Source organism: Notamacropus eugenii, chromosome 2, assembly GCF_028372415.1.
Source record: "Notamacropus eugenii isolate mMacEug1 chromosome 2, mMacEug1.pri_v2, whole genome shotgun sequence".
NCBI lineage: Eukaryota > Metazoa > Chordata > Mammalia > Diprotodontia > Macropodidae > Notamacropus > Notamacropus eugenii.
The window spans coordinates 267,415,193-267,542,361 of record NC_092873.1 but is presented as its reverse complement, the minus strand read 5'-3'; the positions used below and the strand labels follow the sequence as shown (position 1 = coordinate 267,542,361).

The following is a 127,169-nucleotide window of genomic DNA, read 5'->3' as shown; positions in this document are numbered from 1 at the left end:
ACAGTCCGAAAGGCATCACCAAAGGCCAATGGCGATTCTGCTAAAACCTCCAGAACACCAGTTTCCCATAGCTTGGGCCTTTTATGCCTGGGGGAGCTGGGAGATGGTACAGGGAAACAAGGAAGCCAAACCAATAAATAATTCAATCCCTAGTTATCTCAGGACAACAGAGTTCCAAGGAAGAGTTCCTGGCCTCTGTAAAAGGGAAACTGTTGGGGGACAGCTCTGGACCAGGGTCCCCCGTGAGGACCGTGAGACGCCTGAGGGTCCGAACCTGCCCCCTTGTGGGGTACTGGGATGGCCCTGGTAACAGGCTGGCTCCACCCACGGGGAGGCACTTGGGAGGAGCTCGCCCGCCCATGGGAGGTACAGGGGAGGAGACAGGGGATAATAAAAGGGGATGACCACAAGAGCTGGAGGAGAAGAAACGCAATAAAGCTTGCTGGCTGCAACTCCTTTCGGGTGCTCTGCCTGTTTATTCCCCTCCCCCAACAGGGAGAGGGAATTCCCCTCCCCCAACCAGGAGAGGGGCCGGAGACGTCCGAAGACCGGGGATAGGGAAGTAGAAGGCGAAGGCCCGAAGGCCCGGGAGTCGCCCGGGGCAGGAAACCAACTTGATCTATAAATAAAATAGCTGCCATTCCTATCACATCCCACCCTTTGGTGGCAAGATCCCCAAAATTTTCTAGGGGGCTTTCTACCATTAAAATAATTTTAAAACAATTCTGACCTCATAAGTAGCACTAGAGGGGAAGTCTAATGCAAATTATTTTAAAGAAATATTTAAAATAATGTAATACAATATTCTAAAAATATCATAAATATAATTTATGTACCAGTGGTATTGTCAGGGATAATTCAGAGTAGATCTGATTTAAAAAACTAAACTAAATTAAACCATGATGGCCCGGAGCAGCACCAGGTTCATAGAATAGATGAGGATACCTCTAATAGTCACCAATCCCCATTACTGGTCTGGTTCATCTATAGCAAGGCAAAGCCTGGATTAATACCAAGGCTCACCCCATACCTCTACTCACTCAGTATTCCCTAATCTACCAGTTAAAACCTCCTCCATAGGAGCGCCATTGGGAGATGGTATTGAGAGGCTTACCCCTTTTTCTGTGGTATTGGATTAAGGGTTCCTCTTCACCTTCATCTAAGGATCCATGAATGCCACCCCATCGGCTAAAGGATTCTCTTTCTTCCAGGAGAATTTCTGTTCCCTATAATTACAAAAAGACAATTTTCCCTTCTCCATAGCATTACAAAGGAAAACACCTCCCAATAATTCCACCCATTAATCTCAAAAGCCCTTTCTAGGAAAGGGTTGTCAGAATCAGCCTGGAGGAAAGGAAACCTGCCAATTAAGGGTGATCGGAACCATTTCCCCAGGTTGTATAGAACACTAAGCAGGCAGAAACCTCAAGGCCATGGCAATTCTGAACAGGAAATGGAATAAGGAAGCGTTAGAGAACTGGAACTATGTCTGAAAGTAGTCCATCTTCATCAGGTGAGTCTTCCTAAAGGTTAAATCTAAGAAACCACCAGACCAGACCACTCTTCCCCCTTCTTGGTGTAGCACTAAATTATCAAAGACACATTTTCTTGGAAGTGGTAAATCCAACCCTGATCATCAAGAGACAAAGCTATTATTTTAATCCAGGTTTCCACGATACTAGCTGCTTCATGATAGGAAAACGATCAATCAGAAGAGCATAATGACAATAGGCCCAATCCCCAACCTTCTTTGTGATTAAATGGGTGTCCTGCTGTAATGCCAATGTGATACCCATAGCAGTTGCTGTGAATATGCATGCATATTTCCGGGGTAAATTCACAAAATATAAATAATTCTCTTCCTCACAGAAAAAACAAAATATTTATTCAGATACCAGAAAGCCAATTCCACCATGGTAACAAGGAAGTTTGTACACATTACCAATAGAGGAAGGACCACTATCCCCAAGCCTTCCCTGTATCAGGACTCCCCACAAACAAGTTCCCTTAAGCAAAACTCCTTCCTCCCTCCCTCAAACTAGCTGCTCTGCTTCATTCTCCAAGCTCTACCTCACTCTCTCTTCCTGTTCCACCCATTGGGCAAGCTCCTCCCACCATACCATGGGACTCAGGCTCCATGTGACTCAAGCTGTGGGCTGGGTCAAAGCTCAGAGCGGGTCATATAGGCCTATTAAGGGGCAGGGAAGATCTTCAAATTCCCTTAACATTACACCTGATCAGAGGTAAAGGTAGAGGGGGCCCCAAAAGGAAGAAAGATGCATTGTCTAAGACCTTTGATGGTGGTCATCAAGGTGGCAGGCTTAACTAGTATTTCAACCTGAATTATCAACTGCAGTGAAGGCAAATCTCTTACCCTGAGATGAAGGAGAAAGACCAATATAACCAATTTGAGGATGAGAGGCTGGTCCAGAATCATATAACATCATACCATGATGATCTTTTGAAGGATTGGCACCAAAGAGCATCACTAAGCAGAAATTTTTGCTTCTTTATTATTTAAGGGGATCACATGGTCTCATCCCTACTAAAACACAGCATCATAATCCCCATTTTCAGATTGATGATTGGCTCAGTACTCAATCTCTGCTGTTCAATTCAACAAAAGGCATATACGTCTCTGATATTCACTAACATGTTCTACAAAGAACTGTATACAGTAGAAGGTATAAGCAAACATGAACTGATACAAAGTGAACAGAACCAGAAGAAAGTTACATACAGTAACAGTAATATCGTTTGATGGAGAACAGTGAATGACTTAGCTATTCTCAGCAATACTGTAATCCAAGGAAATACCAAAGGACAAATGATGAAGTATACTTTCCATCTCCAGAGAAAGAGCTGATATTGTTTGAATACTGATTGAAGCATGCTATTTTTCATTTTCTTTCATTCTTTCTCTTGTATTCAAGTCTTCTTGTACAAAATTATTAATATGGAAATGTTTTACATGAGTGCACATGTATAATCTATATCTGGTTGCTTACAATCTTAGGGAGGAGGGAGGGATAGAATTTGGAATGCAAAATTTTAAAAATAAGTTTAAAAATTAATTTTAACATATAAGTGGGGGAAAATAAAATCTATCTTAAGAAAAGAAAAAGAGGGCATAAACACAATTCCTCCACTGGTTCTGACTCAAAAGAGGAATGTCTTTATCTGTTCAGCTTTGTTCTCTCTGGGTCCAATGCCACTTGGCTAGAACTGTGGTCACTGCCCAGGAATCAGTTTAAATAAAAATTGCCTCTGTCTTGTTCCTGAAGGCTCTCTCACATGTCAGCTATGCTACCAACAACTTGGCCCACTGGGAGCAGTTTCCAGGACCCTCATTCCTCAGGGTGTTCATGATTACTCTATTTACCACTGAAGTCCAGTTGCTTGTACCTTTCTTATTGCAGAGTCATCAGATAACTGGACAAAATGGTGTTCCTCAAGAGTTCTATCTTTTTAAGCAAAGGCTCATTAATCTAGAGGGTGTCTGAATGGCTCAGTGGATAGCGTACAGGGACTGGAGTCAGGAAGACTCATCTTCTTGAGTTCAAATCTGGCCTCAAGATACTAGCTGCACGTTCCTGGACAAATCACTTGACTCAGTTTCCTCATCTATTATGAGCTAGAAGAAAAGGAAATGGCAAACTATCACAGTGTTTTTGCTAAAAAAATCCCAAAAGGGCTCAGGGAGAGTTGGACAAGACTAAAAATGACTAAACGACAACATTTGTCTACCAGAAAACATAAAGTATTGGGGCAGGGATTGAAGGTCTCAGACTCTGGTAAAGTCAGAACCTATTTATAAAGAGTATTAAAGCCATAAGGGCTTAGGAGAGCATGATCCTGAATTTAATACTGTGCTTTACCTCTTTTATTAGAGATGTTATCTTGTAATACCTAACTATACAAGAGAAGCAATGACTCTATGCCATATCTGCAAAACTTCGCAGTAGGTAAGGGGTCAAAATTAAAATAGGCTAACCTTCTTTGGGCCACAGATAGGTTTTTAGCGGCCTACTTTCTAAGTAATGTTATAATTAATGATTAAACTATTTTGCAAGTAAACCATATTTTTTAAAATGGAAAATTTCAACTAATATCAGTTAATTAAACTTATTACTTAAGATTTTTATCATGAAATCATATTAATGTTAAAAAAAAACTACTTTGCTAAGTGGGACATAATCCAGAAACTGCAATCAGCAAACACTTCTTTATGAAGTTACCTTCAGTAAAAGACTTCCCAGCAGCAGCAATTTCTTTAGAAATCTGACAACTAACCTTAGTAGTTTCCTCATTTTCTGAGTTTTCTTTCTTGAAAAACCATTGTTCCCTACTGAGATTTTTCAACAATTTGGATGCTTTAATTTGTTTTTCACTGGTGTCCAATTTGCTTAAGTCAGGCTGTTTTAATTTGAAATGGCAAAGATGAAGATTGTATTCCTTTGGAATGGCTATTACTTTGGGCAAGCAAGGCACAATATTCTGTCTCTTGTGTAAGTAAACAAGTATCTATTTGTCCTCTCTGGATTAAATACTTTATGTTCTGATTCAATCTTCTGTTTCTTTTTATCACCCATTTTACAAAATACTCCAAAAGTTTTAATGTTAGAACCAAAAAATCTCCACAGCAACTACTCACATACATAGAAATACTGAACTGAGTGTCTGACCTTGGAGAGAGTGCCAGGCACTCAGGTGACTTGGAGGGTGGCCACGCAGTGAGGGAAGGGAAGAAGCCTTTTTGTTGCTACTGATCTATCATCACATAGCAGGCATCAGCTGCGTGTGTATGTGTGGCTGTACTCACTTTGTCCCTGTTCAACACCAGTAATGACCAAAAACGCGGCTAAAAGATATGACTCCTGCTCCTCTCAGACTAGAGACAGACTGATGATGGTTGATTGCTGTGGGTCATGTGACAAAGAGGAGAGAGTGCACAGTGGTAACCCACCCAACAAGTTACATGACAGGCCCAATAGTGACTAATGGAAGACAGGTGAATCGGGACACAGACAAAGCACTCATTACATCTTTACTTTCTTTTATATTTTCTACATCTTTTGTGGGCTGCCCAAAATTCTTTGGTGGGCTGCAAATGGCTGACAGGCTGTATATATTGTGCAGGTCTGCTTTATGCCATCCATTCCATATCGATAAGAGGTGAGTAATCGTTTTCAAAAATGTTGTATTGAATAGCCACTTTGGGGAGCTACTGGTCCCAGAAACAATGACCTTTGAATTTGGTCAATACCTGGTATCTGTCAGACACTCTACTTTGCCTGATCCTTATTGATAGTGTTGACCTGAAAGTTTGGTGAAGGAGGCAAACAGGCTAGGTGACATGTAAATCCATATTGTTTATTCCCTTAAAGCTATCAGATGCATGATTTCATGGAACCAAAACATGACTTCTGATTGTCTGATAAAAGAAGGACAAGGTTTTTATATGTTTTAGGACAATTTCAGGATATTTGTGTCCCTCAGATTTATGTTTTCCATATGTGTTCAACCATACCATGAGAAAGGAAGTTCCTTAGTTGAATAAGTGGTAAATACAAATTGGCAAGACAATTGACAAAGTAGTGTCAGTTGGAAATGACAGTCCCAGGATATCTGTTTTTCCCTGTATAGCATATGTCTCTGGGATACTAAGATAAGTGCTACCACTCTAGTTGCAGGCTTCCAGTCATAAACAGGTCTTTGAAGTTGCTAACAGAGGAAAGGATATTTTTAGAGCAAAGCAAAGCAGTCTGATTGATTAGTTCAGGTTTTGACCCTTTTTAGGAGTTCAAAATGGCTTGGGGAGAAGTCTGCAATAGAGACCTCCAAGAACATAGGACTGATCACAAGGTAGAGAGATTGCTAGACAATATGCTTTAGATCTTCCAGGGATATCAGCAGTTCTGGACCTGGCTCAAAAGAGGCATGCCTGTGAATAAATTAGTAAATGGACTGGATTTCAATTCCTGGATTTCTTTTTTCTGTTATGGCCTTTGAAACTCCCAAAGTCAGAGACTCTACTCCCAGCACCTAGGACAATGATCAAAAGGTCAAATATCCAGGCCCTTTACTTGGGGGCCATATGACCTTCAGGAGGGAAAGTCCTATGGACAACCCTTCCCCTTACAGCATTATTCTTTTACCAAAACTATGAGTGAAGGTCACAGGAAATGAGTAAATTGAGAAACTGGGAAATTAGGATATTTGAGGGAATACCTATATGTATGCTGAAGTTCCTTTGTAGAAGAACAAGAGTTGAGTTAGAAAGACAGTGAGCCAGGCACTTGAACTCATTAAAGAAGTAAAGAAAGTAAAGTGTCATGGAGGTCAGTAGATAGCAGTTACCAGAATTTCAGTTGGGTGGCTCCAATGAAATGCCTTAAAAGGAACCATTTGGGGTAGAGAAGGAGAAAACTTAGCTTTGGCCTCAGCCTAAGTCACCTGTCCACCTACCCTTGTCTGGAGAGGATCTTTCAAATTTTAGAAAGGTAAGGGATTTTTGGATTTCTCACTTTCTCATCCGAGTCCTAGAGGCATTCTCGCATTAGCTGACAGTAGTGTCTACATTGGGAGCCAAGGACAGTACAATCATGGCTCCACAAGGAACCCAGCAAAAGAAGCTACACTGTGTCCAAGGGGAGCTTCTTAAGTACCGTCACAAAGGTGTACTCCCTCTGGAAACCTTGAAGTAGGATTCCAAAGGAAAAAAGACCAGTCTCCCAGAATCAGAGGCCATAGTCAGTTATCCTGGCCTATGTCTTGCCAGTGGACTCTGAATGACTATAGGGAAGGCTGATGTCTTTGCACAGCCCTGCCTCACCTTAAATTCAATTTACTTGCAAGTCAAGACATCCTCCTTCTGACATCATTGGTCCTCTTCAAGAAGAAGGATCAACAATGACAAGCATCTAAAGGGCCATTTTTTTCCTCCTAGAATGTAAGTACTTCTTCATTTGATGCCTTCCATTTGCTGAAATGTATTTACCTTTTTAGGTTTCTCTGGTCTCCTTTCAAAGATTCTACCCAATGCCCAAAGGACAACCAAACTGTGTACACCCTTTGATCCAGCAATAGGTCTTGGTCTTCATCCCAAAGAGGCTATTTCAAAATGGGAATACACGTGCAAAAATGTTTATAGCAGCCCTTTCTATGGTGACAAAATATTGGAAAATGAGGGGATGCCCATCAATTGGGGAATGGCTGAACAAGTTGTGGTATATGAATGTAATGGAATACTACTGTGCAGTAAGAAATGATGAACAGGAAGACTTCGGAAAAACCTGGAAAGATTTGTATGAACTGATGCAAAGTAAAATGAGCCGAACCAGGAAAACATTGTACACAGTACTGGCAACATTGTAGAATGATCTTCTCAGCAACATGATGATCCAAGACATGTACAGAGGACTCACAAAGGAAAATGCTATGCACATCCAGATAAAGAGCTGATGGACTCTGAAAGCCAATTGAAACATACTTTTCTCACTTACTTTATTCTTTTCTTTCTGTGTTTTTTTCCTTTTTATCTGTTTCTTTCACAACTATGACTAATGTGGAAATATATTTTACATAATAGCACATGTATAACCTATATCAAATTGCCTACCATTTTTGGGAGAGGGGAGAGGAGGGAAGGAGGGAGAAAAATTTGGAACTCGAAGTCTTGTAAAAATGAATACTAAAAATTGTCTTAATATGTAATTGGGGAAAATACTATTGAAAAAGGGGGGGTAAGATTCTACCCAGCTCCTCTCTTTTTAACAAGAAGATTTTTCTTCTATTAAAGATCTATTCCCTCCCTCCCCACTCCCGTTGGATTATGCTTGGTTTTTCAAGGTATTGTTCTGGTTGTAAGCTTTTTTTAAAAAATTTTTTTTTATTTTTTGCCTTTTGGAAAATTGTATCCCAAGATTTTCTTTTCTTTATTAATTATAGAATTGTCTTGTGTGATTCTGATTGTGATTCCTTGGTACTTGAGCTCTTTCTTTCTGGATGCCAGAAAGATGAGACTTTGCTTACTAACTGTAAGGATGATTTTGTTACCCTTCTTAGAATTAATTTCTCAGGATCTATGGCCATAGTTTCCAGGTGTTAGACAATCACTCCCAGAATAGTCCCAAGGATTCTAGATAGTAGTTCTCAGAATCATAATGACAGATAGTTGCTGTGAGAAAAGAGGTTAGAATCTTTTAGGAGCATTATTTAGGGGCTCTGGCTCTGAAGCAATCTCAGGGTCAACCTTGAAGTAAAATAAGACAGAAGGAGTTTAGAATGAACTGCAAGGAGGGCTCACAATTCTCCTTGGGGAGGCAAATTAAGTTGTTGATGGTTCTCGTTTAATCATGGGGTCAAAGGAAACAAAAGCATTATTTCAGTAGGATATTTTGTCATCTTTTATTGAAGTTTTGTTTTTCATAAGAAGACCAACGTGCCCTGTTGTGTAGGGGTCCCCAAAGTAGATCCTGGCTCCTGAAGACCTGATCTCAAAGGGAATAAGTTCTCTCTCTCTAAGTTTGCCTCTATCCTGGAATAAACTCCAGAAAAATCTCTAAAACAAAGCTTTGATATGGATCATGTCTAGGGTCTCCCCATATATAAGTAACAAAGGCACTTGATATATTATATGAGTATCAGGTGGAGCAGTTTTTTGTTTGTTTAGATGTCCTTCATTTCAGAAAATATATAACATATCTTTAAAAGGCATGGCAAAATATAGGAAGCATAAAACATTCAAATAGCCTTTTATACTCATACTCCCTCTGGAAGGTAAAGACCTTTTGTGCTACTATTTAGTCTCTAGCCTTTCTCTTTCCCTGGGCCAGGGCTAATCCAGCTGACCCCACCTGCATCCACTTTCGTAGGCTAAAGCGGCTCCCCAAAAGAATAGCCATCTGGTTATTATTCTAACTCTTATTATCCTAGGGGTAATCCTCAGGGGTGACTTATTCCCATTAATACTATAACTTGTGAGTCCTTACGGGTGTATTTCCCATGAATAAATCAGCCACTTATGTCAGTTAACATTACCCAAGTTTATTAAAAATGCAAAGCAAACACATAGTATTTACATAACATTCCACCCATAAACCTCAATTACATGCTTCCACTAATGCACACAGTATCTATGGGGAGATTAGGTAAGCACTTAATATCCCAGGGTAGTAATGTGGTCAGGATAAGTTATAACTTTGAAAATGTAGACTTTGAAGCCCTTTTTCTGTCTCAGGAAAAGTCCATAAACTTCCTTAATGAGCATAGCTTCTACATTGCTTCTATGGCTAAGCCGAGCTGATCCATGATGTGTTTGACTAACACTTCAAGGGGGATAGCTCAGCCATACTATTTAATCCACAGGGTGGATTCTCTGATTCTCTGCCTCCAAATTGTACCTTTGCTCATCTGGATTTATTTCTATGTATCTATCTCTAGTATCTATCTCTTCCAGCTTTAGGCTTAGATGATAACTTCAGCTGAGGTAACATTATGCTTTTTGGAGAAAAAGCAACAATGGCTATTCTAATGTTGGCACAGTTTCTCCTACTACTCTGTGCCTTTGTAGGATTCCACCTTTCAGCCACAACAGAGGGCAATGCAGAGAAATATCATCTCTCTTGGTCAACAAACCCAAACCATCAAAGAAAGCAGAATAGATTTTCTTTGCACTTTTTTCTTATTCCTCTAAGCAACAGGTGACAATAGGGAATATTCCAGGCTCACTGCAAAAAAAAAAAAAAAATGTGCCTGCTAACAAGTGAGAGTGTAAAGTTAGGATCTCTCTTTCACATAGTTCTTAAATCTGTTCCTAACTTTTATTGGTTTAGCTAGGTCTTCTCTGCAAACGACCCCAACTTAGTGTATAGTTACTGTTTCACAGATAACATACAGGAGGCACTGGAGGTTTTGGTCTCCAGCTCTAGCAGGTTCACTTTTGATCTGGTCAGACATGCAGAGAACTTCAGAGGGATTAATAATCAGCTTTATTCTAGTCTAGTCTTCTCACATAGTTGCTGGAAGAACCAGCTCCTACAGCATTCCCTAATCATCCTTCTTGCAGGGACCATCGAGAAGAGAGGGCAGCTACTCCTACATCTCCACGTGGTCAATCGAGACAGTCACACTTGTGCACTCCCTAAAATTCCCTCAAGCCTCAGTGGGGACCAGTTGAGGCATGCACAGATTCCCCTATGTGGTCCCTGTGGTTTTACCTCACTCACTGACTAGTGCCCAGATGCTTTATAGGACAACAGACAAAGAAAGCATCTTGCCAACATTAAGCTCACAAATTAACTTTAGCAATATTGTCATTCTGTGCAAGTGTAGTAACTATTACATTATGTCACCCCTTATCTCACATTGCGGCCTCAGTAGAACTGTCTGTCATTATGATTCTGAGAACTACTATCTAGAATCCTTGGGACTATTCTGGGAGTTATTATCTCCCAGATAATAATATTGGATCCTGAGAAACTAACTCTAAGAAGGATAACAAAATCATCCTTATATACAGTTAGTAAGCAAATTCTCATCTTCTGTCTACAAATCAGGTAAATTACATTTGTACCAGAATCACAAAACTGGCGTTAATTTTTAAAATTTCCAATACTTCTATTGTTCATATGAAAATCCCTAAAGCAGATTGTATTCTCCACAGGTTCTAGTTTGTCATATTCAAATGAGCAACTGTTGCCTCAAAACAGAGCTCTAAGCAGAAAACTCAGCAATTGCTTTTCTTAGAGTCTTGTGGCAAAACATGCTTATCTGGATGAAAAGTGAAATGGATTTAATTTAGCAACTGCTTTTTTCCGAAGCCAAATTAGTCCCAAACAAGGGAGTGATCAAGAGTCATTTTTTTACATTTGGATTGCCCAAGCAACTCCCAACAATTACCACAGAGGATTGGCAAGGTCCAGATCTCTCAGTCAACTGTGGAAGGGCTTTAAAACTTCAGGTGTAGAATCCTCCTCATGGCAGTCCTCTTCTCCTAAAAACATGCTTTTATAGAGATCTCCTGATCTCTGAAAGCCCAAATCCTGAACTCAGATACTCTCAATGAATGAAGTAATTGATGAGGATGGACTAGTACATTTCTCAGGATTTCTGTGCCAAAAGTGGATTTTTGGAAGAACATAACTGACTTTATTTTTTGCTACATTTGTTATTATTATGTAAATGTTCTCAATGTCTCCTTCAGTACCTCCCCCTTCCCCCAATCACTTTACAGTTACCAAAAAAACCAAAACCAAACCAAACCCCAAACTTTGAACAGTTCCGGGAATTCATCTCCTTCCCCTTTACCCTATCTAATAAAGCATGTGGTAGGGGTTTACTGAAGGTTGATTAACTAACTGACAAAAAAGATACTGTATCCATTGGCTCAGTATAAAAGGCTACACTAAAGAACATTTTTTTCCTTTGTAATAATTTAAGCATTCTTTCCCTTTTGGTTAAAATATACTATCTCCCATGACCTACCTTATCTTATCCAAAACTGCTTTGCAAGTCTGCCTACATGACACTGCCTGATCTTACCCAAACTCCGGGTCATGTAGCTCAAGAAGTGAGACTATGTCTATAAAAATGTGAAACATATATGGTCCATCATATGTGTCATACTCTTGAGTAGATAAATGAACTGCAGTATACCTGTCTGTTTGTAACTTGTACAGACTTATTCATGCAGTTATTACCAAGGACCCAGAAAATTCTTACCACAGCTAGTCACTTGAACTGTTCCTAGAACAGGAAACAGGTAAAAGAAGGGCATTCTAGAACTCAAGGCCCAAGAACTTCCAATCTCAGGCCTGCCTGAGAAAGCAAATCTTGAACTACCATGAGTTTCTGCAACATATCATTATTACTTCTGGGGACTAGAGGTATCCCGTTTCCCATCTTCCCTTGCTAGAAATCCAAGAGTAATAGGGTCATAGAATTTGAACTGAAAGAGATTTTAGAGGCTACTCAGCTCAATTCTTCCTCATTTTACAGGTGAGGAAACTGAGGTCAAAAGAGCTTAATGACTTTCTCAGAACTAAGATTTGAACTCAGGCCTTATGACTAAGTCCAGTAGTCTTTCCATTATAGCAGACTGCCTCTTCTAAAGGAGAGAGAATGTGTTACAAGGAAGGAAAGTCCAAAAGAGGCCAAACCTTTCCACAACTAAGAAGCCACGGTCAGGGGGATATTCCCTAGATAAGAATTCATCGCCCTTGACTTTCAGTAACCAGTTATCAGGAGGTAGCCCTAATCACTAGATAGTAGTCAGAGGAGTTTAGTGTGTTATCTCAGTAAGAGTTAAGGTTAGGCAGGGGTAGGGCATATGAGAGGTACTCCCCTTTTTGAAAAATGGTCAAGCCCTATAATCTCTTCTAATGGAAGGGGAGAGGAGATTCAGATCTATCTTAGGCGCTCCTGATCAACCACACAGTATATCAGTTAATCACTAAACATTTAATATGTGCCCAGCACTGTGTTAAGTTCTGGGGATATGAAAAGAGCCAAAAGACTGTCTCTGCCCTCAAGGCAATGTAATATTAAAATCTAATGGGGAGCCAATATGCAAACAAATATATACAAAGCCAGCTATATATGAGATAAATAGAAAATACTAGAGGGAAGGCACTAGATTGTGAGGAGCTGGTGAAAGCTTCCTATAGAAGGTGGAATTTTAGTTAGAACTTAAAGGAAATCAGGAAAGATTGGTAGTCAAAGAGGAAAAGAGAGAACATTCCAGGCAGGGGGGATAGTTGAGAAAATTCCCAGGGCTTAGAGAGGGAGTGTATCATTTGGAGAACAACTAGGAGGCCAGCATCAGTGGATCGAAGAGTATATGTGGGGAAATGAGGTACAGGAAGAATGGAGAGCTAGGCTAGGAGAGGCTTTGAATGCCAGAGAGTTTTGTATTTGCTTCTTGAGACAATAGAAGTGAAATGAAAATACTTGCTGCTTCAACATCTGTTGCAGAGGATGAAGTCTTTGAAGAATTGAGCATTCTATTGGTATGGCTACAATGTCAAAAGAAAGTAAGAAAGTGCCCCAGCACCTTGAGACTCCTTGCGATGAATTTTGACGACAGCATGGATAAGTCATAAAAGATGGACAGATGTGGGTATGTTGTGACTTTCATCATTGAAGGGATTTCATACATCAGAAATCCATTTAAGTACTGTGACTATCTCATCATGTATTTGTGTGTCCTCTTTGGAAATGCAACAGGCTAGAGGTATCCATTTTGATCTCCTCTCCCACCATGGATCTTTGGGGTCACATATAACTTTTATTGTTCAGAGATTGTGGTATTATCCCAAGATTTGTAACCATATCTCTCTCACCAGGAGAACATTTGTGTGAATATATCTCAGGGTTTGGCAAAGAGAATCATTACTTTCTGTGCCTTCATGATGGATAAAGCTGGTGAAAGTTTGGGAGAGGAGAGTCTTTATATAAGTAGCTTTGGGTGGGAAGGGAGGCAAGCCTTTAGATATATAGCTTAGGGGTACTCTTTCCAGTTAAGTGATAGTGATGTGGAGTTAGCTGTCCCAAGTAAAAAAAAGTCATTTCCCATAGAATAGGGATACTCACTTAGAGGGACAGATGGACAAAAATCTATTCAGCCTCCTGCAGGAATTAAAGTCTCCCTAGGAGAGGAGTGGAGGAGATGCTAGTGATCATTGTTCAGTCATTTTTCAATAGGGTCCAACTCTTTGTGACCCCATTTAGGGTTTTTTTGGGCAAAGATCCTGGAGTGGTTTGCCATTTCCTCATCCAGCTCATTTTATAGATGAGGAAACTGAGGCAAACACAGTTAAGTGACTTGCCCAGGATCACATGACGACTAAGTGTCTGAGATCAGATTTGAATTCAGGAGGATCAGTCTTTCTGATTCTAAGCCTAGCCCTGTATCTATTCTGACACCTAGCTGTTTCACATGAGATACTAGAGATATCTGTATTCATGCCTTTCTGAAATTCACATTTAGACAAACCTATGTGGACATCCTCATAACCTACATGGGCAGCACACATACACACACACACACACACACACACAAAACCTACATTTAAAAGATGGGCCTTTGTGCTGGGAAACAGCTATTAATTTAGCTGTTAGCTATTAACAACTATTAATTTATAATAAAAATTAATTATATAAATTTAATAATGTATATGATATAAATATATAGATAAATACAAAATAAATATGATTATTTAAAATTAATTTATAATTTAAAAAATGTACTTTTCCAGTGTCCAGAATGTTCATTAGCTATACTAGGCACACTCTTACAGGTACCTGTGAGACTGAATCAGTAATGAGAAGGTTGTTTGGTGAGTTTACATCAGTTCTTTCAGACTATAAACTCCATGACGATAGGGACAGTGTCTTATCTAAACTTTATAACTTCTCTGATGCCTAGCTTCATCCAGTGGGTGCTAAATATTTGTTGAATTGAATTGGAGAAAAAATTACTTACATAGAAATTTTCTCACAGAGCAGTTATTCACAGATGTAGGACATCATGCTTCCACAAAATACACTTTGGGAACTATTAGACGAGATAAATCTTTAATATCCCTCTCCCTTCTAAAATTCTGTAGTTCTAGGTCATGACTTTGAACTCCCGATTAGGCAATGGTGCTATCTTCATGCTGTCCACTAGATGGTAGAAGAACCTCACTTCTGACAGGAGGGAAGGCAATGGGAGGGAGCAGCCAGGATCCCAGCAACTCTGCTTTGTACTGCTCCCAGTCTCTCCTGGCATCCACCTCCTATCAAACTCGGGAAAAACTGAAGCTAAGGAACAGTAGGACGGGCTGGAGTCAAAAGTGGCACTGAGCATGGAATTAAGTGATCTGGATCCCAAGCCAGTAGATAGGCTGGCCTTGTTAACAGTGGCCTTCTCCCACTCTCAGCCTAAGGCTGAGCTGCAGGAGGACGTTTCTTGCTTAGCCAGGTTTCTGTTGTTCCTGGGTCTGGCAGTTAATTTTGTTCCCTTCTGCTCTATGTCTCAATTTCATCAGATCCTGGTGAAGATCACTGACTTCCTTTCCCCAGCTGTTGTCCATAACCTAAAACAAGCCTCCTCCCTTTCCCCACCTTCTCCAGCTGGTCGCTAACTGGCTAGTCTCCCAACAGCTGGGTGTACATCTGTTGCTCTCCCAGGATCTATGGGGAGGAGCCAGTTGGGGGTGGGTTCTCTTACAGAAACCCCATTGGACTGTCTGCCTATCTCAATTGGTTTTCTTAGGTGTTTACGGAAGCTGTCTTCTTCCCTAGGCGTTTGCCAGATTTTTCTTTTCTTCTCTTTTCTTTTAGCAAGTTTTTTTCTCCCCTGGAAGGAGGACAACTCTTGACCCTTGGATATTTCAACTTCCCCTACTTTCTAGCCTTGGCCTCATCCAACTTTTACTCAACCCTGCCTGGCTCAGTGAGATAGAGAAGGTAGAGAGTAGAATTGAGGGATGTCTGTGTCACCCCACCCCATTCCCCACTCAGTAAATTATTATGACTCCAAATATCAAATCCTGTAGCATTCAAAGCCCTTCCTAACATGTCTTGCCCCACCTTCCAGTCTTCTTACACCTTACACCCTGTCATTCACTCAGCACTCTGCCTGCCAGTGACACTGACCTCCTTGCTATTCCTGGAACAGGACACTCATTCCATTGCCTGACTCAGGACATTTTCATTCCCTGTCCCCTATACCTAGAATGCTCTCCTTCCTCCTCCGGGCATCTCTGGCTTCCTTCAAGTCCCAGCTAAAATTCCACCTTTTACAAGAAGCCTTTCTTGATCCCCCTTAATGCTAACATCTCCCCTTTATTGATTATCTCCAATTAATTCTGTTTATATCATTCCTGTACATAGTTATTGGTTGTGTCCTGCAGTAAACTGTGAACTCTTTGAGAAAAGGAGTAGTCTTTTGCTTTTCTTTGTATCCTCAGGGTGTATTCAATAGCTGGCACACAGTAGGTGCTTTTAAATGTTTATTGACTGGCTGATTAGTCCTCCTTCATCTTACTCAGCCCCCAATAGAGTATTGGAGTCTTCATTTCTATCCTCTTTCTCGAAGCTTAAACCCCAAAGTAATTATCTGACTGCATCTCCTCTAAAGCAAACAGTCCAGGGGTGGGAATTCTGCTGTAGTGCAACCAAATGACCATGGAAATGTCCATTTTTGCTGGCTCTGCATGACAGTGATCAGAATGATGTCAGGTGTCCTGGCCCCTTCCAGAGAATATTCAGCTTCTATCTATTGTTGCCCTAGACCAGAGACTATGGTTGTTGTCCTTCGTTCTTGAAGAGGACCAAAATGACATCACCATTGTAAAGTGAAATTTCAGTGTGTCTGACTGTGGCTGGTCAGACCAATACAAGCTCAGAATGCTCTACCACAGGTTGGGCACAGATGGACCGTGTGAATATGTGGAGTGGATATCCCAAATTTGCATGTCCTGAGTTTACTTTGTGCTGTCTCAGTTCTGTTTTGTTCAAAGAGCACAGCACCTTTTCTGATGTGGGCATGTCATAATGAGTGGTTCTGTGCCAGTGTCTCCCATGTTGCACAGTCAAATCCAAAGTTCTTGAGAGAGACCTTGAGAATATCCTTACATTGCTTTTTCTGGCCACCATGTCGTTGCCTGCCCCATGCGAATTCTCCATGAAATAGTCTTTTTGGCAAGAGGACATTTTGCATTCAAATAACGTGGCCAGCCCATCAGAGTTGCACTCTCTGAAGCATAGTTTGAATACTTGGCAGTTCAGCTCAAGCAAGAACTTCAGTGTCTGGTACCTTATCCTGCCAGGTGATCCTCAGAATATTCCTAAGACAGTTCCTTTGAAAGTGATTCACTTTCCTGGCATGGCACTGGTACACTGTCCATGTTTCACAAGCATATAACAATGAGGTCAGCACAACGGTTCTGTAGACCTTCTGTTTGGTAGTCAGTCTAATACCTCTTCTCTCCCAAACTTTTCTTCGGAGCCTCCCAAACATTGAACTAGCTCTGGCAAAGCATGTGTCAACCTCATTGTCAATGCGTACATCCCTGGAAAGTACACTACCAAGTTAAGTGAACTTATCCACAGCATTCAAAACTTCTCTATTTGTTATCTATCTATTATTGCCCTAGACCAGAGACTATAGTGTGGAAGGGAAGGAGGACTACCTGGAATTTCTGTTTCCCTACATTGATCTAGACCAGCAAGGCATCATCCATCTTCACAGTAGTAATGCTAATGTTGACTAATCCCTGAGCCAGAGGTGGAAAATAGGGGTGGGCTTAAATAGGAGAAGTATGCCAGGTGGCCTAGAGGGGGTGTCTCTGAACCCATCTGATGGTCAAGGCAGGGTTTGGTAAAATCCCAGGGCCCAGCTCATCATAGAGGTGTATCATTTGAAGTCCTCACACTCCAGCCACCAGCCAGGTAGGTCATCTCTGCTTTAGTGCCCACTCCCATATTCTCCTTTTCTAAGCAGGCAAGTGATACAGTCAAATCTGAGTCTAAGGAAAATTATTTTGGCAGTTGGGTGGAGATAACTGGAAGAAAGGAAACCAGTTAGGAGTCTATTCCAATGATCCAGGCAAGAAGTGATGAGAGTCTTGATTAGATCAGGAAAAAGAAGATAAAACAGAGTTACAAATCTATGTCTCTATCAGATCTTTTCACAGCAAATATATCATGTCCAAGGGTGGTCTTTAACTGAAACTTCATTGTGAAGAGGGGGGCGTTGTTAGATCTGGGAGTGAATTTTGAAGATGAGAAATATCATAAGGGGGGTGATAGAAAGAGGAAACTAGAAGATCTGATCCTTAGGCTCTGGCCAACACCCTGAGGTCTTGGCTCAAGATGCTCAGGACCCAGGAGTTCCAGTTTCTACCCTCAAGAGCACCACTGTTCCCACTCTTTGTAACTCCTCCTTCTGGTGACCCATTCCTGTCACCAGACTTTCCCAGTTTCTATTCCCATTTACCTCCTCTCCATTGCTCTCTGCTCCTTCCATCTTCCTCCTGTGGCCTTCCACCTTTCTGGCTCAGCTCCCAGTCTCCTAATCTCAATTCCCATTCCAAGGTTCTAGCTCAGTTAAACCATAGACATGGATGAACAGAAGGATGAAAGACACAGGGAGACCAACCAAAGCGGGCCAGAAGAGACCAGAAATACAGTTCTCCCAAGTTCTCTTCCAAGTGAGAAGGTGATATGAATGAAGGGAGGTAGTATAACTTGGACTCTCATAGGGGCAGGGAGTTACAGAAGGATGGAGAGATTGGGGGAGGATGAGGAGGAGCTGGCAGCACAGGATGGAAGAGCCAGAAAACCTCAGTAATGATCCTTTGTGCAAGGTGGGGAGTGGGGAGAGGGCCAGAGGTGAAGTTAAAAGGAATGGCAAAATGATAATAGTTATAAATGTAAAAAGAGAAGGCCTAGGCTGAAGGCGTGATGGAATTGGCCCTTTTTTAGTTGAAGTGTCCAAGTGTTTCTGATGATCATATCTCCCTATGTCTCTACTTCTTTATCCTTATCTTTATCTCCCTGGCTGTTTTTTCCTTTGTTTTTCTCTTTGTCGCCATCAATCTTTGGTGTCTTGATGTGTCTTTCAGTCTTTCTCCTTGGAAGTCTTTCTCTTTCTGTACTTAACTTTCAGGCTCTGTGGAACTTTACCCATAATGCATCAGGCCTTACGGTGGACTTGGCCTACACCCCAGAACTTTGGGTTCAGTTTTGGGGATACCTCCAAGATTGGGAGGAGGAGGTTGTCAGAGGCAGTCTTGAGATATGGTGTCCTTTCAGGGGACAAGATGGCTGAGCCCCACTGCTCCAGGGGTAAGTCCCCCAGGGATCTGGAGAATACTGGGCAGCCAAGAGACTAGAACTGAAGGTAGGACAAAGGAGATAATGGTGGCTGTTCTTTGCTACACTCATCATAATTACCCTTTACCCACTAACCCCAACTCCTACAGCTCACAGGTTGGCTGCCCTAAGTCATATGGGTCATCACAGTGAGAGATTGCTTTCTGATGCCTGCTTCCTCACTCCTAGCTTTTGTTATTCTCATTTCCTTCTGAAAAAAGGTAGGTTCCAGAGGAGAAACTGAAGACTGGAAGGGGTCAGGGGTAGATATCAGGGTGGGGGACAGGTCCTTAGAACTGGAATTCTTAACCTTTACTGTATCATAGATCCCCTTGGTAGTCCAGTGGAGCCTAAGGACCCCCTCCCAGAATAACCTGTTGTTGCCTATATTCATAGTAGAAGGGAATGATAAATTTGAGTCAGAGGTTAGTTGGGGGGAAAAGTTATAATTTTTCCTATGCATGTTATCGGATCCTCTGATTAAGAAACTCTTCTTAGAGGGCCAGGGTAGGAAAGAGGAACTGGAGAAAAAGAAGAGAAGAGATAAGGGGTGAAGTGGGTAAAAGGGGTAGAGGAAAACTGGAAGGGTTATTATTGTCTCCTCCCCACATTTTTTTTTATAGTTCTGATCTTTCCTCCTCCATCTTCAGCCTCTCAAATGCCATTATCTCCAGTCTGTTAGAAGTAGCTGTTGATTGAGGAGGGAAACCTGAATACCCTGCCATGCCCTGGTTGGGGGGTGAGGAGGGAACTAGGCAAGGCCCTTGGCTCTAGGAACAGTGGAATAGAGATACTGAACTGGTCCTGGTGCAAAGAGAAGGTGGTAGAGGAGGTGCAGATCTGGTGCGGCAGGCCTTTCAGGGTTGGGCAGAGTTGAGGCCTGCAGCACTGAGCCCAGGGCATGGTGCCCCATTGGTTCTGCACCACATCCAATCCTCTGATCAGGACAAAGACACCTGCGTGTTAAGCAGGGAGCCCCATTGATGGGAACATAAAGTGGAAATGCAGGTCTAGAGAGAGCGTCAAGGTTCTAGTGTCCTGGGGAACAGAGACTAGAGGTGAGGGACAGGAAGGAGGGTGATAAGAGACGGTAGGGGGAGGACCAGGGGAGAAGATACTCTGCAGGAATGTGGGGTGAATTCTAGAGAAATTCCCCTTAGGATGCATCTTTGTCTGTAGGTGTCACCCCAAAGCCCTCCTCCACTGCAGTCTCTCCCTGTCCCTTTGCCTTCCTATTTCTTACCTGGCATCCCTCCGTTTCCTTCTAGTGTTCTCCCTTCATATTCCTCCAGTCCCCCTCTCTTTCCCTCTCCTTTGATCCCTTCCCTTCTTCCAGTCTCATTTACCCCCAGGTTTCATAATCTCTCTCTACCTGCAGGTCCATATTCATCCCTGTAGGTGTCTTGTCACCCTCATTGCACAGGTACCAGGAAGAGCCTGGAATGTGAGAACTCGGGGGCCTTTCCCTTGGGACAGCTTAGTGGGATAGTGACTGGAATGCTGAAGTCAGTCAGAAGTGCTCAGCCCTGGAGGAAACATTGCCCTGGTTATTCATCTGGAGATGGATGCAGGAAAGGCTCATGGAGCGGAGAGTTGGCTAAACACAATCCCTGGGGAAACAGGACTCTCCAGCTCTGCTGCCCCTTCTTCTCCTGCAGGTAGATTCCCAAAGCTCCTTGGTCTGACTCTGTACAGTGGTTTGGCAGGGTGGGCTAAGGGAGGGATCCCTTCCTAAGTCTGCTATCTTTTTTCTCCTCACAGCTCCAGAGCTTGCTACTCTCATCCTTTGCATTGAGGTTGTTGATCTTGTCTTTGCAATGACCAAGGGTGACTCTGGCCTCTCAGAAGGGCCCCACTTGGATCTGCCATTTCCTTACCTCTGCTCTAGGCCAGTCAGGAATGCCTAGCAACGTGAGGGCTGAACAGGTGACTAGAATACCTGGGTTCAGCCCCATCCCAGGATTTAGAAAAGGAGTTGAGTCACTTCATTTCTCTGTAAAAACAAGGAAATCAGATCAGATGTCTCCTTGGGTCCCTTCCAGCATGAACATTTCCTAATTCTACAAATAAAGATTTCTCTCCACTTTTTCAGGAGTCTGATGACTCCCATGTTTGCATGTGATGTGTTTTTAATGATACTGCAATTACTGTGGTAGAGGAGGAACTTCTTTGTGAGCTTTTTTATTAGGATACTTGGAATTGCCTGGGAAAAAAATGACCCCATGGCCAAGAACATGTAATAAAAATCCAATCTAGGTAACTTTCAAAAAAAAAAAAAAGGCAACTAGGTAGCACAGTAAATAGAGAGTCAGGTCTGAAGTCAAGAAGACCTGAATTCAAATGCAGATCAGACACTTACTAGCTGTGTGACCCTGGGCAAGTCATTTAACCCTGTTTGCCTCAGTTTCCTCATCTGTGAAATGAGCTGGAGAAGGAATCACAAACCACTCCAGTATCTTTGCCAAGAAAACCCCAAATGGGGTCATGGGGAGTTGGACACAATTGAACAACAAATTAAATAGAACTTAATTGAAAAATTAAAAAACAGTGGTCTGCAAACAGATCAAAACCTAGAGGGATATGCTCTAGATTTTTAGCCTTTTACCCCAGGGCATTCCTAAAAGCAGGGAGGGAGGAACCCTTAGGATTTGGGAGCTGAACTTCATATAGGACTTGGGCCAGGGTCCTGAAAACATTGGTGAAGTCCCTTTTGACAGTTTGTAGGGGAGAATAGGGTTTCATGTCCTAGGCTAGGGTGGCAGGGGGTTTGGGAGTATCCAAAATTTGGGGAGCTGTAAAGTGTTTTTTAATAAGGGAAGAGGCCTTGGATCTACCACCTTTTCTTCTACAGAGAGCTACAATACCTTCTTTTCTTTAGGAACCTAAGAATCCATTCAGTACATCCTAGTTGGAGAAGAGGAACGCAGAGCCTCCCAGGACATGGTCTTCTCCCAAGGTCCCACCTCATCACAACTAATCCCTGCCTCACTCCTTGCCAATCATACTATATCCCCTCCAGTAGGAGCTTGCCTTCACTATGGGAGAACTGAGGTAATTAGGCAGATGTATCTTAATTCCTTTACACATGGGTAGGTGTAGACAGTTGGGTTCCTGGCCATTTTGCCATCCGACCCTCCCTAGCTCCTTCTACTTTCCAGCTTCCTATCTTCCCCCAATCATTCCCAGAATTTGTGACCCCCTAACCTCGTTCATGAAGGAGAACCTGGCTGCAGACAAACAGGATATTACTCACCAGTCAGTTCTTCATCCCACTCCCACTCCTGACCCATCCCACTACTACCCCAACCTCCTCAGTCAGTCCCCTTCTCACTTCCAACCTCAGTCTAACCCACACTGACCAGTTGCCACCCCAACAACACCCTCCTCCCTTTGTACGTGTTGACCCCCACTCTCACTCCTCCCTCTCATAGCACCCCACCCATCCTCATCCTTCCCTGACTCATGTCTTAGTCTCATTGACACAAACAGAAATTTCAGTACAACCCACTCCAACCGGTTTGGCCAAGGAAAAGAGCCTGTCTTGGGGACAGGGACAGATGAAAACACATGTGAAAGTTCAGATACACACAGAACATGCCCCTAGATAGAAATGAACATGCAAAGACAGAGGCAACATAAAACTGACATCTATATGGATACAGCAACTCATTGGGGCCCACACAGAGCGCCCGCGCACACACACACACACACACACACACACATACACACACAGATATGCATGCTTCCTGACAGAAACACATGCAAAACTGCCCAGAACCAGGGCCACAGGCTGCCTTCCAATGTTCTGGCCCTATTCCTGAGGATACTGAGAAAGGAGAGTTCCATGGGTGTGGACAGGAAAAATGCGTGAGACAGGGAAGGATGATGGAAGGAAACGGTGACAATCGAAAGATTCTTGCCCAAGGATCAGGTCAGATGAACAAGGTTCCTGGCTCCTGACCTGGTCAGCCTCCACCCAATGCTACCCCTTCAGCTGTCCCTTCAGCAGGGTGTAAGAAAACAGAGACAGTCTCTCCCCCAAGATGCAGGGCCTCTAGGGGATAGAGCATAGGATTCAGTTAGAGCTTGAAAGAACCTTATATGTTATTTAGTTTAACGTCCTCCTTTTATAGGGGAAACTGAGGCAGAGAAAGGGCAAACAACTTGTCCAAGGTCACACAGCTATCAGGTAGCAGAGTAAGGATCTAAACCCAGGTCTTCTGACCACAAACCTGATCTTTGGTTGAAATGGGTGCAGACAGGAATGAGGAGAGAGAAAAGAGAGGGGAGATGGTCTGTGATCAGAGCGAAACTATCAAGGAGATATGAAGGGGAAGGGGAGGAATGCTCCTGCAAGCTGATGTGAAAAATAATTTAGACTTATTCACATACATATAAAAAATCTGCTCTTTCCAAACAATGCTCCCAAAAGACAACAGCTGGATGCCTAGCAATAAGGTCTCCCTTTTTCTTCCACCCTCCTGGATAGCATCCCCTTTCTTCCTTTTCCCTTTCAGAACTACCTCTTGAGGAAGCTAGGTGGTGCAGCAGATAGAGCATCAGCCTTGGAGTCAGGAGGATCTGAGTTCAAATTCCATCTCAGACACTTAACAGTTATTAACTGTGTTACCCTGGGCAAGTCACTTAACCTCAATTGCTTCATACACACAAAAAAGCTACCCCTGATGTACACTGTATCAAGCGACACCAGGTGTCACTTGCTTAAAAGGTGGATAGCAGTGGCATTTTGCCTGGGTCCTGCACCTCTTAGGGATGGCCCTCCTGCCCAACCCCCCCCCCCCATTCACACACAAGTATCCCACTTTCACAGTGACTGCCCAGCCCTTCCCTTTAGGAGCTGCAGTAAGAGGGGTTTTGAGCTGGTGTGACTTTTCAAGTGATCCAGAGGTACTGAGTGATAGAGAGGAAATGAAGTTTCGACTTGGCATATAGTAGATAATTAAGTTGACTGACTGACTGTCTGCCTGCCTGGGGCTTCTATGGGAGAAGGGGAGAAAGTGGCAGGATGCAGACACAAGAGCTTTTATTTTACTTTCTCATCTGACCATCCACTTTCTCCTGATGCCTCAGTTTACCTGTGATGCTTCAGGGAGGGGGAGGAGAGTATCCGTGGGAAGAGAGGAAACTCCACAGTGAGATAGGATCCACTGTGTGATAATTATAATCATTACAAAGTTCCTTCCCCCCCCCCCCCCCCCCCCCCCCCCCGCCTCCCGCCTCCCACTGCCCCCTGGCCCAGCTCCACCCCAGGCAGCTTTGGATCTCAAAGCATCATCGGGGCGGTTCTTCTCCCCGTGGCACAGGTGGGATCTGAGACCTGTAGAGAGGAAGGGGCTCAGGCAAGGCGGAGGTGGAGAGAAGCTGGGAATCCTGGCACCTAGCCCAGCTCAGCCTTGCAGCTGCTCCCTGATCAGTGCAGAAGAGTTAAAGAAGTGTGAAAGCTGAGAAAGAGGTGCATTCTTCTGCATCATCCTTAGGTCTCTCTTTGCTCATTTTCCCAAATCTGATCTCCCAGACCCCAGCTTTTCATCCTGAACTTTTCCTTGCCTCCCCGCTCTCTTGCTAAATCTTTTAAATGGGAGTCTCTCATGGCTCACTAGCCTTCCTCTCCCCCTCTGAATGTCCCAAACCAAGAAAGTCTTCAAATTTTCACCAACCACCTGAAATCTTCCTCCTGCCAGGACTCTTCCCCAGTCTGGGCCTTGACAATGTCTCCTTCCCCAGCCCTGCCACTCTCTGGACCCGCCCAGTGAAGTTTGTGCCACTTGGGCTGAAGGTTCATCCCTAGTGGACAGGTACAGAGGCATGCACTGTGTCCACTCCCTCTCTTCCTCCACTGTCTGGAGCACTTTTACACAAGGAACAACAGAGATAACCTTGAAGAAGAAAACTATTGGGTATATCACAGGGCAAGCTGAAAGGGGTGATAGAGGAAGAGATTATGACAGCTATCAGTTCTAGCACCGGGGGTGAATGGGAGTGAGATTGCTCGTCAAAGAGCTGCCAGAATTCCCTGATAATCCCCCCAGAAAACATAGATTACCACCCCTCAACTTAGGAAGGCTGGGTTTGTGTCTAAGATTTTCCTCCTTAATAAATTTTTAAAAAACTTTTAGAAAGGATCTATTGTAGGCAGATGTTATTGTAAGGTCCTCGACTCTCTGGCTGAGGAGTCATTATAGGGTTATAAATGATGTTCTCAGAATCTCTCTGAACCAAAAATCCTTTGGCTAGCCCATGTCAAAGGTCCATCCCAGTTCTCTATATAACCTGAATGTCAAAGGGAGATGAAGGGAGAGAGCTTCTACATCACTTCTTTGAGCTCCCAAAAAGTTAGAGGTTTTCTGTTGGCGTCCTTATTTAAGGATCTCAAAGCATTCATTGAGTAGGGTTGATATGGTGGTCGAAGGGAGAGACGACAGATAAACATAGTTCCTACTTCTTTCTGGTCCCTTAAGGTTATGCTAGGCTGGAGCAAGTGGAGGGAAAAGGATGAGGGTGTTTAAAATTCTAGGGAATGTTTATATACCACTCCCAGATGGGGAAACTGAAGAACAAAGGAAGGGCATCTAGCTAGTCTTGGATTGGGGAGATGAAAACCCAGGAGTCCTGACTCCATTGAGTAAGAGAAAGGGAATCGTGTGTGGAGAAGAGGCAAGCATCTGAGGGTCCAGGGCATGGTCAGTACCCTAGGGAATAGCACAACTACTAAAACTGAGCCCTAGGTGCCCTCCCTCATTAACCTTCCCCTGACACTTGCCTCACTGATTCTCCTTTACTGACTCCCTTCTGGGGCAGTTAAGTGGTGCAGTGGCCAGAGCACCGGTGCAGGAGTCAGGAGGACCTGAGTTCAAATCTCACCTCAGACACTTGACCCTCACTAGCTGTGTGACTTAACCCCCATTGCCTCATCCTGAGTCATCTCTAGTCATCCTGATGAATATCTGGTCACTGGATTCAGGTGGCTCTGGAGGAGAAGTGAGGTTGGTGACCTGCATAGCCCTCCCTCACTCAAAACAAAGTGAAGTGCAGGTCATGTCATCATTTCTTCGATGGCATGGTCTTCTTTGGCAACAAAGGACGAACACACACTGACTCCCTTCCTGTCTCCCCCTTCGCTGACTTTTCCTCCTCATTGATCCTTCCTTATCATTGACTCCTCCAGAATAACCTTTCTTGCTCACTGATCCTCGATGACCACTCTTCTGCAATGATCCTCCGTCATTTACCCTCCATCCTCATTAACCCTCCTCTAGGCTGACCCCTCTCCTTCTCAAAGCTCCACCAGCAATGACTTAAGTGTTCCAACTCTCCCACATCTTCTCCAACATTTATCCTTCTGGAGTGTCATTCCATAGGAATTTCTTCCCTCTCTCTCCTCTTTTCATGCTCTCTTATTAGGGGTTACCAAACTTGGAGTCCGACCCCATCAAGTCTGAAGATTATTTACAGAGTGACTAGGAAGAGAGAGACAGATAGATAGACAGACAGAGACAAAGAAGGAGACAGACTATTTTCTCTTTTGTTATGTTTTGTTTTGTTTTTCTCATGGCTTCTCCCATTCGTTTTACTTTTTCTATGCAATATGAGTAATGTGAAAATATGTTTAGTAGGAATGTATGTGTATAGGACTGCACGCTGTCATGAGGAGAGAGGGGGGAGGGAGGAGGAGAAAATTTGGAACCTATGGAAGTGATTGTTGAAAACTGAAAACTAATAATAAATCTGGGGAAAAATACATACCAATAAAATATGGGAGGAAACCAAGCTTTTCTTACTCAGATACATTCCAAGTGCTACTATGCAAACTGTTCTGAGGGCATATGGGTTGTACGATTGTTAATATTTCTCTGTGTGTGAATGTGTGAGTGTGTATGTGTGTGTGTATTTGTCTATACAGACCTATGATGTCATTGCTGTGGGAGTTCTAAACAAGTAAACTCCTTTTACCAATACAGATTGACAACTATTCTGTAATTAATAATAAAGTTGGCTAGGGCCTTGAGAAGTTAAGTGACTTGCTGAGCATTGCATAGTCATTATGTGTCAGAGGTGGGGGGATCTGAATCCAGGTCTACTTGACACTGAGGTTAATTTTTATCCCATATTATAGTTCTATTAAAAGTAAATTTCTATTTTTCAACTTACAAAAAGAAAGACACACTAGGAGAGGTGCAGAGATAGAAAGAGACAGAGACAAGAGAAGAATGAAATAGAATGTTTAAAAAGAAAAACTTTGGACTTTATTGTCTAAGAGAGAGAGAAGAAGGGCATATAAGTGAGCCAGTGAAGCTACAAGGTCCACTGAAGAGAGACAGAGAAAGAGAGACAGAGAGAGACAGAGACAGACAGAGACAGACATAGAGACAGAGAGACACAGACAGAGACAGAGAGACAGAGACAGAGAGAGAGACATAGACAGAGAGAGACACAGAGACAGAGAGATACAGAGACAGAGACAGAGAGAGACATAGACAAGAGAGACACAGAGACAGAAAGAGACAAAGAGACAGAGACAGAGAGAAAGATAGAGAGAGAGAGACAGAGACAGAGACAGAGAGAAAACCTTTTGGTGGGGGAACGCCAGGTACCAGTTCCTCTATGCAGATACAGAGTGTAGAAGGTTGGGATGGAACCCATAGTCTTTAATGAATTTTCCAAATGATTCAGGGTCATGTAACAGGTGGAACCATTGAGGCTAGATGAGGGAGGGAGCCTGAATTCTTTGGGGCTCAGTTGCTCAGTCTAGAGGGGATCCTTAAACCTCAGTATTTTTCCTGTGCCTGGACATTGGGGAAGGAGGAATGGTGGCTAAAAGATGGAATGAAGGACACTTGTACTCAAGGGTCTCCTGGCCAGCTGGACTTGGCCCTTTCTTTCAGCATGGGATGCTCTTAGTGGACTGTGCATCTTTGGCCCAATCACTTACCCTTTCTGACCTGTTTCCTTAACTCAGGCGCTACAGTACTTTCTGTAGCTCTGCTGAGTTGGTATTATCACATACATCTTATAAATAAAGAAACTGGCACTGAGGGAGATTCCTTGATTCCCTTGGAGGTCATCTAGATGAACCCCTTCATTTTACAGGTGAAGAAACTGAGATACAAAAGAGGGGACAGCCGCTTGTCCAAGTTCACACAGGTAGTAAGTGATGGATCTGGATCTGAACCATCTTAAATGACTTGTTTGTGGTCATGTAGTTGGTAAGATTTAGAGCCAGGGATTTGAACCCATTTCTCCAAGGCCAGTACCCTTTCCATTATATGATGTTCATCTCTACAGTCCCTTTCAGCTTTAAATCCTCTCATTCAATGATCATTCTCTTTAATCTATTCCCTAAATTCTCTTTAAACTGTCCCCTTTAATCTGTTCCCTAAATCAGGCTTGGCTCAATCTGGAGTGGTAGAAAGAGCAAAGGATTTGGAGTCAGAAAATGTGGTTTTGAATCCTGACTCTGTTAGTATGTGTGATCTTGGGCAAGTCACCACCCTTATGGCCTCTTTAAAATGAGGGGGTTGGACTAGATAATCTCTACAATCCCTTCCAGCTCTGAATCCTATGAGTCAAATCATTCTCCAACAAGTACTACGCCTATGAAGTTTGCGATTCCCACACCCCCCCCCAATTCCCTAAGAGAGATGGGGAGCCCAGAGAGCCTGGGGATGTCTCCAGAAGCAGCAGGTCCTTGGCCTGTGGTGTGTGGCAATGGAGTTCCACTGTGAGCTCGCATTCTCTCCACCCATCCCAGCCCTGCCTCTGGGCACCCTGGCTCTGTCCCGCTCCCTTTCCTTGGGGCCCACACTACTGAGCACCCCCATGCTTCCCCACCACACACAGGGCTCAGGAAAGGCATCCCAGTTGTTCCCCACCACCAACCCCACCCCATATTGGCTCCCTGTACCACCAGCTCCTATTAGCCAGCCTGGTGGTGGGGGCGGTGGCTTCAGTGGTTCCTGTGCCAGGCCCGGCCCCTCTAAGACGCACCTGTTCTGACCTGCTGAGCAGGTTCCCAAGTTTCTGCTGCCGTCCGCCAGCCAGCCTTGGCGTGGGAAGAGGCTCTGGGGGAGCTCTGAGCTCCTAGTCACGGCTTCTGGGGGGGAGCTGTTGGGGACAGGGGAGGGTGGTGCGGGGCTGGGGCAGGGGATCCCCTGGCTATCACCTCAGCTCCTAAAACAGCCCACCAAGTGGATACAGACCAGCACCTAGGGTCTTTCAGGTGGGACTAGACAGCTGCCTTTGGGAGTTGCTGACTTTCTCTTTCTGGAACCAGAGAGGGTGGGGTGGGGGAGATCTCTTCCTTTGGCCCCCACCCCAGGGGGAAAGAAGGAGAGAATCCAGTTGATTCCCAAGGCCTTCCTACACACACTCCTGTCCCAGGAAGCCAAGATGTGGCAGCAGAAGCCATGGCTGGTGCTACTCCTTGTCTCCTCCTTCACAGGTAAGACACCTACCTGAATTTCCTCTTAGATCCTTTTCTCTCATGCTTCACCTCCCTGACTCCTTCTCTCCTCCTCCTCTTTCCTCCAGTCCCCCCCCCCCCCACACACACTGTTCTTTACTCTGAGCCTGGTTCCAGCATAAAATTCCAAGTCTGTTCCTCACCGTTGCTGTGACTGTCCCAGAAAAGTCAGACCATCCTTCCCTTCCCCATCTCCCTTGATCCTTTGCCAAGTCACTGATTTTGATATTACTAAGAAAGGTTAAAAGCTGCATCCTGTGGTCCAGCTATTGGGTGGGTTTGCAATCAGGCATGGAAAATAGTGTTTTGTTTAAATAGTGTTTTATGGAGAAGGTAGGATAGTCAATGGTCAGTGCCAACACTGAGAGGCTCCCTTGTGCTAACACCAGGCTTCCTTTGCTTATTGAGGCTAGGGCTGGCTCAGGGCTAGAGCTACAGATTTCCAGTAGGATTGATTCAAGATTGGGTAGAGTTCCTGGCATCCTAGGAGTCAATACAACTGTTTGCCTTCTCTATTAGACCCAGGGAAACTGGGATAAGGCTGTCTTAGGGGTGTGGGTGTCAAGAGCCTCAGAGTAGACGGATGAATGGGAAGGGGCTACCCAAAAGCAACAGAGCAGCCTCCTTCACCTCAGCCCCTCCCCTCATCTGGGCAGACTAACAGGTGCCTGGGTGGTTGTGGTGGGGGTTTAGGTAGGTGGGGGCACTGGGTGGGGCCCCTTTTGGGGAAGGTGTGGTGTTCCTGGGTTGGACCCACTGGGGCTAAGGCTTCTCTGACCCCACCTCCTCATCCAAGACCCTTTAATCCTGACTATTGAAGGTGCAACCACTAGGGATTTTATCTATAATTCTAAGGGTGGAGATGTGGTTGTGGGGGTGGGGGGGATGAGGAGGAGGTGGAATGAGATGTGTGGGATGGAGTGGTATAGGATCCTAGGATCATAAATAGGAGCTGGAAAGGACCTCAAGAGGTGGTTTAACCCTCTCCTTTTGTAGTTGAGGAAACTAGGCTGAGAATAAGCTAGTGACTTGTCCCGAGATCACACCAGTATTAAGTGTCAAAGCCAGAATTTGAACCCAAGATCTTCCCAATCCCGTGCAATAGAGGGGGCCTCCTGAAAGTTACCATGGGATCTGCTACTATCCCCACCCTTGGCTCAGTAGCACAGAGTTGTGTTGTGGTACTGTTTAGATGTGTGTAGCACATTCCCCAGGCTGAGGAATCATAAGGAGGTTTTCAATGGGGTTCCAGCTAAAGCTATGTAGGAGATCAGGTCTGGACCTCACATGGGTCCTGCCCTACAAGAGGAAGATACTAGGTTCATCTTCAACTTCCTAGGCATGGGGCACCAGATCCCATTCCCCTTACCACCAGCTGAGACTCCTGAGCTGCATCTCCCCAACAAGGCTTCAAATTTGCTTCATCGGAGGAGGGTGGGGCCTAGTCCTAAGGGCTGGGGATCTAGACAAATTCTTTCTGGTAGGGCCTAGCCCAGTCAGAATATCCCAGAGAAGAGGGATAGGGGCAGGTCTCTAACTCCTGGAGTTTATTTTACTGATCATCTGAGAAGGTTGTAGGGATGAATGAGGGGTCACTTAATATAACTTTTTTCTAATCCTAGAGGTATCTCAAGGGATAGAAAGGAGTTAGATACCCACAGATAAGATCTTCCTACAACCTACTGGCTAGAGGTCTGGACTGAGGGCAGACCCCTACTAGTGTGTAGGGTCAAACTGTAACCTGTGTTCTTGCCCCTTTCCCTGAAAGAAAAGCCTCAGTTTTCCCTAGAATGTCTGAGTCATATACCAGACTCCAAAGGAGGCTCCTTATAAAAGGTGAATCAGACTAGAAATCAGAAAAAAAAAATCTGAATTTTATTTCTAACTCAGAGACTTGCTACTTGGATGACCTTAGATAGGTCACCTCACCCTTTGGCCTTGTTACTTCATCTGTGAAATGAGGGGGTTGGACTGTGGGACCTTTAAGGTCCTTGCCAGATCTAACATTGTACGATTTCATGAGTTCTCTCATCCTTTGCCTTTCTTGACAGTCTGGAGAAGGTGAGCAAAGGGGATGACTGGGTTATCTCAGGGGAAGGGCTATGGGTCTTTCCTTGGGTGACTGAGTGGGCTTCTCTGGGAGCTCTTCCCATTTCCATTTCTGTGATGGTACCCCTCTTCCTGGCTTGGCTAGTTCCCCTTCCATACTCTTGTGGGCCATTAGAGCATGGAGCCCCAGGGGCCTGGCCCCACCCACCTACTGGCAAGAGAGAAGCCCAGGGAGGAGAGGCGCCACTAACACCACAGCCCTTTGTTTCTCCTTAATGGGATGAGTTTCCGGGTGAGGTCCCCTCCCAGCCTCCCCTCTCTCCACCCTAAGGCTGGGGGTGTGTATGTGTGTGGACAGATAGGGTTCTCTCTCCCAACAGCATCCCAGCCCCTGACCCCAGAGTTGACAGCAGTATATATATATATATGTATATATGCTGAGGGAGAGCAGGGCACTTGGAGTATAGGATTCCTGGACTGAGGCCAAAGCTATGGGAGACTCAGCCTACCCTGAGGCTTACACTCAGTTTCCCTGACTGAAGCTAGTTTCCTAGAAAGGGAGGGGCCCTCAGCCCCAGTTTCTTTGCTTCTGTTTACATAAGGGGAGGGGGTGTCAGTTTCTTTCCCATAGGATTTATCCAAACTCAGAGAACAGAGAAGGGAAGTTGATTCTCCTTTCCATGGAGGGAGAATCAGAAGGGAGTTCTAGGACCTTCAATATCCTCTTACAGAATCTAGCCCTTCCTTTCAAAGAATTTCTTTTTTGGAAAGGAGAGTAGAAGGGAGGGTATACATGGCAAGAAGCATAGTTTAGTGGGAAAAGTACTAGCTCTGGAATGGGGAGAGAGATTTGGGTTCAGCAATTACCAGTTGTTTAACCATGGACAAAGTCACCTAAATTCTCTCAAATGTGATCATCCTTGCCTTACCCACTAGGGCTTTATGAGGGGCAGGTGTTATTAGAAAGAAATACAGGGGCTCACCAAGGGTTCATGTGGCCATCCCAGTCGTTTGCTTTCTAAGACATCTGAAGGTCCTCTTTGGGGCAGGGTCCTGGATATCACAAACCACAGGCCCCAGCTCCTCCCATATCTCTGTGACCTGAAAGCACCACAGGTGCAGAATGGAGCAAGGAATCCAGGCATCCTGATCTATGGCCTTTTATCGCCCATAACAATATCCACTGAAGCGCAGGGAGAGGAAAGAGTGTTCCAAGCTGAGAGAAGGCTCTAGAATCCAGACCTGGAACACAGATTCTGGAATCCATTACCCAGAATCTATAGCTGGAATTCCAAGGCCAGAATTGGCCTGTCATCCACCCTCAGGGTGAGGTGGTAGAGACTATAGGGGTGGGGGGAGCATATACTCTTTCACTGGGAAGGGCCAGGCTTAGGTGATGTCTAACGTCCCTTCCAAACTAGAAGCTGCTCCCTACAGTCCCCTCCCTGGAATCGAGCTGGTTCTTTCGAGCTAGGGGTTGAGGCTGAGCCCCAAACGGAGCAGGGCTGCCAGCTAGTGGGACTGGCTTTGCAGAGAGTAGCGAGAAGGGGGAGGGAAGGGGAGAAGGTGACTGGCAGTTGTGAGGAAAGAGGATGGCTGAGGTTGGGAGCTTTGGAGTCCTGGGTCTCCCACCCACAGTGTGGCTGCTTGGGTGACTCAGCCAGGCTCAGACTCTGGCTCCGGGGGGTTTAGGGGACTTATCTAAGCTGGGAGCTGTGTCTGGGCCAGAGTTGAGGCTGCCTTCAAACACCGCCCCCCCAGTCCATTGTTCTCAGCTCCTTTTGTACAGACAAGCTCAGAGTGGCCCCCTCCTCATCATTAATCTGACAGTGGGCTTCATGCCCAGGCTGAGAGGTTCTCACTAAGCTGGGGGGCTTAGGGCAATGAGGATAGGAGTTGGATGGGAGTATGGGAAGGTAAAACAGGAGATGGGACTTTCCTGCTTTCTTCACTCAGCCTCCAGCCTCTAGGACCCCATGTAATTTAGGGTATACTATGGCGTTGAGGTGGAGAACTGATAGGAGGAGACTTAACTGGGGTCTGTTCTTGACCTCATAGAGCGATCTCCCCTTCTCCTAGGTCACTGGTCACTGACACTTCTTCCACATGCATACTCATATTAACTCAGGAAGAAAGGAAGCATGTAAGCATTTATTAAGCTCTTACTATATGTCAGGCACTGTGCTAAGCACTTTTAAACCATTATCTCATCTGATCTTCACAAACAACCCTAGGAGGGAGATACTACTATTATCCCCATTTTAAGGGTGAGGAATCTGAGGCAAACAGAGATTAAGTCTTTTGCCCAGGGTCACACAGCTAGTGTCTGAGGCTGTGGTTTTCCTTTTTTTTCTGTTTGGGTTTTTTGGTGAGGGATTTGGGGTTAAGTGACTTACCCAGGGTCACACAACTAGTAAGTGTCAAATGTCTGAGGTCAAATTTGAACTCAGGTCATCCTGACCAGGTCCAGTGCCACCTAGCTGCCCAGAACTCAGGTTTTCTTAAGGTAAATAGACTTCCAAGTGGATAGAGCGTTGGAGCTGGAGTCAGGAAGACCTGAATTCAAATCTGGCCTCAGATGCTTATTTACTAGAAACGTGACTGGGTAAGCTTCTTAACCTGTCTGCCTCAATGTCTTCAACTGTACACTGAGGATAATAATAGTAGCACCTACCTCCCAGAGTTGTGAGGATCAAACAAGATCATATTTGTAAAGAATTTAGCACAACACTTAACACTAGTAAATGCCTGCTCCTTGTCCCTTCCTCCTTCCTGACTCCAGGTCCAGTCCTCTATCTACTACTCCACTTAGAACAGGCTGGAACGGCATAACTGAGGGAAGAGAAGGGTTAACACAAGGGTATGAGACCTCCCCCTCATCCCAGACAGGATTCCCCCTTACTCACTGGATCAGGAGCTGGTTTTTCTAGTGACGGTGTCAGGGGCTGAGGCCCCGGATATGATCCCCCTTGAGGGGCCCACTTGTGAGACAGAAACCGGAAGACCTCCAGAGAGTGGCTGAGGAGACCAGAAAAGAGGAGAGAGAGGTACCCTTACCAGGTCCTCTTGTGTTAGAATTCTAGTGAATATTCCTGGCACTAAGAGGGAAAGGTGACCTGATTCCAAGGCTCCCTCCCACCCCCACTCCACTTAGGGCAACCCCTTCCTGGGGTTCCTTGGGGAGGGGAAGGATTGAGAACTGAGCAGCCAGTGGGTGGGAAAAGTGTTCTGGCTGCTCACTTTAGCACCGGAGTTCAGAGTCAAAGCCTGTGACTAGACACCAAGGAGACCAAGACATGCGGAAGCAAGGAATAATAAAAATCAAAACATTAACTAAGCATGTGGTGTGTTCTATAAGCCTAGCACCTCACCCAGAAGTACACAAACTCAGGCACTCATGGAAACATGTCCATGAGCCTACAGATGTTGGAAAAGACCCTTCCTCTGACTTCACTGGGACACTCTCGCAGATCAGCTTGAGTGGCATTGTCTGTGTAGGGGCCCCAGTCTAGGGATGCCATTAACAAAAAGGTCTAGTATAAAGAGAGATTCCTAGATCTGTAGGCCACCATCCTTCTGTTCCGTTTGTTCCCTCCCCTGCCTCAGTTTCCCTCTGTGAGGTCATTGTTCAGGGTTCTCATAAGGAGAGTTGGGACTGAAGGTAAATATAGCAGAGACAGAGGATATGGGGGGGGGTGCAGACTAGCAGTGGGTGGGGTGCTTGGAGGGCAGGGCCCTGAAGAGGCCCTTGGGGGCCAGGCTGAGCCCTGGGGGGAGGGGGATGGAGATCCCGTTTGGCCAGTTGGGCCTGTTCTATGCCTTGCGCAAGGTGGCTGCTGTGGTGGTGGCTAAGCTTCAGTAGAAGCTCTCTCTGAGTCACCCATGGCTCCCCGGTCCTGGTGACCCAGTGATCCCCGTTCAGGGTAGGGGAGAGAAGGAATGAGGACCCACCAGCCAGAGTCTACTGAACCCAGGATGGAAAGACAGGAAGTGAGATACGGGTGCCCAGTCTGTCCCTCACTGCCCTCAGGGTGACCTCTCTGACTGTCTGCTTGTCTCCCTCTGGGTAATGACGTCATCGCCCTGACGCTGGCCGGTGCACTGGGTTGGGGAGAGGTGGAGGAGGAGGAGGAGACACCACACCCTCCTCAGACTGGGAGCTAGGACTCCTGGCTCATACTGCACCAACATTGTCGTGGTGAATTCTGGGGCTTTCTGGTCAGAGACCTGATCCCTAAGGCAGAGGCCAGGAGACCCTTCCTGAAAGGTTGGGGACCAGGAGTAGCAATGTCCTAGCCAAAATAGACTATTTCTATCTTGTCATTTACCTGCTCTGACAAAGCTGTACCTCTCTCTTTTTCCCATCCCACCCCCAGTTTCTAATCATTCTCTCCTCACCTTCACTTCTTGGAGTTCAGACTTTCCTTCAAAGCCCGACACAAATACTACCCTTACTAGAGTCCTTTCCTGTGCCCCCGAAGGTGTTTGTTCCTTTCCCCCTCACTATCCTCCACATTATTTTGTTTATGTTGTGGCTGGTGATCTATGTCCAATTGTTCCATCCATAGATGGTAAGTTGAGGACAGGGACGGTCCTGGAAGAGTTGAATGAAGGAATGCCTGGGGTGGGAAGCCCAGTAGAAGAGAGGTTACCATGTTTGGTGTCCTGGGTCATGGTGCTAGTGGCACTCAGAAGTGAGGGGTCTTGTGCAAGTTTCCCTACCCACACAGAGGTTACTGAAACCCAGACTCCCAGGCCTTCTCCTTGTTTTGGAGCTAGGCATCTTTGTTTTACAGAAGGGTCTCGACTGGGGCTCAAGGACTCAGTTTGGGGAGAAATTCTGGCATAGCCCATAGCCAACTGGACTGTGCCAAGATAAAGCGTGGAGATGAGGGGATTTTTTGTGGGGGGAGGGTAATAAAGAGGGAAGCATTTTCCTTTGACCAATGAGAACAATCAGGGAATTCTCCCTGGGAGGTAGGGTCTCACATACAGCATAAATCTCATCATCCTCAGGGTAGCTAAAACCTGCTTCCACCTCTGAGCCTCCACAATGGGGCTCGAACCCTTGTCTTCTTTGGCCCTTTTGGGGTGAGAGCACTTTCTCTCTCTTCAGAGTGTAACCCAGTCCCAAAGCCCATGGGTGTGGGACTCTCTCCACCAATAAAGTTACAAGGATTTAAGTCTTGATTCGAGGGCACCCTGTGGGGGGAGGGTCCAGGTTCCTTTTGTATCTGCATGAAGCCCAATCTTCTGAGGAGCTGAGGGGGAAGAAACCTCTGTTGCTTAGGTAGTGCCCCTCTCCCTGGGTCTATGTCTTCCCTACTCCTAAGTTCTGTCCCCTTCCCATACTGAAGAACTGAGGTAATTGGGTGGGAGTGGGAAGAGGCAGGGGGGAGGGTGGTTAGCTGGACTCCCAAGGTGAGCTGGGTGGGTCCAACATAGGTGCAGCGGCTCAGGGCCCTGGCATCTGGCCCTGCAGGTCTGTCCCGTCCTGTTCTGTCCCTCCCTGCTCTCAGCAGCATCCTCCCTCCCTTTACTCCTCCCATCTGGGGCCACAGGACCCCCTGGCTCTAATCCAGACTTAGTCTAAGCAGGGTCCACCCCAAGGGGAACTCTGCTGCTTTCAGGGGATAGGTGCAGGTGCCAATCCTGACCTCCCCTTACAGATGACTGCCCTCTCTCCTTTCCTCTGGTTCCCCGAGAGCTCCCTTTCTAGAGGAGTAAAGTAGGGAAGGAGTAAAGTAGAGTAGGCAGGGAGAATGAATGGCTAGGTTTTCAGCCTGGTGTTACCATTACCAACTTCTTTTCTCTCTCAATCCACTTTCTTCCTTGGTTTATCTGTCTTTCTCCAATCTGCCCCTTCTCTCCTTATTCAATTCAAGTCTTTAACAAACATTTCTAGAGGGCTTTCTATATGCAAAGCATTATTTGCTAGTTATTGGGGGTTTAAAAAAAGACACAAAGAGGTTTAGTAGTCCTTTTCTCATCCTATTTCTCCCCTCTCACCCTTCCCTATCTCTCTTTATCTCTACCACTGGCTCCTTTCTCTGCTCCCTGATGCCCCCAAATTTTCTTTCAAATCATCCTTCACCAGAAGCCCTAGGCTCTTCTACCCCTTAACCCTGAGAACTTTGAAATTGTTTTTGGACTCCTTCCTCTCCATTATCCCTAGTACTCAATCAATCATCAGCCTCGTCAATTTTTTCCCCTAGGAAATGTCTCACATTAATCCCTTCCTTTCCATTCCCATTACCACCAGCGCCATCATGCCTATGGCCACCTGCTTGAATTATCTCCACTGCTGCCTAGTCGATACTCCTGTCCCTGGTTTCCCCTCTCCAACCCAATTTATATAATGCTTGTCTTCAAGTTAATCTTTCTAGAATCCAGGATTTTGTAGGAGAGGTGGTATGGTGTAGTAGAAAGAATTGTGTTTATAGCATTGAAAGACCTGAGTTCAAATCCCGCCTCAGGAGTTTATAAGTTATGCACCCTGGGAAGTTTACTTAACCACTTGCTTCAGTTTCCCCAATCTATTAGCGGGCACACTAATAATAGCTAGCGGTTATATGTTGCTTTAAAGTTTGTGAAGAGCTTCTCCAATAGTGTCTCATTTGTTCCTCACAACAATCCTAGGACGTTTGTGCTGTTATTATCCCAACTTTACAGATGAGGAAACCGAGGCAAGCAGAGGTTAAGTGACTTGCCCAGGGTCACACAGCTAGTAAGCATCTAAGGCAGGATTCGAACTCAGGTCTTCTCATCTCTAGTACTCTATCCATTGTAACACCTAGTACTTTCAATCTCACAGGACTGTTGTGAGGAAAGCATTTTGCAAACCTGAAAGTACCACCTAAATGTGTTATTGTTAACATTGCTTACCTCATCAGGTGGTTGTGATGAAAATGCTTTGCAAATGTTGAAAACAATAAATAAATGTGAGCTATTATTATAGGTGGTGCAGTGGATAGAGTGCTGAGGCTGGAGTCAGGAAGACTCATCTTCCTGAAGTTAAAGCTGGCCTCAGACATTTACTAGTCATGTGGCCCTGGGTAAGTCACTTTGCCCTGTTTGCCTCAGTTTTCTCATCTGGAGAAGGAAATGGCAAACTACTCCAGTATCTTTGCCAAGAAAACCCCAAATGGGGTCACGGAGAGTCAGATATGATTGAAACAACTCCACAACAACAAAATTATTTTATTTCTTCTCTGATCAAAAAGCCTACCCTTGGTCCCTTTTTCTCCCATATTATGTGAATGCTTTTGTCTGGTTTCAGTACCTGCCTTCCATGTATCTATCTCTACCCTCTCTATCAAACTATTCTGCTACTACTCCTTGCCACACACCCTCTACTCTAGTCTGGCTGGTCTCATTGTCTCACAAATAGACTATTCTCACTCTGGCCTTCTGTCACATGGTTCTTCTACCCAGCAATGAAGACTTCTTTTTAGCTAACCCAAATTCTAACCACCCCAGCTAAAATCCTGCCTATTTCATGAAGCCTTCCTTGGTTACTCTAGTCCAAAATGATTTTCCCCTTTCATTGATTCTTTAAAACTTAACATCTGTATGCCATGTACTGTCCACTAATTACTTCATTTCTTTATGTGACTATTTCTCAATAAGATTTCAAGTGCCTTGAGGTCAAGGACTATGTCATATACATCTCTGGGCCTCAGTATACTCATCTGTAAAATTAGGAGGTTTAACTAGATAATTGACTTCTCTGTAATTCTATGACTATGCTCCATAACACCTTTTGGAACAGTATCTTTGACAGAGGCCACAACTTGGAACCCATTCATTGTTATTTCTCTTTGGAATCCAAAATCAAATGACCAGGTTATCTGAGACAGGTTGGGTACGTCCTCATAGTGCCAGACTATTGAATGAATTTTCTGGTCCCTGATTTTCCTTTCCATGCCAACCTGTCTTGATTTCATTGCTATGTTTCTCATCCTGGGTTCATCCATCCCCAGCCTCACTGATGTCTGTTTTCTACCAGGATCCTTCCTGTCTCTGACAACTTGCTCATCCCTGACTCTGTGATTTTGTCCAAGTCATCTTTCCCACGTGGAACATCTGATTCTCTCTTCTAATCCACAGGACTGGGTGATTTCTGAAGTCCTTTCCAGCTCTGACATTCTGTGATTTTGATCTGGATTCAAATCTCAGCTGAGCTAGGTACTACTTGTGTGACACAAGCACAGTCTGTGGAGTCACAGGACCTGGGCTCATTCAAATCCCATCTCTTGACCTTGGGCAAATCACTTAACAAGTCTTAGTTTCCTCATCTGTAAAGTTAAGAGATTAGACTAGATGGTGTCTCAGTTCTAAATCTGTGATCTGAATCCTATACTTTGGACAAATCATTGATCCTCTAGGACTCAGTTTCCAGATTACATTAGTGTAATAAGGATAGTGTAGATTAAAGATATTCTATACTAGATTATTTCTAAGAGCCTTTATATTTCTAAAACCTATGGTTCTTCACCTCCTTCTAGATCTGAAATTCAGCTCCTCCTATAATTGGATCTTTAGAGCTAGAAAGTACTTTGTAGGGAATCTAGCCCAACTTCCTCATTTTACAGATTTGAGATAGCTGAGGCCCAGAAAAGTGAACTGCCTTGCTGGAGATTACAGGGACAGTTAGCAGCAGAGCTGGAGATTAGAATTCAAATCCTAGGACCCCAGGTCTCAAATACTTTCTGTTAGGTCATGTTGGCATTCAGAACCTACCCCTCTTCTGGCCCCAGACAAGAATAATCTTCCCTTTAGGATGCCAGAAAGCTGAAAGCGGTATTCATCTATCTTTCTCTAGGAAGCTTCCATTACTGAGTCTCTTCCATCCAAAAGTTTACTCATCTTCTGTGAGGTGCAGAAAATTTAAGTGGGTTGTCCAGGGTCATAAAACTGAAATGCACAAGAGTAGGATTCGAACCCAGGTCTTTTTGATGTCAAGTCAAGATGACATCTAGAGGAACTGAGTAGTGGGCCAGTGGGTCCTTCAGGTAGTAAATAACAGGGCTAGGTTTGAGAACCCAGGTCTGTGGACTCTAACACTAATTCTTTGTATTATACTCACTTTCTTCCAGGGTTACCTCAGTCATTAACCAGTGATATGACCTCCAATAAACCCCTTTACTTCTCTAAAAATGTATTTTCCTTATAAGATGTGACCTGTTGATCAGATGAGATCAAGTAGGTGAGAGTGTTTTGCTTGGCATCAACCCTATAGATATAAATTGTTGCGATTATTTTTACAGGGTAGATTTGCATTGCCCACGAAGGTTCTGTTCATCCACATGAGGCTGCATATTGATCATTTTTAGGAATATAGCAATCACCTGGCTGGCTGGTAGCTAACTGTGGCTCTTTTTTGGCATTTCCCTGCAGATTTGTGCCTGGCTGGTAAGCTGGAGACGTCAGCCCTGGTTACCGTGGTCCTGGGTCAAGATGCAGAGCTGCCATGTTTCTATAGGGGGGAGCCCGAGGAGCAGGTGAAGCAGGTGGCGTGGGCCCGAGTTGGAGGGGGAGAGGGGACGGCAGAACTGGCATTGCTACATGATACATATGGCCTGCATGTGAGTCCTCCCTACGAGGGACGAGTGGAGCGGCCACAACAACCTCGGGATGCCAATGATGGTGCCATACTTTTGCGTAATGCCGTGCAGGCTGATGAGGGGGACTATGAGTGCCGAGTCAGCACTTTCCCTTCCGGCAGTTTCCAGGCGGGGCTCCATCTTCGAGTGCTTGGTGAGTGGGTGCAGAAGTCTGGGGAAAGGGTAGATGGAAGATAGGCAGTCAGGGAATTGGGGCTTGGGCAAAGAGCCATAGCCAGAGAGAAAAGTAGACTGTGAGATCAAAGGGATCTTGAAGCTGACCAGTCCAGCTCCCATATTTGACAAAAGAAAGGGAATCTTAGAGAGATAAAGTGACTTTTCTAAGAAGAAGCCTAACTGGAACCTTGAATCCAAGTCCAAGTTCTTCTAGAGAGATATCATGATGTACTAAGACAGGTAATGGATTGGGAGTCAGAAGACATGTCCCAGGTACAAAGCCCAACTTTGTTCCTTACCACCTGTGTGACAGCAGGCAAATCACTTCCTCTCTATGGGTCTTGGTTTCCTCAACTATCAAATGAGCTAACCATATTAGACAACATCAAAATTTTCCTTCAGCTATCCTATGGCTTATAAGAAATTTTAACACCTTGGCTCAGTTTCTTGAGCTGTAAAATGGAGATAATATTGACATAAATGTGAGTTAATAATATTTCCATGAGAAAATTAAATTATAAAAGCTATGAAGCAACTAAGTTGTTGGAATGTTAAAATTTCAATCCAACAACTGAATGAAATAAATTTGAGGCCTAAGCAACCATTCACACAGGTGGTCCTGGGGGAGAGAATATCCTAATGGACATCTCTCATTTGGACTTGTCTGGTTACAAGCAGTCCCCTCCCTTGTAAAGTACTGTATTCCCTGCCTCCTCCCTCCTTTATAGGGATGTTTCAGGAGTAAGTGAGATTGTAAAAGCGCTGAGCTCTGGATAGCTCAGGAAGGAAGGTGTAGGTGCAGGAGTCATTTATCTGGAAGACACTTAGCTGGCAAATAGTCCAGCATCCAAAGAAAGGGACAGAGAGCAGGGCAAGGATGGGAAAGGTGATAATGAGGCAAGAGAAGATAGAGTAAAACTGAGAAACAGGTAGCAAGCTGTGTTCCCCAGGAAAGGTGAAAACAGAGCTAGGATTATTTGTAATGACAGCAGGGACTTGCTCCGAGGGAGGGTAGGACATATGTCTCCTGGGCAGGGCAGAGACAAAAAGAATATAGGCGAGTAGGTGGTCTTTCTGTAAGGGGTGGTGTGGGGGAAAGGTGTGTGTGTGTGTGTGTGTGTGTGTGTGTGTGTGTGTGTGTGTGTGTGTGTGTGTGTGGTGTGTGTGTGTGTGTGTGTGTGTGTGTGTGTGTGTGTGTGCATGACTGACAAATAGGGCCAGGTTTTTCCCTGATAAGTTTTCTCCCTTCCCTCCATCCCCTGTAGTGCCCCCTCTGCCCACACTGAACCTGGGTCCCACCCTGGAAGAAGGCCAAGGTCTAATACTAGCAGCCTCCTGCACAGCTGAGGGCAGTCCTGTGCCCAGCGTGACCTGGGACACAGCGGTCAAGGGTGTGATCACCAAGCGCTTGTCTAATCACCCGAGATCAGCTTCAGTCACCTCAGAGTTCCATCTGGTGCCAAGCCGAACTATGAATGGGCAGCCCCTCACCTGTGTGGTGTCCCACCCAGGCCTTCCAGAAGATAAAAGGATCACACACACTCTCCGGGTTGCCTGTGAGTACCTGGACACTGAATGGGGTAAGGGGTACAGAACCAGGCAGTGGAGGCACAGAATGAGTATGAGTATGAGGTCCTGAACCAGGCAAATTTGCAGGGACTAGGGCCTAGGATCTACCAATCAGTCAGCATTTCCTGAACTCAATGGTAGTCTCTGTTCAGGAACCAAAAGAAGTTTTGAGACAAATCCCTGCCCTCAGAGAGTTTTCCATCCTGTTAGAAAGACCAATCTGACTCAGAATATCCTTCTGTACCAAGTGGTTCCCTCTGCATATATCTTACACACCTAGAGAAGGGAGAAATCAGAGTGGGTTAAATAGATTTTATGTCAGAGATGGACCTTGAAAGTTTACCCCGTTTTGGAGAGATTTGGGGAGTGCAGCTGGTGCTTTTCGAGTCATCATTATCTCACTTTCTCTCCCCTGTTTTTCCCACCCACTCTCTGGCTCCACAGTTCTTGCAGAGGCCTCTGTCTGGGGCCATGAGGACCCTGAGTTATGGCATGTTGGCAGGGAAGGCGTCATGCTCAAGTGTCTGAGTGAGGGGCAGCCTCCACCCTCCTACAACTGGACTCGGTGAGTGGAAACCCTGTGCTAGGGTCTTCCCTGGGGAAGAGATGAAAGCTGGGAGTTAAAGGCCTGGAGGGAAGGAGGCTCCTCATAGTTTCAGAGTCAGGTTGAATTTCAGAGGTCAGGCTGTAGGAGGTTGCTCCTGGCTCTTTTCCAGGGTCTTGTAGGGGAGGTGATACTCTCAGATGTGTTAGAGAAACAGTTCATGTGCACAAAGGGATGTGTATATAATACAGGTACACATGAGGGGTTAAAGTGACCTTAGGCCTGAGAATATGGCCAGGTGCCTTGCTGTATAGCATCATACATGTTGGAGCATGCATATTCTTCATGTACAATTGAACACATGGGAGTGTGAGTTTTGCTTTGTGGGGCTTACTGACATGTGTGTGGCCTATTGTGGGCTTGCCCTTTTGCAGGCTCCTGGTGATTTGACGAGTGGGGGAACATGTGGGACGGCACGTGTGTAGATCTCCCCAGATGCAGGGTGGGAGTGCCCAGGTCAGGCTGGGCAGCAGGGTGGAAGGGGGCCTTTGCCCAGGCCTGTGCCCAGACCTGCCCAGGGGAGGGAGGGGCACCGTGGGAACGACCGGCGGCTCTGGGTGACGTCACCGTGGTGGGGGGGGGGGGAGGGCAGGAGCTGCCTGGGCACGTCAGGCAGCAGCGGTAGCAGCCTTGGCCTGGTCTGGCCGGCACCCATCAGCCTCCCCTGCCCTCTCAGGCTGGATAGGCCTCTGCCCAACGGGGTGCGAGTGGATGGAGGCACCCTGGGCTTCCCCGCACTGACTGCTGAGCACAGCGGCACCTATGTCTGCCATGTCAGCAATGAGATTACATCTCGGGACAGCCAAGTCACTGTGGCTGTCACAGGTGAGTTGGTACTTTTGAGGGAGAACACAGAGGGGAATTATGGGTCAGGCACATGGGTAAAGCCAGAATAGGGAGGAGAGGCTATAGTAAATGGAAGACAGGGGACAGGTGAGAAAACAGAGAAGGAATGACAAAAATTATCATAATCAATCCACAAGCGCTTATTAATGTAATGGAATCTTGGCCAGTGGAGCTCCATTTCTAGAGCATGGACATCTATTGAACAGGCCTCCATTTTCTGAAGTGCCTATTATGTTTCAGCACTATGCTGGGCACTGGTGATTCAAAAACAAATGAAACATGGACAGAGAACTGGCGCTGGAGTCAGGAGGACCTGAATTCAAATTTGACCTCAGACACTTATTAACCGTGTGATCCTGGGCAAGTCACTTAACCCTGATTGCCTACAAAAAAACCAAAAACAACGCCACAAGACCTACTTCCAAGGAGTTTGCATTGTAGGGATCCTAAATGGATTATGGGAAAGTCATTCACCTGCCCCTCCTCTTCTGTCCCCCTAGATTGGGGTGGGTGCCCAGTCCAGGAACAAGATCAGGATGTGCGGTTGTGACTGGGCTATGGGCGTGGGTAGAGGAGGCTGAGCTCCTCTGACCCCCGGCATGTTCCCCTCTCTGGCTTTCAGCAGAGGATGAAGCCCCACCAGTTGATGTGGATGTAGTTTCTGCCTCCATGGTGGCGGTAGGAGTGATTGCTGCCCTGCTGCTTTGCCTCCTGGTGGCTGTGGTGGTGCTCATGTCCAGATATCACCGCCGCAAGGCCCAGCAGATGACCCAGAAATAGTGAGTGGTGGAGGAGGAAGAGGGAAAAGGGGGATTGGTTATTGGAGAAGAAATGTTAGGGAAAGAAGCCAAACAGCAAGTGAGAGGAGAGGAGAGGAGAGGAGAGGAGAGGAGAGGAGAGGAGAGGAGAGGAGAGGAGAGGAGAGAGCAGGGGAGGAAAGGAGAGGAGAGGGGGGGGGAGGGGAGGGGAAGGGAGGAAAAAAGAGGGGAGGAGAGGGGAGGGGAAAGGAGGAAAAAAGAGGGGAGAAGAGGGGAGGGGAGGTGAAAGGAGGGGGGAGGGAGGAGAGGGGGAAGGGATGGTAAGGAGTTTGAGGAATAGAAGCTGGGCTGGGAGAATGTATAAGAGGGAGAGCTGGGTATACAAAAGGTTTGGGAAAATCTGTGAAGAAGAGTTTGGGGCCTGAGGGGGAGGGGACCCTGTCCAAAGAGAACAATCACAGGCAGCTAACTGAAAGAACTAAGACACGTTTGTGTGCAAGCACTCCTCCCCACTGGGCTTTCTCACAAGTTTGCTGCAGTTTCCTCTGCCTAGAATGCTGTTCCTTCCTCCTTGCTTTACCCTCAACCACTGACCTCAATCTCTGTCTCTTGAATTCTCTCCACACCGTCTTGATCCCCTCGGTTGGACATTTTATCTCTCCTTTAAAATCTGAGTGTTTTGTTTGTCCCTGTCTTAGGCACTTAACCATCCAAAGACTCCTCTTATCTCCCCTGCTGGTTTGCAGACTCGATGACGATAAGAAGCCCAGGGATTCCTTTCCACATAGAAAGCACTTAATAAGTATTTGTGGAATGAATGAATGTATGACTGCTCACACATTTAACAAACCTGGTTGGGCCTCTCAGGCCTACCTAGACACTGTAGTCACAGAAAGTCACACACACACAGACCTATGTTCTCTGTGAGAGTCACACCTACAGCGATTAGCACATCCCCCCTCCACTGAGATAGGTCAGGGTTCTCTTCCACCCTGGGTCAGTGTTCTTCCCCTAATAAAAGTATAATGTCTTTCTTGGACAGTGAGGAGGAGTTGACCTTGACCCGGGAGAATTCCATCCGTAGGCTTCACTCCCACCATGCAGAACCACGGAACCAGGTGTGTCTTTGTACATCTGCACATGTGTTTAGATGTGTGTGTGTATGCCTGGGTCACCTTTGTGTGGACAGGTGATAGGTAGTAGGAGAAAGGCCTTTCTCTTGGCCTGAGAGTTGTCTTGTGAGGAGTAGAGTAGATGAAGGGAGTAGAGCCTAGGGGACCTGGTCTGGTTCCATAGGTTTGGCTGATCTCTGTTGGCATGGGTCCTGGAAAAGATAGGTTCTATCATTTGGGACTTGGATACTGAGTATCCAAGGGTTTGGAATTCCTTCGAAGGGGCAGACCAATGTGGAAACAGACCTATTCCCCTTGGGGAATGCAACCCCTATCTCTAGTGGATTGGGTGACTCAGGGCTGGTCAAGAACCTGATAGGATAGTTATCAAAGAATTGAGCTCATTTGGTAAGAACCAAAGCCAACCCTATTCAGGTACTGAGGGCCTGATGGCATTTTAACTACAGCAGGAGTCTTCTGTTTAGCCAGCAGCTGATGGAAAGAGGAACGGAGAAGCAGGGGGAGGTGGGAAGGGAAGGCTAGGATGAACTGGGGCAAGGAGATCATGTCAGGGAGGAGGCTGATGGGAAGGATAATGAAGGGGAAGAGGCCAGAGGGCTAGGGTTGGGAGGAGAAGGAGGGGAAGAGGTTGGGTTCAGGGAGGAGGCTGGAGCCCTTATTCTGATGCCTCCCCCTTGTCCGGGCCCTGCAGCCCGAGGAGAACATAGGGCTTCGAGCTGAGGGCCACCCTGATAGTCTCAAGGACAACAGTAGCTGCTCTGTGATGGTGAGGCCCAGTCCCACCTGTGTCCCTCTGACCTCCTTTCTAACCTCTTCCCTGCCCCACCCTTCCTCCAGGTCAGCTTAGGTACCCTACTCCTCTCCCTACTATACCCCATTCAACCTCAGCCCCATCCTTGACTGGGACCCAGACCCGTATTTCTATTCTACCTTCAACCCCCTTGTCTCTCCCCACTCCCAAATGACCAACTCTAAATGAAAGGATGTAGAGAAAGGGGCACCCCATGACCTTAAACCCCAACTTTTGCCCCATCTAAACGTATCTCCTGCCACTGAGCCCACATTTTCCCTGAAGCCTCTCATTTACCCATGTTCCTGGCCCTTGACCCCTGACCCCATATGTTGACCTTGACTTTGAACCCTATCATAATATTGACCCTCGGCATGACCTAGTTCTGGCACTATGTCAACAGAGTGAAGAGCCTGAGGGGCGAAGTTACTCCACTCTGACCACAGTGAGGGAGATTGAGACCCAGACCGAGCTGCTGTCGCCAGGCTCTGGCAGGACAGAAGAGGAGGAAGATCGAGATGCTGGGATCAAACAGGCCATGAACCATTTTGTTCAGGAGAACGGGACTCTTCGAGCCAAACCCACGGGCAATGGCATCTACATCAATGGACGAGGACACCTAGTCTGACCCTCCGCCCGGCCTCTGCCTCAACTATCCAGTGGCCCTCCTTTGACCCATGTTGGGAGACATTTGCATGTCCTTACACCCAGCATCCCTGAAACAAAGGCCTGTGGCCCTATTGACTTCTGGCCTATTCCCAGGCCCCTTCCCCAGCTTCTATTTAGAGGTGCCCCTCTGGGTATGACCTCTCCTGGTGCTAGTCATTGTGCATGTGTATATGCATGTGTGGGTATGTGCATGCCTCTGTGTGTGTGTGAACACAAAATTTGAGTATGCTTGGATGATTGTGGTCTGTGTGACTTTATATGTGTATCAGTGTACAGGTAAAAATGTGTGTGTGTGTGTGTGTGTGTGTGTGTGTGTGTGTGCTGGTGATCACTTTTGATCACTGTCTGTGTACATTGACTAGACCCTCAGACCCTAGAGCAGTATTATTGAAACAGAGGAGAGGTCGGGGCTGCACCCAGGGAAGTCGACCCCGGGGGAACAGTCCCAGGCAAGGGGCTAGATCAGGGAGCTGGACTCTCTCCTGACTGTGGGAGCGGGGCTCCCCTAGGCCGGCAGCATACAGGAGCACCACGTTTGGTTTTGGTGGTTGGCACTGCTGCTATGCCCGCTGGCTGCTTGTAGAGCCCGCCCTCTTGTGGAGCAGAGAGATTGGCGCAAGGATGAACTTGCTGAAATGCTGGATCACAGATTTAGAGCCAGGAGGGGCTTCTACCTTCCCTTCCCATTTCACAGATAAGAAAACCGTGATCCACCCAAAGTCACAGAGGCAGGAAACATCAGCAATGGCGCTTGAACAAGGGCCAAGGGCTGCTCCCACTGTACTACACTGCCTGCCTTGCTTGTAAATAGGACTTTTTGTAAGTTTAATTCCATGTTAAATATTTTAGGGAAGCTTGCTATTTAAGGGATTTGTTGCAGTGAATCCTTTTTCTAAGCAAAAAGCATTTCTCTGAAAAAAAAATAATTGCTTAAGGTTTGTTCTCATCTCTCCTGACGATGCTTCACTCAGCCCTTTCTGCATCTTCCTCTGCTTCTCTAGCTACCAAAGTACTAGCTTGGGGGAGTGTTAGAACCAAGGTTCCTGGGTTGTAATTTGCAATGCTGGCAAGGGAGCACAGAACTGGGGGAGGGTACAGGAGGGTCACAGTGTGGGTGAACAAGGGTGGTTTAGGCAGGAACAGCCCTCTTCCCCTGGGGATTTCTGTCACTGAACCTCTAACATTCAGACAGCGGTTCCCATAGGCAGCTAGGGCTAGAGGGTGGTTGGGATCCCCAAGGCTCAAGCACTGTCTTGGGCTCCTCCCAACACTCACACAGTGTCCTCAGTCATAGATGTGCAGACCCAATGACTTCACTAAGCATGACAAAACCTGTGCCAAATGCCCTGGGTTTTGTTTCCTCACCCTACCTCAGAGGACTAGGGAAGATGGTGTGTGTCTGTGTGTGTGAGTGTAAACAAAGACACAGATGCCAGTTCACTTTCCTAGCTCTCTTGGACAGCCTGGAGTTTGAGGGAGTGACCTGGTGGAACATAGGTCTGATCTGTAAATAGTGTGAATAGTGCTGTAGAAGTAGTGTAAATAGTTTACGGTCCAGCCCCCTTCATAAATAAAGCTCTCCCAGACTTGTCCTGCCTCTTTCTTACTGTTCCTCTCAGACATGATGACTCCTTTGATCTCTGCTACCCTGCTACTTGACTTCTACAAGTACGCTTCAGTCTTTTCCAAGGGTCTGTCAGCTAAAGCAGCAGGGCCCAGAGACTTTTCCATCCTTCAGTCCATCTCTGCTGGGACCAAGCAGAGGCCTGACATCCTCCACTGCTAACCTGAGTGCCTTCTCCCCTCCTCAAAGCCCTCAGTCAGTGGTGCCGCCAGAGCCCACAGCCCTTAAGTCTTCTCCCAAAGTCCACCAGTGAGCCAGAGGCTGAGGCTCAGCTTTTGCCACTCTTGTAAAAGTAGACTAGGTGATCTATCCCTAGGATGCTTTTCAGCTTTGATTCTATGGTTTTAGGATGTGTGTCTCTCAGTCCCTGCCCCACCCCCTACCTCCAGCTGCCCCACCCCAGACCCTGTGGTTGCAAGTGATGCTCTAACAGGAAGCGGGTTTGGGGAGCTGCACAGCTTCCTGCTTCCCAACCCCCCACCCCCACCCAAGGGCTGAGTGGGGCGAGAAGGGTGAGCACCAGGCCCAGCCACGAGACGACACTTCTCATTAGGGCCCCGTCAGCTTCCTCCTCCACAGCCACTTCCGTGAGGCCAGGGGCCTGAGAAGCAAGACAAGTACAGCCCGGGGCCCAGCCCCCCTGCCTGGGCCAACCCCTGGAACAGCTGAAGCAGGGCTTGTGGGACAGGGTTGCCTGGAACTGGACTTGGGGTCCCATGGAGGAGGTGTAAGGGGAGCATCTTGGGAGGGGAGGCTGGGACCCCTCAGCTCCGGCCATGAAGTCTCGGCAGAGGGGGAAGAAGAAAGGCGGATCGAAGGAGCGGGTGTTTGGGTGTGACCTTCTGGAGCATCTGCAGCAGTCAGGCCAGGAGGGTAAGGGCTTTGGGCATGGTGTGCATGGTGGCTGGGGAGCTCTGGGTAGAAGTGGCCAGACACAGATACCCAGGGTTAATCAAGGCTAAGGATTCTGGAGTAGGTTCTGGGTCCTCTGGAGTAAGTTCTGGGTCTTCTGGAGACAAGGAGCTGTTTGCCCAAGGAGGTCAAGAATCTTCACTGAGTAAGCCACACATTCTATCATTCTCCAGTCTAGGATGTTAAGGGGACAAGGGAGGCTTCACAGAAGGGAGGTTAAGGACACAAGTTGCTGAAGGAAGAGAGGACCTGGTTGACAGAAATGGGAGAAGCTGAGAAGGGAGAGGACTCAAGGATGTGTTGTAGGGGTATAGGGGACAAACTCCAGGGAAAGCTAGAAAGAGATAAAGTTATGGTGGTTTGGAGAAATGTGATTAGTAACAGAGCCAGACCAAGAAGCCATAGAGGCAGTAGGGTTAGCCCCTTTGAAGCCTAAGTCGGGCTTACCTTGAGGGACCAGGGAGATAAAATCCTCCTTCCTAAGCCTTTCCGTTCTCAATGTGTAAATGGGACCCAAAGGGAAGATTAAAAGGGGCCCAGTTATGGTGAGATGGTACTGCAGAGAAGGATTGAAGATGGGCCTTCGAGTCCTAGAAGGGTACGACTAATATGAATTCCACACGTACTACCCCCCCCACCCCCACTCCATCTCAGCTTCCTGATGGGATCAAAACTAGACTGAGCAGATAACCCATCCTATAGGACCAGTCCCAAGGCATCCTGGCTTCCTAGCTGACTTCTCCCTAGCCCAAGAAGCTTGGGGCACCTCCCAGAAAGAGGCATGGTTGTGTTCTTCCCCTGCTATCCCCCAATCTGTCATTTCCTCTTCTTCTCTTCTATCCCCTACGACTATTAGCAAAGGGGCGGTGGTTGTAGTGTGGGGGGGGGAGTTCCAGCTCATTTCCGGTCCTCAGCCCTCCTACCTCGAGCTCCCAACCACCTTGTTCCCCTTTTCTCCTTCTCAGAGGGGAGCCTCTCATCCCAAAATTCAAATTAAGAAGGGGTATACCCCAACCTTTAAAGCACTAACTAGATCTCCCTCTCCTAATAGATTTGAGATTACACTCCAACAACCTGATTCCAGATTTATTCCTGAAAAGAAGATTCAATCTGTATATTAATTACTGATGACCAAGAGTAGAAAAAGTCCCAGAATTGAGACCTCCTTTCCTCCCTTCCTCAGCAATTCTATTCTCCTCTCTGTTTTCTGATGCTGGTACTCATTTAACTTCTCACCAATGTGAACCCTTGATTTGTTGAGTCAGAATGTCTGGAGTTCGCTTTGAGGGGAATAAGGAAGGGAAGTAGATACTGGGCAGGATCCAGGGAACACTCTGAACTCCAAATCAGTGGGCAACAGTAAGACTGTGAACGTTCATGTGAATGATCCTGGGGTCTTAGTGGACAGAAAGCTCAGTATAAATAAGCAATATTGGATGTCACCCAAAAGAATGAATGCCCCTGTAGGGTCTATTAGGAGAGGCCTAGTATCCAAGCTGAGGGAGGTAATAGTTACTTTGTCCACCAGCTGGGTCAGATCATATCCAGAGTACTGTGTTAAATTCTGGGCACCACATTTTAAAAGGACTGTGGCAAGCTGGGGTATGTTCAGGGAAGGGTGATCAGAGCACAAATGGGCCTGGAGATCATGCTATTTGAATGGTTTTGGAGAAAGAGTGAAAGGCTCGGGGTCAGGAAGAACCAAGATCAAATCCAGCTCCTAACAGTCCTTTATGCTCATCAACAGTGTGACTACAGGTGAGTCACTTAAGCCTTAGTTTCCTCATCTGTAAAATGGGATAGTAATACCTGTGGTATTTTTCTTTGGGAGGACTGAGATACTATCTCTCAAGTGCTTTGCACATGTTAAAGAGATATACCAATGCCAGCTGTTATTATTGTCAGTTGAAAAAATCTGAAATTGTTTAGCTTGGAGAAGACATAGAGTTATAGCAGTTGTTGATTTGTGTGTTTGAAGGCCTATGGTACAGAAAAAGGATTAGACTTTTTGCTTGGGCCCATAAGGCTAAACTATTAGCAAGAGCTAGATATTGTACAGAAGCTGATGAGGGAAAGTTTCCTTGGAGTTAAATGGGCCAGTAGTGTGTTGGGAGGTATAGTGAGTTCTCCGTTGCAGACGGCCTTCAAGCAGAGATTAGCTGGCCGCTTATAAATTGTGTTGCTGAGAGGATTTCCTGTTCTGGTACATATGGGTTGGAGTAGATGGCTTCTGAAGTCTCTTTCAAAACTGAGATTATGGGATTCTCGTATTCTATGACTAAGGCTAAGTTTGAACTGCACTTTTGATTCTTTTCTTTTCTTCTCCTCCCCTACCCACCCTCCCAAAAAAATGAGGTGAGGACTACTTGGCCCTGGCAGAGGGGATGGTGGCATAGAAAAAGGTCTGGACATCAAGTCCCTGAGTTTTGTCCCTGACCTTCCCCTCCCCACCTTAATTGATCTTTTTTCTCTTCACTCTTTTATATGGGTATTTTTGTTCACAATTGTTATTATCCTCTCTGCCTTTTCCTTCTAACCCATAAATCTTTCTGAATCTCAGGTCTGTGTCCCCCCATTCTGGGATCCCCAACTTTGCTCCCCATTTCTTTAATTCCTTATCACTATATCTGAACCCCATCTTCTTGACTGTATTTCACTGACCTAGGATATTTCTGATTTCCTGTCTCCTTGTCCTCCTATGTTTACAATATCTATTGGCTAATTCTGTGTGACCTTGGATATGTTGCTTCAAATCTATCCAATACACATTTTTTAAGTATATATTATCTACAAGGGACTGTGCTAGGTGATGGGAATACAAGGTAATGAAACATTTCTTGCTTGAAGGAAGTTTAAATTCTACTAGGTTTGAAGGGGACAGGGCACAGGAAGGACAGGAATCCACCATGTACTCAGAGAAGTATAGCAAAAAGCAAGAAGGGATAGATAGTGGCAAAGGAGAGATCTAGAAAAAATTCTATGGGAATATTTTAGAAGGGAGACAACATTTCAATGCGGGGGAGGAAGGGAGAGAAATCAGTAAAAAAGAAAAAACAAAACGGGATTAGATAGGATAATGGAGGAAATGGCACCCAAATAGATCTTTAAAGAACAAGAAGGCTTCTGAGAGGTGGGGATGAGGCAGTACGCAGGGCCGGGGGGTGGTTTAGGACCTGTGTGAATACACGGAGGTGACTGATAGAATGCCAAGTTTGGGAAGCAGCTAATAGATCATTTTAGCTAGAATGTATAATTCATGAAGGGAAGTAACATGAAATAAAGCTAGAAGGAAGGCCTGGGGATAAACTGTGGAAAGGTTTAAATACAAACTTTATCCTGAAAGTTTTTGAAGGGAAAGATTTGAAAGAGAAACCGATTAGGACGTTGTTAGAAGAGAGTAGTGATGAGGATCAACTAGAGGGGTGGTTGTGTAAATAGAGAACAGGGGACAGATATGAAGTGGTAATTGGATCAATCAGACTTGTCAACAGACACGTGGAGGGGGAAGTGAGGGAGAGGGAAAAATCAAGGATGACCCTGAGATTCAAACCTATATGCCCTGGAGGAAGGTGGTCTAGAAAGAAGGAACAGGTACAGGAGAAAACAGCCTTAAGGACAGAGATGATGAGTCCTGTCTTGAATGTGTTAAGTTTGAGATGCCCTTTGCACATTCAGCTGGAGATGTCCATGAGGGCACAAACCTGAAGACTTGGATACACAATGAAGGTTTTAGGTATAGACTTTAGTGTCATTTGCATAAAGGCAATCATTGAATCTACTAGAGTGGATGAGGTCACCAAGTGAGAGAGTGTAGAGAATGATTATAGATCTCACAATTCAGAGGTGGCAGGGACTTTAGAGATCCCCTAGTCCAAAATGCTTTAAAAAGAGGAACTAAGACTTGGAGTTGTGAAGGAAATTTCCAAAGGTCAACAAAAGATGTAAACATTTGATAACTTTGTTTCCCTACCACCTGATTAACTTTTAAAATTTTGATTAATTTTTCAATTAGTAGGCTTTATGCTCTTTTCCCTCACACATTCTAATTACTCCTGTAACCTGGGGCTCAAGTCCATTTACATAAAACTATCTGTATTAGTGGAAAAGCAACAGAACTATGATTTGAACCTAAATGCATTTAAAGTGATAACTGAAGTTGGGGAAACAATAGGTATAGAGAAAATGAAAGGGCAAAGGGCTGATATTGGGGAGAAAATGATGGGTGTGAAAAAGGTGGAAGAGGTGGGAGGAGGATGAATCAGCAAAAGAAGCAATCAGAAAGGAAGGAAGGAAACTAGCAGTTATGAAGGGCCTACTATGTGCCAGGCACTGTGCCAAGATAGTGGTGGCACAGGCACTACAGGAGGAGGGAGGATGGAAGAAGTGCGTAGTTTATAGGCCAAAAGAGACACAAAAGTCAAGGAGAATGCACACTGTGAAAAGCCTATTGAACTTAGCAATGAAAAGATGACTAGTAACTTTTAAGGGCAGTAGACTTGTGATGTCAAAAGCCAGATTTTAAGGGGTTGAAACATCAAGTCCCTTTGCATAGTACTCTCTTTACTGGTAGAAAGAATGATTGGTGGAAAGAATGCTCCCTTGCCTGGGTGAATGAGGACTGGATTGGGTAACAGCTTGAGAGAGGAGAGCTCCTGACTTCTGACTTCTAGCTTTGAGAGAGAACACACCAACTTTCAGACTTTCAAGGAGAGGGCCCTTGGTGGGAGAGAAAGGTTCCAGGAAGAAACCAACATACAGAGGAACCAGCACTTAGATCATGCCTCCATCTTCAGCTTACCTCACTAGAGACTTCAGGGAATTTCCCAAGGAGTAAGTTCAAGAATTCTTACTAGAAACTAAAAACTAGAAGAAGCAGGCGTTCTGTTCTCCCAAGCTCTTGCCAAATCTGCCCCTAAGTAGGAATGGAGCACTGAATAATTATTTTCCACTAGAAAAGATAGTCTTATGCAAACGGACTTGAACCACAGGTTACAGGAGTAATTAGATGTGTGAGGGAAAGAACATAAATGTCTATTAATTGAAAAATTAATTAAAATTTTAGAAGTGTAATTGGGTGGTAAGAAAGCAAAGTTATCAAATGTTCACAACTCTTCCTATCAATTAACAAATTTAGTAATCACCTACCGTGTGCTGAGCATTGGGGATACATAAAAAAAAACAACCAAACAAAAAAGTCTTTGCCTTTTAGGAACTTTTATGTTATAAGGAGAAACAACAGTACACATATAAGTATTTAGAAAATATATGCAAAGGAGACACAAAATAAATTAGGGGATCCACTAGCAGCTGGGTAGATCACGAAAGGCCTCATGTTGGAGGTTATATTTATCTGGGCTTTGAAGGGAGTTAGGTATGCTAAGAGGTTATTAAAGTAAGGAAGGAGTATATCCTTGGCATGGGTTTCATTCTATATGAAGGCCCAGAGAAGGGAAATGGAATATTTTACATATGGAACACCGAGGGAACCAATTTGGCTGAAACATGGAGTGTCTGAGGGTAGGTAGTTAGTCTGGGGGGGCCTCTAGATCATAGATCTAGAGCTGAAAGCTATCTCAGAAATAATTTAGTTCGACCTCATCATTTTACAAATGAGGAAACTGAGGCTCAAGGAGGTTCATTGACTTTCCTAAGGTCACAGAGAAAGCATCAGAGAAAGGACAGAGCCTGATTGTGAAAGGCTTTGAATGCCATGAAGAGGGGCTTGTACTTTATCCTAAGGGAGAAGTCAACAAACTAAGTCCTGTCACCTGTTTTTGTATGACTTACAGGCTAAGAATGTTTTTTACATTTGTAATATTGCATTTACAAATGTAAAAAACATTCAGAGGTTGCAGGCTATACAAAAACAGACAGGGGTCTAGATATGACCTTCAATTCTTGACATGATCAGATTTGTTCATTAGAAATATCCCTTTGGTAGTTAAGTGGAAGAAAGATTTGGAAGGGGGATCCACTTGATAAAGAAGTCTAATCAGGAGTTATTCCAGTAGTCTAGGTGAGAGGTGAGGACACTCTGAACTAGGTTAGTAGCCATGTTAGTGAAGAGGAGATAGATATGAGACATTTTATATAGAGCAGAATGGACCAGAATTGGCAGTTAGTTACTAGATTAGTGGAATAAGAGAGAAGAGGAAAAGACGGCCCTTATGTTAGGAACTAGAGTAAATAAAAAGATGATGGTGCTCTTAATAGAAATAGAAAGATTAGAAAGACGGGCGGGATTTGTAAGTTAATGAGTTCTATTTTGGACTTGTTAAATTTGAGGTGTCTATAAGATCCCCAGGGGAAATATCCCATATGAAGTTGATGATTCAGGACCAGAGCTCAAGAGTAAGGCTGGGGCAGGATATATAGATCTGAGAGTCATTAGCGTAGAGATATTAATTGAAACCCTGGGAGCTTATGAGATCAACACAGAGAGAATATAAGGAGATAAAAGAAGGGTATCAACAGCAGATCTAGGGACATACCCAAGGTTAGGGGGCGGGACCTGGATTAGATATAGCAAAGGAGACTGAGAAGGAGCAGCTAGTTAAAAAGAAAATTACCAGGGATATGTTACAAAAATCCAGATAAGATGAAGGGGATGGGGTTTTTTGTTTGTTTTTTTAGATTAGGGGAGAACTAAACCTATTTAAGCAGTTATAAAAGAAGCAGTAGATAGGGAGAAACTGAAAATGAGAGAGTGAGAGGAAATATTAGACTACCTAGGAGAATAGGAAGGGAGAAGATGGAATTAAGGCTAGAAATAGAGGAGTCAGTCTTGGAAGATAAAAAGACTCCCTATTCTCTGAGGCTGGAGTAAAGGAGAATGAACAAAGCTGAAATAGGTTGTGAGGTATGGTATAGGGCAGATGAGGGCAGATAAACAGCCTCAGTTTTCATAGTAAAGTAGAAGACAATGTCTACTGCTAGGGCTGGTGTTGGGGGCTGAAGGGGAAAGGAGAAATTGTGGGGTGATTTTTGTTGGGAATGAAATAAACAGTCAAAAATGAAGAGGATTGCCACTTAGCTGTGAAGACCCAGCTGAGGTTAAACAGCATGAAATGTGTAATGGATTCCAGTGGTACAGTTTCATAACTTGCTCCAGCACCACTCAGCAACTAGGAGAAGAGTTGTTCAGTCTGCAAGCATTTATAAGTAAGCATCCATTACATGTCAGGCTGGATGGTACAGTGGATAGAGCACAGGGCCTGAGTTCAAATCTGGCATCAGATACTGACTAGTTGTGTGACTCTGTTTGGCTCAGTTTTCCTCATCTGTAAAATGAGCCAGAGAAGGGAATGGCAAACTACTCCAGGATCTTTGCCAAGAAAATCCCAGATGGGGTCATGAAGAATATGACAAGACTGAAAACGACTGAACATGCCAGACACTGTGCTAAGTGCTTGGGATATGCAGAAAAAATTAGTCTTTGTCCTCATGGGTTCACAGTCTAATGGGGAAGACAACATGTGCAAGAAGAGAATAAGCATGAGGGGAGGAAAGGGCAAGAGTTGAGGGGTAGGGGGCAGGACAGCGCCTTGCTAAACTGACTAAGCACAGACTATGAAGTGGGGAAAGTGATGGCCTGAGAAAACAGGCAGAAATATGGAGTAACTCGAGAACAGAGTTGAAGAGGTTTCAGAGTGAGGCAATAGGAGATGTAGAAGGATAGCAGATTATGACCAGAGAGGAGAATTTCTTTTTTTTTTTAATTTACTGCTTTTATTTTTTTTATATTTTATCCTTTTTAAATTTTGTTTTCACTGTCCTACAATCACTTCCATACATCTTATATTTTTCCCCTCACTCTCTACCTCCCCACTCCCTCCCTGAGATGCCATACAGTTTTATATAGGTTCTACACACACATTCCTATTAAATACATTTTCACCTTAGTCATCAGAGAGGAGAATTTCACAGTTCAGAATCATAGAGGCAGAGCAGCCTGGGATGATGGTGAGTTATAAAGGGTTGCCATCCCTGTTGGTGACTAGATGGAGGTCATGGGAAGCACCTAATCTAGTTATCTCATCTGTCCAGTGGGGAGATTGATCTTTAAGTCTTTTCCAGCTCTGAATCCTGTGACCTTAGGACCCCCTAAGTGCCACATCTCTAAGTCCACTGCCCTGATGAGCCTCCCTGACTCTGACCTTTCACTTGCTTGATCCAGTGTTTCCTCGATTTCCCCTTTCTCTGAGACCCCTGGTTGATCTCTCTGCTCTCCTTTCCTGACCCTTTTATTGAGCTTTTATTTTCTACTTATTTCTCTGTGTACATGTTTCCTTCTAGCAGAATGTAAACTTCTTTAGAATAGGCACTGTTTCACTTTTATCTCTGTTTCTGTAGCACTCTGCAAAATGCCTGCACATAGTAGGCACTTAATAAATTCCTGTTGAGTTGAATTTTAAAATTTATTTTTATTTTGAACTTAACAAACCTCAAATCAAATGGGTGTTTTCATGTACATGACAGACCAGAAAAAAGGGAATTATACATGAAACTGCAGATCTGTTATGTAGTTTGCTTTTCCTTTTAAATACACAATAAATTCAGGTCATAACGTTCAAAGTTGTCCTGCTTATCTATGCCTCTTTCTGACCTTCTTTCTGTTCTCTTCCATGCACTAAAAAAAAAAAAGTGCCTCAAAGATCCTCTTATCTTTTGTTGAAGTGAAAGGAACCGATTCTCTATATCTGATCCTCTGTCTCATTGATCCTTTATCTCTCTCCTGTAGGGACAGGGAAGCAGTATAATCTAGTAGAGAGAATAAATTACAGTTAGTCCCTGTTGCTTACTACCTATGTGACTTTGGACAAGTATGGAAATCTCTGTGAGCCTTGGTTTCCTGGTTCGTAAAATAAAAGAGGGTAGACCAGGTGGTCCTGAAGGTACTTTCTAGCCCAAATCCTAATGGAGAGGTGTGAAGAAAGCTAGGTACATGATGGTTGATTTCAAGTACTTAATAGGCCACCATATAAAAGAGGTATCAGAGATCATACAGTAAGTTTCCTCTGTGTGGTAGAGCCAGGTAAATATTACAGGTGGCAGATTTAAGATTTTCCAATAATTAAAGCTCTTGAAAAAAGGATGGAATGACTATATCTGAAACAGTGAGCTCCTCCTCATTGGAAAGGGTCAGACGGCAGCTTTATCTAATTTATTGGCTATCTGTTTAAAGACCATGTCACACTGGGTAGAATGCTGGAGCACATGATCTCTAAAGTCTCTTTCAACACTAAGGAATTTACAATTATTTTGTGTGTTTATTTCTAACTTTCAGCATCCCTCATCTTTTATCTCTCTGATAGGGATTCTCCAGTCTTCCTGATCTTTCATCTCTCTTGACAACTCATCCCCCTAACCCCCTCTATCTTGTCTCTTCTGCCTGATTCTCCTCAATCTTTCTGAGCCCCACATTGTCTCATCTCTCTTAATTCTCCTCTTTCTGGCTCCTTTTCACTCTGAACCCCATCTCTCCAACCCTGTTTTCTCTGACTCATCTCCCTGATCAAGATCTATGATGCCTGTCGCCTTGATGCCCCAACTTTTTTATTCTTTGTTCCTTAAACCTCTGATCTGTGTCTATTTCATATTTGATTTTCTATCATTCTGATCCCATAATAACTTTGACTTCTATACTTCCAATTTCCACCTTTTCTCCCTAACCCCTGATCTCTCTGAAACTCTATGTTCTGATCCCCACCCTCTGCACCTCTGGTCTCTCTAACATCCTGTTTCTCTGACCATCCTCAGGATCCCCATTTCCATTATCCCATCTAGATCTTCTGTTCATCTGCCTGAATCGTATTTCTGTGATGCACTTTTCCCTCCTGCACTTCGACTCACCTCAATTGCTCTAACTCTTTCTGTGTTTCCAGTGCCTCAGGTTCTACGGAGTTGTGCAGAATTTGTGGAAGAGCACGGAGTGGTGGATGGGATCTATCGCCTATCAGGGGTCTCTTCCAACATTCAGAAACTTCGGTGAGTCAAGCAGAAGGGGGTCGGGACTATAAGTAAGAGAAAAAAGGGAGGCTGGGGAGAGGAGGAATTTAGCAAGGTATTGGGCACATAAAGGTATTGGCTCAAAGAAAAGGGGTCTGAGATTTCCCAGAAAAAGTTAAGACCAAGTACGCAAAATCATAAAAAATACCACTTACTCCTACTACTAATTCCTAACACCTGCTAATAAAGCATTTTCACGTCTACAGTTTCATTAGTTCTTCCAAATAATCCAGTGATGTAAGTAGGGCTTATCATGACTATTTAACAGATAAGGAAACTGAGGCTTAGGGAATTTAAGTAATTTGGTCAAGATTACACAGATGAATGTCAAGGTTAGAAGTACAATTCAGGACTTCGGGCAACTTGTCCATGATACGCACCTATACTGTCCCCTCCCGCATCCTTTCTCATCACCCCGATCACCTCCTAGATCACCCCCATCAGCATTCCCTGATCTCCCTGGATCTCTGTCCACTCTGCTTGTTTACCATCTCCATGTCTCCAGGCAGGAGTTTGAAGCAGAGCGTCGGCCAGATCTGCGGAAGGACATCTACCTGCAGGACATTCACTGTGTCTCCTCCCTCTGCAAAGCCTATTTTCGAGAACTGCCGGACCCCCTGCTCACCTACCGGCTCTACGACAAGTTTGCTGTGAGTGGCGGCTGGGAGGGGCCCGGGGTGAAGTAGGGTGAGGAGCTATCCGGGTTTACCGTCAGTATCTCTGCTTGCTAAAGCCTGCACCCTGCAAGGAGTCTCTTTCCAAAATCCAACATCAGGGCTAAGGGGTGTCGTCCCCCCCCCCCAATCCCGAGCCCTGGAGACTCTGAAGGAGGGATTTTTAATGAGGAGTCCATGGACAGATTTCCCGAGTTAACCCCAGAGTAACACTTTCCCATAACAGTAGCTAAGGGAAACAAATACCAGACAGAAGGCCAGTTTGTGCCACCTCTCTCTGCTTGTCCGCAAAACACTTTCCCTTCACTCCCTCGTCCCTTACTCCTTCTGTAATTTTCCTTTTCCACATAGATTGTCTTCCTTTACTTCTTTGTATGAGCCTGAGAAGGTAGGTTTTGGGGAGTGCATATGTAAGAGTGACCACGGCAACAGACTAAATATTTATGGAACCCAGGGCACCTCCCCTGCCACACGCTCTTTATAGGCTTATCCCAGAACCTTACCCCAGGTTTGAAGCACACAGTGGGTACGCATGAGTCAGCATCTACTCAAAACCATCATTTATAAGAGCCCTCTCTAATTTATTTACTTCATAAAGTTAACCAGAAAAGACACACTAGGTTCAAGCAAAGACATTTAATCAAATGGCCTAGCACATTAAGCGACAAGAAAAGATGCCCTCTTTCCCACAGAGGTACACTCTCCCACGGATTTGGGGGTGTGCACACACTTATACTATATATGACCAGGAAACATGCATGGAAGACACATGCATGATGACACGTATGGAATAGCAAAGGTGCTTAGCTGGGCAGACTTTGCAGAGCCTCCATTGTTTTCTGATGATGTCATGTTGCTTTCATCTAAATTCTGTGGGCATTGCATTTCTGCTTTCTACTGTTTTCACTGGTCTCTAACTATAACTTCTGCTTAGTTTCACTCCGCTATCATCTGCTGGGGTGCTGCTAACCTGGGGCCATGATAGCAGCACTCAGCCAGGCAGTCAGTAAAAACCCGTGGAAGTTTTCAAGTTGATTTGAAGTCTATCCTTCTGCCTGCCTCTCCACCCTTTTCATCATAGATCTCTGGTCTTACTCAACTCTAATTTGGGGTTAGAAAAAGTTTTTTTTCTCCAGATGAATCCTTAATTGTCAGTCTGAGTCTCCTCAACTCATTTCAAACTAACAAAGCCACTAGAGTTTTGTGCAGGTTCCAATTTCATCATTCAACTGAAATTACTCTCTCCAAAATTCCTAATGATCTCTTAATTGTCAAATGCAGTGGCTTTTTCTCAATTCTTATCCTTCTTGACTTCTTTAATACCCTTTTCTACCTAGGTTTCCATGATACTTCTCTCTCCTGGTTTTCCTCTTACCTGTCAGACCACATTTTTTCTGTCTCCTTTGCTAGATTTTTATCCACAATTCATCTGCTAACCATGGGGGTCCCCTAAGACTCTATTTTGGCCCCTTTCTCTTCTCCTAATAAACTATTTCATTTAGTGATCCCATCAGCTCCCATGGATTTACTTATCCTGTCCTAATCTCTCTGCTGACCTCCAATCTGGAATCTCCAACATCCTTTCAGACATCTGCAATAGATTTTCATAGACAGGTTCATTTTAACATAACCAAAACAGAACTCATTATCTTTCTTCCCAAAACCTCCCACTTAACTTCTTGATTATCATCATCCTCCAAGTCACTCAGGCTCACAACCTAGGTGCCAGTCAATCAATAAGCAAAGCCCTAGGGATACAAAGAAAGGCAAAAGACAGTCCCTGCCCTCAGGGAGCTCACAATCTAGTTCAAACTATGTACCAACAAAATACCGAATAAATAGGAAAAGAAAGGTACTAGAATTAAGAGGGATTGGGGAAAGGTGTCATCCTTGACTCCTCACTCTCACCCCACCCCGTGTCCAATCAGTTCCTAATATCTCTTCTGACACTATAATCACATTAGTGCAAGCCCTCATCATCTTACACCTGGGTTATGCAATAGCCTGTTGATTGGTCTTTCTGACTTAACTGCCCACTCTACTCCACCCTGCACTCCACTCCACTGTCAAAGTGATCTTCCTAAAGTGCAGGTTTGATTATATCACCTACCTGTTCAATAAACACCAATGGTTCCCTATCACGCCTCCAGCATCCAATCTGTTTGACTTTTAAAGTCTTTCCTAGCTGGGCCCCTTCCTACCTTTCTAGTCTTCTTTCACCTCTATGATTCAGTGACACCAGTCTCTTTGCTGTTCCTAACAGAACACTCAGTTTCATAAGTGCTGGTATTTTTTCTGACTGTTCCCCATGCCTAGGAAACTCTCCTTCATCTCCACCTGCTAGTATCCTTGGCTTCCTTGAAGTCTCAACATAATAAGTCTTGCCTTCTGCAAGATGTCTTTCCCATACCAGTAATCATTAATGTTAGTGCCTTCCCTCCAAGACTAACCTCAATTTATCCTGTATGTATCTTGTTGTATATAGTTGTTTGTAGTTGTCTCCCTGACTACAATATAATCACTGTGAGTTTTTTGAGAGCAGAGGCTGTTTTCTTCTCCTTTTATACACATATATCTATGTGCATGTGTATAATACATACACTCACATATATCTATGTGCGTGTGTACAATACATACACACACATATATATACATGTATATATATATTCCTATTTCTTAGTACCATAGCAGGTGCTTAATAAATGCTAGTTGATTGACTAACTGGGACTTGGGGATGAGGTTCCTCCTTAATGTTTCTGGTTGGCACTTGAATGAATCCTGGGAGAGGATCCAGAAAGTTAGATTAAGCCAAAGGGAGAATGTTTTGAATTCCATTCTTTTGTATCCTTATCTACTAGCCATAAAATCACTGATCTTCAGCATTATTGCCAAGTTAAAAACTTCACAGTTCTCCTTATAAATATTTGCAGAGGACCAGCCAAGCCAAATATGAGGATGACATAGTCTTTGGCTATGGGAAACCATGAAACAGAGAAAAATACCAAATGACCCTGGCCTTGCATAGCCTCCTTCGACTTCTCTAATGGCAAAGTAGCTGGCAGAAAAGGGAGTAGAGGGTGTTAAGACTTACACAGTTTTTAGACTATCTACAAATGTTTACTTAGTTGCTTGTATTCTAAGCATGTGTGATCATTTTCCACTGACCAATGAATGGACGTGTTGTAACAATAGATCAGAAGTATATCAATGATTGAGGGAGAGCTGAATCATACAAGGTAACCTAGTATAATGGAAAGAATGCTGACTATGGAATCAGAGATCCTGAGCTCAGTTCTTGACTCCTGCCCCTTACTAGCTCCATGGTCTTGGCCAAATTATTTCATCTCTCTGGGCCTCAGTTTCTTATTTGTAAAATGTGAAAGACTAGATGACTTCCAAGGTTCCTCTCAACTCTAAATCTGTGATACATGATCATAACACAATGTTCTTAATTATACAGAAATGGAAGAATGGCTTCCAGGTTCCCCTTGAAGAGAAAAATTGAAGGAGTTGGTAGAGTTGATTTTATCAGGACCTCTAGTTCACTCTAGTTACACATCTAAGGTCAATAGGAAACATTATTTTTTGGAATACTAGGTTCTCTCTCATTACAGTGTATATTATAGGTATTTTTAAAAAAGATCACAAAGCAACTAATTGCAGCTTATTAGTCAGCATCTTTTGGAAAGAGCGAGAAAGTAGAGAAATTCTACAAAAACTGTCTAAAACTCTTCAAATTAAATCAATATGTATTTTAATAGTTGGTGACCAGTGCAAAAGCAGACAGAGAGGATGATAGTTGTAAAACATAGTTCAGGAGTAAAAAACAAGAAAAGTCAAAAGTTATAGGCTACACAAAAGCATCAGACTTTTATGACTTTAATACTTATTTGGAGAAGAGAAGTAGACATGGTGAATCTCAAATAATATCACAAAAAATGAAAAAGATTATATTCTAAGGCAAAATCAGCTCTTGATATGGCATATAATCAGATCTCTAATTTGCTACAGCAAAGACTGAAACAATATCAAAAGGAAAGGAAAAAATAAACTGAAGATATGACAAGCCACTGCAGCAGCTCCAACCCAACCTGTTGAAATTAAATGAGCTGGGAAACTGATAAAAGAATAGACTGAGATAGACTATCGTTTCCTAAGGAAGTTAACTGATGCAAATCAGTCACCACTAGAAAGAGACCAAAAGAACCTAGAAAATGCCTGAGCCAATAAACGTTCCATCCTGCCTGAGAGGATAAACTCATTTGTAAGATCTTATGGAGAATAATGGGACACTATGAGTAGTATTGAATCACAAAATGTTGGTGGAGGTAAGAACTAGTTTTTTAAAAAAGTTTGGTGAGAGACCAAACTAAACAAAGTCATCCTGAGGGCATTTAAGGATGAAACTGGCAGGAAGACAACAAAGAGATAGAAAATGGAAAAGCTCTGTAAATGTTTTTGTAACAAACACTTTTCACCATTAATTACAATGGGACCATAACATTTGGAGTCCAACATCACAGTCCAGAATATGCTCTATGAGGAAGTAGAAATGGCACCAAAGAAAACAGAGAGGGTTTGTGCTAGAGGGGATACAATTTTGTGGGTGCTGGGGGTTTAATTCTCAAGGTATCAGGAGGAGGAGATGATTCTAAGTACTAGAGAAAAACTCTGACAATAACTTATTGTTTTCAAGATAAGGTGACTAGGAGAATATAAACAATAACTGACTTGTATGGCTACTTTTCCATCTCTATAAAATTTTTATGATAATAATAATAGCTAGGATTTATATAGCGCTTTAAGATTTGCCAAGCAGTTATTTCATTCTGATCCTCACAAAAACCCTGGAGGCAGGTGCTGTCATCATCCCATTTTACAGATGAGGAAACTGAAGCTAAGAGAGGTTAAGTGATTTGGCCCGGGTTGCACAGTTTTTAAATGTCTGAGGCAGTATTCAAACTCAGGCCTTCTAGACTCTAAGTCCAACATTCTATGGAATAGAATTCCATTATTCTATAGAATAATCCATACCTACATTGAATGCTGGCTTTTTCAAATGATAATCCACAGCAGACTATGTTTCTACAGTTACAAAGCAGACTAGAAAATATACACAATGCAAGATCCCACTATGATCATTTTTTGACTATAATATTTGCAGATGCCTTTTTGTTGATCAAACAAATCTCTGGAACATTCCAGGGCTTTCCAAATAAGATTCATAATCCCTCAAAAGAAGTTAGCCTAACTATACACACTAGAAAAATCAAGTGAATAGAGAATGTCTATAGTATAGACTATGATGGACCAAAGAGTTGGTCCATTGGTATGACATACAGATAAGTTGGGACCAGATTTGGAAAGGAGAAAAATGGCTAACTAGACTGGGAAACTGCAGAGTTCTTTAATGACCCCAAGCTTCTGTCTCAAATAAAGGTGCATCTTCCAATGATACTATGTAACACTATATAATTTTGTGTTATATAATGCTTCATCTACAGAGAAATTAAAGTTGCAGGTCATCCAAATGGCAACAGAGAAGCACATGGTGAGCATGAATAGAATGCAACTCATCACCGTAAACTGTGCCTTCAATGTTACATAAAGGGTGTCATTTTTATTGTTGTTTAGTCATTTTTCAGCTGTGTCCAGTTCTTCATGACCCTTTTTGGGGTTTTCTTGGCAAAGACAGTGGAGTGGTTTGAGATACTCCAGCTCATTTTACAGACAAGAAAACTGAGGTAAACAGGGTTAAATGACTTGCCCAGGGTCACACAGCTAGTAAGTGTTTCAGTTTGAATTTGAACTCAGGAAGAAGAGTTTTCCTGTCTCTGGGCCCAGGATTCTATCTGCTGCACCACCTAGTTGCCCCTAAAGGATGTCATTAGAGAAATGGAAAAGAGAATGGGCTGGTCTTGTGATGAGAGTGAAGGGGTAAATGATAGCCCACATCTTCCACAGGCTATCCATGCAATGCGAAGAGCATTAAAAGAAGACCTTCGCCATATTAGAGGAATTTCTTGTGGAAGACTCACAGGATGTAGACTAGATGAGTTGCAATCTTTATTACTAGAAGAAGTACCCACATTCATGAGATCTTGGAGCTGGACAGAAAGTCTATGAAGTCATCAAGTTAATACCCTTTATTGTCCAGATGCTGAAACTGTCACCCAGAGAGGTTACCCAAGATTACACAGCTCATAATAATAGCAGGGACTAGAAGCTGGGTTTTAGGAATTCATAATAGCCACATGATAAATGTCTGTTGAATTGTTTTGTTAAATTTCAGTATAGAGTTTCTTATAGCTACACAGAATGCTGATGTTGTTGGTCAGGGATCAAGAGTGGCAATTCCTGAAAAATTCAGTCCTGAGCTAGGGGAAGTCTGAGGGGGTAGAACAGTAGAGTTTCTTTGCAGGCTTTGATGCCACCTCTTAACTTAATGATCCCCTTGTAACCTCCCCAGGAGGCGGTAGCTGTGCAGTTAGAGCCTCAGCGCCTGATCAAGATCCGAGACGTCCTCGGGGAGCTGCCTGGTCCACACTACAGGTATTATGTTCTCCCACCTCCTACAACCTACACAGGGATCTCAAATCTGACCCTCTCTCCCAATCCTGTATGCTACACAAAAGACAGTACTCACAAATCCTGGGCCTACTTGGATTTCCATGATGCATTCCCTATTCCCTTCCTGCTCCTTTTTTCACCCTTTGGTTTCCAGGACGTTGGAATACCTCATGCGTCATCTGGTGCACATGGCCTCATTCAGCGCTCAGACCAATATGCATGCTAGAAACCTAGCTATTGTTTGGGCCCCCAATCTGCTAAGGTAAGTTGGGGTGGGGAAGGCTTGGGAGCTGTAGATGCTAGATTATACACCAGTGTAGTCTTTTCAGGAAATAAGGTGTAAGAGGTGAGTGTGTGTGTGTGTGTGTGTGTGTGTGTGTGTGTGTGTGTGTGTGTATTGGAGGGGTTGAGTGGAAAGTACACTTATGGAATCAGGTAACAGAGACGAGAGGGAAGGTTTTGGAGGCACAGGCTGAGACATGGGTGACAGGACCCAGTGGGCCAAAAAGTTGTAGCCATTCTCTCTTGGAGTGGGGCCAACTCCTACAGCAGATAAAGTGAAGAAATGAAAGAAGCATTTATTAAGTGAAGGAGGGAAGAGGAATGGGTAGAGATTCTCTCCTCTCTTTCTTCCCTCCAGGTCTAAGGACATAGAAGCCTCTGGATTTAATGGGACAGCAGCCTTCATGGAGGTGAGAGTACAGTCTATTGTGGTTGAGTTCATCCTCACACACGTTGACCAACTCTTTGGAGGTGCCACTCTTACGGGTAAGTTCCTCCAGTGTAGAATTAGAATGAATCTTAGAGACAACAGTACATGACTCTCAATAAATGGGAAAACTGAGGCTCAGATAAGGGAAATATCATTTTTAATGTTGTGGGTATCAGAATTAGAATTAAAACCTAGATCTTCTGACTTTCAATTCATTGCTCCTTACCTCCTGGTGATACTACCCTCCCCCACCCCAATAATCATATAGCTTCTAATTTGAATCAGGTTCTCCTTGGCCCACTGTCTTCTCATTCTCACTGCCCTTGGTTAATGCCTTGGGATCTTGAACCCAATGATCCCTGAATATTCCCCCCAGCAGACTGAGAGGTGCAGATGTATGCCCCTCAAGAACTGATCCTTATTATTGCTCAAGCTGATTTCTGTTCTTCCTTAGGTGGAGAGGCAGAGACTAGCTGGCATATCCTGCCAACATCACGAGGAATGGTCAGCTCTGAGGAACCCTTGTCCAGACACTTGTCCTACCACCTTCCCAGTGTTCTACAAGCTGGGGATGGCCCCCCACAGATCCGGCCCTACCATACCATCATTGAGATTGGGGATCACAAGTAATCCTTCCACATCTACCTCTGCTACCCCTTCTGTTTTACTTTTTTCCAATTAGTTTTGACCTCACTTCCTAAGATTTCATGCCTTTAATTCTTTATCCCAGAACCCTACTCTTTTTTTTTTTTTCAGTTCTGGCTTATAACTTTTGTTTTTTCTTCCTTCTACTCTCCTTCTCACAAAGGAGGAAGGGGTCTCTTAAGGTCAGAAAATGGAAATCCATCTTCAATCTGGGTCGTTCTGGCCATGACACCAAGCGCAAGCCATCCAGGGTCGGTGAGGACAGGGGTAAGTATGTGTTTGATGGGAGAGGCATTCTATGGGTACCTCCTGAGTCCTTGCCCCTTCTCACAGCCCTGTTTTACAGAGGAAAAATCTGATAAAGTGTCACTGCGGTCAGCCAAGAGCATGGATTCATTGAGTGCTGCAGCAGGAGCTAATGATGGTGGGTATGGGTGATGGTGAGAGTATCAGTGACAGTATCTACACATGTGTGCTTTGAATTCAGTGGGAGAGAACCTGTAGGTATGTCTGTATGGGTACATATCTATGGGAATGAGTGTGTGTGTGTGTGTGTGTGTGTGTGTGTGTGTATCCAGAGTATATGGAGAGGCCAGTGAGTATATATGTATATGTGTGTTGATCTGAGGGCAGGGTAGGAAGCATGTATGTTGTTAAGCTAAAGGTAAGAAGAGGTCAGAGACAGTATGCATGGGCATCAGTGACTGGGTACCAATGTGGTGGGTGATCAGTGACTCTGTGTGTGTGTGTGTGTGTGTGTGTGTGTGTGTGTGTGTGTAATCATGCTGCTGCTGCTTAGGTAGCTCTAGTAGCATCTTGGACCCAAATCTCCCAGGAAGTAGAAAGCACCCTTCAGTGAGAGGTGTGTCACATCTTCATGGCATTAATTCCTTTGTGTGGCTGAGGGAGGAAGGGAAGGAGGAAAGTATCCCTGGATAGGGCAGTGTTGGGGGAAAACTCAAGGACATGTCTATCTACACTGTTCTTTTCTCTTTCCTCAGAGCCAGAGGGACTAGGGAAGCCCAATAGTTCTCGGCCAAACCCCCTTCAGCTGGAGAGTCTTGAAGATGTCTCTATGGCAGCAGATGGAGAAAAGGAGGTCGAAGTGGAACCACAGAGTGGCACAAGCTCAGAACCAGGCACCCCTAGAACAGGACGAGCAGGAGCTCGGGTAGCAGGCTGTAGTCGGGCAGAGCGCTGTGCTGGAGTCCATATCTCTGACCCCTACAATGTCAACCTGCCCCTGCATATCACATCCATTCTTAGCGTACCCCCCAACATCATCTCCAATACAGCAGTAGCACGACTCACACGAGGACTTGAGTGTCCTGCCTTGCAAGCCCGGTCTATCTCTGGCCCTAACTTTGGCTCTGGACCCCGAGGTAAGCAACCCCAGTACTGGGAGAAGAAAAGGTCAAGGGACTGGAGTTGGGAGGTTGAGAGATTAGACACTAGTTTCAAGCTGGGAAAGTTGAGAGGCCATTTCTCCAAGTTTAGGGATGGGAAAGAAGTGGGAATAGGGCAAGCCAAAGACCTCAGTGATTCACCTTTGACATCTATGGAGAAAAGACCCTTCAATACTCTCTTGTACACATTTCTATCTCATTATTTTCTTTGTTAACCATCCCCCCTCTTTCCCTCCTTCCCTCTGTTCTGCTTTTCTTCCCTTCCCCTTGCCACAATCCTGGAATTGTGAATAAGAAAAGAGAATGGGCAGAGAGTGCTGGGGAACTCCAGAGGAGTAAGAAAGAGGGTTTGTGACTGGCAGATACAGGAAGTGTTGATAGAGGCATCAGTGTTGCAATGATAGAATTATTGATGATGGGTATATCAGTGACAGGAAAGCTGATGACCTGAGTATCAGGTATATCTGTGATGGGGCGTATTGGGGTCAGAAGTATTTGTGATGGAGTATTAGTGATGAGGATTATCACTGATGGGAGTTATCTTTGATGAGGAGTATCGGTGACAGGAGTAAGTACTATGTGGAACAGTAGATAGAGGGCTGGATCTGGAGTCAGGAAGACCTGAGTTCAAATTCTGCCTCAGACACTTACTCAGACAATAATCATATGGTCCTAGGCAAATCACTTAACCTTTGTCTGCCTCAGTTTCCTCATCTATAAAATGGGAATAATAACAGTCCCTGTCTCCAAGGGTTATTGTGAGGATAAAATCAAATAATATTTGTAAAATGCTTTGCAAATCATAAACTGTTATATAAATGTAAGAATTGGCATTGGGAAGACTGTACAAGTAAGAAAGTATAAGTAAGGATCAAGGAGTATTAGTATATCTGGTGACAAGTGAATGCTTCTTCCCCTACAGATGAGAAGATGGACGCAAGCCCAGCCCCAGTTCCTCTAGTCCCCAACCCTGAATCTCCTATGCCAGGTCCCTCTTTGCCCCCAGCCCAGGAGGACTCTCTGTCCCAAGAGGTGCAGGACTCCTTCTCCTTTCTGGAAGATTCTGGAAGTAGCTCAGACCCAGAGTGGACTGCTGTGGAAACCAGGGAAGCAGTCCTGGCAGAAGGAACCTGCTCTCCTGGGGAAGAAGACCCTAATATTGGTTACCTGGAGGAGCTCATGGGTGCTGGACCTCAGGTAAGGAGGAGACAATGGAAGAAGAGGGATACAATTGGGCAGTGGTAAAGAATACAACATCAGATCAGTCTCTTTTTTGCAGGGGGTGGGGGGGTGGGGGGAGTCAGATTCACTGAGGAAGCCCTGAAGGACTTCATTGAAAAGACTTCCTTGAGCAGTGGCTACTCTGGCTTACAGGTGGAAGAATTCTCTGTGGAACCACCCCTGGATGACTTGTCCTTGGATGAGGCACTGTTTGTCCTGGCTCCTAGTTGTTGCTCCCCAGACACTGGGACCCTTGAGCAGGAAGAAGACTTTGGAGAGGATGTTTTCCTCAGTGCTTATGATGACCTGAGCCCCCTGTTGGTTCCTGGACCCCAAGGAGGGGAGGATCTAAGGAGAAAGGAAGATGAAGTTGATGGAGGTCAAATCTTTTCTGTGCATGGGGGGGAAAGAGCTTACAAGGAAGTTGAAGAGAATAAGGTGAAGGAATCTGAGAGAATCTCGGAGACTAATGAAGAGGGTGAGGGCAGTCAGGAACCTGTGGCTAGAGTAGATGGAGGAAAGGGAAGGGACGCTAAGAGAAATGAAAAAGAAGAGGTTGAAGAAGTGAAGAACAAAGAGCAAGAGGAAGCTGAGGGAGGGGAGGAAGTAGATGGTGAGGAGGAGTTTAGGGGAGAAAAGGCTGGAGAAGAGAAGACTGAAGGTGAGGAGAAACCTGGGGGAGTGGTAGAAATTGAGCATGAGGAAAATATAGGGAAAGAAGAGAAGACAAAGGACCAAAATAAGACTAGACTAGAGGCACAAGTTGAGGATGAGAAGAAAGGGGAAGAACAGAAAGCTGATAGAGAAAATGCTGAGGGAGGAGAACAAGCTAGCAGAAAAGAGGAGGCTGGGGGAGAGAAGGACGAGAAGGAGGTTGGAAATGATACAGTGAGTGGGGAAGACAAGAGCCAGAGCCACCAGGGCACTGAGGGGAACTGGAAAACTCTAGACAACCATACACTTGATGAAAGCAGAGAGACTAAGGCTGGAGAGGAAAGTGGGTGCAGGAACAAAGAATCTGGAGAAAGACAAGAGGAAAGGGAAGATGGAGGAAGCATTGAGTGGGATGCTGAGGGTATCAGTGGCAACAGGGAATGTGGGGATGGGGAGGCAGAAGATCAGGAGATTGGAGTAGACAGTCTGTCAGGGGATCTGAACCCAGAAGTAGTGTCTTGGAGATCTAGTAATGTCAAAGGTCATGATGCCAACCCTTCTGGGGGAGAAGTCCCACAGTCTACTAGGCCAGAAGACAGGGAACATGAAGGGCAGACTACTCTTGAGAACTGTGTCCTATACCCTTGTACCCCATCTTCCTCCGTGCTGCAACCTGATCTAGCAGGCAGTGTAAGTATGCGCCTGGCCTCCACCTTGGTCCAAGTTCAGCAGGTCAAATCTGTACCTGTAGTACCTCCCAAACCACAGTTCGCCAAGATGCCTAGCACACTGGGTAGCAAGATCCATGTAGCTCCAGCAAACCCGTGCCCACGGCCTGGCAGACTTGATAGAACACCTGGAGAGGGAGTCCAAGGGACCCGTGCTTCCCGTTCCACCTGGAGGAATGGAGGTAGCCTTTCCTTTGATGCTGCTGTTGCATTAGCACGAGAGAGGCAGAGGACAGAGGCTCAAGTCATCAGGAGGACCCAGACCTGTACTGGGGGTGGGGATGGAAGCCTGCTTCCCAATATCTCTCCTTCCCCCTTATCCCCAGCCTCTACTTCCAGGCCTCTCAGTTGCTTGGAGACCCCACTCCCAGGTCAGGAAGGGGCTGGACCCTGGAGCCGACACAGTTTGCCACCTGGAGAATCCCAGACTCTTAACACTGTCATATCCCCCCAACGCAGAACCTATGCATTTGAGGCACATGCTGGCCTTGGGGAAAGGGAAGGACTCTGAGTAGGGCTGGAGCATTTGGGGTCAGCAGGCTCCACCTTCTGTCCAGCTGTCTCCCTAGCAGCTCTCTAATCAGTGGAGAGATTCCCACTTCATGGGCTCTGACCCCTAGCTTCTGTTTTCAGACTGTAGAAAGTCACCAGCTTGGATCATCTGAAGCTTAGTTCAGACACAACTAGCCCTTGGGATACTCCCAGCATAAGGGTTCTGCCCCAGGGTCCAGGTCCATGAATAGAGGGAAGCAAAGTCAGGAGACAGACTGCTGGAAAGACACAACACTGAGAGGTTTTCCTTTGAAAAAATGCATGGGAACTCAGGTCAAATTCCTGTGCTCATTTGAAGCTGGAGATCCCTCTTCTTAGAGCTCACCGTATCCCAGTAGGGATATCCCCCATATACACTAGGATGTCTTTAAGAACTACCCATCTTTAACTTGTTCTTGATCTCTTGGGTATTGCCTGAAATTTGAGACTTTGGTGGGGAGATAAATGTTCAAGAAACCCATTGAAGAATCAACATCAAATGGTCCTATGCCGCTTCCATAAAGGTTATAAAGTCTTAGCTCCTTAACCCACCCCACTCTCAACCTCCAGGGAACTGGGGGAAGTGATGGTGTCCTCTGATCTCTCAGGTCTTCTGTCTTTGGAAAGACTCCCCTCCTTATAATTCCATTATAGGGGGAAAAGCATGTAGGTATCCTGACCACAAGCCTAATGTTTCTTACCATGGAGAAAAAAAACATATGACCCAGTTTGGAGAGACTAGGTCTGTGATTGTAGGGGGTGATTTGAAATAAAAGATGTATTTTTTCACGGATGTAGGACTGGAATGATTCCTGTTTTAAGGACCTTGGGTGAAAGGTAACGTTCAGCAATAAACATAAATGTTCAAAAACACAAATTTTTTTAAAGTACTGTAAATGATTTACAGAAGACTGTAAACTTTCCATTTAGTTTGTTGAGAAAAGAATGTATAACCAATTTTAACAAAATAGTAACAAGTCATCTCTCTGTCCACATTAGAACAATATTTTCTGAATACTTATCTCAATTTTGTTGCGATTGTTTACAAAGTTGTAGTGAATGTTTATTTTATTCTTTTGTTTCCTTTTTTTTTTCACTCACTATCCCTTGGGTTCATGGGTTTAGAGGTGAAAGAGCACTCCTACTTCATTTTCACTAACTTCATTTTACAAATAAGGAAACTTTATGCCCAGAAATATTTAGCACCTTATCTGAAATCACACAAATAAGTAACTGAGCCAGGATCCAAACATGGTCCTCTGGCTCCAAAACCAGTCCTCTTTCATAGAAATCTTCCCCTATTTCTTTGTATTACACACATTTATCATTTATTTCTTTCAGTGCAGTGATATTCTCTTGCTTTCACACACCACAAATTCCCAATGAATTTACCGTTATAATTCATGCTGGTAGGAGTATTTGGTAGATAGATTGGTAAGAGAGACATTAAGATGGTTTTAATTTAAATTTTTTTTAAAAGGATAGACACTCAATCCAAATGACTGTAATCCTTTGAAGTTGGATAAGCTTTTCTTAGAGCCAACTACAACTCTACCATCCACTGTTGCTGTTCCTGCTCATCCTGCCCCATTTTTCAGGACCACATTTAGGGTATTCTTGGCAAAGGTGCTAGAGAAGTTCGCCATTTCTAGCTCATTTTGAAGAGGAGGAAACTGAGGCAAACAGGGTTCAGTGACTCACCCAGGGTCACACAGCTAGTAAGCGTCCCAGACCAGATCTGAACCTCAAGGAGGTGACTCCTCCCAACGTCTGGACCATCACCTTATCCGCTGTGCCACCTGGCAGCACCCTCTTTGGTAGCTGGTGCGGGAAGGGCTCCAGGAAATGCCAGGCAGCAGAAGAGAGGGCCAACCTAGCAAGGAGAATACTGGGCTTCAAGGCCTCCTTCGCCTGCGGGGTGCCCAAGATCCTAAGTGGAAGGGCAGGGACTGGCTTGGACTGGAAGGAGTTCCTCCACCCGGAGCTCCTCCCTATAGCAGTGGGAGTTCTGGCTATGTAATTTAAAAATAAGAAATCACCAGGGCAGGGTGGCGATCCACGAAAACCTTTCTGACGCAGAGGGACTACTGGCATGAATGGGTGTGGTCATGGGGGACCAGGGAATAGGCTTTCAGGAGACTCGGGGCCGGACACCCAAATCCCCCCAGAAGCTGAGGTCATTGCTTCTCGGCCGAGCTTCAAAAGCCGGCGCCTGACAGGTGTTGGGCGAACCCCGGGTCATGTTCCTGGAAATTCTTCTCCCAAGAGTGCCCAGACCCAAGATGGCGCCCAGAGCAGCCCTCGTCAAAGATGGCGGCCAAGTCGAGCATCCCTCCCAGACTTAAGATGGTCTCTATCAAGTGTTAGACCCATTGTGGACGGCTACGGCTGTCAGCTGTCCGGAATCAAGATGACACTAGGAGCTCGTCGCCTCCCCTCCATGCCAGATGGCAGCGAGCCCGCTCCCAATCCAGCTGGATCTGGTCAGCTGGACTTCGCTTCCGCGCCTCTCCTAGGAAGAAGGGCACCCCTCACCAAGATGGCGGCAACCGGAAGTGGGCGATGCCCCCGGCCGCTCCCGGGGAAATAGGCGGAGCTGGACCAGACACTTCCGCCCCGCATCGACATGGAGACGCCTGGTCAGTGCGCATGAGCGGCTGCCCATGGAGAGACCTGGGGCCGAAGGGGGAGAACGCGGTCGAGGGAAGTCGGCAGCTACTGGGGCGCCCTGGACTGGTGAGTGTGGGGCAAGGGGTCGAAGCGGGGGGCTGAGCGACGAAGAAGAGGCAGGGGAGCTGCTTTGGGTCGTTCGGCTCCTTTCGGTCGGGGGAGGTTGGCGGAAGGGAGAGGGTGCGAGCGAGCCTTTGTTTTTTTGGGAGGTGGGGGAGGGGCCCCGTCCCGGTCCTCGCCCACTCCCCAGCTGCGCCGGCACCTGCCCCAACTCCTCCTCCCCCTGCCCCCGGTCCCCCTGTCCCAGATCCCTCCTCCTAGCGCTCCCCCTCCCCCCCGCCCCCTTCTAGATTCCTTCCCCCCGCCCCCATCCCCTTCTCAGGCTAGCGGGGGGCGGCGCGGCATGTGTCCGGGGCGACCTCCCAGCCCTCTGGCCGGGGGCTGCCGCACAGCCTCCGGCGCAGCCCCCTCCGCTCGGACTCCTGGCCCTTAACCGGGCTCTTCTTTCTCCCCTTTCCGCACCTCCGTCCCAGCCCCGCTTTCTTTTCTCTGCCTGTGTCTCTTTGCCCCCTCCCCCCCACTCTGTCTCCCTCTTCTGACCCTCTCCTCCTCTCTCCTCCTCTCCTGCCTCTCGGCCGCTTTCGAAATTGTTGGGGGAACTGGAGTGAATAGGGGATTGGTCAAGAAGAGTCACAGTGGCGTGTAGACGTGCAATGAGGACGCCATGCACACTAGTGGTGGGTCTGGCGGGGGAGGGAGCGAGGGAGAGGAGGCGAGGAGAGGAGGGCGGTCGGGCTTTCAGGCCGGGAGCTTATCCTCTGAGTTCTGTCCCCGTGTTTATGACCACCCTAGTGGTCGGCGTGCCCTTTCCTGGACTTGTCTTGGGAAGTCTGCGCAGGTTGAGGAGTCAGTTCTCCCTGTTCTGTCCTGAGAGTACATTCCACAGCTCCCCGGGGCCCCCAGCCCGTGCCACATGCAGTTCTGATAGCCAGAGAGCTCTCCCTTACAGTAATTCATGTCTCCAACCGGCCCCGGCCTTCCTCTGGTGCCCTCAGTTGCCCGGGGATGTGTGGGTGGCAGAAACTTGGTGAGCTGTCCCTGCGTTCCAGTCCTCTTCCTTCCCCCGAAGTCAGGACGGAGAGAGAACTTGGAAGCTCCCTGTCTTCCCTCTTCTCTTTCCTCCCTCCTTCATCCCCTTCCCCCTTACTTCCTTTTCAGGTTTCACTTTCACTTCTCAGTTCTCTTTTTTAACCACTTTCTCTTGGCTTTGGAATCTGTCCTCTGGCCTACATTTCCCAGTGTATCCTTCCTCTCTGTTTCTCTCAGAAAGCCATCCCTTACAAACGTAGTATAAAAAGGAAGGGGAGGGGAAACAGTTCATCAAAACTAGACCACACACTGGGAAAAAGCAAGATATAATCTATAGTATTCCACACCCTCCATCCCCTACCTGTGCGGGGAAGGGAGGGAGGTGTGTTTTTATATCTCTTCTTTGGGTTAGGGACCTTGTTTTGTGGAAGGGGACTGAATTTATAAATCATAATCTTCCTAGTAAAAGCTGCTAGATGCCTGGATTTGGTGGTGCCATCTGCCTCTGGCTAGTCCTTGATTTCTCTTCCCAAGCTGGGAGCCAGGATTTGAGGGTCCTAGCATAGCCTGTAGGTATATTGTTGCCCCAGTCCCCTTCTGTTTCAGAGCAGAGAAGAACCCTGAGCCCTAGGGTGCCTGAAATTCATTCCCGTCTGAATGAAGCATTTTTTATGGTGTAACCATAGCAACATCATAATTGCCAAACCAATCAGGCAAGGAAGAAGACTTGGAGAATAAAGGGAGAGGGAAATTTCCAAGTGCTGGTTTTCAGGCATAAGATTGTTTCTCAGATGGTTTGATCCTTGAAACTCTGACCTAAAGTCTTTGGGGGTATAACTGTTTTCTGCTGCTGCAACTCAATTTCCCTACCTTGGAGAAAAAGATAGAAAGTCTAAATCAATGTGGACCTCTATAAAGTAGCCTCAAGAAACAGTACCAAATAGAGTAAATCATTACTTCTTTATATTGATGGTGATGTTTTGCCAGCATGACCATGCCTGTTTGTAATTGAGCCCCATGAAACTGCTGTCTTTGCAAAGTAAAATAATATTAATAATACATCCAGGAAAACTATTGTTTACAAACTTGCATGTCCATCTCTCCAGGTAACCCCTGACTACTTAGGTTAAAGCCAGAAGGAGGATGACTTTGTGCATAAACTAGCTTTTCCACCTGCTACCTCAACTTTTGGAGTTAGGAAAGGGAGATGTATTGAAAATGACATATACCAGATGAATAGCTTTTTAACACATGATTGTTTGTAGACATTGGGCCCCTGCTAAAGAGGGCCTCTTCAGTTCCATAACTTCATAGTAAGTTGTCTTCTTCTCCCTGTTCCCTCCCAGGATTTACAACGCAGCATTGTGAGGCAGGAGGTACAAAGACTTTAAGCAAAAGAACAAGCCTTCGGATGTGCCCCCTGGCAGAGAGATGAAGGGGTGAGTTAAGGAGGGGAACTCCGAGTGTAAGCTCCTAAATCTGAATCCCAGCTGTGCTGTGCTGAAAATGCCATTGAATGTAAGTGCCAGGAGGTACCAGGGCCTGAACTTCCTGCTCACTGCTTCTCCCCCATGTTTTTCCATCTTACTCCCCCCACAATAGGCAGCAAAAAGCAGCTGAGACAGAGGAGGGGACTGTGCAGATCCAGGAAGGTAAGTGATGGTCAGAGGATCGGAAATGGGAACAGCATTGCCACCAAGTCATCATTCTCTATGTGACGTGAGCAGCAGGAAAGACTCAGTTTATGAAGCCTTCTCCTGCTACTCTTAACATCTCAGGTGCAGTGGCAACTGGTGAAGATCCAACCAGTGTGGCCATCGCCAGCATCCAGTCAGCTGCCACCTTCCCTGACCCCAACGTCAAGTACGTCTTCCGAACTGAGAATGGGGGCCAGGTAAGGGGGGGCCCCCAAGGAGCCACAGAAATGCCATGGGGTCTGGGTTGAGGGAGGCAGAGAAATATGGGTTGGGGAGACTGTGGGTAAAGAATGTTGCTATACTGAAATGAAGGAAATTTTGGTTTGAGAAAAATCAGACTTCCTGAGCTGTGAACTACTCATTGTGACAAGTTTGTGTAGAAGGGGTAAAGGAGATGGAGCTTCCTCATTTGTTTCTCTGAGGAGACCCCCCTGCTCCCTTGGTCTCTTTCAGGAATTCCCTGAGATTCACAATAGTTAATTTTTTTCTGCTGTATCTTTCCCCTTCTCCCAGGTGATGTACAGAGTGATCCAGGTGGCTGAGGGGCAGCTGGATGGCCAGACTGAAGGCACTGGTGCCATCAGCGGCTACCCTGCTGCCCAGTCTATGACCCAGGTATGAAGGAATATGAGCTTGGGGAGCAGGCTTGGCTCTGAGAAAGGTGAGATGGTGGATTGACCAGTAAGATGGGATAGGAGTCTGGGGGAGGGGCCTTAGATTCAAAGATGAGCAGGGGGTGGGGGGGCTAGGGTTACTCTAGTCGTTAGGTAACAAGGGTAACTCCTCCCTAGAGTGTACAACTATGAGGTGTTGGAACCATAAAAATTTTGGGGCAGGTGGAGAGATGTGATTGAAATCTGTCCTTTGAACCTTTCCTAGGCGGTCATCCAGGGGGCATTCACCAGTGAAGATGCAGTGGAGACGGAGGGGGCAGCCACAGAAACACACTACACCTACTTCCCCAGTACAGCAGTTGGGGAAGGGGCTGGGGGGGCTGGTGCTGGGAGCACAGCTACTGTTGTTACCACCCAAGGCTCTGAGGCACTACTGGGACAAGCTACTCCTCCTGGAACTGGTGAGATGTGAAATATCATCCTTACGGTGGGTGAGTAAGAGAGGGCACCCCATGAACTGTAAGGTGTAGGAGACAGGAGAGGTGCCACAGCTGGGTATTCCTTCTTCCCGATAATGATGAGATGAATGTGGGTTTCTGGCACATGATGAGATATTAGAGTATATTGATCCAGCCATGTGAGGGAAGGAGGTTTTGCCAGAAAATTTGATAGGGCTTCATGTCCCGTGACCTTATATAACCCCTTTTGATATTTCTTTTCCAGGTCAGTTCTTTGTGATGATGTCACCCCAGGAAGTGCTGCAGGGGGGAACCCAGCGCTCCATTGCTCCCAGGACGCACCCCTACTCCCCGTGAGTGAACCTTGCCTCTCTTCATTTCTTGTGAGTTACCCTGATCCCCATCCCTCAAATTTTCATGTGTAAATCCCTCACCCCAAAATGTCTTTCCTACCCTGTGTGTTACTGTTCTCCTCTCACTGTGGTCACCCCACAATTTATTTTCAGGAAATCAGAAGCTCCTCGGACAACTCGAGATGAGAAACGAAGAGCTCAGCACAATGAAGGTACTTGGAGTGGGTGACTCGGTAGATGAGGCTGTCAGTTACAGTTCTGGGGAGACGGGGGGCGGGGATTCTAGATAGCTTTACCTTACATGTGTTCCCTAAATCATCCTGCCTTCTTCAAATTTCAGTGGAGCGCCGCCGCAGAGACAAAATCAATAACTGGATTGTGCAGCTGTCGAAGATCATCCCAGACTGTTCCATGGAGAACACCAAGTCTGGCCAGGTTAGGGGAAGACCCTGCTGGATGTTCTGGGCTTTTTGCCTGGTGGTGGTAATAGAGGTGGTAGGGTTCCAGGGCAGCTTTGACAGATGTCCCTCTTCCTCCTGAAGCATAAGGTTAGGAGGGGAGTTTGTATTCCTTAGTCTAGTGTGGGTGCTCCCCAATGTACTCCAGCCTGAGTTCCAGAGGAGGGAGTGGCTCTCAGCAGACAGGACCACACTAATTCACCTTGAAACCAGGCATCCTAAAACTCATCCTTTGTTTTCTGCAGAGCAAAGGTGGCATCCTGTCTAAAGCCTGTGATTATATCCAGGAACTTCGACAGAGCAACCATCGTTTGTCAGAGGAATTGCAGGGGCTGGATCAGCTGCAGCTGGACAACAAAGTCCTTCGACAACAGGTCAGACATCCCCAGTAGCAGATCCTCTTTGAATAATATCCTCTCTTTCCCCCTTGTCCCTATCTGGCCCAGAGGCAGATACTGGAGTGTTCAGAACATTCTTGTGTTGGGCTTGAGGGGACTTGGTTTTCCTCATCTTCATTTGGGCCTGCCAGTCTGAAGTCCTGATGTTCCCTGGGCCTCATTCCATGAGTCCAAGTGCTTCCTGATTCTACCTGGAGTTCTCCTTTAACCTCCCTCTTTCCTGGCCAGGTGGAGGATCTGAAGAATAAAAATCTCTTGCTACGAGCTCAGTTGCGACATCATGGAGTTGAGGTTGTCATCAAGAATGATGCCAATTAAATAAACCCTGGGGAATTTTCCACCAGACTTGGGCACCAGAGCCCCTTCCCTAGGACTGCAGGCAGCCCGGGAGCACCGGACTTAACCCGTACCTTCTCCTCCCACGGCCTTCGTGAGGCGTGGGGCAGGGAGAGTTGCTGAAGCATCTGGAGGAACTGGCCCCATGATGCCCTTGGCCCTTCAGCTTTGAGTGTGGCACAAAAGAACAGGCACATCCCTGCCAACAGCCTTCCTTTTCTCCCCCCTCTCCCCGGGCCCTTGTGCTTGTCTTGCACATGCATGTGCTATTTCTACTCTGGATATCACACACTCGTGGCCTGTTACGTGACTCCACTAAGCATGTAGGTAGAGAGATGGACAGGTGGTAACTCTCTGGGTTTCGTTTGAGAACTGGAGCATCCCTTCTCTGACCTGTAGGTGAGGCACAATTGGAAGCTCTAAGGTTCCTGAGATTGAGTCCCCTAAGGGGATGTGCTTTAGCAAGGGTAGGGGAGCTGAGATACTGAATGATAAAGCTGGAAAAGGAATTAGGGCAGAGATTGAGGGCCCAGAAATCTCTGGGATGGGGGCTAGAACAGGCAGAGGTGCTGTTCTTTGCTCTCCCACTTCTTGGGTTCCCCCCCTTTTTTCTTGTTTTTTTTTTTTTTTTTTTTTTTTTTTTTAGAGAAAGATAAAATTGTTCAGAGCCACAGTTGTCCTCCAGTGTTCTGTGGGGTGATGGGGTGGGAGGGGGAGGGCTAGGGGTGGGGAGGAGATTGATGGGATTGGGGGAATCACACGGACCCCTCTCCTGACGGGGAATGAGGGCAGATGCCTCCTGGAGCTGTTAAGCTTGCCGCTTGTGCCTGGCACTTGCGAATAGGGAGAAGACGCATCTTGTGGGGCCATCAGGGTGGGGTAATGGAAACAGTCGGCCCTGGTATCAAAGGACCCAGCTTGTAGTTGCAGTGAGGCCACAGCTCTGACCGTCCAGGCCTCAGTGCCCTCGTCTGTCCAGTGGGAGGGACGGCGGAGAGGCCCCGGGGCACTCCCGGGCCAAGTCCTCTGCACCAGTGACCCCCGCCCTGCGCCCGGAGCCTGCCCAGTGAGGAGGCTGCAGATCCTTGGATCCTGTTTCCATGGGGACGGGGGGCGGAGCTTAGCCGGGCAGTGTGAATCCTAGGGGTTGTTCCGCTTCCATCCGCCGCAGTCCGGTGCGAAGATGCTGCCGAACGGTAACGGTGTGGGCATCGAGGCCGGGCCCTTCGCCCTCCCGGAGGGGGGCCACTACGCTATGGAGGTCCGCAACATGAGCCGAGGTAACGCGAGGGTAAAGGCCCGGGTCGGGCCGGGCCGGGCCGGGCGGGAGCCGATGCTCACCACCCTCTCCTCTCCCCCCGCCTCAGCCCCAGCCTTGTCGCTCCCGGCGCTCCGCTCCATCCTGGCCACGGACCGGGACCGGGTCCGGCTCATCGATGTGCGCTCTCGGGAGGAGTCCGCGGCGGGGACCATCCCCGGGGCGCTCAACATCCCGGGTACCGAGGCGGCCACGCCCGAGCCCTACTAGTGCGGGTTGGGGCGGCGCGGTGCAGGGGACGGCTCTGCAACCGAGCGATGTGGGGCGGGGGCCGACGGTGGTGCCCACTGCGGCTGGCATGCGGCGCGGGGGAGGGTGGAGAACGGGATGGTACCCGCAGTAGCCGCGTAATGCGGGGGTGGCTGGGGGGGACTGTGCCAGCAGCAGCCTAGTGGGGGCGGATGAAGTTAGGGACGATGGCAGAGCAGAGGTGGGCAGAGGAGGGAATGTGCCCACCCGGGGTGGGGGGGGGTGAGGGAATCGAGTTCACGAGATAGATAAAAAATAAATAACGCCCGAAGAGATGCGCGCCTCTTTGCTTTTTTCCTAAGGAGCCAGGTATCTATCGCAAGACAGCCTTGGTGCCTGTCTGCAGAGGGAGCCAGTTTTTCATAACGTATGTATGTATGTATGTATACATGTACATACAGAGATGCTCATTCGTGTGTGTAGAGAGAGAGAGAGAAGTATTTTCTTCAGGCCCCACGATCAGGCCCCTCCTGGCTTAGCTCTTTCTTTTCCATTCTCTCCCCATTTCCCCTTCCTTCCCAGTGTCAGAACTGGAGAATGCCCTTCGGATGGAGCCGGCTGATTTCCAGGCTACATACTTTGCCGAGAAGCCAATACCAGAAGAGGAGAACCTAGTCTTTTTCTGCCAGATTGGTAGCAACGAGTGCCATGCCATGCAGACTGCCAGGGAGCTGGAGTATTTGGGGTACGGCAAAAGGGCACAGGAGCATCGGGCTGGTGTTTCCATTCTCCCCCCCTCCCCCTCCCAGTCTCAAGTCATTTTCTTTCCACAGGGCTAATTACGAAGATGCCTACAGGGCATGGCAAGCCAAGGAGGGTTAGTTAGAAGGAAGGAACCCTGAGACCTTCCCTCTGTGACCTTTCTCTATAGGGTACAGTACTGTGCCCCCAAGGTAACCTAATAAAGAGAATAATGGAAAAATCTTTAGATGTTTTTAGTCTGTTATTAAGACGGACCCTTGGTCCTTGATCAACCCTGGTATTAATTGTAAAGTAGACATTACTCTTTCTGCGGTCCAGCTCTGGGCTGTTTGCCTCTTCTTACTTCCTTCATTCCCTCAAATCCACACATATACATGTAAAGTTCCTTGAGAAGTGTGATAATTCTTCCCTAGGCACTGCCCCTCCAATTCTGATTGATTCATCTCCATGGGCTGAAGAAGCAATGGCTTCAGCTAGATACTGATAAAACACATATATGTGTATGTGTGTATATACATGGATATACACATATTGGAATATATGTGTATATTTGGGGTATATGTTATTTGTGTGTGTGTGTGTATGTGTGTGTAGAGGGAGACAGAATTGTTGAGTTGTTTCAGTTGTGTCCAACTCTTTGTGATCCCATTTTGAGATTTTCTTGGCAAAATATTGGAGTGGTTCCTGATTCCAAGCCCAGGACTCTAGCCACTGTGTTACTCACCTGCCTTCCCCCCTTCCCCCCCACTCCTCACTTCTCTCCACATACATATATATGTGTATATATCACTATATCTCTATATGTATGTATATACATACATGTATGTATATGTATGTACATATGACAGCTAGGTGGCACAGTGGATAGAGTGCTGAGTCTGGAGTCAGGAAGATTCTTCTTCCTGATTCAAATCCAGTCTCAGTCATATTAACTGTGTGACCCTGGGCAAATCACTTAACCCTGTTTATCTCAATTCCCTCATCTGTAAAATGAGCCGAAGAAGGAAATGGCAAATGACTGCAGTATCTTTGCCAAGATAACTCCAGATGGGGTGACAAATAGTTGGACACGACTGAAATGAGTGAATAACATCAAAATATGTATGTATGTGTGTGTGTGTGTATATACACATACATACACACGTCTCAAAGGTAACAGGGACCATTACTGAATTTGTGTGGTACCAAAATAGGCCTTGGGTTCCATTAATGCCTCTGAAGTTCAGCACGTATTGTGTGTAATCCAATCCCCAAATTCTTTTGTCTAAACATTTCTTCCTTTTCTATGTAGAAGAGAAGTCTGGGTGAGGGGTGAAGATTCTCCTTTGTCTTATGTTCTTTTTATCTCCTCTCTCTTGCATAATAATCACATTTTTATAGAGTTTTAAGATTTATGCCATGTTCCTCTCACAAAAACCCTATGAAAGATGTTATATGCAAGTATTGTTATCCCTATTTTATGGGTGAGGAAACTGAGACTCTGGAGAGTAGGAGCACAGAGGTAATTAAGTGTGGTTCCGGGACTTGAAGGCTAGAATCTGGTGTTTCTTCCACCACACCCAGACTCTCCTTTATTCTACATCCTCTTCCTCTTTTTCCTTGGTGGACTTTTAAATTCACTGTCTTCCAGTTTTCTCACATTAAGGAAGAAGGTAATTCTACTCCAGTGGACCTTGTCATTTTCCTTGTCACATAACTCTCTTGCCTGTGACTAATCACATTATGTCACAGGATCCCAGATTTAGAACTGAAAGGGACCTCAGAGACTTTTGGGTTCAACACCCTCATTTAACAGATGAGGAAATAGGTTGGGCTAAGTGACTTACACAGTCACAATCTTAAGCCAGAATTTGAGCCAAGGTTTTCAAACTCAATGCTCAGCACACTCTCCATGTACTACATCCATGTCTGGCTTTTCCAGAGATCATAAGACCTTCCTCCCTACCCTTAAGTAAGACAGTTCCTGGCCTGCCCTAAGTAGAGGGTTCTTTAAGCTTGAAATAACTGCAGAGAAGATGCCACAAGTTTCTCTCTGATTTCCTCATTGCTATAACATTCTTCCTGATACCTAATATTGTCTCTTGCTTAAATCCTAGCGTGTTTTCTTACATTCTGCATTCACGATCTGCAAATACTTGCAACCCCTTCTTTTTAATTACCTGTGCATCTTGAGCATGGTTGGAGAAAGTCCCAGAACCAAAGTGATTGGGCCAAAATATTCACATTCCCTAACTATAATTATATCCTTGCCACTGGAAGATAATGTTACTCTCCTCTGTCTTGCAAACAGGCCCCTTTAGCTGTTGCAAATGTTAAAACTCTTCTGTAAATGGTCCTTTCTACCTTCCCTGTGGTGTGTCCATCTCCAATTATCCTGATCCATATCTAGCCACTGGACTCCAGATGGCTCTGGAGGAGGAGAAAGTAAGGCTGGTGACTTTGTACAACCCTCCCTCACTTAAATCCAATTCATTTGCAAGTCATGGTATCACCTTCTTGATGTCACAGTCCCCTTCAAGAATGAAGGACAACCAACAGCAACCTTCCCCATGGGACAATAATGAAAACCATCAGCTCCAAGCTTTCCAGATATAACGTACTTTAACTCTCCACTTCTCCATCTATCCTCGTCTGTTCCAGTTTCCTGAGATTTCCTTTGTGTTTCCCAGATTAGCCCCATATCAACTTACACCTGATTTTTTTGTACTAGCTTCCTAATTGGTTTTATTGTCTCCAAGATCTTCCCATTCTCACCCATCACTGAGATCACTTCCAGACTCATTTTCCTGCAATATCCTTTTCCTATCACTACAGTAGGGGGATGGGAATAAACATATATATAATACCTGTCACGTACCAGGCACTGTGCTAAAAGCTTTTTACAAATATCTCATTTGATCTTAACAATCCTATGAGGTAACTACTATTGTTACACAGGGAAAAAAGGTATAGTTCTATATTGCCTATTGTTTAAAATAATGGCTGATTTTATACATCATTTCAATGTTCGCAAACAACAACTGATTTTCACAATAATGATGTGAGATAAAACTACAAGCATTAGTAACCTTTTTTACGGATGAGAAAACTCAGGCTCACAGGAGGTAAGTGACTTACATGTGGTCATATAATTAGTAGAAAGTATGTGGACGTAGATATGATCCTGGGCTCCATGTCCAGCACTCTTTTCATTGCACCACTCAAGTCTAAATTCCTTAGTCTATTATTCAAAGCCAAATCCATGATTCAGCTCTAACTTCTTTATTCAACCTCATCTCCCATCACTCCCCAACATCAAACCCTCTATTCATACAGTGGCATAGATTTCCTTTCTTTCCCAATTCAATGCCCACTTTTACCTTTGTGCCTTTACACATATAGTTCCCCTTCCTTGGAACACCTCCAGCACCACTTCTCCAGATCCTCTATTATTTTTGCAGCTTACTAAATAATTGTGGAACTGGATCTTGAATTTTAACAAGAAGACTTTACATTCAAAATGAGTGGGTGGAATAAAACTGCTCATATAATTCCACCAAGCTAAATTGCACAGAATTGTAATTGTACAACCCAGGAGGAAGACTTTCAGTGAAGAAGATTGATAATTTATAGGAGCTAATATATCCAAGAAAAATGGCAGCAGTAAAATACCTAATCTCAGCTCTGTACGTACAGATGCATTAAGTATGGATGATAGGTGACCTAAAGATCTTAATGCAGTTGGATAAGTTGGACCAAGTATAAAAGGAAAGATTAAGAGTCTACAGCATGCCAGGTACTGTGCTAAGAGTTGGACAAATATTATCTTATTTGATAATAAGGTATGAATAAGTGAAGGAATGAAAATAGCATTTCCTAAATGCCTTGTTCAGTTACGTTCAATGACTCTATTTGGGGTTTTCTTGGCAAAGATACTAGAGAAGTTTGCCTTTTCTTTCTCCGGCTTATTTTACAGATAAGGAAAATGAGGTAAGCAGGGTTAAGTGACTTGCCCAGGGTCACACAGCTACTAAGTGTCTAAGGTTTTGAACCCATGAAGATGAATCTTCCTGATTTCAGGCTTAGCACTCTATCCACTGTGCCACCTAGCTACCCTTAATATCTGCCAAATACTTTACTAAGTAGTGGTGATACAGTTATGAAATGATAATCCCTGCCCCCAAGGAGCCTACAGTCAATTTATTTTAAAAAGATATTTTGATAACTACTTTTCAGTATCATTGGCTTTCTTTACATTTCCATTCTTGATTTTATGTTAGATAAAGAAGGGAAAGCTGGACCATAATCCAACATAAACCCTAGATTTAGGCACAGCAGATTTCATAGTTTAGAGAAAGAGCAGGACTTCACACCATAAGATTCTACAGCTGCCTCTAGGAGGCATGTAAGATCCCAATTCAACAAATAATTGCAGGAAAGAAGAAAAGGAACTGTGTAAAGAGAATGTGGATAAGAGTAGAGATTGTCTCACATTTGCGTAGTCGCGCCTTCACACACAGCACAAAGTAGTACTTTGTACTGGTACAAAGTAGGCTTTTAATAGATGCTTGTTGATTGATTACTGATTGAGTAATTGGTATTTTAACAGTAACTTCTATGGCCCTGATTTCCTAAAGGCCAGGTGTGTTACATTTCATCTCTCCAGCTGAAAGCAACATCCAATTCAGGAATCCTGGGTTTCAAGGTCACTTGAACTCCACTACCTGTGCTTAACACTCAAAAAGACTAATGAAACAGACCAAAATCTCAAGTTCAATTCTTAGGGCCAACAGGATCTAAAAGACAGTGGGAAATAGCCCTTCTCCAAACACACTCCCAGGTCAGTGTACGGTGTCTAAGGTATCTCAGGAGAACCTTCACCTCTCTAGACAATGCCATAAAAAAAGAGAGCAAGATAATCCTAGTCAGATAGTTTTAAAGACACAATTTTGGCTACACAGCCAGGAGGAAAGAGGTTGTTGTTAACCACATGGTAGAGATATGCAGGATGTCTTTCTCCTAGAAGCATGCCCTTGCCATCTCCCACATGGATACTTCTATCTTTGGTGAGCTGAGTATGTGCCAAAGTTGAGTTGCAATAGTATGTATATAAGTTAATAAGCATTTATTATATACTTCCTACATTTCAGGCACTGTGCTAAGCATCAGTGATTCAAAGAAAATTTAAAAATGATCCCTGCCTTCAAGTTGCTCACATTCAAATAAGGGAACCATGTAAATAATTGTATATGTTTACTGGGAGACTGGCCATTGAGGACCCAATCCTGAGAGTATGTGCAAGGGACCCATATTTACTGAGGCTGCTTCTGGAAGTAACTGATGAGGTGGAAGCAGAAGCTTGGCTCTCCACTTCAAAGCATGCACAGGCATTCTGCGACTGCAGTCTGATGACTGCCTTTTAATAGTCTGCTGAGCCAAGTGAGTACGCATACAAAAATCACTAACTGGTCAAATCACCTTTCATCCCAGCAGTTTTAAAGAGGAATCATTCTACATACATGAAAAAATACATCTTTTATTTCAAATCACCCCCTACAATCACAGACCTAGTCTCTCCAAACTGGGTTCCATGGTAGGAAATAATAGGCTTGTGGTCAGGATACCTTCATCCTTTTCCCCCATGATGGGATTATAAAGAGGGGAGTCTTTCCAAAGACAGACGACCTGAGAGATCATCAGGACACCATCACTTCCCCCAGTTCCCTGGAGATTGAGAGTGGGGTAAGTTAAGGAACTAAGATTTTATGACCTTTATGGAAAAGGCACAGGACCACCCTGATGTTGATTCTTCAATGGGTTTCTTGAACGTTTACCTCCCCACCAAAGTCTCAAATTTCAGGCAATACCCAAGAGACCAAGAACAAGTTGAAGACGGGTAGCTCTTAAAGACATCCTATTGTATATGCGGGATATCCCTACTGGGATATGGTACGCTCTAAGAAGAGGGTTTGGTCTGAGTTCCCAAGCATTTTTTCAAATGAAAGCCATCTCAGTGTTGTGTCTGTCCACCAGTGACTTTGTCTCCTGACTTTACTTCCCTCTGTTCATGGACCTGGACTCTGGGGCAGAACCCTTATGCTGGGAGTATCCCAAGGGCTAGTTGTATCTGAACTAAGCTTCAGATGATCCAAGCTGGTGACTTTCTACAGTCTGAAAACAGAAGCTAGGGGTCAGAGCCCATGAAGTGGGAATCTCTCCACTGATTAGAGAGCTGCTAGGGAGACAGCTGGACAGAAGGTGGAGCCTGCTGACCCCAAATGCTCCAGCCCTACTCAGAGCCCTTCCCCTTCCCCAAGGCCAGCATGTGCCTCAAATGCATAGGTTTTGCGTTGTGGGGTATGACAGTGTTAAGAGTCTGGGATTCTCCAGGTGGCAAACTGTGTCGGCTCCAGGGTCCAGCCCCTTCCTGATCTGGGAGTGGGGTCTCCAAGCAACTGAGAGGCCTGGAAGTAGAGGCTGGGGATAAGGGGGAAGGAGAGATATTGGGAAGCAGGCTTCCATCCCCACCCCCAGTACAGGTCTGGGTCCTCCTGATGACTTGAGCCTCTGTCCTCTGCCTCTCTCATGCTAATGCAACAGCAGCATCAAAGGAAAGGCTACCTCCATTCCTCCAGGTGGAACGGGAAGCACGGGTCCCTTGGACTCCCTCTCTAGGTGTTCTATCAAGTCTGCCAGGCTGTGGGCACGGGTTTGCTGGAGCTACATGGATCTTGCTACCCAGTGTGCTAGGCATCTTGGCAAACTGTGTCTTGGGGGTACTACAGGTACAGATTTGATCTACTGAATTTGGACCAAGTTCAACCTCCTTAAATATTGTTAATGTAGAGGACATGACTGGGTTCTATCTTGTGATTACTTTGTCATTTGATTCAAGGTTTGTCCCTTTCCCATCTAACACCAGTTCCACCCTGGTGGATGACCACATATGGACAATAGCAAAGAAACCCCTTTATCTAAATCATAGCAAAACAAAGTCAGAGAAGGTGTTGTCCTGTAAATCCCATCTTCTACAGAAAGTCTCTCCCAACTCCTCTTCATTCTAGTGCCTTCCTCCTTAAAATTATTTCCTATTTATTCTACATATAGCTTGTTTTTACTCATTTCTTTTCTTGTTGTCTCCCCCATTAGATGGTGAGCTCCTAGGTCTTCTTTTTGCCTTTTTTTTTTTTTTTTTTGTATTCCCCAGCACTTATTAAATGCGTGACAATAGCAGGCATTTAATAAATGTTTAAGGACTAACTGATTTTCCCAGAGCAACTCCAGGTGGGGCCAATGAGTCAAAGTGTGAAAATGGCTAGCATGAATCAGGCTCCACGGGTGCACAGAGTGCAGAAGGCTATTACAATTCTTAGAGCAATGAAAGTAAGGGAGGAGGAGCCAGACACAAAACATATTGTTTAATTGAAGGTACCTGAATAGATGTTAAGGGTAAAAGGGCAAAATAAAAGATAACTGAGTGTTTTGGGTAGTGGATAGGAAGATGGGGGTGCCAAAAACAGAAATAGAAGAAAGGCAAGATTTTGGGAGAGAAGGATAGGTTGAGTTTTAGTGTAGGGGTGCTTCTGAAAAGGGTTAGGTAGAATGATCTAGTAAGAAATTGACAGTATGGCATCTTTGAGAAGGCTGCTAGGAATCATTTTCCTAGAGATAATAATTAAATCTATGGAAATGGATGAGAACATCAAGGCAGAGAGTAGGGATGGAAGAGAAGAGGATTTAGAATGAAATTTAGGGAGTGGAAGAAAAATGAGCTAATTAAAGGGATAGAGAGGAGTGGTCAGAAATAGGAAAGTATCTATGGGCTATAAACCTTTCCAAAGAGTCTGGCTTTATGCTAAATACCAGTGAGCAAATACCAACAAAAAGAAAGTCAGTCCCTGCCCTTAAGGGAGCTCAAGAGTTGGAGAGGGGATGGGGGTAAGAAGGTATTCAGGGGATGCTAGGTTGGTTCAAATAGGAACAGCCAGGAGGAGATTGAAGAATGACTACCCTGAGCTCCTTCCCAAAATGGAGCTCCTTGAAAGGAATTCATCAAGGGGAGAAAGAGGTCTGCATGGGAGAAGGAAGTTGGGGAATGAGAAGGCCCCAGGCACTAAGGAAAGTTCCAGTGTAGGAAGACAGCTACTTCGTGGCAAAGTGCAGAGACTCACAAAGCTCTGAGAATCACAGCTATGAGGTGAATGAACTACAGAAACTACAGAAGGAAGCCCAAGAAAGGCTAGTGTCGACAAAGAGCGAGTAGTTAAAAGTGTGAAATTATTCAAAGCCCTCAGGAAAGTTTAGAACTCAAAAAACGCGTTCGGATTTGTAGATAAGGCTGTACTTAGTGACCCTGGAGATAACAGTTTCAGAGGAGTGGTGGGATAGAAGCCAGATAATGAAAAACTGAGTGGGTGGAGGGACACAGAGAAGAGGAGGCAGGCAGTATAGAGTAATATTTTCAGAAGTTTGGCAGGGGAGGGAGGGAGGGAAGGAGAGAGAGACATTAAGAGAGCAGAAGTTTAGTGAAAAGCTCATAGGATGACAGATTTAGACCTGAAAAGGATCTTGGAGATAATCTAATCTAACTCATTTTACAGATTAGGAAACTACAGGCCCAGATTGACTTTGATTTGATCAAGGTCATACAAGTAATGTAACAGAACTAGGATTTATACCCACATCATTTGACTTAAGATCCAGTCTTCTTTTTGCTGCAGTACAGTACTCCAGGGAGACCTGAGCAAGTTTACAGGCAGAAAGAAAGGAGCCTTTAGAGAGAGAAAAACTAAGATACAAGATTCATTTGCCACCACTCCCCTGTCAGGGGCCACAAGTGGGAGGATGAAATGAGATAATGATATATGTAAAAGTGCTTTGCAAACTTTCAAGTGCTATATAAATGCTAGAGGTTATTATTATTTATCAACGTTCTTCTTAAAACAAGGAAACCAGAACTTTAAATACAGCTCAAGATTTTATCAGCTTTTTGGTTGCTATATCACACAACTGACTCCTATTGAGCTTTCAGGCCACTAAAATTCCCAGTTCTTTTTCAGATGAGCTGTTTATCTGTACATCCCCTATCTTGTACTTCAAAGCTGATTTCTTTGAACCTAAGTCTAAGAATTTACATTCATCCCTGTAGAATTTTATCTTAGTGGATTCATTCTAGTCTGTCAAGAGCCTTTAAAAATTTTTGTATCAACAAAAATATACCTTCTTTGTCTTCTACCTCCTCATATGCCTATTGAGAAAGAAAGAAAAAAAAACCTATTACAAAAGCTGGCATATATAGTCCTCTAAAGTGTGCAGTCTGGTTTTCAAATATTATCTCATTTGATCCTGATAAGAAGCCTGGGGGGGGGGGTAGGTGCTAATATTGTCACCCCTCACCCCCCATTTTACAGATGAAGAAACTGAAGCTGACAGAAAGGTTAAGTGTCTTACTCAGGGTCACAAAGCTAGTGAATGTCTGAGGCTGTGTTCAAAATCATGTTTTCTTGAATCTAGGGTCAGCTCTCCAACCACTGTGCCATTCCTGTATTGGGCATGTCCACAAAATATGACTTCATCTGCACCTCTCTGTTATGAAGTGGTTAGTGTGTTTCTTCATGAGTTCTCCAGAGTCATGGCTGGTCATTGCGTTGATGAGATTTTCTAAGTCTCTCAAAGTTGTCTGTCTTTGTAATATTATTGTTATTAATTATTTGTATTGTTTAGGGCAGATAGGTAGTGTGGCAGATAGAGTGCCAGGCCTGGAATTAGGAAGATCTGAGTATAAATCCTATCTTCAGACACTTATTAACTCTATAACCCTTTTGCAAATCATACCATTGGCCGTTTGCCTCAGCTTTCTCAACTGTAAAATAAAGATATCTATCTCACAAGGTTGTAAATGTTTAGCTATATAAATGCTTATTTCCATTTTCCCTACTTAGATTAGTTCAGAAGAAGTTGAATTATCAGCTGTTCCCCAATCCCTTTCCTTTCTTTTGTATAGACTTCTATTTAATAATACTCTGATTACAAGAGATAATTTCCCCCTCCTTTCTCTCCCTTTTTTCCTCCAAGTACATCCCCTCCCCTCTCTTTTCATTCGTCCTTTAAGATAATCAAAATATAATAATCACTTCCAGGCCCTCAGTCTATTTACATCCCACTATGACCCCAGATGAGTTCTGAAAGGATACATATATCATCTCCATATGATTGTTTGCTAATATTTAGCTCTGATTTTCTTGCCTCCCATGTTTGCACTTCGAAGTCTATATGTAGCTCTATTCTTTTCATCAAGTATACTTGGAAGTCTTCTGCTTCATCAAAGATCCCCTGTAACATTACACTTAGTATTGCTGGGTAATTTACTCTTGGTTATGAGCCGATAGCCTTTGCCTTCTGGAATACCATATTCCAAGCTCTCTGCTCCTTTATATTGGCAGTTGCTAAATCATGTGTGATTCTGACAGGTTCCTTGGTACTCAAATTATTTTTTTTCTGGCTGCTTGAAGCATTTTGTTTTCCTTTGATCTGGGCTGGATTTTTATTATAATGTTCCTGGGAGTTTTCATTTTGGGTTTCACAAGGTGAGCAATGGATTCTACTTCTACTTTGTCCTCTGAATCTAAGGGATGAGTCGTTTTCTTTTATGATTTTTTCCAACCTCTTTTTTTGTTTTGTTTTGTTCATGGCTTTCAGGTAGTCCAATGATTCTTAAAGTATCTTTCCTTGATCTGTTTTTCATGTCAGTTGTTTTTACTATGAGATACCTTATATTTTCTTCTATTGTTTCCAGTCTTTTGACTTTGTTTTAAAATTTCTTGTTACTCTCTGGAATCATTGACTTCTATTTAGTCCATTCTAATTTTCAGGAAGTTTGTTGTTTGAGTAAGGCTTTATATATCTCTTTTGCCAAGTTGTTAATTCCTTTTCCAATTCTTTCTTGCATAACTCTCATTTCTTTTCCAGTTTTTCCCTCATTGGTACTCTCATTTCATTTATACAAATCTTTTAAAACTTTTTTTAAAAGACTCTTACTTCATCTCTTTCATGAATTCTAGTTGAACTTGTGCCCGCAACATGTTTTTCTTGAAGGCTTTGCTTGCAGATGTTTGGGAGTTATTCTCTCTGGAGTTGTGTCTTGAGCAACCCAGTAGCTTTTCATGGTGGGACTCTAGTTTTGTTTGCTCATTTGTACAGTCTGTTTCCTGACTTTGGACTTTATGTTTGGGACAAGCTCTGAGGACTTCTAGAGGTAACGTTTGCACTGACCTTTTGTCCTCTAGATTTCTGCTGCTGTCTTTTTGGGGTACTGAGTATTGTGTTATTCCAGGATCTCTGGGGTAGCTCATGCTGGGAACCTGCAAGCTTTCAGTGCTCCCAAACAAGGTCTCATCCTGGGCAAAGCCATCAGACTTCAGCTCTTTAAGTTCTTGACTTAAGTTGGGTCAGATCAACATACTTGTGAACTTGGCCCACACTGAAGTTCCAGTAGACTGCTGCTGAACTCGTTTACTACAAGCCATCTGGAAGACACTGTTGGTTTAGAGTGACAACCTGTAGGCTCCCCTTTGTTCTACGATTCCTTCCCTATTGATTCCTCTATAGATTTCAGACTGGACTAAGACCTGGAACTGAGTCCTCTCTCTTTTCCTAGGATCAGTCACATAGCTTATTTCTGAACAAGCTCCGTGCTCAGTACACAGCCTAGCATCATTCCTGGAGAGACCTTATTTCCAGTGTCAGCAGACTTTCTCTTTTGCCTCACTATGCTGACCTGGGCTGGAGATATTATTCACTTTGACTTTTTCTTGGATTTCCTAATCAGGATTTGGTCTGCTACACTTTCTAGATCTGTTTGGAGGACTTGTGGGGTAAAGCTCAACTCTTCTTCCTTTACTTCCTGCTATCTTGTCATTCCCTGCGTTTTCACTCACTTTCCCCCATGCCTGAAATTCTCTTTCTTTTCCTCCTGTCAAGATCCCTTTGGATCCTGACTCTATCACCCACAATATTTTCTATCTGTCCCAAATTCTGGTCACCTGCAAATTGAATAAGCATATATCATCTGTGCTTGTCCAAATCATTAATGAAAAAAATGTTAAATACCACACGGCCATGGAGAGATCCCTGGTACATTCCACTGAATATATCCTGCCACTTTGGCATGAATCATTAAGTACATTTTGAGTCTGACCTTCAAACTAGTTCTGAAGCTCTCTGTATCTAATCCATCTCTCTATATCCTCCACTGTAACAGTATATAACTGGAAAGAAGATTGGCAGAAATTAGGCATAGACCAACACCTTATACCATATTCCACAATACATTCTAAATAGATACACAACCTTAATATTAAAGATCCTACAATAAAAAAAATTAGAATAGATTACGTACCCCTCACAGCTATATGTAGAACATGTATTCTTAAACGGAGGACAGAGGCAATTAGAAAAGATAAAACGAGAACTTTGATTATACAAAACTGAAATCTGCACAGACTAAACTAATGAATCAGGATAATCAGAGATGCTCTCAAATGGGAAAACATACTTGTATCAGATTTCACTGATAAGGATCTGGTATTCAAAATACCAGATTACCAAATTAACCAAATTAACAAATTAACAAATATAAGACTAATAGCCATTCCCCAATAGATAAGTGGTCAAAGGATAGGAACAAACAGTTCTCAAAAGAAGAATTGCAAAGTATTTACAATCACATGAAAGAATTATCTAAATCACTAATAATAAAAGAAAATCAAATCAAAACAACCCTAAGTTTTTACCTTGCACCCTGCAAATTGGCAAAGATGACAAAAAATGGCAATAGTTAATGTGAGAGGGATTGTAGTATGATAGGCATATTGATGCATTGCTGGCAGAGCTGGGAATCAGCATAATCATTTTGGAAAGCAATTTAGAATTATGTAAATGAATTGTCCATACCTTTTAATCCAAGAAAGCTGTTGATAAAAAAAGGTCATTGATAAGAAAAATGTCCCCACATACGAAAATATCATAGGGGTACTTTTGTGACAGCAAAAAATTGGCTAAAGGAATAGTTAAACAAATTGTCTCAGATTCCTCATTTGTCAAATGGGGTTAGGCTGAATGACCTAGTCTAGGTCCTTCTAGCTCTTAATTTATAATCCTATGGGCCTATGAAGTGCCAGATTGGGGGAAGGTCATGAGACAGGAAAGAATGTAATGATCTGGGTTGGGATTAACAACAAGGAAAGTCACCCTTTTCCTTTGAAAGAGAAGGAAGAAACATATTAAGTAATATAGCATTAGAGCTGAAAGTGGACTTTAGAGATCATCTAGCTGAACTTCCTTATTTTATGGATGAGGAAAGAGAGGCTCTGAAAGTTGAAGTGATTGCGTAAGCTCATACCTCAGATATGTAGGATGAGTCACAGAGAATAATAGAAGAGGGAAGGAGTTGAGAGGGCTGGAATTGTGAGGCTATGATGGCAGGTGAGGTAACCTGGGGAGAGCAATGGGGACAGAGGTGGATTGGGGAGCTTGAGCAGAGAGGTTTGGAAGGAGCCCTGTGAAGAATGTGATAGAATTAATAAGTCATGAACAAAATAATTGCCTTGAATGTAGCAAGAACGACTTAATAGAGGTTATACACAATAGAACTATAACGGAAACACCCTTCCCACAGTCTAACGATTCTCTTCTGCTGTACCTAAGAGGTTCCTGGTATTCAAGAAACATCCGCTACTGGATTCCCAGACTTGGGACTCCTCCCCTGCTTTCTTACCTGAAACCCTATCTAGATTACCCCGCCTCTTCCCAGACCCCAGACGTACTTTCAGTGGTTCATCGTCAACAGGAATACCGTCCAATCACTCAGGTGAGTGGCCCTCACCTGGAGAAGGCTAGGAATTAGTCAGAGGGAGTGACATTGGCCTAAACCAATCAGAAAAGTTTCGGTCTTGGAACTGTTCCAATCCTACCGGGAGTTAGGTGCTGGGTGGGGCTGCACCTGGCTACGGTGAATCACTCAGGAGTCCGAGCAGCTCTCCCTACCAATCAAACTATACAAGGGGCGGAGCGCCAACCAATCGGGAGTGGCGGGAAGTGGGGGGCGGGATTCCACCTGGTGGCTGGGGTTCAGTCTGGGCGCGGCGGTTGGGGAAAAGGCTACTCTTGAGCTTAGTCTGCCTAGAGGAACCTTGGCCAGCGGCGAGGATCTGGCGATCGGATCGGGATTGATCAGGATGGCGGAGCGGGCTGGGCAGAGGCACCTTCTCCTTTTTTTCACAGCGGCGACCCTGTGTGAGTGCTCTGGGTTTTAAGGAGGATAGTTGGAGTAGGATGGGGGTCGGGTGCTCCACCCCTCTCCCGGGCTCGGCCCCCACCTAGGAAAGTGTTTTGGCCCCTCCCCCCATGCATACACAACGTGCTTTCCCCCCATTTGCAGCCCTACTGAGGGCTTTGTGCTATTGTCCCCGGTCTCTGTCTCTCCACTCTGTCTCTCCACTCTGTCTCTCTGTCTCTGTCTCTGTCTGTCTGTCTGTCTCTCTCTCTGTCTCTCTCTGTCTCTCTCTGTCTCTCTCTGTCTCTCTCTGTCTCTCTGTCTCTCTGTCTCTCTCTCTCTCTCTGTCTGTGTGTCTCTCTAGCTCTCTCGTTCTCCTTCCCTCTTCCCTCTCAACACACATACATACAAATGAAATATTTGTAGAGCGCTTGGCACTTAATAGGCGCTATATAAATTCTTATTTCCTTACCCTATTCATAGCTTATATACACAATCCTTTAAGGAATTTTGTCCACTCGCTTATTTTCCCCATACACTTATACAACCTAGAGAGGGGGTTCTATGGCAGAACCACATATAGGAGGAATAGCTCTTAAAATTCATTTTTGTGTCTTCCCACCACCTGGTTGGGGTCACAGTTTATGGTCGGCTGTGGGTTGGGCAGGGAAGGGGGTGAAGATTTCTTTCCTGTTGCCGAGGAGACCTTTTCTTTAGCTACTTGCCTGATTTCACGGGAATGCGCCGTCCCTCCCCCGCTTAGTTCCTTACTATTTGCAAGTCCGTGGTTGTTGCTTCAGGGGGCCATTTATCCCCAAATTGGAGTAAAGTTGAAATTTGGAATGGCTTAAACAGGCGGAACTTCCCTTAGACTCCCCTGTTGCTGTCCTACCTCCGCCAAACTTTTATCTTTGTTGTTGACTAACTGACCATTCCCCTTGGGGAGGGGGGAGTGTTTGTCGATTGGGTGGACTTTTTCCCTACACAGAACAATACTGCCCTTCCTCCACCCCAGGGTCAGGATTTTTGTTTCTTTTTTAAACTCCCTTTCCTCTGGAACAATGGGGAAACGCTTTTGGTGGGCCCTGTGCCCTTAGATATATCCGTCTAGGCTAGCTGTCAGGTTTTTGTATTGGTTAGTCTGTGTTGAAACCTGTTTATGCCTGTATCCATATGTGGAAATGAGTTATATGAATGTTTATCTGTCTTATCTGAGTATATGTGCTTGTGGGGTAAACAGTGTATAGGTTTTGTGTGCCTTTTTTCTTTTCTCATTTTTCCTCTTTTCCCTTTGGTTTCTCTTTTATTTCCCTTTTTTTCTTTCCTTTCTTTTCCTTTTTCTTTGTCCTCTGATTAAACTTTAGAAATTTACTGGCTTTGCTAAGTTCCTTGTGCCATATCTAAGATTCAAGAAGTTGAGCCCTTTCAGACAAAATGTCCTGTCTGAATTACCAGAGGCAATCTGACACTCTAGCCTTCCTTTTTCTCTAGCCAGTGGCTTTAAGGGGTCAAAAGTTAATGAATCCTGGACTCTTCTTTTCTGTCCTCTTCTCTTAATTTCTTTTACATCTCATGGGAATTTCCAGGCGTTTTGACCCAACTTGAGTAGTACTTTATTAGACTACTTCCTAGTCTGGTTAGAGAATGGAGGAATAGATAACCTAGAGAAATGAAAGAAATATAATAAGAAAAGTAATTGTAACGGCTCTTATATTATTGCAAAGAACTGGAAACTAAAGGAGTGCCCATCACTTAAGATATGTGAATATAATGGAATATTATTGTACGTTAGAAATGATAAAAAGGAGAGTTTCAGAGAAACCTGGAAAGTCTTATGTCAGCTGATATAAAGTGAAGTGAGGAGAACTGAGGAACAGAGGAACAGCTGCTGCAGCCTGGGGATCTGCAGGGTAATGGGTGAAGTAAAAGGAACCGAAGATTGATTTAGTAGAGCTGACTTAGGAGTATAGTTGAGTACATGACATAGCATGTTCAGAGGATGGTGAAATTGAATAGTGCTAAGAGGCAGGAGACCAGGGTCCTTAAGTAAATCACTTTTTAACTTTTCTGGATTTACTTCTTATTTGTTTAAAAAAAAAATCTGTATCCTCCCCTACCTCACAAAAGTGGTGGAGATGAAATAAGATAATAGGCATAAATGCAAGATAGTATTATCTGATGATCACTGCCTCAGAATGGAGCACTTTTACTTAGGTGGGCTAGGGTGGAGACTGCCATAACTTTGAGATCGATCTGGGGAGAGCATCATGCGATATTTAATGGATGAAGATGAAGCAGAAGGGAAGTGTATGTTTCTAACTCCTCACTGGTAGGATGTAGAAAGTAGAGTTGCTTTTAGTCTGTTGCTTGACTGTTTCTCTCTTTTGTCTGCTTGAAGCATCTGTAGAGTAGTTCCTCAGACCTGTGTTTCCCCATTCTCTGACCCATCTACCTTTTCTGCTTTAGTGATCAAAGATGAATTCTTTGGAGGTTTCCACAATAAGATATGCTATCTGGATCTAGTGTATGGAAAAGAACAGAGTTCTCTTAGAAGGATATCTCAGAGGGTAAGGAACGGAGTTGAAAGTATAGGCTAATTCAACCAAGGTTTATTAATTGCCTATTATGTATAAGATACTGTACTCGGTACTGGGAATACAACCACCAAAATGTAATAGTCCTCAGGGGCAAGTGGAGAAGATAAATATGCTTGCCCAAGTCTCTTCAATTTTGTGAGTTCTTTGAAATGTAGGGACTGTGATGTTATTTGTATTTGTGACCCTATCACATAGCAGGTGTTTCATAAATGTTTGTCAAATTAAAAGCTGAATCTCAGTCTGGGAAGTTTCTTCATGGCTATTATATGGAGGAAGGCAACCTGCTATTCTCATTTCCTCTGAGGACCAAATTAGAAGGAAAGGCTAGAAATTACAAATAACAGGGAGCTTGGGGACTAGGTATTGGGAAAGAAGGAGGTATGAATTAGCAGAACTAGTGACGAAGTGAGGTGGCTAGAATCTCCTTTCCAGGAGTTTTCTTCACGTAGGAAAGATCCCAACAGACTGGGCTAACCTAGGGGAAGTTCTGCCTAGAAACTGGGTGGGAGAACCTCTAAAGTAGAGGTATAATTCTGCATGGGAGAATGTTTTGTGGCATTTAAGGGATAGTACAGAACAAGGGGCTTGAAAGAACTTGAATTGAAATTCTATGCTAGTTTTGCAGGTCCTGGTTTTCAGTTTCCAGGCATTTCAGGTGGAGTAAGAAGGGCTCTTTGCTGTGTCCCCCTGTTTCCTGTGCTGGATTCGATGTTTTTGGCCTTATTTCCTGAATTCCATGTAATTGTTGTGGAAATGCTTGTTTTTAGGCTACAGTTGGGTTCCCTGGGGATTATTACTGGCTGGCTGTAAGATAAGAGATGTAGTTAACGGTTCATTAACTTCATTGCCCTCCTGTAGCTGGAGATGTGGGGGCCTGTCCTGCTCTGAACTTGTTTCCTTGAGTGGGAGGAGACAGGACACAGATGCCAACTGACAAACTAGGAATGAGGGGTTAGGGAGGTGAGTCAGTTCTCTCCCTCCCTTCATTCTCCCATTCACCTTTGGCCTTTTGAACAGAATTTCGCTCAAAACCTGCAGCAGGCAATAAAAAAGTAAGGAAACATTTACTAATCACCTAATTTATGCCAGGAGCTATCCAAATATTATCTCATTTATTCCTCATTAACAACCTTAGGAAGTAGGTGCTACTATTATCCTCATTTTACAATTGAGTAAAGTAAGACAAACAAGTTAAGTGACTTGCCCAGGGTCACAGAGCTAGCACATCTGTTCAAGGCTGGATTTGAATTCAAGTCTTCCTGACTGTAGGCCCAGCACTCTCCACTGTGCCACATAGCTACCTCAACTAGGAGAACTGAGAAGTGTGTCTTGGAACACATATAATCTTTTCTCTCTTCTTTCTTTCTACTAGCTTGGCTTTTCTTTCCTTTTCCCCCAGCACCTTCATTCTACTTTCTTGTTTCCATTTCCAATACCCCTCATGCTCAGGAACTAGTCCAATTGGCCCCAAATTGGAGGTAGTTTTTTTTTAAATTAATTTTATTTATTTTCAGTGTTCTACAATCAGTACCATATAACTTAGATTTTTTCCCCTCCCCCCAGATGACATGCAGTTTTATATAGGTTCTACACATACATTCCCATTAAATACATTTTCACTAGTCATGCTGTGTAGAAGAATTAAAATGAATGGGAGAAATCATATAACAAAGCAAAATGTAAAACAAAAGAAAATGATCTGCTACATTCTGCGATTGAATTCCTTAGTTCTTTCTCTGGATGTGGAAGGCATTTTGCCTTAAAAGACCACTAGGAATTTTAAGTCCTTGCGTTGCAATGAAGTTCCAAGTCTACAGAAAAAACTCACACTCAGTATCAGATCATATAAGTATTTCCAGGCCTCTCTGAACTCTTCCTGTTCATCTTTTCTTATAGCACAATAGTATTCCATTACATTCATATACCACAATTTATTCAGCCATTCCCCAATTGATGGGTATCCCCTTGATTTCCAGTTTTTGGCCACCACAAAGAAAGCTGCTATAAATATTTTTGTACATGTGGGACCCTCTCCCATTTATGATCTCTTGGGGATACAGTCTTAGAAGCAGTACTGCTGGGTCAAAGGGTATGCACATTTTTGTAGCCCTTTGGACATGGTTCCAAACTGGTCTCCAGAATGGTTGGATCAGCTCACAGGTCCACCAATTATGAATTAATGTTCCAACTCTCCCACATCCTCTCCAACATTTATCATCTTCCTATTCTGTCATGTTTGCCAATCTGATAGGTGTGATGTGGTATCTCAGAGTTGTTTTGATTTGCATCTCTCTAATCAATAGTGGTTATGACTATAGATATCTTTAACTTCTTCCTCTGAAAACTGCCTGTTCATATCCTTTGATCATTTATCATTTGGGGGAGGTAGTTTTTTTTTAACCCAGTGCTATTAGGCTTTTTCAGCTTTGACAATCTGATACCGGCATTTGGTTTGTAGCTAAAGGCTGTGTTTTGAACTGAGACCTTGGGTGATGAAAATAGCCTCCTTTTCCTTAAGGGGAGCCAAATGAGTCTAAAGTGTAGTGGTAACAGGGTATCTCCTTTCCCATGTTTTCACTTGTTTTGTGGACATGATAATAAGTCTCATAATACCTCTTCTCCCACCCAACCTTGCACTGATGAGTTTAGGACATAAGCGACTTGTCATAAGTTAAAAGAGAAAAATCGGTTTCCTCCTATCCAGAAGAATTTGGGAGTTTCTGAAAGGATTTGGATCTGACCCTAGAATCTGTTTACTTTCCAACAGTTTGAACAGAGCCTAGATGGTCACCTTTTACATAGGGGAATTCTTGCCTTGAGTAGGAGGTGGGAGCAGATAACCTATAAGGTCTTTTCCAACTCTCTGATTCAATGTCTGGCTCTGGTCTTGGTCAGGAACCACATGACAGCTGAGTGGCCAGCCACAGGAACAGTCATGAACTAAAACTAGCCCTTCCCTGGGAATTCTGCCTGTGACTGCCTGATAAGTGAGGTTTCTGTCTAAAGTCCAGTTTAGGGAATGAGCTCTGTGAAGTGGGGGCGGGATGATGCTGTAGGTTGGGGAGGGGCAGGGACAAACAGGAAGCACAGCACCAGGCCCCAGGACTGAGGGCTGGGCGGGTTCTCTTGTAATGAGGCCTGGACAGGTCTGGCCCAAACCCCCTGGCTGAGACGTAGGGAGGAGGGACTAAAAGCAGGTAGAACTGGAAATTCTAGCAAGAGGGTGGGACGGAGAGTGAGAGTGAAGACTCTAATTTTGCTGCTACCGTCCCTCTGCCATCCTCCTTGTCCCATGCCAGCTCCCAGTCACTTAGTATGCAGCCAAGGATACACAGCTTTGGCTCAGCCCAGCTTGTTCTCACGCTATGTTCCTACCCTGCCCTGGCCCTACCTTGTCTTTTGGAAAGTACCTATTATCATCAGATCCTTCTGACTCAGTTGGAAGGGTTAAGCCTGGTTTTCAAGAAGAATATTTTTGCGGTATAGTCTGTTTCTAGGAAGGTAGGAGCAGAACAGAAAGAGATGAGGGAAGGTGGAAACCCCAGGCCCAGATTCTAGCCATGTTGCTTGGTCTTGAAATTTCTACTTCCCAGAAACTTCACAAGCCTATATATCTTGCTCTCTGGCCCTTAGTCTTCCTCTGTTCCATTTACTAGACTCGCAGCACCTAAATCTTAGTTATTTGATCTCATTCTTTATCTGCTATTTCTTCTCCTTCTGTGTTTTTTTTTCTTTTTTATTTGCATTCCTTGATCTCTTTACTGTATTTCCTTCTCTTTTATACTTCCTGAGCCTTTGTTTTTGCCTTCCCTTTTTTATTTCATTCTTCCCATTCTCCCCCATCTCATTAGTGTCTGCCTTGGTCTTTACCATTATTCTCCTCTTCCCTATTTTCATTGATTTTTCTAAACTTTTCTAAGAACAGAACTTCCAAAGGAGATCACTTTTGCTTTCAACTACAAGCCAGGGCCTACTAGATGACTGAAACCAAATCTGGTTCTTGAACAATTGTGCCCTGGCATTTAGTTCATCACTCTTTTTACCTTACAGATCAAGGATATTGACCAATCTCAATGACTAGTGTCCTTTAGAAATTTAGGTCCCATTTGTATTCTTTTGTACTCAAACTCCTGTATTTCTTCCTGAACCTTCCGCTTATCTCTGCTTATTCATCATGAAGAAAAAGGAATGCAGGAAGGTTTTCTTATAATGGAAGTGAAACCGTTTATAAAAATGGGTTGGGAGAAATCATAGAACTAAAAATTTGTTCCTACTGTTTTTCAAATCTGTACTGGTTTCAAGTGGTCCAGCCTAATGCCTGAAGATATCAGCCATCTTTTAGTCTGAACCCTCTAGTCTGCCTTGTGTATTAAGATTCCTTCTAAATGCTGTGTTTTCTTTATAGGGTGTTGTTCACAGATTTTGACTGACCAGCATTTAGTCCCTGCATTTAATCTATTGGTAGATTTATAATTGTTATCCCTTATCAACAAGATGACCTACTACTCTGCAGATCTTGAGACAAAATAATTATATCTACCTATCTCTACAGTTAATGTAAAATCAAAGCAATATAAATTAATATAACCCATCACTGATTCTTGTTTCTTTCTTAAAATGTACTTGTGATTTCCTTGACACAGAAAACTCCTACCAATGCAGATTGGTGCCTCTTTGTTCTAGAGAGTTGCTTGAGTACCAGTTGATTTATTTGCCTGGGATCACATCGATCATGTATCAGAGGCAGGACTTGAACCTTGATTTCCCCTACTCTAAGACTGGCTCTCTAGCTACTTTGCAACACTGCCTCTCAGGCATCAATTGTTCGTCTCCCTCAGTTCACAGATACCCATATAACCTCCTTCTTAGTGCCTGTCCTCTTCACCTCCTTGGAAATAGAAAGCTAAACAAAATTATAATTCATTAATTTGATAGCCTAGAACTTTCTAACCATATTGTATTCAGAAGTAAGACTAGGATGAGGTTAATGGGATTAATTTGTAAAAATTCAGCCCAGAATTGGATGCAGTGCTCTCTCTGTTTAATAATTTTAGATGCTGAGAGCCAACATTTGATGTATTGTTTTATACTGTTTGTTGTTTTTATGCCCAGTAACATGAATATGTAATGCCTATGAGGAGTGGAATTTCATAAGAGGAAGAAATTTGAATACGAGGAAGTGAAAATGCAAACAAAATTCTATTATGATAAACTTCAAGGGAGTGGGATAGGATCCAGACCTTTTCATTGTATCTTAATTTCATTATCATAAACGCTTACTGAACTTGGAGGTGGTCTTTGGGAATTACTCGAAAGCATCTCCCCCACTCTGTAGTTCCTCTATCATTGTAGTCTTTTTTTGAAATATTGACTCTATATAAATAGCAATGTTTTATCTAGGAAATTGTGTCAATTAAACAAATACCTGTTAAGTGCCGACTGTGTGCTAAGCACTGTGAAGAGGTATAGTAGAATAAGATTGTCTCTGTCCTCATGGAGCTTGTGGGCTAATAGAAGAGCTAATGTTCATACACAGACAGCTAAGGTAAAGTGGTTAACCTAAGGACTATTGACAGGTATGTTTCCACTCCTTTGATGAGAGTATCCCTCCTTCCATTCTGTTGCTACTGTTCCTGATACTTTGGAGTGAATGATACCTACCTTTTTCTCTTCCATACTGGTGATTTTATATCTTTGAACTGGCTGCCAGAAATGTTTTTATGCTGCTTTTGTGTATACACACGCGCACACACACACACACACACACACACACACAGCTACTCTGAGAGATATTTTCATTAGGATCCATAGGCAGAAATGGTCTTGTGAGAAAACTAGGCTGAGATCCCCAAATCTATGTATCCAACTCTAGTTTCTCTCTGCTGAATTTGAGTTCTGTGTCACCAACTGCAATTTGGAAAGTTTGAATTTGAAATCCCACAAGCATCTCAAATAGAATGGCCAATGCAGAACTCATTATCCTTCTTCCAAACCTCACACCTTTTCTGAACTTTCCTGTTTCTGTGGAAGGTACTCCCTTCCTTTCGGTTATGCAGGCCACCCCTCACTCTGGCTCTTCCCACTTATCCAAAAAGTTGCCCCAAAAGTTTCTTCCTCCACATCTTGTGTATATATCTCCTTCTCTCCCCTCAGATTACAGTTATTCTTATAAGAGCCTCCTAATTGATTTCAAGTCTTTTCCCTCTACATTTTATCTTTGATATGGCTGCCAAAGTAACTGTCCTAAAATGTAGTTCTAACCAGGTCACCTTTCCCTTCCTGAACTCACTGAATTCCAGTGGCTCCCTATTGCTCTTAGGTCTGGATCTGTGATCTCCATGAAATCTCTCACCTCTGCCTTTTGGAATCCCTGGTTTCCTTCAAGACCCAATTCAAGTCTTCCTCTCTATTGTTACCTTGTTTCTGCTTTATATGTGTTATGCATATACTTACATACTTATATGTTGCTTTCTGTCTTTAAATGTAGACTGATTGAGAGCAGGGACTCTCTTTTTCTCTTCCTCCCCTCCTTCCCGAGCCTCACTTATTTTGTTGTTCAGTTCTTTCAGTCATGTCTGACTCTTCATGACCTCATATGGGGTTTTTGCTTGGCAAAGATATTGGAGTGGTTTGGCTTTTCCTTTCTCCTGCTCATTTTACAGATGAGGAAGCTGAGGCAAACAGGGTTAAGTGACTTGACCAGGGTCATACAGCTAGTAAGTGTCTGAGACTGGATTTGAATTCAGATCTTTTGTGACTCCTATCCCAGTGCTCTGTCCACTTAATGAATGCTTGCTTAGTTTGATTGACCCAATCAACTTCCTGGTAACCAGTGTTACTCTACAGACTTGCCCAAAAGGGAAAGTGTACTGGGTACTGAATTCATTTCTACTCAAATGTCTTGATTTGGGACTCTGCGTGGTTGAAGCCCAATATTTTATTTGCTTCTTTGATCTTTAAAAACTTGCCCACTTTAATGTCACTTCTATTATTATGAAATACTTTAAGCATCCACCATTCCTTTGTCAGCACATTACTGAATTCAAGTGTGCCTATTTTTAGGGCTTATTTACAGGGGAAGAAGTAGATTCATATTCAATAGATTCATATTACAGACGGGTACCAGGAATCAAAGTGCATGAAAACTTCTGAGCAGAAGATACTTTGGTTGATTTTTCAGCTTGTAAAACCTATCCTAGGCTAGCTCCCCATCTGCATTCTTCCTAATAGATTCTGCAGTAATTGAAGTCATTGAAGGGGGAAGGAAATGAGGTCATGGTTACTATTTGAGTACATATTGGGCTACAGCCCAACTGAGAGGAGAGGTATTTTGTGATGACTGAGAAAGGAAGGTGAGTGGAGTAATCTTGGCAGAGACTGGAAAGCAGTTTATCAGTGAGAAACTTACACTTGATCTTTAAAAAGAGTTAATTTCAGTGATTTCCTCTACTAATGAACTCTAGATTAAGTGAGAAGACCTGAGTTCTAATCCTGTCAGCTGGTGACCTCAGACAAGTCACTTCACTTCTTTGTCTTTATTTTTCATATGGTAAAAAATGAAAACAATATTGTCTGGTATTGCCATTACGCCTAGCTACTGGTGCTCTGTCTCCTAAAACACCTTGGGGTTATTTCAGATTAGAGGTAGCTTGATATATTGGAAAGAAAGACAGTCTTTAAACCAGAAGAACCTCAGTTTAAGTCATGTCTGTGGTATATGCTGACCGTGGGAGCCTGGGCAAGTCACTTAACTACTTTGTAGTCTAGGTAATTCTTAGTCAAGTCAAGAAGCATTTAAGCCTTTATGATGTGTCAGAAAACTAGAAAGATAGGTGGCAGGTTGTAAAGGCTTTAAAAGCCAAAGGATTTTATATTTAATTATAGAGGTGATAGGTAGCCACTGGAGTTTATTGAGGGGACATTTTTGAGACTTGAGATTTAGGAAACTTATTTCGGCAGCTGAATAAAGGATGGATTGGAATGAAGATAGACTTGGGGCAGGCCAACCAAGCATCAGGCTATTGCGGTAATCAAGGTGTGAGGTGGTGAGGACCTTCCCTAGAGTGATGGCAGTGTCAGAGGAGAGAAGGTACATGTGAGAGATGCTGCAGAGGTGAAATCAACAGACTTTGGCAGCAGATTAAAGGGGGGCTGTTGAGATAGTGAGGAGTCAAGGGTGATACTAAGGTTGTAAACCTGGGACCTGGGAGAATGGTAGCTCCCTCAGTAGGAAGAGGAAAGCTTGGGAGAAGGAAAGGTTTTAGGAAAAAGATAATGAGTTCTAAACCAACCGCAAGAGCAGTTCAATCCTGATTTTTTTAACCAGAAATACCACTACTAGGTCTGTAACTCAAAGAGATCAAAGAGAGAACAGAAGGTCTTAAATGTACAAAACTATTTGTATTAGTTATTTTTGTAGTGGCAAAGAACTGGAAACTAATAGGGGTGTCCTATTGGAGAAATTACGATATATAAATGTAATGGAATACTATTGTTGTATAAGAAACAATGAAGGGGTTAGTTTCAGAGAAACCTGGGAAAACATGAGAAGTGATGCAGAATGAAATGGATAGAACCAGAAGAATTTATACTATAACATTGTAAAAATTATCAATTTTGCAAGATTTAGGAGCTCTGATGATGATCAACCATGATTCCAGAGGACCAATAATGAAATACACTACTACACATTTCCTAATAGAGGAGTGATAGCTTAAAGAAGTAGAATAAGACATGCATTTTTGGACTTGGCCAATACAGAAATTTGTTTTGCTTGACTGAGTATATTTTATCACAAGAATATTACTTTTGTTTTTTTACTAGGGAGGGGGAGGTGAGGAAAGAACATAATTTTTAAAAAGTTTACTGTAGTTGAGGTGAGAAATAAAAAGGCCTCGACTAGAACAATCGTGATGGGGAAGAAGAATGTATAAGCCCTTGTTTATGACTGTAGAATTGTGGGTGTAATATCTAAGTATATATGTGGCATCTATATGTGTCTGTTTCACTAAAGTTAGAAATAAAGTTACTAATGTTAGATATGCTGGAAGAATGACTATCCAATTTATGAACTGTGATTTTGCTTAAGTTTCTGTTCCCAAGGCTAGTTGCTATTTTAAGTAAAGGATATACTTTTATTAGGTTCCATAGAATAAGAAAGTGCTTTTGTATTTCACATACGTACTTAAATTTCTAAATGTTAAGTTTCATATCTGGTATCCAGGCCTGTCAAAGATAATTTCATGTGCTAACAGCCTTAATGAAGACACAAGTTCTTATTTAATCTTGGGGAAAGACCACTAAATAAAAAATACTTCATGAATTTGATGAATTCTTCCTTTGTCAAGAGCATAAACATGAGTTTTGTCTTCAAAAGATGAGTGAAAGTAAATATGAAAAGAGAAGGAGTTGGTCCATTACTGCTTCTCAGATAGACTATTTTGGTTTTTTTCTCATCGCTAAACTATTTTCTGGGCTCATTCGTAGACTCTGACAGTCTAAGATGTTTTTTAATTAGACCTGTTTTTTTTTTTTTTCCACCTTCCATTATTTAGTACAGCTCTAAGTTTAAATCCTGATTCTGACAGCCTTGGGCAAGTCCTGAGTCTCTGTGTCCTCATGTCCATATTGAGGGGGTAGGATTAGATGGCCACTAAAGTCCCATCTTCATCTAGATCTAGGCTTCTGTGGTTGCCTTCCCTTCTCGTTAGCTACTCCATTTAGTGGAATCAGTTCTGCATCAAGAATCAGAAGACTGTTCCAATTCTAAGTTCTAGCTAGTTCATCTAACTAGTTGTACCAACTTAGGCAAATCTTTTTATCTCTGTTTCCTCCATGGTGGTTGTGAGAATAAAATGAAATAAATATACATAAAGTACTTTATAAATCTTAAGTGCTATGTAAGTGATAATTGTTTTAATTAATAAAAAATGAAAGTAATACCTAATCTTTCTTTTGGTATTATTTTTAATTCAGTTTCATTTTTAAAAATAGTTTGTTTCAATTGGCAAAAATCCACCTTCTTACCCTGCCCCCTCCCTTAATTAAGAACAGAAGAAAAAAACCCATTAGAAGTATATATAATCAATCAAAACAAATTTCCACGTTGGCCATGTCCAGAAAGATATTTATCTCATTCTGCATTCTTAGCCTCTTCATTTCTCTATCCTGAGGTAGCATGTTTCATTATTATTCCTCTGGAATTGGATGGGCATCACGCTGATAAGAGTTCCTAATTCTTTTAGTTGTTTTCTTTAAATCACATTGCTGTCATTATATATATTGTTCTCTTGGTTCTGTTTACTTCATTCTGCATCAGTTCATACATGTATTCCTAGGTTTCTTTGAAACCCTCTCCTTCATTATTTCTATAGCAAAATAGTATTCTGTTGTACTTACATACCATAACTTTTTTTTAATCCATTCTTCAACTTATGGGCACTCTCTTAGATTCTCATTCTTGCCACTTCAAAAAGAGCTATAAATATTTTTTTTATATCCTTAGAGTTTTACATCCTTAGAGCTCCCTCCCTTAATCTATCCTTCCTCTGATTCCCCTCTTCTCTCTTTTTCCCTTTGCCTATCTCCCGGTTGAGTGAAATCTTTTTGAAACCGTGTGTGTGTGTGTGTGTGTGTGTGTGTGTGTGTGTGTGTGTGTGTGTGTGTGTGTGTGTGTATGTGTGTGTGTAAAAGTTTATTCTTCCTCCTTTTGACCAGTTCAGATGAGAGTGAGAGTCAACCCCTTCTTCCTTATTTTTGTATAGATGTTTACTTGTGTATCTTCATTGTCTGGGATAATTTTCCCTAACTACCTTTTCTCCGACTACTTCCTCCCCAGAATATGCCCCTTCCCCCTCTGGCTGTTGTGCTAAGATCATTAGGAGATAACCGAACCACTCCTAGGCCTTGTCTAATTACTCTAGTGATGATAGGGTTTAGAGAGGACGCAGGTATCATTTCCTCATATTTGAATGTAAGCATTTTATCCTTGTTCAGTCCTTTATCAGTTTTCATTAATGTTTACCTTAAGTTGCTCTTCGCTCCCGTGTGTGAATTTCAAAATGTTTTCACAGCTCTGATCTTTCCATCAGGAATTCTTAGAAATTCTTTATTTCATTTAAAGTCTATTTTTCTTTCTGTGGCACTGAACTCAGTTTTGTTGGGAAAGTTCTTGACCCTAAGCCCATGTCCTTTGCCTCCTGGAATGTTGTATTCCAAGTTTGCTTCTCCTTTCGATAGTGGTGGCTGCTAAATCATGGGGGAGCCTGACTGTAGCTCCTTAGTACTTGAATTCTTTTTATTTTTTCATTTGGCTGCTTACAGATATTTTTCTTTGACCTGGAGAATCTGAATGTTGATTGTGATATTCCTAGGAATTTTCATTTTGAGATTTCTTTCATGTTGTAAATGGTAGATTTTTCCCCCACCTTGTCTGCTGGTTCAAAGAGATCTGGACAATTATCTTTTAAGATATCTTTTTTTTAATTTAATTTTTTTCAATTACATATAAACAAAATTTTTTGACATTCATTTTTTAAAATTTTGAATTCCAAATTCTCTCCTTCCCCTCCCCTCTCCTTGAGAAGTTAAACAATTTTATATAGATTATATATGTTTAGTCATACAAAATATTTTCAGGTTAGCTATGTTGCAAAAGAAAACACAAACCAAAAACCAAGAATAGTAAAGTTTTAAAAAGTATACTTCAATCTGCATTCATATACCAACACTTCTTTCTTTGGAAGTAGATAGCATTTTTTATCGTTAAGTCCTTCAGAATTGTTTTGAATCATTGTATTGCTGAGAATAGCTAAATCATTCATAGTTGATGGTCATGCAACATTGCTGTTACCGTGTACAATGTTCTCCTGGTTCTTCATATTTCACTTTGCGTTAGTTCATGTAAGTTCCCAGGTTTTTTCCCAAAGCATCCTGCTAATCATTTCTTACAGCATAGTAGTATTCCTACAACTATTCCTATGAACTACAACTTGTTCAACCATTCCCTTTGATGGGAATCCCCTCAATTGCCAGTTCTTTGCTACCTCATAAAGAGCTGTAAATATTTTTGTACGGATATGTCCTTTTCCTTTTTTTTTTTTTTTTTTAATCTTGCAGACCTGGTAGTGACATTGCTGGGTCAAACAATAGGCATAATTTTGTAGCCCTTAACACATAATTCCAAATTATTCTCCAGAATGGTTGGATCAGTTTACAATTCTACCAAAGGGCATTAGTGTCCCATTTTTTCCCACTCCCCCTGCAATATTTGTCATTTTTCTTTTCTGTCATATTAGCCAATTGCATAGAGGTGAGGTGGTATCACAGAGTTGTTTTAATTTGCATTTCTCTAGTCAGCAGTGATTTAGAGCATTTTTTGATATGACTATAGATAGCTTTGATTTCTTCATCTGAAAACAGCCTACATATCCTTTGACCATTTATCAGCTGGAGAAGGACTCATATTCTTACAAAATTGACTCAGTTCTCCATATATTTGAGAAATGAGACCTTTATCAGAGAAACTTGCTATAAGTTTTTTCCCCAGTTTCCTACTTCCCTGCCTACATTGGTTCTGTTTTTGCAAAACCTTTTTAATTTGATATATTCAAAATCATCCATTTTACATCCTATAATGCTTTCTATCTTCTTTGGTCATAGATTCTTCTCTTATCCATAAATCTGAATAAAGTATTTCATTCTCCTCTAATTTGCTTATAACATCACCCTATAAAGGGTCTAAATCATGTAGGCATTTTGATCTTGTCTTGGTATATGGTAGGTGATACTGGTCTGTACCTAGTTTCTGCCAAACTGCTTTCCAGTTTTCTCATCAATTTTTGTCAAATGGTGATTTCTTGTCCTAAAATTTTGGTTCTTTGGGTTTGTCAAACACTAGATTCCTATGGTAATTTACCCCTGTAAATTACTGATTTATGCCACTGATCCACTGCTCTATTTCTTAGCCATTACAGGATTGTTTTGATGATTATCATTTTGTAATATAGTTTGAGATCTGGTATTGCTAAGCTACCTTCCCATCTGTTTTCATTGATTCTCTTTGTATTCTTCATCTTTTGGTCTTCCATATATATTATGTTATGATTTTCTCTTGCTCTAGAAATACTTTTTTTGTAATTTGTTATGGCAATGAATATCTAGGTAGAATGATCATTTTTATTATATTGGCTTTGCCTACCCATGAGCAATTAATGTTTCTCCAGTTGTTTAGATCTAATTTGTGTAAAAACCATTTTGTAATTATGTTCATATACTTCCTGGGTTTTTCTTGACAGGTAAACATATTCCCAAATATTTTATATTGTCTGTAAATATATTAAATGGAATTTATCTTTCTTTCTGTCACTGATGGATTTTGTTAGTAATATACAGAAATGCTGATGATTTATATGGATTTCATTTATATCCTTCAACTTTGCTGAAGTTATTAATTATTTCAACTAGTTTGCTAGTTGATTCTCTAGAATTTTCTAGGTATACCATCAAATCATCTGATAGTTTTGCTTCTTCGTTGCCTATTCTAATTACTTTAATTTCTTTTTCATGTTATTACTATAGCTAACATTTCTAGAACAATATTCAACAATAATAGTGATAATGGGCATCTTTGCTTTACCCCCGATCTTATTGAAAAGGCTTCTAGCTTATCCCCATTACAGGTAATGCTTGCTCTTAACTTTAGATAGATACTACTTATCATTTTAAGTGTTTTTAAATAGGAAATAGGTGTTATATTTTACCAAAAGCTTTTTCTGCATCTTGTTATCTCATGGAGTCTTTTTAACGCTTGCTTCATTTCTTCCAAGAATTCTAGTTGAACTTTTGTCTAAGTTGTATTTTTCCTTAAGCTTTGCTTATCGATGTTTTGGAGTCACTATTTTCTTCTGTGTCTCTATCTTCTATCTTTGTGTCTATTACCTTAGTAACACTTTATGGTGGAATTCTTTTTTCTTTTGTTTGTTTTTCCAGCCTATTTCCTAACTTCAAACTTGAATGTTAGTCCTGCATTTCTGGAGGAAAAGTCTGGGCTCATCTTGTTGCTGTTTTCTTGGGAGTTTTGAGTGTTGAATTATCTAGAAACTCAGAGAGAGACTGGGTACCTGATGGCTTTCTGTGCTCCCTTAGTCTGATCCAGGCAAAGTCTGATTGCCATTCCTCTGGTCAGAGCCCTGTAAGTTCCTGACCTAGGTTTGGGTATGAGGAAGAATTGAAACTAAAACTCTGTTGCTTCAGAGTGGCAGAATTGTAGGCTCCCCTTTGGTCTGAGATTCCTGCCCTGGTTATTCCCCTGCAGATTTTGATAGATGATGAAACTGAGACTCTGCCCCTGGGGTGTGAGCCACACTGTTGCTTCTGAACTTCTTCCTTTATTTGTACACTACCCAAGGGCTCCCTGTCTGGAAATGCCACCCCCACGGACAGATCCCCTTTTTATTCAGCCCTGGATATGTGCTCCTGTAAAGAAGATACCAGTTTGCCCCTCTCCCTGCTGAGGCACTTCAATGTGGATCTGGTGGTATATGGGTATGGGTCTAAAGCCCCTTATTAGTCTGGTGCACAGCCCTTCTTGAGCATGTTCTCCTGGCCAGACCCTGTCCCCAGTGTTAGCTGACCTCTCTTTCTATCTCCCTATGTGGAGCTGGGCTGGGAAAATGACTCTAAATTTTTCTGAATTTTCTCTATCAGGATTTAGTCTGGTATATTTTCTGCATCTATTTGGAGGAGTTTTATAGAGGGGAGCTTGGCTGTATACTGTTTCCTACAATTCTGCCATCTTGGCTCTGCTTCCTAAAATTCAATTTTGTTTTCATTTCAGTTTTGAATTCACTCTCTATTACCCTTTCTTACCTATTGAGAAGGCAGAAAAAACCCCAAATCACTGCAAACATGTATAGTTAAGCAAAACAAATTCTGCATTAGCCATGTCAAAAAGGAAGAAAGAGAAAGAAGGAAAAGAAAAATAAACATCAATTTGCACTCTAAATCCATTAGTTCTCTATCAAGAGATGGACAGCATGTTTTATTATGAGTCCTTTGGAATTATTATTGGTCATTGTGTTTCTCAAGTTTATTTTGAGGATCAAATGGGATGCCTATTAAAATACTTTGAAAAATATAAAATGCTGTACAGTTGCCAAGATATTATTCTTCTCTTTCATCTTTTCCTTGCTTCTAGTAGTAATTACTGTTCCATGAAATCATTGGCTTCAGTTTGGTCTTTTCTAATTTTCTGAGTTATTTTCTTTGGGAAGATTTTGTGACATTTTCCAAACTATTCTCTTCTTTAGCTTTCTTTCATAGCTCTCATTTCTTTTCCATTTTTTTTCCTTTACTGTTCTCATTTGGTTTTTAAAATCCTACTTTAGCACTGTAAAACATTTTTGCTTTAATTCTCCCAGGAGTTCTGGTTAGATTTTTATCCAAGTTGCATTTTAATTTGAAACCTTGCTCGTAGATGTTTTGTTTTATTCTGGGTTTGTATCTTGAGCTTCTCTTATCACCTCAACAGCTCTTTATGGTAGGGTTCCTTTTTTGTTTGCTAATTCTGCCAGTCTATTCCTTGATGTTCATGATTTAGACTGAACCATTGTTAGTCCTTTGGGAGACTCTGTAAGTTCAGAGCCACTGAACTGCAGATTCCCAGTTTCCATTTTGGTTTGTGACTCCTGGACTAATTATTCCACTCCAGGTCTCAGCCTGGTCTAGAAGTGAGAAGTGAGTCCCCATTGTGCTCCTGGGATCAGCCACACAGTTAGGGTCCACTAGTGATTGATTGTTTCTCTCTACCACGTCTATTTGCAGAACTCCTCTTCAGCTCCCTTGGGGATTGGGTGATGGATGACCAAACTGCCAGCTGGCATCCTTTCCTGTACCCTAGCCTAGGACCCTTGGACTCTTTTTCTCCTTAGGTGCTTCCTGACCTTTGGTGCCTAGTCTTAGCTCTTTCATTCCCTGGGTGCTGGCATGCTTGGTCAGAACCGAACCCTAGTGTTCATAGTCCTCTCTATCTCCCCAAGTTACCCTGGCCTGGAAAAATGACTCACTATAACTTTTTCTTACTTTCCCATTTGGATTTCAATCTTGGTATATCTTCTAGGTCTTTGTGGAAGAGGTTTGGTGAAAGAGCTAGGCTTTACTTCCTCCTCTTCTAGCCTTATTGAATCTGACCATAATTTACTTTAACAACATGTATTTGTTAAAAAGTCTTTGAGCCAATCAAATGTCATATTAGACATGGCTTCTATTGGAATTTTGCTGTCACAGAATGTCACAGAAATGAAAAAAGTTTAGTGAAAAGGCGTTTTTCCATCTTTACTGAGGGAATAATAATTAAACTAAAGTTGTAGGAAGTATTTAAGCCAGATATTGGGGTAACTTCTAATGAAAATGGGTTTCAAGACTTAGGAAGTGATGAAAGAGGAGAGTGCTAGAATCTTCTTCCCTGGAAATTTCAGCCCAAGAGAGTCTTCCAGCAGATTATAGTGGCAGGAATGTTGGATTTAGAATTGAGACATCTGAGTTTAAATCCTGGCACTGACACTACGTCCATGGGTATGTTGCTCAACCAACTGCCTTGGCTCTGTTTCCTCCTCTGGGAAATGATGATGATGATGATGACAACCATTTACATAGCACCTTTGATATGCCAAGTGCTTTACAAATAGGATCTGAGTTGATCCTGACAACAGCCTTGGGAGGTAGGTACTATTACAATCTCCATTTTACAGATGAGGAAACTGAGGCAAACAGTTTAGGTGACTTGCCCAGGATCACACAGCTTAAGTAAGTGTCTGAGGTCAGATTTGAATTCAGGTCTTCCTGACTTTAGGCCTGGTCTTTTGTGCTACCTAGCTGTCCAATAGTAAATCATTAATTACCTGTTTCACAAGTTTGTTGTACAAAAAACACTTTTTAAACCTCAAAGCTCTATGTAAATATGAATTATAAAACTATAATTGGAGGTTGGAGGCTGGGTTGAGTAGTCTGTAAGTGCTTCTTAAAATTTAATCTTCGTCTGTCCTTTTTGCCTTGTTAGCCAGTTGTTTCCACACCAACCCCTCTCTCTCCTAAGCCTATGCCCTCTTTAACCATGTTTTTTTCTTTTACTCTGACCTAGTTCATTTTTCTCCTCTCCAGGTTGTTCACCGTTGGGTGGTGTCTCTGTCAATACTCCTGAAAAGCAAGTTAGAGTAAACGAGAATCAGCGTGAGTGGGATGAGGTTGGAGGTGGTGGGAAGGGGGTAATGATGGGGGTGGATGGTTCTTAGGAGTGGAGGGGAAGGAAACAGGGCCTACTGTGTGGGTATTAGGTGTTCCCTCTTCTCTTTGCTGCTGCATCCCAGCTTCCCTTGTCATATTCCTGTAGCTGTCACACTGCGCTGTTCCTACTCGGGCTTTTCCTCACCCCGAGTGGAGTGGAAGTTTGTTCGGGGGAGCACGACCAGCCTGGTTTGCTATGACAACAAGATTACTGGTGAGTCACTGGAGTCCTCTTGACAGCCTCCCCAATCCCCAAAGGGCCCAAGTCTGTGGTAGAAGCAGTTGTGCCATAACCTCAGAGGAAAATGTGGAACCAATTTAGTGTCAAGAGAGCCTGTACAGCTCTTCTACACGATGTTCTGGGGGTGGTGAGAGAAGACTCCCTGGGCCCTTTGGATTTAGGGGTGCTTATGAATTTGGTGTGACATTTCTACTTTTCATATTAATCTTTCTCCATGCTTTCTCCTTTCATTGTTATCTCCTGGCAACCATAGCTCCCTATGAAGGCCGGGTGACCTTTTCCCAGCCTGATATTTCTTTCCATTCTGTGACCCGAAAGGACACGGGGATGTATACGTGTATGGTCACTGAAAATGGTGGAGGAGAATATGGAGAGACCAACGTGGAGCTTATTGTGTTAGGTATGAAATCACACAGGGAAATCTACATCATTACCTCTCCTAACCCTCCTGCTTCAAGGATCATTGTCTTCTTCCTGTATTTCTAAAGGAAATTCCAAGGCTTAGAAGGGAGGTGATTGTTGAAAATGCCAAAGGAAGAGGGCCTCAGAAATGAACCTTTTGGTGCTTGGGGCAGGAAGGGAGAGGGAATCCTCAAATCATATAGAAATTGAGGGGCACCCAGCCAGAGGCCTATGGAAACTGAGGAGTATTATGGTTGGAATCCAGAACTGGCTTCTAGCTTTCTATCATGGCTAAGCCTGATATAGTCAAGGGTAGCCTGCTGTCAGGATTCAAGTAAGATTTTAGATAGATAGATAGATAGATAGATAGATAGATAGATAGATAGATAGATAGATAGATAGATTGTATAGATATAGCGATATGTATGGACATAGCTATCTGTGTACACACACATTTTAAAGAATGAAACATTATGCCAATGTAAACTTTCATTACTCCTCCTTTTCCTTTTTTCTTATTCTTTAGTATTTGTGATTTTTGGTTACAGAGCCCTCTAGAGGGTTATTGTTTGTCTGGGGCCAGCTCTCTTCTCACCCCAACCTTGTGTTTAAGATCTGTGTCTGTCTCTCTCTTCCTAGTGCCACCATCAAAGCCCACAGTCAGGGTTCCATCTTCAGCCACCATTGGGAGTCGAGTTGTGCTGACCTGCTCTGAGGAAGATGGTTCTCCACCCCCTGAGTATAAGTGGTTCAAGGATGGAATGCCTTTGAGTCTCAAGAAGACTGGTGCCCTCAGCAATTCTTCCTATACCATAGACACTAAGACAGGGGAATTGGTATGAGAGTCATGGGTCTTAGGGGTCTTAGGGATTGGTGAAAAAGTAGAAAAGATAATTGAGCTGAATCCCTTGAACTTGGGGGGAGGCCTAGACTCTCCTTGGAGTAAGAGGCTGACTTATGTCCTCCACTCTAGGTGTTTGAATCTCTGTCAGCTTTCGATACAGGGGAGTATTCTTGCCAAGTAAGCAATGGAGTTGGGGCTGCCAAAACCTCAGAAGTTGTGCGAATGGAAGCTGGTGAGTAAGGGTGGATCAGGGATGTGGTACCTGGCCTCTATGAAGCCGGGTTTGGGGTTTGTGGGTGAGTGTCTCCCCCTCTTCCCTCCCATCTTTCCCCAGCTTTGTGTTTGTTTGGTATTGAGGATGGCTGAGTTGCCAGGGCTACTAGGTTAGGTAATTAGAAAAAAGCCTTGGAGTACAGGTTCCTGATGCCTCCGGTTGTATTCCACAGTGGAACTAAATGTAGGGGGCATTGTGGCAGCTGTTATTGTGACACTGATCCTCCTTGGGCTCCTGATTTTTGGTGTCTGGTTTGCCTACTCTCGAGGCTATTTCACCAGTAAGTGCCTACCCCATTCTACTTTCCTGTTTTTCACCTATCACTCATCCCTACTTCCTGCAAGGTGATAGACCTTGCCTGGGTTCTGGAGCAGTTACATTATCTGGTCCTCCATGGGGGTCTGGTGGGGTGGGGTTAGGGAGTGGGGGATATCCTATCATGAAGAACTGGATGGCACCAACCAGATTGCTGCTTGATCTTTATGGCCCTATTTTTAATTTTCTTTCAGGAACAAGTAAAGGGTGAGTGAAGTGCTGAGATCTCCTCTCTTATCAGACACTTACAGTTGCCCTTAACCAGCAGGAGTTTCTGAAGCTGAGAACAAAGAAATAGGACCTACAAGCCAGACCTGTGATGGGGCTAGGGATGGGGATGGAAATGGAAACGAGGCTGGGGATGGGAATGGGGATGGCAGGAGGAGCCCAGCCTGGGAGGGAGGACTACTGAATTCATGGGCTTCTATATATCTTGAAATATTCCATTCGTGGTACCCTATAAGGTTGGAAGTAGGGAATTATCTGGTTTTTAAACTGCATATCAGAGGTGAGAAGACTGACCATCTGTCTTTGCTGAATTATTTTCAGGAGCACCAGTAAGAAAGTAATCTACAGCCAGCCCTCTGCCCGCAGCGATGTGAGTGTGCAGAGTTTGGAGCAGAAGGGTGTGGGCCTTTGGGAAGGAAGGGGAGACTACTTAGTCAGTGGGAATTATAGGGAATTTACTTGAAGTTCTGTTTTTCTAGGGAGAATTCCGACAGACTTCATCATTTTTGGTGTGACCCCCAACCTATCTCTTCTGTCTTCTGAGTTTGTCCTTCTTGGATTCTGCTGGACTCTGACCTCCTGATGTTTATGAATTTCACAGGATGCCTTACTTATTTTCTTAGACCATCTCCTCTTAGGATTGTTTTTAATGGTGACTCTCCAGCCAGGGCTTCTGTGTGTATTTATGAATGAAGTGGAGAAATAGGACCCTGTCTTGCCTCCCCTCTCCCATCACTGATGGGCTTGTCTGGACCATATTTAGGGTTTCACTCTTTTTTGAATCAGGCAGGCTGAGTGATGCCTATTCCTCACCACTAATAACTCCTTACCAGCAGAAATGGCCAAGCCCCCAAGAGTGAAAATTTTCCTTTTGTATTCTGAACTTAACCCTAATTTGGGCTCTTATGGAATTTGGACTTCCTCAGGAGTGGGGAGAAGCTGAGGCCTGAGACCAGAACAATGTTTCTCAAATAGGCTCAAGAGATTGGAGCTGTGGACTCTGAACAGTAGATTAATAGTGAAATGTCTCTTCTGTTTTCTGGGCCCTTCTCTCAATTCCTTCTATGAAAGATGTTTCTCAAGAGTCTTCCTTGCTTTGGAACACTTGGAAATATGGCCACTTCTGCAAGACCAGCTGGATCTTTTTTGTGTAGGGACTCCAGCGCCATGAGAGCTCTCAAGGAAAAAACCCACGATGACAATATTTAAGGCCCACCGATCTACAGAAAGCAGATCTAGGGCCAGAGGCTCGAACCCTTTTGCTGACTGGGACAGATAGGATTGCCTTTTCAGAAAGGTGTCATGTGCTTGGGAAGCCTCAGCTCCCTGCTGAATTACAGGGTGTAGTACATGTTGTGTATGAGTGTCATTTTAAATAAAAATTTTTGTTTTCTCTAAGCAGTTTGTTTTGTGTATATTAGGGATCTGAGGTCTCAGAATTAAATAAGCCAGTTAAGTTCAGGCTGAGGACTTCAGTGATTATCCTGGTTCTTGTTTACAGGAGGGGCAGTTTTGCCCAAGGATGGACCTCTGCTGCCCTCTAGTGTGGTGTCATCACTGCTATGAGCTCAGTGATCGCTGAAGGAGCACAGTGAATCTGATTATGGATTTTTTATGTCAGGCATTAGGAATTGGAGGACAAATGTTAAAGCTTCACACGGCTCTATGAAGTATCCCTAGATTCCTGGGATTGCAAATAATCTTGTAAATCTTTGAAAAAATTCTTTTTCCTGTGAATTTAACAATTATCAACAAACATTTCAAAGCATATACATACAAAGAAGAAAAAATGGAACCGTTATGTATTTTCTTCCCTGCTCTTTTAAAATTTTATTTTATTTTGACTTTTTCAATTTTAATTTTGAGTTACTTAATATTTTTAAATCTGTAATTCAGAAATCATAGATGGCATGTTTACCAATTTTATGAATAATATAAATCTGAGAAGACTAGTTAAGATGTAGGTTGACAGGATGGGAATCTAAAATGATCTCAACCAGTTGGAACAGTAGTCCGGATTTAGTAAGGTGAAATTTAATGAATAAATGTAAAATTTTACACTTCGATTCAAAAAAGCAACTTCATTAAGTACAAGATGGAGGGAAGCATGACTAGGCAGCAATTCATCTGGAAAAGATGTGAGAGTTTAATGGATTGGACTCTCATTGTCAGCTTTCTCTCTGAATCAGCTTTACAGTCTTTATGATAAAGACTATCCTAGACTCCACTGAAAGGAAGTAGTCAGATGATGAGAGATGATAGTCCTACTGGACTCTTCTGGCCAGACCACATCTGTGTTAAATTACAAGTCTATTATAAAGTGGACATTGATAAACTGAAGAACATTCAAAGGAAAGTGAATAGGACGGTGAAAGGCTTGAGAAGTTATACTGTAATACAGCAGGAATTATAGTCTATAGAAGATAAAATTTGAGGGGACCATAATATTTTTCCTTGGATATTTGAAGAGCTGTTATTTGGAAAGGGGATACAGTTCATTCTGTCTGCCTCCAAAGGACAAGACTTGGAGCAATAGGTCCAAGTCCAATGACTTTGCAGAAAGTTATGTTTTATCTCTAAGGAAACATTTCCCAAGACTTGGAAGTTATGCCAAACTGGAATGTACTGTCTCAGGAGGTATATATTCTTGCTGGAAGTCTAATCCAAGTCAGATAACTTGTTGGGGATGCTCTAAGACAATTCTAATTTACGTCTGGATTAGTCTAGAGGATCTTTGAGGTGCCTCGAAATCTTGAGATTCTGTGATTCTGTGACTTAAAAGCATCATTAGGTACATGTATTACTGAGGGAAAAAAGGGCATTGCCAGGCATGAAACAGACTGAGGGATAGCAGATGGACAATTTGGGAATTGCAATGTTATCCAAGAAACAGTAATGGAACTGAAGGAAGACCTCTAGCACACTGAGGAGGATTTATAAGAAGAGACAAAAATTACACAGTATTAGGTGGCATGGAGGGGGTTGCAATTTGCACCAGGGGGTATAAAGACCAAAGTATTCAAGGCGAACTAGAATTGTCAAGTCAGTAGGAGGTAGGTCTGGAATTTGGAATAAGATAATTGGTATTGTCCAATCAAAAGTTCTGACCTCCCAGTTCCTCAACCTCAATTTCCATAACCCATAGTTCCACTCATTTCCAACCCAACTACCCAAAGAGGTGAGTGGTCAAACCTGAGATCTTACCGTTGTCCTCTTTGAATTTGGATTCTGAAATTCCTACCTTTGATCAAAATCTCCTGTCCTTTCAACTCTGTCACTTTTCCTAAACTTCTTTGTCCTCAGTACAAGCTGAATTCTCTATATCCTATGTTTTCTCAGTCTATTAGTGTGATTCTACTCTCTTTCCTTCATAGGCTTGATTGTAGCAGTGATTTCCAATTCAACCTGCTGAGTATGAAGATCCCTTAACACACACACACACATACACACACACACACACACACACACACACACACACACACACACACACACACACACACACACACACACCAAGCTGTTGCTATCTTTTTTTTTTTAATACCACCTTAATCTCTCCTAATTCAGGGAGCCATCCCTTTTAATAAAATATATGAGAAGGATAAGAAAAAAACAGTTCAGTAAAACTAGCCAAAATATCAACTAGGACCAACAGTATATATACACTTCCATACTCATAGCTCTCCACTTCTGTAAAGAAGAGAGAGATACATTTTAAAAATTAATCTTCAGGGTCAACCTTGGTCCTTATAAATAATTAGCATTCAAATTTGACTGGAGACAGAGTTCTTTCCATTTGTATTGTTGTTGTGTGTATTAATTTCCTGGTTCTGCTTACTTCACTTTGCATCTATTCATATAAACCTTCCTCTACTCTATATACTTTATATTGTTTCTTATGGAAGTCATATTTTATTATTACATTCGTATACCATATTTTGTTTAGTCATTCTCCAATTGATAATTACCTACTTTGTTTCTAGTTCTTTGCTATCACCAAAAAAACTGCAATAAATATTTTCATTTCTATTGGACTTTTTTAACATGAAAATTTCACAGACCTCAATATGCTGGCAATTGATTTGTTAACACAGGTTGACTGGAAATATGTGTAATAATCAAATAACAATTTATGCCAGAGGAAGAAATATGAGAGGTAGGAGTCAACTCAGTGGGGAATGGGTCTGGAATTTGGAGGGGGGTAATTGGGAGATGTCCAATCAAAAGCTCTGGCCTCCAAGTTTCATACAGCTTTATAGGCTCTGAAATAATTCCAATAATTTCTTATCTCTCCTCAGCTTTTAATATTCCTCTTCCCTTGAATACTCTTTCCTCAGGCTTTTGTGATCATTCCTTCCTGGTTCTTCTACCTGCCCTCAGTTTCCCTCATTGGTTCATCATCTGTCTTTCAAGTATAGATGTTCTCTAGTATCCTGGGTTCTTTTTTTTCCCTATACCTTGTCTTACTGAACTCATCTGCTTCCATGGGTTCAGTTGTCTGCAGCCAAATGATTCCCACATATACAGAGTCAGACCTAATTTTAAAAATGTTTTTATGCTTGTTTTAAAACATTGCTATTACTCCCTGATAACCTCCCATTCCCACAACAGAGACCTCCCTTGTGGAAAGAGCACTGACTGCAGTCAGAAGGCTTAGATTCAAGTCTTGCCTCTGATACTACCTCTGTGACAGGCAAGTCATTTTTCCTCCATGGGCCTCAGTTTCCTTACCTACAAAATGTGGAGGTTGGATTTGATATCCTCTGAGAGCTCCCTAGGTTTGATTCTGTTCTCCTATTCTATAATCTACGGTACTAAATAAAATTAAGTGAAACAAACTAATCTTAGCCATGCTAAAAATGGATGTGCCATTCTATACCTATGTAGTTCATTATTTAATTAAATTATCTCAAATGATATATTACCCAATATTAACTGCTGAAAGAAAGGAAACATGTTTCACTGTCAGTCCTCTGAAATCAAGACTGGTGACTACATTGACTAGAGTTTGATGTCTTCAACTCTGGGTTTTGGGTTTGTTTCTTTTTACATTATTGTGGTTATTGTGTACATTTTTTCTGTTTCCATTTACTTCATTCTACTACACTAGTTCATCAAAGTTTAGCCATGTCATTTTGGATTCTTCATAGTTATTGTTTCTTACAACACAATATTTTATTACATTCATATTACATTCAAGATTTGTTCAGCCGTTACACGTATTTTGCTTGTAGTTATTTGCTACCACAAAAAAAAAAAATGCTGCTACTCTAATCTCTTATCTGAACTCCAGGCTCCTATATCTAAAGGCCTGCTGGACACCTCTACCTGGATGTTCCATCAGCATATCAAACTCATTCAACATGTTTAAATAAAGCTCATCTCCAGAAAACCAGGCTCTCTTCCAGCTTTCCCCGTTATATTAATTCCTTCCTTATCTCTGCACCACCTCATTTCTAGTCAACAAGGTTTGATACCTCAGTCTCCCCAGACCCTTCTCTTCCACTCAGTTCGCCCCAAGTCTCAGACTCTGTTTTGTTGTTATTTTTGTCTTGCCAGAACACTGTTTTTCATGTACTTTCTATCTGCACAATATCAATCACACCCATCTCCTTTCTTCTTATAAAACCACCTCCCTAGTTCAGTCCCTCATCACTACTAGCCTGGAGTATTTTAATGACTTCCCATTTTGCCTTCTTGTTTTGATTCTTCCTTCTCTAAGCTATATTCCACAAAGCTTCCAACAAAATCTTCCTAAACTCCAAGTTTAACCAGGACATTTTCCAGTTTGGAAACCTTCACCTCTTGCCTCTAAAATAAAATGGAAACTCCTTAGTTTGGCATCTAAGGCTGTCCACAAATTGGCTCCGAGGAGCACTGACTTGTCTTTGGAGTGATTACACTGGAAGCTTTCACTGGCAGTATTATAGTTCTTTCTAGAATAAAAAGTAAATACATTCAGCCTATCTGTATTTTCTGTTGTACATACATATGCCAAATCCCTGCCTTTTATACAAAAGTGTCTTCTAGTGGCTGTGGTAATGCCTTTTCTTGGTTCATTCTATGGGGTGGGTGTCTGTCTTCCAAACTGGGTTGGCTTATGGTGAGTCCATAACCATTTACCTCTTTCCCTCCTGAGATATTTGGGTGAGCCCCTTCTTATGTCAGAATCTCCTGTTGAGTCTTTTTTTTCTGAGATGCTCCTCTACTTTCTCTCTTTGATTTTCAAAGCTTCTGCTTCTATGCTTAATTTGGGATTTTTGTTATTTTATAGTCTAGTTTTTCTTTAGTTGTATGCTTAATTCATTATTCTTTTCTCTGGGTTAATGTAAGTGCCCAGGGATATACATTTTCCTCTGAGGATTGCTTTATTTGTATCCCACAAATTTTGGTAGGTTGTATCTTTGTTATAATTTTAAATATGTAAATAATCATGTTTATTGTTACTACTTCCCTCAATGATTATTGTGTTATGGTTTATAAAGGATACATTTAATTGTAATGGGGTGGACTGACCTGTGGGGGTCCAGTCTTTGAAGCATGTACAGTTTTTCTCTGCCTGGTTTCAGTCCAAACAACCATGTGGAAACCTGAGGGGAGCTGCTATCTGGTCACTTACACTGGGACATATACTGTGTGGTGATGTTAATTGGTTGTGAAGCCAGAAGAATTGATAACTCAAGTTGCTGAGGTGGAACTGAGTGTTGGGTATATGACAGGGGTGATCTACCCCTTCCATTGCTCTTTTCTTTGCAGGTGGAAAGAAAGCAAGACTACTTTTAATTAGTCACAAGAGTTTAGGGTAGAGAGGTAGCAGGCCTGTCTCCCCCATGGCTGTGGCAACTGTGAACACGCGGCTGCCTCCGGCTCTTTGAGTTTCTTCTTTTCTGATCATAGGCAAATGTAATATTATGACTTGGAGGTGTCCAGGTGACTCTGTGAGTTCCAGAGGTCCAAACAGAGGTCTCCTTAATGGTTGGAAATGAATGTGAGTAGTATAAGTAACTATCATAGCCATGGTAACAATCAGCAGCAAAACTGGCTGTGTTTGGAGATGCATAGACAGTCACCCAGAGATGCAGCAATCTCAGGAGCATGAACTTTTAAGGCACAGACAGAGCAAGGCTGACAGTGGATCCTAGAAAGATACTGAGCCTCAGCGCTCAGCA

The 127,169-nt window shown here is 43.8% G+C and overlaps 5 protein-coding genes and 1 long non-coding RNA gene across 11 annotated transcripts; 5 read left to right on the top strand and 1 right to left on the bottom strand.

The window, feature by feature from the left end:
* Nucleotides 1-29,140: 29,140 nt before the first annotated feature.
* NECTIN4 (nectin cell adhesion molecule 4) lies at nt 29,141-49,133 on the top strand. Of its 4 annotated transcripts, none has more exons than XM_072643965.1 (9): nt 29,141-29,323; nt 40,793-41,152; nt 42,441-42,731; nt 43,189-43,309; nt 44,025-44,173; nt 44,820-44,973; nt 45,995-46,070; nt 46,777-46,851; nt 47,279-49,133. In XM_072643965.1, exons 1-9 carry the CDS (start codon nt 29,272-29,274, stop codon nt 47,501-47,503), a joined length of 1,503 nt encoding a protein of 500 aa, XP_072500066.1. In that variant the 5' UTR covers nt 29,141-29,271; the 3' UTR covers nt 47,504-49,133. The 4 variants fall into 4 exon arrangements, with proteins under 4 accessions (XP_072500066.1, XP_072500065.1, XP_072500068.1 ...); XM_072643964.1 differs by having other exon boundaries at nt 44,817-44,973; XM_072643967.1 differs by lacking the exon at nt 46,777-46,851.
* Nucleotides 49,134-49,811: 678 nt separating this feature from the next.
* Nucleotides 49,812-74,022, top strand: ARHGAP30 (Rho GTPase activating protein 30). The gene is made up of 12 exons (XM_072643963.1): nt 49,812-50,041; nt 59,965-60,067; nt 60,594-60,738; nt 67,232-67,314; nt 67,487-67,594; nt 67,973-68,100; nt 68,499-68,670; nt 68,853-68,956; nt 69,036-69,113; nt 69,691-70,071; nt 71,018-71,292; nt 71,470-74,022. The coding sequence occupies exons 1-12, from the start codon at nt 49,945-49,947 to the stop codon at nt 73,207-73,209; spliced, it is 3,414 nt and encodes a 1,137-aa protein (XP_072500064.1). The 5' UTR covers nt 49,812-49,944; the 3' UTR covers nt 73,210-74,022.
* A 636-nt stretch (nt 74,023-74,658) lies between these two features.
* Nucleotides 74,659-77,086, bottom strand: LOC140527211 (uncharacterized). Its single transcript, XR_011974719.1, has 2 exons — nt 76,907-77,086; nt 74,659-75,741 (listed from the first exon to the last, which is right to left on the bottom strand). It is a non-coding gene; the product is annotated as an uncharacterized lncRNA (long non-coding RNA).
* USF1 (upstream transcription factor 1) lies at nt 75,837-81,943 on the top strand. Of its 2 annotated transcripts, none has more exons than XM_072643968.1 (11): nt 75,837-75,965; nt 78,335-78,427; nt 78,591-78,640; nt 78,767-78,882; nt 79,199-79,300; nt 79,565-79,760; nt 80,023-80,110; nt 80,264-80,322; nt 80,451-80,545; nt 80,814-80,942; nt 81,195-81,943. In XM_072643968.1, the coding sequence occupies exons 2-11, from the start codon at nt 78,420-78,422 to the stop codon at nt 81,282-81,284; spliced, it is 933 nt and encodes a 310-aa protein (XP_072500069.1). In that variant the 5' UTR covers nt 75,837-75,965; nt 78,335-78,419; the 3' UTR covers nt 81,285-81,943. The 2 variants fall into 2 exon arrangements, with proteins under 2 accessions (XP_072500069.1, XP_072500070.1); XM_072643969.1 differs by having other exon boundaries at nt 75,843-75,965; nt 78,767-78,851.
* A 407-nt stretch (nt 81,944-82,350) lies between these two features.
* TSTD1 (thiosulfate sulfurtransferase like domain containing 1) lies at nt 82,351-83,793 on the top strand. Of its 2 annotated transcripts, XM_072643971.1 has the most exons (4): nt 82,351-82,582; nt 82,670-82,798; nt 83,392-83,554; nt 83,643-83,793. In XM_072643971.1, exons 1-4 carry the CDS (start codon nt 82,486-82,488, stop codon nt 83,689-83,691), a joined length of 438 nt encoding a protein of 145 aa, XP_072500072.1. In that variant the 5' UTR covers nt 82,351-82,485; the 3' UTR covers nt 83,692-83,793. The 2 variants fall into 2 exon arrangements, with proteins under 2 accessions (XP_072500072.1, XP_072500071.1); XM_072643970.1 differs by having other exon boundaries at nt 82,351-82,798.
* Nucleotides 83,794-97,658: 13,865 nt separating this feature from the next.
* On the top strand, nt 97,659-121,401 carry F11R (F11 receptor). Its single transcript, XM_072643972.1, has 10 exons — nt 97,659-97,842; nt 117,577-117,645; nt 117,806-117,913; nt 118,194-118,340; nt 118,982-119,178; nt 119,316-119,418; nt 119,633-119,740; nt 119,970-119,982; nt 120,325-120,373; nt 120,483-121,401. Exons 1-10 carry the CDS (start codon nt 97,785-97,787, stop codon nt 120,516-120,518), a joined length of 888 nt encoding a protein of 295 aa, XP_072500073.1. The 5' UTR covers nt 97,659-97,784; the 3' UTR covers nt 120,519-121,401.
* Nucleotides 121,402-127,169: the final 5,768 nt, after the last annotated feature.

What these genes read in the sequence shown, in the direction of transcription:
- NECTIN4 (XM_072643964.1), top strand. Translation starts at nt 29,272, where the DNA reads ATGTGGCAGCAGAAGCCATGGCTGGTGCTACTCCTTGTCTCCTCCTTC. An exon ending in ACACACTCTCCGGGTTGCCT is followed by an intron (nt 42,732 to 43,188) that starts GTGAGTACCTGG and finishes CTGGCTCCACAG; the next exon opens with TTCTTGCAGAGGCCTCTGTC. An exon ending in AGTCACTGTGGCTGTCACAG is followed by an intron (nt 44,174 to 44,816) that starts GTGAGTTGGTAC and finishes TCTGGCTTTCAG; the next exon opens with CAGAGGATGAAGCCCCACCA.
- ARHGAP30 (XM_072643963.1), top strand. Translation starts at nt 49,945, where the DNA reads ATGAAGTCTCGGCAGAGGGGGAAGAAGAAAGGCGGATCGAAGGAGCGG. An exon ending in CAGGGTCGGTGAGGACAGGG is followed by an intron (nt 68,957 to 69,035) that starts GTAAGTATGTGT and finishes CCTGTTTTACAG; the next exon opens with AGGAAAAATCTGATAAAGTG. An exon ending in TCATGGGTGCTGGACCTCAG is followed by an intron (nt 71,293 to 71,469) that starts GTAAGGAGGAGA and finishes TCTGGCTTACAG; the next exon opens with GTGGAAGAATTCTCTGTGGA.
- USF1 (XM_072643968.1), top strand. An exon ending in CTGCCCAGTCTATGACCCAG is followed by an intron (nt 79,301 to 79,564) that starts GTATGAAGGAAT and finishes AACCTTTCCTAG; the next exon opens with GCGGTCATCCAGGGGGCATT. An exon ending in AGGACGCACCCCTACTCCCC is followed by an intron (nt 80,111 to 80,263) that starts GTGAGTGAACCT and finishes ATTTATTTTCAG; the next exon opens with GAAATCAGAAGCTCCTCGGA.
- TSTD1 (XM_072643970.1), top strand. Translation starts at nt 82,486, where the DNA reads ATGCTGCCGAACGGTAACGGTGTGGGCATCGAGGCCGGGCCCTTCGCC. An exon ending in CGGGGCGCTCAACATCCCGG is followed by an intron (nt 82,799 to 83,391) that starts GTACCGAGGCGG and finishes CTTCCTTCCCAG; the next exon opens with TGTCAGAACTGGAGAATGCC. An exon ending in AGGGAGCTGGAGTATTTGGG is followed by an intron (nt 83,555 to 83,642) that starts GTACGGCAAAAG and finishes TTCTTTCCACAG; the next exon opens with GGCTAATTACGAAGATGCCT.
- F11R (XM_072643972.1), top strand. Translation starts at nt 97,785, where the DNA reads ATGGCGGAGCGGGCTGGGCAGAGGCACCTTCTCCTTTTTTTCACAGCG. An exon ending in CTATGACAACAAGATTACTG is followed by an intron (nt 117,914 to 118,193) that starts GTGAGTCACTGG and finishes TGGCAACCATAG; the next exon opens with CTCCCTATGAAGGCCGGGTG. An exon ending in CGTGGAGCTTATTGTGTTAG is followed by an intron (nt 118,341 to 118,981) that starts GTATGAAATCAC and finishes CTCTCTTCCTAG; the next exon opens with TGCCACCATCAAAGCCCACA.